We start from the raw sequence: 144179 nt of genomic DNA, 5'->3' as shown, positions 1-144179 counted from the left end.
ATTAGAGAAATGAGGATTAATTTATACTGTGAATCATGCAAAACAACTCTCTGCAGTCCCAAAATTAAGATGTGAATCACAATTTGTGTGTCTTGGCAAAAGAATATCTTAAAACATGAATTTTTCATCAGTTAACTACTTGAATGCACAATGTATGTAATGCCATACAATGTTCCCCAGCAACGGTATACCTTCAAAATAAAAGCATATACTACAGTACTACAGTGAGACCAAAACCTTATTTCTACTTATAGCTTTGCATTCAAAACTACTAAAAACTAATCATGAAGGCTAGCAGAAGGTCTGCCAGTACAAGCAAAAGTACAGCTTAGCCTATTTTTCTTGCCAAGTCGCTCTCTCTCTCTCCCTCCCTTTCTTTCTTTCATTCTTTCACTGTCATTTTTTTTCGCAGACTATGGTGAATGAAAAGTGTTTCCATTTATTGAAAACTCCAGAGCTCTTTATACCGGTAGGGTTGCTAATTAAAATATACATCTAAATGGGTATTTGATGTAACAAAAAATAATTTTAGTACAAAATATTTTAAATAAAATATAGATAAATATTTGCCCCTCTTAAAAAAAAAAGCTGATGTAATTGATTAAGGCCCAGATAAGAGGTTGAGGTCTTTGTAGTGCCAGAGAGCTCAAGGAAAAACAGTTTGCTGTATGTGGAATAAAGCTGGAGTCCAAAAACTGAACGCTAAAGCAGTTTGACTTATTTTCTTACAGCTAAGATGGGCTACAGTCAAAAGGAAGCGACAAAATGACTGATTTTAAAAATAATGCGTGCAAGTAAACAAGTTTAAGAGCACCATTAGATGTGGTCAGACTGCGACATCTGGTGGTACATATGCAGAACAACACTTGTATGAATTGTGCAGTCTCTCCAAAAACATCTACAGATCTATCTGAAATTGTTCGTGTTTTACCCAAGTTTACCCAGCGTTGTCATGAACCCTCCGCATGTTAATAAATAATAATAAAACGTAATCACAGCTTCAATTAAACTTACTGCAGAGGAATAAATTGATGCCCACCAAAACTCGCATTAATGAGCATCTTAGTTCAACTGGACTTAAAATTAGATTTTACATTTTAAAAGATATTTTATTTTAATGACAGTGAGATGGAGGTCATGTCATTGTGAAGGCCAAACAGTTAAAATAGTTTTGAACAAATTCAGTCAGTTGATTATTATTATTATTATTATTATTATTATTATTATTATTATTATTATTATTATTATTATTATTATCATCATCATTATTATCATTATTATTATTATTTATTCATATGTCCAGAGTTATTTGGCTGCACTACGACCCTCTTAGACAGCGTTATATGTGCTGACTGGAGTTTTGTGTTCTGCGATGAAGCAGATTTTCTGTCTCTTAATAAAGAAACTTGAATATGTTAATCGACTAAGCTGTGGTAAATTTAGTTCTCCCCAATGCTTTGCATAGAAACTGATTCTCGTTCTCCAAGGTATTTTAGAGAACGAGTCATGACCCACCACCTGGAAAATTTAGCCATGAACTGACACTGAGAATAAAAGTTTGACGTCCTGTTTTCCACCATCAGCGTGCTCATTGTGTTGAATGATCAGAGCAATCATTCAACGCTTGACACACAGTTATATTCATGGCAGGTGAACAATGGCTGCAACTTGAACAAGCCTGTAGTGAGTCAATTAAAGTGTCACCTGAACATTGCTTTAATGGAAGTTTACCACCATTCATTGATTTTACACATAGAAACATTTTGTGTTTCTTAATGTGAATTTTGGATCGTTTACACTTTACCATAAAAGTAATTTTCAGGGATTTTTTAAATAGCTGTTTACATACGTCTGGACATTCTTGGTGTTTCAGAAACCACAGCTGACATGAAATGAGAGGCGAGTGAGAGAAATAAGAAATATTATGCAACAAACAATTTGGCTTCAAAACCAATCCATTATTTTCAAATCTAATGCAAGCTCTTTGGACTCCACTGTATATACCAGATATTGAACAGATTAAGGCTGATTTCATGACCTGCACCTCCAGAGTCGCATGCAGCTGTTACCCTAACCCTCTTACATACTGTAATATGCATAAACTGCTTTCATTGCTTTCACTGCAGTTTCATTTATGTAGTGTTATCATTGCAATGAAAATGTCAAGTTAAAGTACTGAATAATCATAAATAGGCTGCACTACAGCAAAGTAGTGCACATATATAATTACAAATCACCACATTTAACAGGCTGCGTCACCTTCATTATAAGGCTGGTTGGTTGGTTAAAAATGGATTCAAAAACTGCTTTTTTGGTAGTAACAGTTGCCAGTCCCTGACATATGGTCTATACTGCGCTTGGCTTCTCATCGTTGATGTGCATGATTGCTTAAAGTCCTCATGGATCATACGTTATACTCTTTCCATACTGTAAATCACAGGTGTCGAACTCCAGGCCTCGAGGCCAGGTGTCCTGCAGGTTTTTAAATGTGTCCTTGATCCAACACAGCTGATTTAAATGGCTAAATTACCTCCTCAACATGTCTTGAAGTTCTCCAGAAGCCTGGTAATGAACTAATCATTTGATTCAGGTGTGTTGACCCAGGGTGAGATCTAAAACCTGAAGGACATCGGCCCTCGAGGCCTGGAGTTTAACACCTCTGCTGTAAATCTTCTATTTTATATACACAACATGTATTGCATGCCTACCTGTGATTAAAGAACAGTAGATTATCTGTAGTCCAGATTGTGAAGCCCATCAGTTTGTGATATTGCACTTTATCAGTAAATCTGCCTTGACATGATGACTGCCCCTGATGTGGCGAGTGATGTGGTGAGTCCGGTCTCACATGGAACCACTGCATTTGGTGTCTATATATTCTACACTTGCTTTAACCACAGGGTGGCGCAATAACTCCACATACTCTATTTTCACTCTTAACCACGACTGGAACCTGAAAGCGTCACTTTTTGCATTACTCTATATAACACAGTTTAAGGTCAAAGGCAAAGAGCATTTTAATCTGAAGATTACTTTTGCATCCCTGTTGCGACTATAAACATGCAGAGGCATTTTTGAGTAACAATACACCCTATAGCACGTGTGAAAATTAGAGACTCACTCATTATGGGATGGAAATCAAAAGGATTATAAATCATCACTCATAATTTAAAACATACTTATTTTGGAAATTAGCGCATGTTCCGTTCCAGTGTGTTGTGTTTCAAAGTGATTGTAGTCCAGGGAGTGATATATTGGCTGGGTAATTTGCTCTCCAATCTCTCTTTTGGCTTGGAATACTAAATATTTGGGTGGAGAGATGTGAGTGTGAGGGGGGTGAAAACCATTAAGTGGGACACATAAAAGAGTGCCAGGCAGTGTGATGGTCATTTCACCCCTCAAACAGAAATGGTAATTGGCTAATTTCCGTTCCAACGTGTGCTATAAAAGCCTCAGCAGCCCTTTTAATTACGCCTCCATGAAAAGACTTACTTTGCACAATAAAAAACGGTGTCAATTAGTATGCAGAACAATGTTTAACATATCAGAAAATTAATCTACACAGCACTTTGAATTAAAAGTTTCTTTCTGGAATAACTGGGGCAGGCCAGCTGAGAATGCTATTGTATGTGGTCTAAATTACTCCTTTGTTACCACAGTTGAAAAGCAATTAAAACAGGGATTCGAGTGTGGTCGTATTCTCTGCAAACCTGTCACTGTTATACTGGAAATCCAAAAAAAAAAAAAAAGCTCTCTGTCTGCTATCTGTTCAAACTATAGCTCAGCCTCATTTATGTCGTCTTTTTGAGTGAATTGGATTCTGAAAGGATAAAGTATGGAGAAATTGGAAGCTCTAACAGAGCCCTGGATCATTCTTGCCAAAGGAGGTCCTGTTTACTCGTGTTATTGTTATGGAAGAGATGAGCCTATCTGATACCTCACTCTTATTAATGATGAAGGACTGTGCAGCTTGAATTTAAAAGCTGCCTCAGGCCATGTTTTTATGCAGCCAGGCCACATCCACACATCAGCCACACATTCTCCGGCTGTTTTATAGCACATTGTTAAAAAAGTGCATGATTTTATTGGTTACTTTTTATTATTTAGGATTATTTCGTTACAAATAACTATCTTTATTACCTACATTTACATATTTAAATGATTAGATTGTTAAATAAGACAAATAATAGCGAGACGTGGCTAAAAACAAAGTAATTTTCCACCAGGTCTCACGACAGTGTCGGGCTACTCCATCGAAATGCCAGCAATGCACTTCCTGGTGAGAACCACCCCAGAGGTGGTTGACAGCAGCTCATTTCCCTAAAACACACTCTTTTAATTAAACAAACAAGCACACTAAAGGAGAGGAAAAAGAAAAGATGCTCCTGCTATTCCCGTGTGAGACAGAGGTTCATTAATATTTAGAGAGCCTGTGGGCTCCCAGGCATTATCTGCTGCTCTGCTTGGCCTTCAGTAAGGTGGAAAAGTGCAGGCAGCATGTTTGTACAGCATTGTTTAAATGACCACTCTCTAACCAGGCCTGGTTAGAGGTGAAATTACTACATGATGACACAAGTATAGTCTGGACTACTGTGATTAGCGTTATTTGCTTTGTTATTTATTTTTTGTCCAACAGTTAAAAGAGGAAATCGGTAGCACTGACATTAAAGAGACAATTCACCCCAAAACTGAGTTCACAAATTACTCATTTGGCCTCAGTTGATTTGATTGCACCGTTTAGGAGATATAAGCTGCAGAGATGTCTGCCTTCTCCTGAGTATAACGAAGGAAGATGGTACCTGTCTGGTTTCACTCCAAAAAATCAAAATAAAGCAAAGCAAAACAAAACAAAAAAATCCCAAACTTCCATAAATCATGACCTGGTTACTCAGATTTCATAGAACTTGTCGTGAACATTTGTCATGTTGAAACTACTTTATTTCCACTGTCTACATCCAACTGAATGCAGCACACAGCTAGCTGAAATTACAGTTCGGCTTAGGGGGACACCTTTAATGTTTGCATACTGTCATAGCCTTATGAGCATGGTCCCCTCATCATCCGTCTGTTCAGCAAACGACAAAATAGTTTCTACACAAAACTTATCACAACATGATTTGTGGATTTTTTCTCAATAACCAATTCAGGATTTCTGGAAAGGTTTTGAAACTGGCATTTATTATAAGAGACAGGATCTCCCAGAGTTTCATCCTGGCACCATCTTTGAGCTTTTACCTGAAAATGGACTCTATTCATTGCTGCCTGCGATGTTTAGGTATCTCATCATGTGCATTTCTAGTTGTACTGACCAAATCAAATCAAATTTATTTATATAGCACATTTAAAGACCGAAGTACACCAAAGTGCTTTCCAGTAAAACCATGATACAGATCACAATATCACAATCATCAATCAAAATCACAATATAAAATATAAATTACAGATATAAAATATAAAATAATTGCATAATCTAAATGCAGAGCCAGATATAAATTACCCTAATTAGCCTTGAATGCCAGGTTAAACAAGTACGTTTTTAGACGTGATTTAAAAGATTGAATAGAATCTGATGCGCGACTATCAAGAGGAAGATTATTCCATAATTTGGGTGCAAAGGCACGGTCTCCTCTGGTCTTAAGCCGAGACCTAGGTTGCACTAAGAGCGGCTGGCCTGATGATCTTAGTGCTCTCTTAGGGCTATACAGACAGAGGAGATCAGCTAAGTAATCAGGTGCCATATTATTTAGGATTTTATAAGTAAACAATAACATTTTAAAATCAACTGAAAACACGTGACAATACAAGTTTATTCATACTTCATTTTGTTGAACACACATTTCCTCTTCTTCACATCCACGGCTTATTTAGAATCAACTGTTAATCTAACATGCATGTCTGTGACCTTTAGGTTTTTTTACAGCAACTAAGCATACTTCCTGGGGTCACAAATCTGGCATCATATCAGGGTAAGATAAGATAAGATAAGATAAGATAAGATAAGATAAGATAAGATAAGATACGATAACATAACATAACATAACATAACATAACATAACATTTGATTTACAATCATTACTACAGCACACACACAAAATTTCAAATTCATGTTGGAATTTCTAACCATGCTCAAAAACCAGACCAAATAAATATTGTTTTAAAAGTTGTTTTAATTCAGTTTTACTGGGTTCTCTGTCATCTGTACTGGTAACAAGTTCCATCTTCCATAGACTTGTACCTGCTGGACAAAGCTAGACTACCCAGAGGAGATCAGCACAGGCACAGAGAGAAATTCACATTTCACACACAGAAAGGCTCAAAACAGAAATGTTTTTGCTAACCGCTGTATCATCGTGCTGCCTGCCATTTGTGTTTCATTTTGTAAACCGTCAAGTAAACCAGTCTGGGGGTTTTTTTTAGCAGCAGACTAAATGTCCAGAAACCTGAATCAGATGATCATATGTCTCAATATCCTGGATTTTACTGGAGTACTCCAGAGAGGACAGGATGGACTCTTGAAAATCAGAATAAGACCGTAATCAGGTTACGTGGACATTAAGGAATAAACAAACATCATAACTATGATAGTTGTTTGCACACTGTGAACACAGGTGAAAATGTGTTGTACAGATTTTTTTAAAGACATTTCCTCTAGTGGCCATTTAACAGGATCCAAAACCTTTGATATAACTCATCCATGTAAATACTGAAATTATGGGATGCCCATCAGTGTCACCTAGGCTTCATTTTTGCAAATCTGAGTCACTGAACTGGACTTCTTGAATGTGTTCATCATCTTGGTGCTTTTAAGGGCATTTATAGGACACCATACACCATTTATAGGTCTACTGGCTAGATAGATAGATAGATAGATAGATAGATAGATAGATAGATAGATAGATAGATAGATAGATAGATAGATAGATAGATAGATAGATAGATAGATAGATAGATAGATAGATAGATAGATAGATAGATAGATGGATGATCTTCATCAAACTATCCATATATTAAAACGCTGTTGGTTTGTCCAATTATTTGGGCCTCTACAAATTGCTGTAAAAAATGGCTTTAATAGGTAAAAAATTAATGCAAGTGATATTTGTGCTGATGCTATGGATGTGTAATAATTTTAAAAATAAACCAAACGAAACTTTGAGCCAAAAATTTTAAAATTAAAATGCAAGCAAAAAGTTGCAAAAGTAATAATAAACTGAATGAGCAAAGTCTACATGTAGCACATATAACATATATGCAGTATGACTGGTAAAACAAATCTGGTTGGCTCTAGAATGCTTATTATCTCTACTGTAGTCTTTGGCATATACAGACAGACGTTTTGTATCAACAGAAAGTGTCAGGCAGCGAGCCCGAACTGCCTAAAGCAAACTAAACTTTGTACCTGACAAAATTTGAAACACAGCTGTGTACACTTTCATTTCTGTGGCTGTACATTATTAAAAAAGGATCAGTAAGACAATTGCTTTTGACATGAGACTTAACAATGCATGCATATTTCCTGGAATCAGTGTATAAGATACATATCCAACATGCAAAAACACTAGTAGAATACATTTGTTTTTGGTCCAGCATTAACAAAATATTGAATGTGTCAGTTACAGTTATTGTTGCTGACAGGGGGATTTTTGCATTTTATCCCTGCTTTCAGTATTTGTGCTAAGCTAAGCTAACTTTCTTGAGCTCCATACTAAATAAACAGATGTGAGAGAGTTTAAGAATATTTTAATCTTTTAATCTATCTCTCAGCAAGAAAACTTTAATTTTGAGAGTGAAAATTAGTCTTAAATTAATCAGGACAGACGCAGCTCTGACTGAATGCTAATAAGGCTCTCTATCTGCTGAGAGTGCTAATAGGCACCTCTCTGATAACAAGTTTCGAGATAACTCTGCAGATGTAGCAACCGTACATGACATTGTCTGCTTATCGGAGGATATTTTAAGAGGATTGCTTTACCTTGAGCAAGTTCACGGTGGAATATAGCAATATAAAAAACTTTATTTAGTATTTGGGTGAAATATTTTTCATAGTTTTTCTGGGGAGGATTGCTCAAAATAACATTGCCTTTTCAGTTACAGAGAATAAATTTGATAACTGTTCTTTTCCTCCTTTGGGGCTCAATGCAACTTTTGAAAAGCTTTGCAGTAAACCTGACTTTGATATCAAAGGAAACTGCTGGGTGCGTTGGGCTGCTGTTCCATTCTGTAGGCTTGTTGTTGCCTTTGTAGTCATCTTGTTGCTTGTCTCTTAATTGACAGAGAAAGTAGACCACAATGTTATGGATTGTGGGTGTTATCTCCAGTCTGGCATTCCCTCGGCACACTGCACAACTCATTTCTCACTTTGGTTGCAGGGGCTTGGAGCGCATCTCTTTCTTACAGCCCTCAGAAGTCAGGTGGCCCTCAGCCATTCCAGCTGTCTGTCGAGTGTCATTGTGAATCAGCATCACGCAGGGGTGTAAAAGACAATCACACAGTTTTACATGCTACATTTGCCTTTAATTGAGGGGAAATCGTGCGCAGAGCTGAGCCCCAAATAGAAATCTCCAGCAACACTTCTGTGCATGTGTAATTAGCGCAGTAAATCTCCTAATTAGCTTGTTGCGTTGTCAGTGGTTATAGCAGCATCCGGATGGCGGGGGGTGGGTGAATGGAGGGTCTGGGGTGTGGTGGTGGCGATGGTTGTGATGGTGGGGGATCCAGCAGATGGCTGCGTGCTGTCTTGCAGGCACACATTCGTGGAGCGAAGAGGCGGAAGCTGTGTCAGACAATCCTCTGTAAGGCCACTGCCAGGAGCCCACCGACTCTATCCCTCCAATCCCCCCACACACCCTAACCCTGCTCTCCTCCAACCCAGCAGCCACAGAAGCAGAAGTCAAGAATAGAGGAAGTCTTGTCACATTGGATGTAAAGGCATCCCATGTTCTGAGGGGTGATACACCCTGGAAACAAACAACCGCCGCTCGGCTGTGCAGCCCTGATGTTTGTCTCTTTCCCCTACTTATTAGTCCCTTTTGGTCAGATACTGTCACAGATCTGCACCGCTTGCAGTTGAGGTTTGGCCTCAAGTTGACATAATCCAGTGTCGACTGTAATGTTTGGTCCCTTTATTGAACAGAGCCTGAAAACACCAAAGTATTTATGCTGATATCATTACAGATTTTATATATATTCAAATTTTCTCGTCTGTCAGGAGAATGTGGATGAAAATGTTTAACAAGATGATGAAGATTCTGTTTGCAGACTGAATGTGATTTATTTAAAAATAAATTCTGTTTTAAACATGTAAATAAAAACAGAAGGTGTTAAAAAAAATTCTCCTTAGTTGGTCATTGCTGCTAAAATATAACATATTTAGGACAAATCATTACAGCGGTCCTACATTGTGCCTCAGCTAGCCTGAAATCTGTTCTGACGCAGAGAACAAAAGCGGTTCGGGGGACTTTTTTCTCCTCCAGATGTTGAATTTGATTCGAAAAGAAAAGGTGATTTTGAGGGGGTTGGGGGAAAAAGGGAGGAGGGAGGTGGGTGCGCGGGGGACAACGACAGCTGCTGCAAGAAAGCAAGCAGACAGCAGTGGAGCATTACGATGCAACGCCGAAAGGTGAGAGTAAAAGACAAAAATATTCCAGGGCAACAACAGCAATGGGCAAGGTGTGCACATTGTTTGTCAAATCTTATTATGGCTGATGGATTTCTCATTGTGCTGTCTTGTTTTTCTCTTTTAAAGAAGAAAAAAAAATACACACTTCATTAAATATATGTGCTCCCCTCACAGATTCAACAAAGTGGATAGCTTGCCGCTCACTGCTCATCTAGAAAACTAAAAAGCAGCTTAAAGGTTAACTATTGAATAGTTAAACAATATTAAGAAAAATGTATAAATGTTTGTCCTTTTTAAGGTGTTGGCATAAGATGTAGATGGATAGATTCCTATTTTAGTTTTATACATTAAACAATAAAAGTTACCAATAAATTAACGAATAATTCACAGATCAAAATGAAAATTTGTTGTTTGCTGCTTTCATTGGTGAAGTAACATTATCTTGTCAAAGGTCTGTTTAGTATTAATTAATTGATAAAGAAAAAATTATTCAAATAATATATATATTTTTTGTTTTTATGATCAGAGAACTTAACAACTTAAGACCAAACAACTGAGGTATTAAAAGTAGATTTTGACAGAAGAGTTTTCTGTCAGTCAACCCACAGGATTTAAGACCTGATATTGGATTTTTGATTTTTTTATGTGCAAAAGTGAAAATTTAGCTGTTAGAAGTGTTAGTTCAGTTGTTTTATTGTATTGTTTTAATTAAACAGACCAAGATTTTAAGGGGAAACCTGGGACTTGTCTGTCTCCAGAGCCCATTATAGTGAATAAAGTTAGAATAAAAGAGCACCCAAAGCTGATACTTGAGGGACACGAAAGATGACAAAGGACAACCATGCAAGATGCCCAGAGTTTGCAGGGTTGTTGAAATAAATATAGCAGAAATGTAGATTGGGCACTATTTCTAGGCTCAAGTGCTCAAGCACAGATATTACTTATGTACTGTTGTGTAGCCTTATCTACAATAATGCGGCATAATATATTGGATTTTTATTTCAAAACCTTGACCACCAGTGCTTTTGGACTCTAAGGAATCCAGATAATGAGCATACCCTCAGAGAGACCTGAGAAACAAACAAATATTCATATTTAAGAAGCTGGTAAATCAATGCTTTTGTGTTTTTGCTTGAGAGATATCAATTAAGGAATGTGCTGCCAGTTACTTTGCTTAATAAGCTAAGCTTTACAGCACTAAGCGAATGGGATGGTATGCTGGTATCTGTGGAAATAATGAAACTGCAACTTGTTTCTTAGTAAAATATTTCAGCCATTGGGCCTTCAGGATATGAGATCTGCCTTGGCTGCTTCTGGACCACATTTTATAAACAATTCTATAAAATTTCACGTGTATGCTGATGATATACTACTGTATCACAGTTACTGTGCAATAACAACATTGTTGTCTATCCAGTGTAATGGAATGAATGGACCGGTGCTTATACAGCACTTTTCTTCTCTAACTGAGCACTCAAAGTGTTTTTGCTACATGCAGCATTCACCCATTCATACCCATTTTAGACACATTCAGGTTTGACTGTATTTGACACCATTTGACAAGAAGGTATTGATGCGTGTGCTGATGTGGATCTTCCAGTTGATGGTTGTACTTTAAGTAATTTCTTTAGAAATTCACTTTTTGTGTTTAAATACTTGCTGCATGTTGTCTTTTTTTTTTTTTGAGAAATGTTTTCTTTTTTGGATATCGGTCTTTTCTGTGAGCTCTAGATTTGTCTTTCTCTTATTTATTTAATAACCCTGTTATTACATTAGTATAATCTCTTTCTTTGTCCAATCTGTTCTTTTCACCTTTAACCGTTTTGGTCTAAAATTGTAATAAGTCTACAGTTGTATCACAGTATAAATATATTATAATGTAACTAGAGATTTAATGTAACATCCCCATTTTACTGCAATTAATATTAATGACAAGATGATGTGAATATTATTTTATCAGATGGCAGTTTGCCAAAGGCACAAAAATCCAGAAAGAGTTAAGTGTCAAAAAAATTGAAACAATTTGAGAACCAGCATGTCCTATATATTTCTGATATAGTTTAATTAAATGACATCCAGTGATTGAAAAAGATATAGTTTCAATTAAAAGAGGCTTAATTGAAAAAGGTCATTTCAAAAACTAAATGTTCTATTAGAAATTCAATTACCTCCCAGAGAAAAGGAATATAATATAATTCTTCATAATGGACTCTGGAATGTAATATGTCGACCAATTAACTATTTTTTATTTGATTTAGGTAGATTTTATGATCTTTGTTCACAATATCAATTACATGGAGAGCTTTGTGAAGGCAGTGTTCATAATGGCTGCAAATGGCAGAGGAGGAGAGAACCCTTGACTAATTAATGCATCCCTAACCAGCTTTCAATTATAACACAAAAGCACTAACACACATGTAGGTCAGGATTCTGAGCCTTTGTTCAATGTGGAGTTTTAGTACAGAAAATTTGTCTTTTCCAAACCAAAGCCAACATCCAGCACAGTTTTATTGAAATTTATCGTTTAAAGTTACAGTACCGTGTGTACTTGTAAGACTCGAGTGGTGCTTTGAACACTGTCAGGTGAATCTTTGCTCCGTCTGGCTGCTTTTCCACTTTTGACAGATATCAATCAATCCAACAGATGAGGTCAGCTGTTTTAATTTGCTCACGCTGCGTCCTGGGAAATGAATATTCAGCACTTCGATGATAGAGCTTTGCTGTTTATGCACATTGAAGCACACATTAATTTGCTGGCACCACTGCTCTTTTTTTTTTTCCCTCGGCGTTTTTATAATATGCAGGCCGTAACAGGAAAAAGTTGTGCTGAGAACATTTTTTTTAAAAAGCAGAAAATATGAATATTTAGTGATGCCTCGCATACATTTTCCTTGTTTACCCACATCGGTTTGCTTTTTCCACCAGTGCCCTGGTTCATATTCAGTTTGGTGCAACAAATCGAGGAGGTGCATGATCACTAACATGACAAAGTTAAAATCTTATGGGTAAGAAATAGTCCAGTAATAAAATGTAACATTCATTGCTAATCTAAAGACTGACTTGTGGCCCTGGCAACAAATCTAAATTATATACCTGAGTATCCAAAGAAGGAACTTTACTTCATTATGTGTTACATTTCACGCCACATTTTGTCATTTTAATTAATCCCATTTATCTTAAAACAAAAGCAGGACCAACTTCCTCATTTGCGCTCAGACTCAAACGCTGGTGACCTGACTTTCTTTTCCCCCTTTATCATTACACAAAGCTTCGCACTGACCTTCATGCAATGTAAGATACATAATTATGCTCTTTCAGCCAGACACCTTCTGTCCTTAACTTAAGCTTGTTATCTCCCTTTTATCTTTGCATTCTCCTTTGTCTTTCTGTTAAGACCTAGTCTTGCACTTTCAATAAACACAAAAACAAAGAGGTCAAGGTTGGTGGCTCAGCTTCAGCTAAACAGCAGAAATAACAATCCAAACACATAATTCCTTATATTTTACCTATTAAACATATTTCCTAACATTGGGCTTTGTTCCGTGGCATACAATTCTGAGGTCACAGTGACCTCAGTCTTTTAAGCAGCCGTTTTTCTGCACGAGTGCTTTTACTTTTGACACTTTGCTAATAATCCTTTGCAGGGATGTTGAATTCAGAAATTTTTACATGTGGTATTACTTTGATGTAGAAAAAAGCAAAGCTATTAATACAATTAGGAGTCTTTACTATAATGCATAAGACCACAGCATTGATGTAAGAAAACATTTCTGAAATGAAGAAAATAACAACTAAATAACATCAATCATCGTAAATTAGGACTTGGTTAGGACATGATGAAACAGGACTGGCCAACCTCACCCTGCTGTTATGCTATATGGGCCCTTTTGTGGACACTTAATTCTATTTTTTTTAAATAGTGTGAGTGATTCCAAGTACTTTCCCTGTTTCTCTTGTATACGTTCCGGGGGTTTTGTTGTTGTTGTTGTTGTTTTCCTTTCCCTGCCATTTCTGAATTGTAAATAACTGTGCAAGTACTCCCTCACAAACACAACACACACAATATTGTGTCTTTAATGTTTAAATATTACCAATGTTCTTATTCTGTTCAATGGTTTTTCCTATTTTGGAAATTTGAAGAAAGAAAGAAAGAAAGAAAGAAAGAAAGAAAGAAAGAAAGAAAGAAAGAAAGAAAGAAAGAAAGAAAGAAAGAAAGAAAGAAAGAAAGAAAGAAAGAAAGAAAGAAAGAAAGAAAGAAAGAAAGAAAAATGTCATTGTTGCTTGTAAAATGTTTTCTTTCCTTAGTGTTTTTGACAATGGCTTTATTATCTATATGTTATCAGTTAACTGTTCATTCTTACAGCCAAAAAGAAAGAAAGAAAGACAAATCTCCCAGGTTCTTTAGTGTATGAATTTCTTCCTTTTCTTTTCTATGCAACGCTTAAAAACCTGAGACAACTTAATATGTCACATTCAGCTTTGAAGAATAGTGACTGGTGATTTTCTTACATTTTCTGGACTTTGAACATCTGTCAGAAAAAAAAAATAATATGTTGATATGTTGAGTTGCAGCTCAGTTTGCTAAAAATTAAAGCTCAGTCTGCTGTCTTCCAGCAGGGGGCAATGTTAACCAAGGAGGGAGGACAAGCCAACGCTGACTGAAATTAAGGTGAAGATTTGTTACTGAAAAACAAAACTGGGAGACAAAATCAAAGCATATCATATCAACTGTTTTCCAGGAAAAGAAACAGATTAAGTATGATCTTCTGAGCTGATGGCCTACAAACACACCGGCTCCCTGATCACAACATGCGGAAGTGTTCAACCTAATGTGATAAAATGTTGTTGGAAATCCAACTCAATTGTACAGCTGCTGCAGAAGAGCAACGGCTGCTCGAAATGATGAGATCCCTTTTTGTAAAACGCACAAAATAAACGAACGCCTGATTCACAAGAGGCACTTTGATATCAGATAAACACACTGATGTTTCACACAAACCAGCTTTATTACACATTTAGTCGCTAGCTTGAGGATTTGTTTTAAATACAATGCACTAATACGCACAAACACACGCACAGGTACACACATCACATACACATGTAAATACTACAAGCTGCATAATTTCGTTCTGCTTCCACATGAGCAGTGGATTATTACCACTGCATAATGTATTTTCACCTTGGTGAAAGTGTTGTGCAGTTATTCAGAATTGTTAGCAGCAGAAATTCAAAATCATTCCACATAATTACCTGCAGATGAAGGACATAATACAGGCTGCTGACATAGAAATAACTTACTGATATGTTGCTGAGTTCACTTTTGTCTCTCAACAGTGTAACTGAGAACAGTAACCAATTAGAGGGACTTCAGTGCAATATTGAGGCATTTTCTTTCAATTTAAATTAAAATTGCTAAATTCAATGTAACGTTGCTATAACCGAGAGTTTGCAAACTAGATTTTATCTTACAACACAGCAATTATTTAATATGGAGCATTTTTAGTAGATCATTCATAGCACCATATCATGTCCTCTAGTTCAGACATGATTAAATGTGACTTTAAATATATTCAATTAGATGTAAATGCATTTGTTATGTATATGTGTATTTTTCTGCCTCTTCAGAATTTGGACTGTGCTGTTGTCTCTTACACTCTGAATAATCCAAATAAAGACTGAACTTAGATATTAAATGTCATCTAAGTTCTAAAGCATTGACAATAATATCCCAATAGTATATAACATTTAAGCCTATGCTTTGATTCATTAAGCCTGTTTAGCTGTTAGTACTGTGCTTTTCACATAAAGTAGTAAGATTTTTAATATGGGACTTCCACTACCATTGCTTTTAAACCTATTTAAAAGCAACTTTTAATAAACTGTTTGCTAAATACCAGAAAAGTATACATTTAATTACATTTAATTATTGGATAGTTTAAGTAAACAAAAGAGATGAAGTATTTTATTAAATAAAAACATCACAGTTCTGTTCTTTCTTTTCATTTTTTGTTCAGCCTCGCGTGTGCTCCAGCCACACTATGGGGTGTCTATCACACTTGTGTTGTGCTGGGAGAATAAGCTTCTGTGTGTTTGCGTGTGCATGACTGTATGAGTGAAGGGTTGGGGCGGCAGCTGGCTGAGGCTTTTTTTCAATGCACCCGCCTTGGGGAGCCCCCACTCCAGCTGTGATTGATGCGCTCCTGTTGCTGACCGTGCAGAGGCCAGAGCACGGGGACCCGCCGAGGCTGATGTTTATTTGTGGTCAGAAACCGCCTCGGTCAGGGGGCCCTGGTCGTCAAACATCTTAATCCTCGCAAACACAGCTCTGGGTCTGATTTTCTCCTCGGGCAGGATACATCAGGTTCTCTTTTTGTTCTTGACTCGGGTGCACTGCGCTAAATCTCTGCTGATTTTAGCTGTTGTTCCTTACCATTGTGTGAAATGTCAAACATGTTTTCAAAAGGTAAAAAAGCTTCAAAGATTTTATTTTATTTTTTGCTGTATTTTGGGAAATAAACTTTATACATTTTTTTTCCTTCACAAAGAAAACATTAGTTTGAGAGAGCTTGTGTGTTTTCTCTGACACATGCAGCCAAATATAGTTATAGACACTGAAATCTAAACACTCAGGACTTATGGTTCTGTGGGAGAGTGCCAGATACATTCATGTCTCTTTGATCTCAGTGGACGTTGGCTTCCCTGCACTGAATGAAGAATGCTTTTTGTATGTGACATTCTGGAGCACTTCAAGGAAATGATCGGTCAAAGTGCAATCAACAGGCAAAGCCAAGACTTCGTACCTAACTCCCTGCGGGGCCATGAAGGTAAAATCACAGAGCCCTGAACTCACTAAGGGAGAGCTCAGGCAGAAGAGCACAGCAGTTTGTTTTTGTTTCGGCTGCGCTCTTTATTGTTCTTGCAAAAAGCTGTTATTTAAAAATTGTAATTATTCACTTCATTGCTTGGGGCTCATAATGCTAAATAATTTAATTGCTGTCTGACAATGAGTAAACAGACTTTTATACTTATGAACAGCTTGTCTGTCTTTCTGGTAATCATAAAAATATAACTGCTCAAATCTTCCAACTCATAAGGAATAAATCAACCAATCACACATGAGTATTATTGTCACAGGACAACATACAAGGACCTGTCTTTCTGTTACAAAACTGGTTACTGTTGCTATGTGGTATTTGTTCTGTTTATTACAAGTATTTAGTACACCTCTGCTGTGACTTGTACTTTTACCAGCATTGAACATTGTCATTGTTAAATGCTGAGAAAGATGCTCCTCTTGTTGTTGTTAGTGTACAGAACACAAAATACATGAGAGAGATGTAAAAGTCAGATTTCAGGCGGAGCTGTTGTGCACTTCACTGACATCTCTGGATAAAGTGATCTGTGAGTGCGCATCACAGTGTTACTCCAACTATTATTCCTAATATCAACTTCAATTTTGATGAAGTCTTTATTTAAGTAAATACCAAAACCTAACAAAATACCATCACAAGTCTGCACACAAAATGAATAACAATTATTAGCTCTGCTATGCTGTTATAGATCACGTTTGGATACATATTCCTGATTCAATAATGCTTACATAGTCTTTGCTGTTGTTAGTTGAGATGGAACCCGTACACTCTATCTTAAAGACTATTAGGCAGTTTAACCCTAACCCAGGTTTTGTGGATTTAAGCTTTAATGAGGTTAAGTAAATTATGCAGAAGTTTCACTGCTCAATAACAAGAAATGTTTAAGTATTTAAGCGTGGTAAATCGAATTGGAAAAATTCTATTACTAACTAAAATGACTTTGTAGATTCAGTTTAATTTGATTAAATAAATGTAAATTCAATTGTCATGTTTGAAAATACATGCAATCTGGGAAGCCGTTGGGAGTAACAGACCATTTTTCAGGGCTTCCAGTTAGGCATCGGCTATCTGGGCCAAGACTTCCTGTTTAATCTGCAGGCCTTTGTTTATAATGCAAATGAATCAAAAAAACAAATAAAATACAGATTACCATTAGACATTTTTCAATGGGCTGGGATTTCAGCAATGCCATGCTTCTTTTGCACTACACAGTGACTGTTCACCTGCATCCAAGACCTTAATCAAATTTGATTGGTCAATAGAACTTGGAATGTAAAGGGAAACCAAGAAACTCCATTACCAAAAATATTTTCCCTTGCCTACAGATTCTGCATATTCATATGCAGATATCACCCTCATTCAGACCTGCTGCACAAGAAAGATTAAAATTTAAGTCAAAAGCTGCAAAATGAGCAATTTTTGTGTAACAAGTATTCAGACTGCTGGACTTGTTAAGCAGTTTTGACCGTGTCTGTGCTCTGATGGCACATCTGCAATCTGTGTTTGTTTTTATAGAGACCTGCTTTACTACATCTCTCAGCCCACATTACCACAGGTTAATGGTTGACTTTTAAAATTAATGACCCTGAAAGATATACAAACACTTGCGCTTAAAGGCATGATGTAGATGTTCGTGTCATCGTTGGGCACAATTTTCAGTGTGTTATTTGTTATCATGCGCTGCAACACAGAGAAGAATTTTACAACCATTAGTTTGTGGTTAAAAGTGAAGCTTTTGCCTTTGATTTTCACAGTTGTTATCTAAATTGACTCAACCTTTTACAAGTAAAGGGCCAGCGTGATGGCTAAGTAAATGCAAAATGATTCCAGCAGTATTTTATTGATTAACATCCGGTTGTGTGGCGACAACAGATGCTATGAATCCTTCCAGGTTAAAATTAAGCTTCCTCTTGGCATGCTAGTGTGACAGCGCTGTTCTCGCAGTGTCCAAAACATTCAGTGGATTACCAGGAATAATAAAACCAACACCCAGCACTTTAAGCGGGATGTGCCTATCTGATGCAAGAGGGGGAGATTGATCTCCCATAATGCTTTGTCTTGATGAGACAATGAAAAATGGCCCTAGCTGGAGACATGTCAATATCAGGGCTGGAGATGCACCGACGGTCCTAGGTTCTTATTTAATCCAGTTTCCTTTAAGATGATAGCTCTTGTTACATTTTCACTGCCTGTCTGTCAGCTTGACATCGCAATATTCCCCCTCTCCTCACTTTCCTGCTCAGTTTCATTTATTTTAAAACGCCATTTCACACACGGCTGACTTTAACAAGGCATTATACAGCACTGAGGGAAGGTCTGGGAGATAGAATTGTGACAGATACAACATTTTTTACGGCAAGAATACAGAATATTGTAAACAGCAGAGTGTATAAATGTGGCAGAGTTCAGAAAGGAAAGCTGCTCATGTATGTATAGATGTCATTCAGTTTCTTCTTCCCTGTGGAAATTACATACATGGGCAAAACACTATTTATTTAGAGCTTTTTAGCAGTAGGAGCAGCAATGGTTCCAGTTTTATTCATTCAAATAAAACATTCTATTTCACAGAGTGATTACTGAGTATTGATTATGTGTGATTTAGTTTCAAGGTCCTATTAGAAAACCATAACCAGACAAGTATGGAAATGTGCAATTTTAGAATAAGAAATGCTGAGCTGATCTACGGAAAGCCTCTTCACTTCTTATTGATACCATTCTGCTGAAATTCACTGCACTTCATCCTCAGGACGCATAAAGGTAGTCCTTAAGGGATAATACTGAATGGAGCTAAATGGCAATTTTTTTTATTTACAGACCACTTTTTATTTTAGTTTTTGCAAATATTGTCTTGATTTTATAGTGACAATGAAATTAAACAATACTAAGATGGTTCAGTTTTTCTTACAGAAAACTGAAACTGGATTTTTTTCCCCATAAAACACATAAAATAGCACCTTTGTACAGTTTGTGAAATTAACACTGACAGATTTCCAACATGACTTACGGTTGGTGCACTTTTTCAAATAATGGCTAGATATTGGATGATCAATACTCATGGCCTGATGCTGTGCTGAGCTTACAAAGCCCAAGTGTGGTTCAGAACACCCATGCCAAGTGATGATGGCTAGTTTAAGTTTTTGGTGTAGTTCACCCCAGTTTTGACAGTTGGCTTACAAAGTGGCAGCAGGAGTGGCAGCAAAGCCCCGCTTTGGCTATCACTAACCATAACAAGAGTACACATTGGGTATGTAGTGAAATCAAAACAGTAACATGTGACTGAAGTAGCCAATCACAAGCTAGGTCTTAGACTCAGGTAAATGTGACGGAACCATAAAAGCAGATTCATCAGGTTCATACACACATATATAAACAATTAAAGATTTAAATAATAGATTTGGAAACACAAATATGTAAAATAAACTAATGATGAATAATATGACTTATTCAACATAAGTAAAATCTCACAGTCTTATATTTTATTGTATTTATTTTTCTATGGTTTTTCTCTTGTCCACTAACTAACTTGCAAAACACTTTGGTCAGCTCTGTTACTTTGAATATGCGATAGAAATACAATTGCGATTGACGCTGACATGACTGCATAAAAAGCAGCTTTTTGGGTGGTCGGTGTTGACAGCTAGCCAGGAGCTTTTTTAGAAATTCTTATCTGTAATTGAAATCAATGGTGAATGCTAAAAAGTGGCATGGCTAATGCAATATCCCTGTTAACAAGGAAACCTATAAAATGTTATACTCCTTGGCACCGCCTCCCTAGGACCCGATGTATCCTGGATATCCTGGACACCCACTATGAAACCAGAAGTCCCAAGAGTGAAAGCTCTTTTATTTAGAAATTCTAAATAAAAGAGCTTTAAGGTCAACTGCCTTAAAGCAGTGCTGTGACAGAGAGGCATTTTTTCTTTTACTCCTCAATAATTCCCCCCAGAATCCCTATGGAAAACTTGTGATATTAGTGGTTTAGTATTTTACCCCTGTCTCATCTGCTGTAACCACTATGGCTTTTCACTGTGAGAGTGCAGTGACAGTAAGGGTGTAGTTGCTCGCTGCACCCTCCACGATGCAGCTGTGGGTGAAACACGCTGTGGCTGACATATCAGTGATGTTTATTAAGAGACGAGTCTATCAGGTCTCATAAGCCGGTTCTCGCAGGCGGCAGATCTTTTGTTTCTTCCGGAGGGTGTCATCAATCTTGCGTGGCTGCGCTCTCCTGAGCGCTTGATGGGAGATCACGGATTCCTCCCTCCCATTGCAATGGGTTCAGTGGTAGACGCAGGTAGACAGCATACACGCACACAAACACACACAGAGATATACACAGAGAGAAGACTACATGCTCTGTAGAGTGCCTCTATTCCGAGATGGAAAACACAGAGGGAGGCTCTGTTGTAGACATGACACTGTATTTCTTTATGTTACTATGAGGGATGAACTTGCCATTAAAAAGCAGTAAAAAATATACAGTATTCATATTTTTGTTTTGAAGCACCATGAGGACTTTAATGTTTAATATCTGCTCTGTTCTAGTATGTTTCATTTTCTCTCCTCTAATCTGTACCGGGAATTTTGTTCTAAATATATGACGTTCATTTTTTAGCTGCTTCTGTTTATCTGCTTGATTTTTCTTCAACTTTTCAGGGCTCCCAGAATTTTTATTTTATGGTTGCCAGCTAGTGCAACCATCTTCAACTGATCTGGAGCCCTCCAGGCCTGTCAGAATCGGTAATAAGTGGATTTTTTCTTTAAACTTTTGGGCTGAAATGGTTTCGTCCTTGATGCCCTGGAAGTAAACTACATCACTAGGCTGACCTTATTAAGAAATAAAAAAGTCAATGAAAATAAGCTTCAAGAAAGAATTTTCGACATTGAATAAACAGGTCTCACCTGAAGCAAATTTACCCAGTCAACTCAAAAAATTTGCTGACATAGACAAGCCTTTATAAAATTCAGGAGTGTTTCTCAAAGTCCCATTTTTAGATGTCCTAAAGCGTGCCAGTGTAAAAAACCACAAGTATTAGTATTAGTAGTGTTGTCATGTGGACAAGTGTAGTTTTTTGTTGTTTCCCCGTATAGAGAAGTATACTTACTAAGAGACCATTTAAAACTGGGAGAATTGATTGATTCAAGCAAAAAGTCTGCAGCGCTGCAAAGCAGCAGAGTGAACACACAGACTATTAAATCTTAATTAGCTTTTAGAGAAAACTGTGAAAACCTAAAGAGAAAATCTGTTATCCACTCTTAAATAAATATCATATAACACATATGAAAACTGAACTTAAAGTGCATTGGGTGCGCACGATCCTGTAAGTAGTACTGCAATAGAAGTACAGCCATTGACGGTAAATATCTATTGAATGGTTTTTATGGTGTGGTCTTGCAGTGAGTGTCTCTTGCCTGTAATATTAAATTGATATACTTGGCATATGGAGACTTGGATAGAAAGTGCCCTCTGCACCAGCTAAAACCAAATGAAAGTAGATAACAGCATCGACTCGGAGCCTTCTTCGGTGTCATAACTTGTATGTAAATCTCTGTGCCTGGGATCGGAGACCTTCATTAAGTGCGCTTTAGTAGATTTATGAAGTGATCTGTGCAGGAGTCGTTTGTAGATGCTGTTCGCTTTAGACCTGGACATGATGAATATACTCCACTTGGCTCTGGCTGGACTGCTGAATTTGAAATTGGTGCTGTCCAAAGAACGCTGCATTTTTCCAGAGCTGGATGGAGCACTCCTGTTTATTCTGGGAGTCGACTCTACCACGTTGACCTTTAACAAAATATGCCACCACTCTTGCAAAAGGGCATTCATTCCTTTAAGTATTTTTTGCCATTATGATTCCTTTACATCCTCTGCTGCTGAGACACGGTTACCTTTGTCAGGATTATTAAGTGTGTAACATTAAGCAGCTCTCAGTGCTTCAGGTTTCATTACAAATGGTATTCAAGCCACATAGAAAGGTTAGCGTGTTCTGCCCTGAATCCTCATCCCTCTCTCCCAATAGTAATGAATTGAAGGGATCATTTCATACTAATTGCTTTTTCAGGATGATAATCCAAGCAATAAACTGCAAAGAGGCGTTGGCTGTCCGCAGGGAAATACGCCCAAATGAAATAAACACCCGTTCACTTTTGACTCCGATCTGTTCAGCTGCAGACCAGAACACATGCTGGCGCCTGAACTGAAAGAAGGCGAGGAAGTTTGAATCAATATTTCCTATTAGAGACGCTGATGCTTAGACCAACAATGACCCACTCTGAATGAGGTCCAGAGTATTGTGTGTTCAGGTGTATGGAGTAATTGAATTCTCTATTGAAAAGGCTCCTCTGATTAAACTGAAGAATAAAAGGAAAATGCAATCAAAGAGACGGTTCCTTGGGACAAAGCGTTACCTTTAAAGTTTGTCATCAAAGTTATTTTGATTAATGTGGGAGTCTGTTCCTGGAATGGTGCTTTAAAAAGAACATACTGAATTATATTATTTTGCAAGCATGGCTGTTTGTGAGTTTTTAAATGATCCACAATCAGGCAGTCTCTTTCTCTTGCAAGTTTGTTCCTTGAACATGCATGCATTCACCGTGTTCTTATTCATGTGTGTTTATAGCTGCCAGGTGGTGTATTGTGTTAATAGACAGATAAAAATCAGCGAGGAAATGGCCCTCCCAGCGCTGACCCTTCCACCACCCCGGCTCTATCTGTCAAGCTGTCCTCCCTCTGACTTTTCACCCTCTGATCCCCATCTCCTGCTTTGGACTAAGAGAAAACAGACCAGTACTCCCAGAGCACATTGCAAGCCAGTTAAAGGCTGCTGCAGAAATGCCTTAAAAAGCAGGCATGGTCATGCAAATGCATAGACAAAAACTGTTTTATCCTGCAAACAAGCAAAAGTAAAGTATTTGCACTAAAGATGAGCAAACAGTTATAATTTTTTGATGCATATTTGCATTTTAAATAATTGAATTCTTTATCCCTAAACAAAACTATTACTTAATCCTTTGCATATATTTCCGTGCTTTTAAAAAATAGCCAATAGTTTGTGGACATATTTATGGCTATGATATCTACCATAATAGTGACTAAGTGACATCTGACAGCTGATGTTTGTAGTGGGACTCTTTGTCAAGTACCTCTGTGTTCCATTGAATAGCCTATTAGCCTACAGACTTTGAAAAAAGACGCTTGCCACTGGCATTCAGTTTTATCTGAGCTTGTTAAAACATAGTGAAATTTAAGTTAAGCATTCCTTTGCAAAATTAAACCCAACAAGGTTAAGCATCTACTCACACAAAGTAGAAAGCTTGGCTAATTATTTCTGCTTTTATAAATTAAACAGCAATTATTCACAAACCTTCACCAGTTTGTCTGCAAATGAGTTTTTCTGGATAATTCTTATATATAAAACTTGCTTAGCATTTATGTAATGTCGCATTTGAGTTGCTATAATGCAGCAAATACATCAATTCTCATTCCAACTATAATGTTCCAGCTTGAACATTAACACAAATAGTTAATGTGAATTTCTGTGTATGTAGTTCGCAGCAGGTTTGCCAAATAAATATAGATTTATCACACTTAATCTCCGCAATACCACAAACAGACCGCATGTAATTACCAGCCTGATCCTGTTCAACAGCAAACTGATACCAGACTTATGGTTGTGTTATTGTTTTGCTACACCAGATTTGCTCTGAAGATCGTAAATGGTGTTTTACATGGTCCCTGGCTTGGATGCAACCATTTCAAAGGCAATAAGTTCACAAGTTCATCGCACATGGTTGCAAAAATGTTAGTCAGCATTAGCTTGTTTATGTTACACTGATTTACTGATTTACATCATTTGAACCCGGACTCACAGCTGTCATATGAGCAAGCTTTGCTTCTGCCTTTTGCACTCTATGAACCCTTCTGGAGAATCATTACTTAAAACCTATTTTTCTAGACTTTGTTTGCTGTTGGAAGGCAGCTGTTTTAGCGATGTCTTTTAGAATGGCGGCCAATGGGGAAAAGTTTTTTTTTTTCTAAACAGTGCATGTATAGAAACCCTCACAGTTGTGAAATGGTCATGGACACACATTTCTTTCTTTTGTTCTCTTTTTGTTTTTGTTTTTTTGCATATGCACATTCATTTTGCATATTCATCACAAATTTACCACATGTTCAAAAGGTTTTCTAGGAAAGTCTTGGTAAAAAATTAGGTGAAGGCACAAAATAAATTTCCTGTTCCACAAACAAATACATTTTGAGCATATGTATGGAGCATTGTGAGCAGCTGGTATCTAGTCTCATCCAGGCTGTATATTTTGGGTAATCTCTTTCCATGTCCTCAGCTCCTTGAGCATCTAAGCATCAGGTGCAGATAAAATTTGCTGTGATAAAACACTGCTGCAGGAGAAAAGTAAGAATTGGTTGCTGTGCTGATTGCCTTCCCCTGCCTGTGTGTCAGATAGTGATCAACAAGAAACTCTCGAGTGTGCTTCATCCCATCTCCACCTGCCTGCTGCTGTCCGTCTGTCTGTCTGCAGCTTCTCATTCTGTTGGCCTGGCACAGCAGAGGGGAGAGGAGCAGGACTGAATAGATGTCTGAAGGCTGAGGGAGACCTCTCTTTTTAAACTCCCATCTGATAGGACAGGCACAAAGGAGCCAATCACGGTTCTGCTGAAGTCAGTATATTGGAGGCACATACATTACAGGGTTTCCAGGAGAAAGAAAGTAAAGGTGAAAAACAGAGAAATTAGACAGGCTTCTTTGTAACCCTTTCTTGTTGATTTTGCTCCTGCAGTCTCTGCAAACTGAAATTGATAGCCGGTTAAAATTAGATTATTTTCTTCTCCTCAGCTCTTGATGAGGCAGTAACAGTAATGCTCTTTAATCTTTTACTCCTGATGAAAAAGGAGTGATATCTTCATTATCAGCCTTGTTTTATTTGCTGTTTGTTTGCTATTAGCCTTTTTTAAAATATTGTTATTTTCACATATAATCTATTCCATGTTAGAGAGAGTTGTCTCTGGTGGAGCTGGTGGAATACTACAGTGTTGACATTCAAGTGGTTTAACTTCCAAGATTAGACTGACTTAAATATGACAGACATTGAGCACAACATTAGTTCAGAAAGACCTGAAGAAATCAAACAGCTGACTTTTGAGTCATTCCCTTTGCAACCCATCTCAAGCTCCTCCTCTAATGGTATATCTAATGTAATCTAGTCTTTGCTGGGTCTTGCTGCTGCTCTTAGTGCACAAGAAAATTCAATTCAGTTAAGTTTTTGAGCTGTAGTGGTCCTGACTGAAACATAGTAAGTAAAACATTGCCTATTTCACGTGATAAAATGAAATATCACTTCTTCGTTTCAAATATATGTGCATTTTTGATTTCAATGTTGTTTATCTAACAGTTTGTAAGCTGCTATATATACTTCCTACTTTATTATTTCAGGTATTTCGTATCTATCACATGCTATTATTAAGTCTATTATTATGGCTCTGCTGAGTGCTTGTATTATTTAGTATTTTTTTACTAAATAATACGTGTTTTTAGACATCTTTATGTAATCTGTGGAATAAATCTGCATCTACTAGTAAATCCAAATTTTAAAAATCATTAATAATGGCTTATTTTAAGATAAATTTATAGTAATTTGCTTAGAATATACTGCCAACCTAACTCAGTTCACATCAATAGTGGTGTTCTAGTTGTGGCAAATACAGACATTCTTTACTTAAATAGAAGTACAGATGCCTGTGTTAAAAATAATACTATTTGCTCTCTACTTCTCTCTACTTCTTATGTAGAGGTTGACTTTGCCTCCACAAGTAGCAAAGCATGGGAAAAAGAATCACAATAATTTCTAATGGAAGCTTTAAGATTCTCATTTTAACATACCGATAGGAAAACCTGCTATGTCTCAGCATTTAAAAACGTTGTCTAAAAAGGTTTTCTGTTGAGATTTTTTTCATAATTTTTAATTTATTTTAAAAGGGGTTTTTCGTGTATTATTGTATTTTTTATTGACTATTATGGCAATTAATGTTCTTATTTATTTCACTCTTTTTTACATACAGCACTTTGTGATTGTTTATCGGTGACAAGAACTTAATAAGTAAACTTTACTTACTTTCCTTAGACAACTAAATTCAACAAGATACGAGATGTTTCACGAGCTCTGTTGGCTGATCCTACACTGACAGTATACTGTATATTGTCTAGGTGGAATTAAGTGAATTATTTTAGTGTCATCGGTGTAAATGCAAATCGATAACCTAATACTGACCATGAGTACCACAGCCACCGTGCACCAGCCGAACATAGTGATTTACTGTAAATTCACCACAGTACAAGCTAACCTTTTTATCCTGCTATGATGCAACATTTGAATAACACAAAATTTGTATACTTAGCTGCTTTGACATTTTACAATATGGAAATAAATAATTTATCATAATACATCACATACAGATCCAAAATGTGATTAAAACTGCATTTAATGTTTAAATCTGCAGTTTAGCAAGTGTCACTGAGCAGTCTTTACCTTTAAATATAACTTCTGTTCTTCTTGTCCTGTCCTGTTTGTCTTCTTACATCTTTCTCCATCTCTGATTGAACTTATTTCACACTCTTTTCTCTCTTAGGGAATAAAGAAGCGGGACCTTTAGCTAGCAGCCCACTATGCGACAAACTACACACGAACAATTTGTGTGTTTGCTGATGTTTGTTGAGCTAATAGAAAAGCTGCATTTAAAAATACCTGCCACTTAAAAAATGTTACTCCCTTTATTCAGCAGCAATAAGTAGATTCTAAAGTGACACAACTTACAGACACCGTTTGTTCTGACCCATTTTAACCCTTAACTATAAATGCTATAAATGACACAGCTGAACCTAAAGTAAAGGGTCTGTTTTGAAAATGTAAGAAATTACAGATATTTGTGTAAAAATGTAGGGAATAAAAGTAAAAAGTTGCCAGAAAAATAAATACCCAAGTGAAATACAGATAGTTAAATACAAAATAAAGCATTTGTATGTTCGCTACTTCTCTGCCTTCCAGATAATTTTTTTAAAAATTATCCATCTGTCCTTCAAGAAAACTAAAACTAGGTCCTCAAATGGCTTGTTCCAAAACCTCAGTCTCGATAGACACTCGATAGACAAAATATCATCCCATATTCTCAGCAGAAAAACAAACCCAAAGCATAATATTTCCACCTCTGTGCTGGACTGTGGGGGTGGTGTTCTTTGAGCAATACTCAGCATTTCTATTCCTCTAAATGTAGCACGTTGACTTGATGCCAAAAAGTTAGATTTTGGTTTCATCTGACCACAGCACTTTCCCCCACGCTTTCTCTGGATCATTTAGATGTTCACTGGCAAACGTAAGACTGGTCTGTACTGCACATGTGCCTTCTTGAGGAGCCTTGCCAGTGCTGTAAGATTTCAGTCCATTACAAAAAAGAGTGTTACCAATGGTGTTCTTGATGACTGTGGTCCCCAATTGCCTTTATATAATTAGCAGACTACTTCTATGTGGTTTTGAGCTGACCTTTTTCATGATCATCCACACCCCATGAGGAGCTCCTGGCTGAGGGTGACTGATTCTTTTTATGTCTCTTCCGCTGCCAAAAAATCGCACCAACAGTTATCACCTCAACAGGCTTCTTGTTGATGGTCTTGCATTCCATTCTGGACGTGTGCATTTCCACAGCCTTATCCCTGACATCCTTGTTATGTCTTTTATACACATACGCTGAGGTCAGCAGTGTCTGTAATGATTCTGGCTATATACTTATTTCACTCAATGAAATAAGTAAAGCAAACTTATAAATTCAGCAGGGGATCAAATAATTATTTCCCTAACTCTATATAGACTCTATCCTACATCTAGAATACATTCATTATTTCGATGACCTAACCCTTTGTTTATTACTTCTTACTATTTTATTAGAACTTGCCTTAACAGTAACATTAGTAGTGATGTTAATATCAGCTTGTGTGCAGTGCAGTGCAGATATGGGGTCACAGGAAGTGTATTTTTCATGCAGATACCTTTTTAAGCTATAATTCAAATGTATAAAAAATACATCTAAATTTTCCAGCACTCTGTCATGACTGAATACTTCAACAGACAGTCAGCTGGCATTCACTCCCAGCCGCATCCGAGCTGACTCTGAGAGAAAATATTAGGCCGAAGTATCTCAGGCGTGATGTGCCTATTAGATTATTCCAGAGACCAAACAACAGAGCTGGGAGAGGAGGCAGTGGAGAGGGTGGCAGACTGGGAGTAAAGCCTCTCTGAGCGCTGGCAATCAGGTGGTAATAGGCTCTACCAGTTAGAAGCATCAGTGAGGCAGACACAGCTCGGTGTTAGCCGTACATGTGTACATGCTCTCAGTCATCATCCTAGACACAATAATGGAAAACCAGATACCTTATCAAGCTTAACTGTCAGTCTGGAGGCCAAGCTGAGGAGATTAAGTGCAGGATATGTGTGACGGTGCGATGCATGTGGTCGGGAAATGGGCTGGGAGGAAGTGTATGAGAATGAGAGTTAGGGGATAGAAGGGTAAGATGCCTTCCTGAGGTTTGGTTGCAGAATAGTCCCAACTGTATTATATCTGCTTTGTTACAGAGAGAGTACAGCGTGGTATTGTTCTCTTTATCCTACTGGGAGATCCTTAGAGTGTTTCTTGATTGACGCTGGAGATCCACCCACTCCGGGTTGTTAATGAGAAAAGCCCTGAGGACACAGAAATTCAGCAGACATTACTCCATGACCTTTGTGAGGTTTGCTTGGGATGCTGCAGCAAGGCATTCATGCAGCCACGGCGTGGGCCACGCGTCAGGCTCCTCGGGGCTCCACTCAGGGACAGGGAGTAACACTAGGGAGCCTCGTTATGTGCGCAACATCAAAACGAATCAGGCTCTGTCCGCCACCCCTCATCTCAGACCCCCATTGTGGGCTGCAGGGTGAGCATGTGGAGGTAATGAGACCGTGTTGCACTTCGGCCCCCACCGCCACCTCCACTACGAGACACTAACAACTACTGGTGCCCCAGGGATGTCCGTTAGATACACAGTGAGAAAAAGAAAGAGTGAAATGGGGGGAAAAATGAGTGTGAGAGAGAAAGAGAGACCAGGCAGTCCACCTAACCAGCTGAAGTGGAAGTTATCCTCATCAAGTGTGTGTGCATGTGTGTGTGACTCATGCACTGCCAGGGGTATTCAGAGGTCTTGAAGGAGCTGTGCCAAGTTGTGTGGAAGTTTCTCTTGTTGCCAAAAGGCGCTGGGGAGTCAAGCCTCCCTGCAGTCACACAGAGAGTGGTTGAATCTTTATTCATGAGTAATCCAAGTGTCCATGTAATCAGAGACTCATTGAATTAAAAATTGACAAAATACATACTCTTTGGTGTATTTTCTCACTAAGCACAGATGATTTCAGGCCACTAAATGGTCTGCAGCTGGAGAGAAAGAAGGAAAATCTTTTAAGTTCTGCAGTAAAGCTGCAGAATGACAGAACACACATCCTTCTCAAAAACAACACAGAGCCCCAAACAGTTTTTTCACCCAAACAGCCACTTGTACCAGTAGCAAGTACCAGTTTACCATTTGCACTCTGACATGATTAAGGTGAGTGATATAGCTTGGTTTGGCCATTGAAACATTAGTGTTAGAAATTCAAACATTAATGTTATCAATGTCACAACCATCTTGCACTAAGTACAGGTTGTAAATTGGTTGGAAACTGAGAGTAAACTGAGAGTTTTGGTAACATGCGTTCACCATGCAAATAACGCTGGCAGTAACTATCTTTATTCAACATGAGTCACAACAATAGGGATCTTCTTCCATGCTAACAGTCCCAAAATAACACGAATCCAGTATTTATGCACTTTAAAGGTTTGTTTGCCCACTTCCAAAAAGCTTATTTTGTCACTGTTTCATGCAGATAACTTGAGAATTTTTTCCACTGGAGATTTTGTCTGCCCACCACTCATCATAAGGATCAGCTGCACTGACCATTCCTTTTCCAGTAACAGTCAACAGTTTCATAATATCAAATTTAATTGCTTTTATGACGATGGGAAACAATATTTAAAAAGCTTAAAGTTTTTTGTTGTTGCTTTTGTTGTTGCTGCTGTTTTATTTCTCTTTTTGCTTATTATTGCACTTTTTCAGTGAAAGAAAGCCAACATCACCCATTGTGACTAAGACTTGGCAAATTATACAAGTGATGCTTTTGTTCGTCTGTGACATAATTAGTGAGCAAGTGTCTAAGAGGCAAAGAAAGCCATCTTTTGAAAAGATTCCCACACATGGTGTGTCATGTGTTTTCCTACGGTTCAGCTCTGCTCATCTGATTATTAGAATTACAAATAGACTAACTGTATTTATACCAAACCCTTCAGACTCAGGAGTATGTGCTCATGAATCTTTTCATGAACACATTATCTTATATAATAATTTTTGCCAAAGTTTTTCTGTCTTCTACCACCTGCACTATGTTGAGGGGGCATCTTAGGACAGAGCTGACTTTCCAAATGAGCTCATCCAAATGCCTCCTCTCAACTGTAGATAAGCTGCTGTTTCAACAGACATCACCATAGAAGATGGCTGGCACCACCACAGAGTCAAAGCGCCCCCTCCACTGCAAAAGATCTTAGTCTCCTCAGCAGGTGCAGTCTGCTCTGACCCTTCCTGTAAAGAGCATCAGTGTTGTGACTCCAGTCCAGTTTATTGTTCAGGTGAACACCCAGGTACTTGTGACAGTCCAATGTCAGATCCCTGGATGTTCAGTGGTGTAGGTGTGGTGGGTCTGTGCCTACGGAAATCCACCACCGACTCCTTGGTTTTCCCCGTGTTGGTCTGGAGAAGGTACCGTTGGCACCAGTCCACAAAGTCCCGAATCCACTGTCTGTACTCTGAGTCATCCTCACCTGTAATGAGGCCGACTATGGCAGAGTCATCAGAGAACTTTTGTAGATGGCAGCCTGAGTAGTTGATGGAGAAGTCTGCAGTATAGAGGGTGAACAAGAACGTTGCCAGCACAATTCCCTGCGGGGCCCCCGTACTGCAGACCAGCCTTAATCTAGTCTGTGATACAGTCTGCTATGCTGTCAATGTCCTACCTGTGAGGAGCACAGAGTTTTCCCCATTTTACCTTGCAGGTTGGAACAGATAACATTTTTTACATTCAAGTAAAGCATCTATTCTGTGAAGTCTTCTACACTTTCTCACATCCAGGATAGTATAGATTCTAGGATATTCTGGAAAACATGACGCTTACCTGATGCCAGCAATAAGACGAGCAGCTTTGTTTATTGTTTTTGGCCGGACAAAATAAAAACAATCTAAACTAATATCTTTTGCAGGTGCTTAACAAGTTCCATTAATGTGGAATACAGTACAAAAACATCAAATGTATTTGAAGCACGCAATGAGCATCCAGTGCACTGTTCTGGCACCAGCATACGCAAAACGTGCAGCACCTTGATCATTTTTTGTCATATGGACCCTTGCAGACATGCGCACATCATGAATTGTTGATTACTGTACAGTATGCAAGAAACATGGACCCAAAACCGAACCTTAAATAAAGGTTGCTCTAGTTTTGGGGTGGGTTCGGTTTTTGTAACTAAAGTTAAAGTGCAAAAGATTAAAGTTCCTCCTGTTTCCATTTAATGTATGAAAACGAGTCAACCCCCAGACTCCAATTTTGACATGCTAAACTTTACAGCAGAAATAAAAACGTTAACAGCAAGGTTCACATGTGTTTTTGGTCCATATAGCTAATTCCCCCCTTCCTGACAACTGCTCAGTGGTATTTTTGTTCTTTATTTTTTATTTTTATATTTATATATGGTTTTCAAATCACTTGTCTATTAAAATTAAATTAAAGCTGAAGTTCAGTTTAAAAGGGTGGAAGGCTGGACTTCACTTTTAATTCACTGAACCAGACCTCTTTAATATATTTGGGTATACATAATTTTTAATGCAAGTATTTTATAAGTAATTTATCAAAATTAACTGTGCAATATGAAATTTGTTGGAAAAATTACTTAACAGTGGCATTGGCAGTGGCATATCTGAAAGAGCCCATAGCGTGACTTTAATTACCCTGTTATTATAAATAGAAACCCACTAAAAGAACAATAATAATTAAAATGGGACATAGTGCAACAGAAATAAACGTACAGCAAAGTTTGTAGAGATGAAATGCTATTATGGGGAAACCAGTAGACCTCTATGCTCAAGGGGAATAATACCAGTGGGTTTCCTTGGCAACAAAATGGGATGCGCCAATTAGATTAGGGTAGGTTTAACAGACGCAAGTCAAGCTTTGCATAAATAAAGCTACCCAGCCAGGGTCTGTTTTCCTTCCCTAAAAACCTATCACTCAAAGAACTGCTTGTTTTAAATCTGTTTAAGCGTTAAATATTTCAACCTGCGTATAGCTGTTTGAAAAAGTTGCCTATCGATACACAAAAACTGATGATATTGTTAATAAATGAAGTGAATAAGTTTGTTGTGCAGAGAAGTTACACGCTTTTTTTTTCTTTTAAAACAAAAAAAGGATCTGTGTGCTCTGTACATGTGCTAATATAATGGAAACTGCAGATTTTTAAATGTGGCAGGAATAACTTCTGTTATTTTGGGTCCGGTCATTCATTTTGAACCTGGCAGATTTTGGCTGGACTCTAATTTCAGCACAAATTAAACTGGTGAACAGGAGGAAGTGTCGCCAGCAGCATGTGGCACAGCAGCTCAAGCTGTTAGCAGCTGAACAGGCACAGCTGAGGAGCAGTCTCTCTAGGTCTCAGGGGGCTCGTGCAGCAGTCTGTCTGTCCTTACCTATTTCACTTCTTCTCTGCTCTCTTTGGGGACTTCTCCTGTTAGTGTAGTGTTTGCTGTAAGAGACAAGTCTGCCTTTCCATCTGGGCTCAGTTTCAGAGTGAGCTAAACTGCAGTCAATGTCACACAAGAAGTTGCTGAATTATTAAGAGTTCCAGATTTGCTGTGCACTGCACATCTTTCATCCATCTGTTGGAGGAGCATTCATATATGGCAAAGCGTACCTGCTGCAGTTGCTGGCAATCTGTCGCAGATCAAATTTTGATGGTTCAAACATTTGTTGTCACCATGAAGAAGTTTGGCTCTTGTGGTGTTCGACTCCACATTACCCAGCGAGCTTTTCTCCGATTTTCTGTGCTCCGTGATGGCACAGTACATCAGGTAAAATCCTCTTTAACTCTGAATATTTTAAAGTAAGTGAACTGAAAGGTCATTATACCACCTTGGATAGCGCTTATTAACAATTTGTTTCCAGAAAGAAGAAGAAAGAGATAATAAGACAGACAGAAAGGGAGACTGAGGTGTAAAAATAGCAGCCCACGAACACCCTCCTAATCATCTGGCCCATTTCCTCAAGGTGATATGGTATAAAGGTTAGAACTGTAAGTCCTCGGTGAGTGCAAGGAGACGTTGTATCACCTCTGGTTTAATCATAGCAGCTTTAATCAACAGGTTTTTACAAAGCGAAAAGCAGGTGTAGTGTGAGAGCTCTGAGATACATCTCAGTTGTCCTAATGTCATCCTCTGACCTGCAGTGACCTTTCATATGTGTCATTATTGCTGCTTTTTTTGTTTTGCACTAAGCCATTTAGTGCTAGGCAGAAATCTGAAGAAGTAAGAAGTAATATGCATAATACTAAGAGGAGAAAGAAGAAGCTATTTCTGTTCCGTTTCTGTCACAAGCCATGTTATAGACTATTTAATTTTCATATTTATGGAAATTAGGCCTTGTAAAACCATTTGCTATAAACTGAATGATCAGAAGGTCCCCTCTGTAAAACAGCCAAAAAGTGGGCTTGACAAATATCTGTGCAATGACAGCAATGTAATATAGTGCCATGATTTGCAGTATGAAACAGGCATAAAATACTGAACTGTCTACACCACAGACTTCAGCCACTGCACAGAGACCTGCCATCTTCAGAAGTTTTCTGATGACTCTGCGGTGGTTGGATGCATCAGCAGGGATGATGAGACAGAGTACCGGGCTGTGGTCGACTCCTTTGTCACGTGGTGTGAGCAGAATCATCTGCAGCTCAACGTGGCAAAGACCAAGGAACTGATCGTGGACTTCAGGAAGACCAGGAAACACTTGACCCCTGTTTCAATCCAGGGGGTCAGTGTTGACATTGTGGAGGACTATAAATACCTTGGAGTACACATTGACAATAAACTGGACTGGGCTAAAAACACCACAGCACTTTACAGGAAGGGCCAGAGTCGTCTTTATTTTTTGAGGCGACTGAGGTCCTTCAACATCTGCCAGAAAATGCTGAGGATTTTCTATGAGTCTGTGGTGGCCAGTGCGATCCTCTATGCTGTTGCATGCTGGGGGAGCAGGCTGAGGGTCGCAGATGCCAACAGACTTAATAAACTGATCCGTAAGGCCAGCAATGTTGTGGGGATGGAGCTGGACTCCCTCAAGGTGGTGTCGGAGAGGCGGATGCTGTCCAAGATAAAGACAATGTTGGATAACACCTCCCACCCACTCCATGACATGCTGGTCAGTCACAGGAGCTCATTCAGTGAGAGACTGAGATTACCGAAAAGCACCACTGAACGACACAGGAAATCATTCCTGCCTGTGGCCATCTCCCTGTACAACGCATCCACTTAACACACTGTTTGCTGCTACAACTACACATGTTTCTTTTCCAAATATTTATTTATAAGTGACTTATGTATGTATGTATGTATGTATGTATGTATGTATGTATGTATGTATGTATGTATGTATGTATGTATATATATGTATATATTGTACTATTCTTAGTTAGCTTATTGTCTGTCTTGTCTTAATGTTGGTTTAAAATGGAGCACTGTAACAAAAAATAATTTCCCCCAGGGATCAATAAAGTATTCTGATTCTGATTCTGATTCTGATTGAAGTCTTTTCTATGTATTGTATATGTCCTCAAAAAAGCATTTCCCGATCAAAGGCCTTGGATCCTACTGAACATGCATGATAATGTAATTTCTCTCAGGGTTTACAATATTCAGATTCCACATTTAAGAACTTTTTCGTTATTGTCAAGCAAAATGAAATAAAAACTATGGCTACCTCACGTGGTGAGTGATATTGAAAACACGATAAAACAGATATCCACCCATGTATTCCCCTAACTACTTTACTTTGGACATTTCCCAAGGCTGGTACACAGAGAGACAACCACGAATACAAAATATAAGGAATATTAACATAATAAAAGCACAACTAACAAGGATACAAGCTCGTCATCAGCAAGATGCATGGAAAGGCCTGAATTTAGCAATAAACCCATAATATATTTCCTGAGCGCTGAGACCCCTAGCAAACAAAGTCGTCAATGTCCTGCTGACTTAATAACTCCAGAGCCCCAAACCTGCTCTAGCATGAATATCAGCACACAAACTCTGCGCCTGGCAGCTTTATGGCATGGGTTTTCCATCACCAATGTAGCTGTAGTGTGTAGGTGACCCAGTCGTTTGGCCCATATGGTGTATCACTAGATTTGCAACACCCAGTTTTTTGTATACGATTGTGTGATTGAATTTTTACAGAAAATAAAAATCTGAAAATATTCATACCGAATGTATCTGTAAAACTGTTTATGAAAACATTTTTCTTGGTTATCTGTGAATAATAACTTGAAGCACACAGGGAAGCATGTTTTCTGTTTTCATGCTGCAGTGAATCAATCTTCCCCTAACCATGACCAAAGTGCTTTTTTAGCCTTAACTTCACCACACACAGGATGCAAACCTGTGGCGTCAAATTCTCACATTATGTCTACCTATTGTCCGTCCTTGGAACCTCTATACGGTTACAGCATTCAGAACCTCCTGTATCAGAAAACTATGTCAGAGGGTAATAATAGTCCTGTTAGCAATTATGTTTTCCATCAAAACATAACTGTCTGTTTTTTCTGCTTTCAGTTTGCTATTGCACATCCTGATAGGAGGTAGACTTCCTTTCCAATGCACTTATCTAAAACTAAAATAGAATTGCATTCATTTTATTGGCTGTTTAGCGTGCCCCTGTGACACTGATTGTATTGTAATTCTGTTGATCAATTTGTTTATATATGATTATAAGATAATTACTAATATACTACTACTTTAATGCCTGGAATTGTGCTTTATTTCGCCGTGGTCGTTGCCTCCCAGTGCAGAAGCTCTTCTGTGTTCTGTGGCAGACTTCGTACTTGACATTTCCATGATTCATGCCTGGTGTGATGGCTGGCCTGGAGGCTCACAGAACCTTTACTAAGACAGAACCAGGCTGCGGTTGTCTGCACGGCCAGAGAGCACAGTATACTGCATATATAACTGTGCCCGTGGTTAAAATTCTGCCTTTTGATGCTTATCAATGTTTAAAACCACATTTTGTAGGATCTGTTTTGATCCATTGTGTAAACCACATTATTTACTTTATTCTGGCTTGAGCTCACTGTTGGAGTGCAGCACACACAGTTCACAGTGAACTTTTTCTTTGCAGAACTTGAGTTCTGAGTGGTATTCAATACTTTTGAGAAACCCACACAGCGTATGCTCTCTTTTCATGTTTTAGAGAAATCATGAAGTCAGCTCCACATGCATATGTTTCAGTGCTTTGGGGAAATGATAGTGGCTATGAATAACAAATAGATGTGAGTCAGTGCAGTTGAAAAGCCTTGTCTTTGTTGCTGTTATTAAAGTCGTGGTAGCTGGAGAAATGGACCCAAAGTATGCTGTTGATCTTTCTGTGAGCTGATATAAAAGCAAACGAGTGGTAAGTAGTGGGGGGACACGGGGGATCCCTGGAGCAAAAAAAGGGTAAAGATGAAGGGATGTGGAGGAGATGAAAGAGGGAGAAGCGAGAGAAGCTGAGAGAAAACAGAGGAAGAGGAGAGAGAGCCTGTGTGCCTTTGTGTGTGTCTGTATACCAATGTCTGCTAGAGGAAGGACTTCAAAGGCCAAGCAGAGCAAAGGCTGCTTAGCTTTTTCACTTTTTTCTTTTTTCCATCGAAGCTTCACTTGTGTCTGATCCCCCATCCCCCTTTTCTGATTATTCATCTGTCTCTCCTCAAAGGCAGAAGGGCCTATTGAATTCTGCAGGGCACTACTGACATGAATATTTCTGCTGCATCAGAGACATTTGCTGTAGGTGCTTCGCAGTGGTTCAGTTGTAATTGAGTGCATGATCCCTGAAGCTTCCCACAAAGTTTATTGACTGCAATATTGGCTGCATTATGGACTGCAATGCTGCTGTCTGGTGTATCTAATAAAAGTTGAGCCTCAGTGCTAAAAACAGTTTTTTTTTCATTAAGAGAATTGTATTTTCAAAATTGTGCACCATTTACCAAACATATCATTGCCAAAAGGACACCTTACCAGTCATCTGTCGAATTTACTGAAGCCCCAGCAGTCTCAACAAAAAACTTTTATTAACACACAAACACAAACATTTTCAGGAGGCGTATCCCATTTCGACCTCGGGCCTTCCTGGCCATACTCAGCTCAGATGTTCCTGTATACTATGCCAGCCAGTTGTATGTAAGAGCATCTTTGCACAGCCTGGAGACCCCAGACTCTATAGATCTTGTGCTTAGAGCTTGTTCCTGTGCCGCCATGATTAGTGCCTCTGTGCTGTCTTTAAGTCCAGCTTCATCCAGTCATTGATAGGTTTCTTAGATATCCACCACTTCCTCTATCTGACGGTGGTACATACTGTGCAAGGACCTGTCCTTCCATTATGGTTCCTCTTCTTGCTCCTCTTCTTTCTTGGGTTTCTGCTGTCTGAGATATTCACTAAACACATGTTGTTTCATCCTGAATAGTGGTTCTGACACTCACTAGTCTTTGGCCTCATTTCTTCCACTTAGAGTATATCTCAGGGTGCTGGACTTGTAGTGACACCCTCCATGCATGGTAAAGAGCTTTCTTGTCTTAATGTCAGTGGCTTCTATCTCCTCCTTTGTCTAGAGCAGTGGTTCCCAAACTTTTTTTGCTAGGCCCCCCTTTGTTTTACAAGAAAAATGCCTGCGTCCCCCTCTCGCGCGCGCGCGCGCACGCACATGCACGAACATATCCTCCAACCACACACACCCATATTTTGCTCCATTGCGGTTTCTTTCACACCTCAAACATTTAGTAAACAATTAAGCAAATACAAGTAATCTGCAATAAATGACAGGTAGTAAGAAAATAACCTACTAACTCTTTTAGGCTACGTCCACACCTACACGGGTATTTTTGAAAACGCAGCTGTTTCGTCCACACGTAAACGCGTTTCGAATCACCGAAAACGGAGATTTTTTTAAAACTCGTTTTTTTCCGTTTACGTGTGGACGAGGAATACAGAGTTCGTCACGCAACGTCAAAGGTATGTGCCTTTTTTCACGTCACGCTGTGCGTCACGTTTACATGAGATGAATTGCAGAGTGGCAGATAGAGACGAAATACTGTTAATCTGACTATCTTCAGGTTTTACACGCAGTTACTGTCCCTCCATTTAGAAAGGCAGAGGCGTCACGGTGTGATTATTTTGTGTGTGTAGTTGTTTTTTTTCCTGTGTAATAATATTCAACATTGCTATCAATACAGATTTCAGACTCTGCTGTCTATACTAGAGGCACCAAAACACTGAAACATTACCCATTTCTATAAGTCTTAAAACTAGCCAAAGGGTTTTCAAATTGGTTGTGCCTTAATTGGAGGAATGGGGTAGTACATGGGCCTATATGACCCTCACACACAATCAGGACACTATCGAGACTCATTCTATTGTTGTAGATCTTATCTAAAAAATATTCAGTGCAAGTGCTTTTAAATGATGTAGTAACACTTGCTGAAGAATGAGACAATAAAAAGGATTGGTGACAGCAACAGGGCAGAATGCATTTAAAGTTCTTATGGGCTTCCAGCCTTGCTGTGGGTGTCAGTGTGCCTTTTTCTCAGTTTGTCAGTCTTCAACTCTGTGACTGATTTACTCTCCCCAGTCAAAGAGGAGTCTTTCAGATGCCATAATGCTGATCATGTTGCTCTTTGAAGAAGAAGAAGCTTCCCTGGAGGTACAGATGGCTATGTGCCTTCTCAGATTGTGTTAAGAGAGATGAGGGGCGGCAGGGTGGAGTTTGTTGTCGTTGTCATCGTTCTATACATGGTGGAGATTGAGGGATGGTGGCGGTGGGGTGTACTTTTGGGGGAATTTGAGAAAAATCAAAGCTTTGTTTGTGCTCAGAGGCATAGGTGAGTGGGTACAACTGGTGGCAGCTGCTGTCACATAAAGACAGACTGTCAGGGCTCTGATAGAGCTCATGGTTGTCTAATTTTGACTGGCTCTCATTCATGACACACTTAAGTGGCATTTGTTTCTCTTTGCCTCAAAGCCTGGTTTAATTTTTTATGCCAAAAGTGTCCACAAAACAGAGAAGTTAAAATGTGAGGATGTCTTAAAGGGATGTCGCAACCAATTAACTTACCAAAATTCTGAATTCATACGTTCGCATGGGCGTGCAGAGTATCTTTTTGGCACGGTGGTTGATTTAGGGGGGGATTCTGAAGAAAGACGTAACTTCATTTTATGCCATTATCCATTGATTTCAAGTCATTTTCATAGCGGGGGCGATGTTCTTTTGGATATTTTATGGTTGCATCAAAAGTCAGGTTGTATAGCAATAGTCACACTTCCTACTACTTCTTTGTTTTTGTGTTTTATAACAGATCTGTAGCCTTTCCGAGATGTAAAGTTACTGTGGAAGTTAAAAATCTATCAAATGCTCTCAGGTTTCTCTATTCTGTCCTCATTCACAGATTTTGACAGATAAATCCTCTCCCCTGTGTTTGTAGAGGGCCCAAAGGAGTTGACTGACTTGTGCGGACAATATATTGGCCCTATGAATGTACTTTAAGACACTGGTTGTGAGTGGATCATTATATTGCATAGACAGAGATTGTTGTTATATTGCAAATCCATGAAGATGGGGCTCATCGCTGTTATGGATCAACAAAGGGGACGGGCCATATAGTGTGAGTGCACAGTTGTTAACATTTAGAGGGGGTGAAATAGTTACGAGCATATACAATTTGATTGCCCCCTTTAGAGAACTTAGCAGCAAGTGTAAAGTTTGCACTCTGTGGGATCAATGGCTCCCTTTTTCTATTGTACACTATATCTCAATTTCCGTCTGTTACTTCTCTCTGGTGGGTAGTAGATCTGAGTTCACGCTGAAGTAATAGCTCCCTCTCTCAGAAATACTGTCTTTTGATGCTATATGCTTTGGATCCACCTTGTATTTATTACGGTGAGAATGCTGTAAAGCATACATTCTGGGAGTAGAAAAGCTCCTTCCAAATATCAACTCTTAATAGTGCTGCATGAAGTGACAATAATTCCCTCTTATTGTCTATAATGTAATAGCTGTTGTTTTCATGACATATACATGACACACTCGGTCCAGGATTGACAAACAAGGCCCCGGGGCTTTGTAAAACACACCACCCTGAAGTTAACATAGGTTTGACAAACTCCACAGTGTGCATACATGTTCCTCCCCTCCCACGTGGGCCTTGTAAAGACTTTATTTGAGAAGGTAGGACTGCAGTTAAAACTGAACACAAAGGCAGTTTGAGAGGGGAGGGGCGACGTGTTAATGGGCTAATGTGTGAGAGCTAATCACCACTCGGCCGTTAACCACACGCAGGCACCACTGGGCTCATTCCAGGGGTTAACTAAACTGAGCCGTGACACATGGCTGGGCTTTATGGGGTCCAGGCAGGGAGAGGAGGGCCACGGATGACGCTAAAGAGCCCATAATAATGACAGCAATTACCACAATCCGCTTAAACAAATGGGAGCGTGCCGAAACCTCATCATACTCTGATCAGATTGGCCCTAATGAGATAAAGATGCCAATTAATCCTGTGTTAATTGCTGCAGCGCATTCTCAGTAAAACACTGAAATATGCACATGCAAATGTAAGACAGGCCCTGCTGTGCTGTCCAGGATCCAAACTGCAAAATGTTGAGAGCGTATTTACATAATGATTATGATGATGATGGTCGTGTGGATAATGATGATGTTGCTGATGAGTGTTCCTATCTCAGCTGTAGATTTTGAATGATGACCCTCCCTTACTGATCACTTGCTGCATTTCCTCGAATCTGCGTGACTCAGAGTTATCACAAAGCAGAGACGTGCTCAAAGTCAGACTGACATTTGCATTAAGGTAATGTTTGGTGACTGATGCCACCCTCTAATGATTCCAAATGCTGGTCAGGTAACCTCTCTCAATTCTGTGTCTGAACCCCAAAGTGCTGAGATGACACTGTGCAGTTGGTGACCTCATTATGGCTATTACTGCAGTGAGGAAATTTATAACATGCATGTCTGTGATGACAAATTCTATAAATCACAGCATTAGCTCCTGCTCAGAAGTCCTTCGCTGTTAGGTTCCCCTCAGCATCGATGCCATTGCGATCCATTTTCTTTCATGTTCTCTAATTGCCGTCCTCATAGTTTTGCTCTTTTTCATGCCAGTGTTGACGTGCTCTAATAGTCAGTCCATCTAAAGTGAGTGCGTTGTCGCTTCTGCCATTATACAGGCCATTTTCATTTCATCTGCAGAGGTCCTGCCTCCTAACCACAGTGACAGCATCCCCCTAAATCATGCCCATGTGTAATTGCTCTCTACTTACCCAAATGGCTATGGCCTTCTCTATTTGCCTAAGAGCCTTTACTCAAGCTTCTCGGGAATTCACGCTTCTGTTTCAAAGCTCTTTGACTAGTTCTTTATGCTGAACTCAGTGTCATTTGCTTCATTACACTCGTTCATAGTAAGGTCAGCCGAATCTGTTTTGCATCTTGTAGCTGTTAATGGGAAAAACTTGATTTTTTCCCCTTTGTTTTAAAAGGACCTTAGGTTTTTAAGAAAATTTAATATGTCAAATCTTTCACGTCATTAAAATAGAGTAATGCATCATTCTGTTAGTTTCTATAATACCAAGTAACCATTTTGTTTTTAATCATAGTGATGCTGCTAAAAATAGGTTCTACATTGCAGTGAGATGCATGCATTTCATGCATTCTAGACACATTGGAGTGTAAGGCTGAAAAAGAGGTATATAAATAAAGTCTATCTGAAGCTGGAAAGCTGGAAATTAATGTCAAATGTAAAAGTTCCATAGCCGACATTTAAGCTCTTCGATATCTGATTATTATTGCATTCCCATATATTAGCATGTTTGTTTTTTCAGTGTGTGACAGGAATTTTAGATGCAAGAGCACGTAAGAAAGAGGCAAGTAAAGAAGACTTAGGTTTTACGGTATTAAGGCTGTTTTTAAGGCTGTCATAAAGTGTACAGAGTAGAGGTGAGGGTGCAGATGCAGGAGGTAACTGCTTTTGTGACGGTTCAAAAACAAGAAAAAAGAGACTAGTAACAAAGTCCAAAGGGTAAAGAAACAGAAATGTTAAATCACGAAAAATAGGAACTTAAAGAAGAAAAAAAACCAGGACAGCACAAGAGGGGACATAAAAAAGGCAATGTCACAAAGAGGAACACAAGACTATATACACACAGAGGGCTGATTAGACAGCAGGAGACAGGTGGGGAACGAGGCACAGCTGAAAGTAATTAATGCAGGTGAAGGCAAATAGGATGCGCTGACAGTCACACGGGAGGAAAAAAACAAAGTAAAACTAGAACAAAATACAACATAAAGCTAACCAAAGGAAAGACAAGCCAAAGGGACGACGAGACGGGTACCACTAAATGCAAAATGCAGAAAAAGATAAACCTCTGCACTAGAGTTACCACGACGTAAAAACAAAAATCAAAGACTCACTAAAGTCTCAAGGAATTAAACATACAATTTACTAAAATGATAAAGAAATCAAAATAGGGACTAAAAACATTCAAATAGCACAAAATCAAAACTTCAAAACCAGAGCTCACATCATAAAATGTTGTGATTATAACTAAGGCTTGTGGAGCAAAACTTGCTTTAAAGCTGTTTGCAACCAACAGAGGGAAAAGCAAGGAAAAAGGTTGTTCCTAAGAATCCATATTTCTTATTGATGATGGCGGGGGAAAGGCAAAGATGGTAATTAAAAACTTTATGCATTGAGATCTGAGGGCATGAGGCTGTTTTCTGGAACAAGTGAGGTCTGCAGGATAAGTTTCCGTGATGATCTGCCCCAGTGCAAAGTACCTTTGTAACATTGAAAAGAAAACCCTGCAGCTACCTGGCTTAGCCTGTAATCCTGCTTCATAGTACAGACCTCTTAAGTTGTAACACCAAATTTGTTTCATTTGTACAGTTTCCATAGTTCTTTTTGAAGTTTGTGTCAGTAAAATACACCAATGTCCCAAATGTTGACAATGAAAAAAAAAAGAGCAATCTTTGAGCTCATGATCAGAAATCTTTTTGCATGCACCCGTTATCACTCTGCTGGTAAAATCTAACACTATTATATAATGAATGAGCCAAAAGTGTCTAAATGTAAATACATTTTAGGTCATTGTTTTTCAGGATGGCTCATATCCCCTTGAAATTGCATCAGGAAGGGCAATCCATTGAAAAATCTACTAAATCAAATATGCGCAGCTACCCGCTGTGGTGACCCCGTGTGAATAAGGGACCAGTCGAAAGTAGGTTTTGCTTCCCAAAACGTCTCATGAGTGATGAGTGTTTTACGTCTGAGCTGACACCCGTATAGAGCTGAATGACTGATGCAAAATGATTCATGTGAACTTTGTCTGATACCTTTGTGGTTAAGGTCTGTTTAGGTACAGACATAGATTTTTTTATCTATGTGACACTTTAGTTAAAAGTATGTTTTCATACCTGGTTAAGACAATACCTTCTTGGTCCTGGTCACTGAAAGAAGGAACTATTCACTGTAGGAAATTGGAATAAACAATGGTCTCTTGCTACACAGCCTGACGCTTTATTTTTTTCAAGCTCCATATCTAATTTTTCATTTAATGAATGAATCTGAGGAAGACGTTGTCCCAAACTCTTCCGTGATTTTCCACTACAGCTGCTTCTCACCACACCTATAAACAATTTTACATCCATCCTGTTTTGTACCAACTATTTTGTTTTGAACAAACAGACAATTTTAGTCCCTCTAATGCGTCATTATTTCCAGCTTTAATCCCGCCAGACATCCATCTTAGTCTGTAGACAGTTACAATAATAACAGCAGAATACAAACACACATAAATACCATATTTACCATAAATAGTAAAAAATGGATTTAATGTAATAAAAATCTTCAGGATTTTAAGGATTATAGCTTCGACTTCACTGACACAGCCTGTCAAGTTGACATTTTGGAGATTTTCTGCCTGACAACAGTGATATTTGTCTTGTATTTGTATTTATTTATTAGATAAAAAGTGACACAAGGGATGAGAAAAAGATTGCCCTATCACACCCATACACACATATTGTATATTTGCACACACAACAGCTGGCAGATTATGTCTACACTCTGACAATGATAATGGCTGTGTCCATTGTGGTGCCCCACTTTTTAATTTTGATTTTGGGAGGTGAGTGAAGTCATTATATTGCAGCCCTAGCCTGGTTTTATGAACAATCAAATTCCCCAGAGGCTTTCTCCTCTCCTCTCTTCTCCACTCACACACAAACAAATATCCAGACATGGACAACAGATAAGCACACACACACTCTCATATGCACATACACATACATCACACCAAGTCAGTCCCCTTCCCCCCAGTGATTTGCCCTGCTATTAGGCCCACAGGTTCCAGAGGGCTGCTGAGCGAATGGGGTGTCCCAGACCCACTCAGCGTCAGAAACACATCACTTAACCCTGACGCTCTCACCCGCCTTCACTCGGCATGAAAAGCCAAAAGCCTTTTCCAGTTAGGCCCTGCCTGTCTTGCTGCTATTGATTTTGTGACAATGGGAAAGTCTAGTGTCAAATCAAGGAGCAAATCATTGAGAGAAAGTTTCAATTACTTTTTTTCCTTGCTTCTCCTGAAATTAAAGGCTAAAAGAACCCATGGCCTCACACACTTGGTAAGCATCATTCTTTGATGTGCATGGTTTTTGCTGTGAAAGGGGCATACTTTAAGACAAGTAACATGAGGTGATTCCCAGCAACTCTCCACTGAGGGTGAAAGTGAAGAAAAAAGCAAGTGTGATGCAATCCTAAACCATTGTCCACATTATCCTTGTGCAGGTAACAAAGGCAGTTTGGCGCAGTCAGACTTGCAGCATTGTAGCCTCTAATAATTGTGTTCGTGGTCATGGTTCAACAGCAGAATCACTTTGGCAATCCAGTCGAAGCTGGCTTTCAGCTTTCTTTTGTGCTGTTGGCTTTGTGTTCATGCATAAACACTAAAAGAAAGATCCCATGTGTCATCATTAGGATAGGGATTTGTGTTAGCGTGTAGACGAGTCATAAACCTTCTTACGGCCTTGTATCTGTAAGAGACAAAACTTCTTGGGGTTTCATTTCTGCTGTAAACTGGGGTCTGTGGTGACTGACTCACTTTTGGAGCCACCCTGCAGTTGGCACTCATGAAACTGCAGTCTTTGGCGCTGGCTTCATTATTCAGCCCTGGAGGTTGCCCTCTGAAGAAACCAAAGTGAAACAAAGTACACAACACTCCCAAACAGGACATGAACCGCAGTCTCCTAGCTGACAAACTCGTGACTTACTCCGCCGCCACCCTCCAGCCTTATAATGCAGACTTTGTGTTCTTTGAAAGCAAATCTTGGTGCCTAATATTGATACTGCCAGTTCATCAAGTCACTGACACCAAAGGACACAATGTTCATATCTATGAACACCAAAGGAATTTGACAGAATGGCAGCATTTGATGCCCTGGGACGCTTTGGACGACACATATATAGCGAACAGTAACTTTTGTATAATCGTAATCCGACAATTGCTCTGTAACAAGCAAAACAACCTAAAAATAAAAGCAGTAAGAAGTCATCGCATTACTGATGAAAGACCAAGCTAAGTAAAACATAACCAGTTTGGATCTGATGTTTTGTGCACACAGTTGCGTTTGACTGTTTGTCATCCTCCAATGCAACGGCACATAATGAGGAGTGTGGGTTCAGCAGTGATTGGATTAGTTGAGGTTCTACGTCTTTTGACTTCTACACACTTCTAATGGAGATGGAACTGGCTCTAAAGTGATTACTGTCTTATTTAATCATTTCAGGAGAAAATGTTCTAATCAATTCTGCAAGTGTGCAGCCAGATGTTTGGAGTTTCTATAATTGAGTTATTTCAGTCAGACAAACAGAGATGTGTTTGGTCTAATTAGACTCCGTTGTCAGGGAAATCAAAAATTCTTCAAGCGGGAGCTGAATGCTTTTAATACACCCGTTGAGTGATGTATCATTTTTAGAATTAATTTCTGATGCAATAAAAACTTGTCTGATCTTTGGATGTTCCTGTTCATCAAGAGCTGTCACTTATTTCTGTCATAATTTTCTCGGAACAAACTGTTTAGAAAGTACATTGTTTGTCTCCGTTTGATCTTCCCAGAGTAATCAGGCGGTCGCAGATATTTATAGCACTCTTCCTCAATCTTGGATGGAATTAATATTTGAGCAAATGAATGGGCTCTTTACTTCTGTCAACGTATGTGGCTCAAAGATGATTTGTGCTGTTGTGATGTTAAAGCATCTTATGGTTTTCGCTTAATTTATCTGTGTATACATGCAGAGCTTTGAAGAGAAACTGTCTTTAGTTGGACTGGGTTGATTTTCTTTCTGGCAGCGCTTAGCCTGTGTGACTTCATTACCCCCGTCAGGCCCGCCAAGCACATTGGCTAATTACTCAGCGAGTCCAGCATTGGCAGGTAGTTGCACACATATTGATCAAAGTGCTTAAGGCTGGACTTTCAAGCAGAAATTAATCAAGCATTATTTTTGCTGAGGAAAAATATTAAATATCAAACTGTTCTGTATTTGATGTGATGTGCGTGATGTGGTGTTTACAAATCAATTTTTTTTACTAGATTATTGGCTAAACATAAGATGACATCAGAGAATATGAATCACTGTGCAGTGACGTAGAGGCATCCAGTGTAAAGGACTGGTTCTAATCACAATCCAGTCAGCGAGTTGAAGATGTCTGGACATCTAACAACTCGGTACAAGATTTCCAGTTCATTCCACATCTGAGTCATACCACCACCTTCAGGGTGAAGATTTCAACATTGCAAAATATCAGAAAGGGCTATCAGTAAAACCAAAGCTGGTCTGTCTGTTTTTGGACACATTATGTGTCTTTCTTTCATTGCATTTGCTATGCAGATACTGTATCTGCATAGCAAATGCAATGAAAGAAAGACAGGGACTGTTACTAAGAATGTATCTGAGATACATTCTTAGTAACAGTCCCTCAGATTTATTGATGAGGCTTTAATTTTGGCTTGAAAATAATTGCATCTAAAGAGTGTAACCGAACATTATGAGCGCCGTAGAGATTTACTGCAGGGCTGTTGTGAATGGGATTGTACTGAATGGAGCTGGTGTACCTAAGAAACTGACAATTAATTTTATGGTTTATTGCCTTTGAAAAAAAAAAAAAGAAGTCTAACCCATACTAACCATGGTAAGATTTTTGTCTAGAAAGTTTTTGATATTTTTTAAAAACAACAGCAAACAGTAATATAATGTACAAGCATATTGTGAAGGCAACACAGTCCTCTTCATCACATCAACAGCCTTCAGTTCTGCACAACATGCTGATGATTCCCTGTCCATGCACTCCACAGACTGTATATAAAAAACAGCTTCCGTGCATTACCTATTGATTTTTCAAGTCTTGTTAGTAACCCTCGAAAGAGCATTTTTATTGTTGCGTTGTCGTTGTGTTTTTTTTTATTTTTTTTATTTTTTTTATTTGGGGGGGGGGGGGGGGGGTGCTGCTGTTTGTCTTAAATCAGATGTCACTGGAATTGAGGATGCCTCAAGCTCGTGTAGTGGCAACCTGTCAATCACAATGTGACTACACACTAAACCGTACACCCTCCTTTGTGATCAAGCAAGCAACGGAGATGATAAACTCATCAGGAAAGTGTTTATTGAGGTCATAGATCAACTGTGCAGCAGAGTCATTTATCATGATGAACCGCAACCAGAGGAGTCGCCACCTGATGGTCACTAGAAAGAAATACAGGTGTAAGACACTTCCACATTGGCTTCACTTTTTATACATGCTTTATGATAGTGTTGTCATTTCAGCAACAAGACTATAACTAAATATATTTTTGCTGATAATCAAAGTACAACTAAATTTTAAAAAAAAGTCAAAGAACTTAAGTGTTCTTTGACTGGATGGATCAGCGCAACATTTAAATACTAGGCGGAGTTGTGTGGCTGTGTCATTTTTAAACATGTTGCTCAAATATGGTCACATGCAATGCTAATATGAGAGGTGCAATAACAGATTTAAAGCATGAATCTTTTAAAAGTTTTGGCAATCTTAACAAAACTTCCAAAAGTAAAAAAATAAAGTCACATTTCCTTTCATTTTATATGAATCAGCTGATGACTTTCAGTGTGTAAGTTTGGTTAGTCTCTTGAGTTCAGATGAAAGTATGTGCTCTGTAGCCCTGTGGATTTATCTGAGGTCATTTCTGTAGCTTGGTGAGCTGCCAAGAAGCCTGGATTGAAACGTACGTCAGCAGCGTGATTAACGGATAATGACAGACCCGGGTGTCGATATGTTCTGCGCTCAGATTTGTAGTGTGAGCATTATCACAGGCTCGGGCCCAGTATATCATCCGAAGGGAGTCAGCAAAGAAGTGTGGCAGGAGAGCAGTATGGCGACCGCTGCAATTTCAAGAAGGCGAAAAAAATTAGGAGAGAAGATTCGAAGCTCCCCTGGTGACATGTGGAGCTTATTTCTCATTTTCGTGTGCAGACAGTAAATACTTTGCTTTTTTCCAGGTACTCCTGACCTGAACCTGTGACCTCCCCTTGGTCTCTGATGATACTCCCATGGTCCCTGGCTCAAGGCTGCCGAGCAGGCGGCACAGCCAGGGCCCGGCTTTGTAATTCACAGGCCTCTAGATCGCCTGCCACAGCGTATTGATTTTTGTTTCCCCAATCTCCAAGAGAGAAGCAAAGAAAAGATTAAAAACACTGTCAGTTTGAAGTTGAATAAGAATCCTGCACTGGGGAGATACCTTGGAGAGCAAGGGGTCACAGCTGTGGTACGTATATCTCTTTACAGGTTTAACCCTTCCTTGGCCTGTAATCCAATTATCAGTACACAAAACCAGCATGTGGGCAGAATGTTATTTTGATATCTGCATTTTATCATCCGTGAACACAGACACTATTTATGAATACATGAAAACCAGGTTGTGAGTCACATACAGGGTCTAACTGGGGGCCAAACAGCAAAGCTGCGTAGGCACCCGTGGCTTCTATAGCTTTATCCTCTTCGCTCATCTTCTGCCATTGCATTGGGAATCATAGCATTTTAAAAAGTTTTCAAATCAAGCACGTAGATTATTCCACAACCTGGACTAAACTATTCCAGTATCATAAATAGATCAAAGTTAGAGGTTCTGATATTGAAAATCTGGTGTTGTTAGAAAGGGTTCACAGATTCCTTTGATTTCTGTCATAATTCAATTATGGAAAGTTTTTTTTCCACAGATCTTCAGATCAATTCTCACAAAACTTATCAGATGGATTTTAGATCTTCAAAACACTTCATTGCAGCCAAAAAGAAGTGAATTCATCCCAGCAACTGTTTTACAGTCTGACTGTACATGTCCATCTGCATGTACCCTTCACATGCTTTTTAGGGAGTTATAGTAATTATTATATATTCACCAAATTTAAAGCTTCAGAAAGTAAAGATGCATTATGTTCAAAAAGAGATGTTTCTGTTTCTTTGAACCATTTCTGTTTTTCACCTCATTGTTGTGGCCTTACGTTTTAGTTGACTCTTCCAGTTCTCAGCCTTGTTTCCAGCTGTGCCTTCAGTGAACTAGAAAGTAATGACAAAGCACTTGTATATTAATTTGTTTCACACATGAATTCTGTACAATGTCTCTAAAATCAGGTGAGACATTGTCTGAAGTTTTCCTCTCTCATATGTAACACATAGCAGGAGATAGCTCACATCTGATGTATTCTAATTATTGAAAATGTCTGATAGTACCTGGACGGACACAATGACTTTGCGCTAGGGAGGATACCATCCCAGACCATCAAATTGCAAATACGACTGGCTCAAAGATTTGTGTTGACTCTTGTGGGGGGAAAAAGCTCAAGTCAGTCTAAATTGTTTCTGTACTATGAGCTATTATGAGCTCAAATTCAAATCTCTAATATGTCAATAATTAGTATCACTTTGACTCAACTCTGTGAGTGATGTACCTGTACTTTATGTAGCTCATATGCAACTATGAAAAAATCAAATGCATCATGTTCATTTCATTAATATTTATGTGGTTACAGATGCAGGAGTAGCTGCCTTTAAGGGAACTGGGGGCAATGGAGTCTTTGAATGAACTAGAGGATGTGCTTCAGCTTTAAATATTGAGTCCATGTGATGAAAATTTTAATCTTTCCCCCCCCAAAATTTTTAATATTACCATATGTAGAAGCTAATAAAAATAGATTTTGTACCTCAGACCTGACCTACATATTTTTTCTTAAGCTAATCAACAGTAGACTAAAATAGGAGGTTACATTAATCAAAGAATCCCATAAAAAGAGCATCGTTGCATTTATTCGATGGAGGGTGCCAACACAGAGTTGGCAAAGTCTAAACTGAAAGCAGTATTTTGGGAGGCCCCCGGAGACACACACTCTTGCCTGTATATACTGCCATCTTTCTACATTACAGTAAAGAAAGCTGTTGTTCAAACTCTATGTGTGTGTCTGTGATGTGTAGCTGGCATTTTGATCATCGCAGTCAGGCCCTGTTCATCTCTGTGGTATTGAAAAGGCTTCTTATTGGCCCTGACCCTACATGAAATATTGTGTTATCAGCTGAGCACGAGTTGCCATGAGGCATTAGGGCTAGCGCATTTCTCCAGCTCCCCTCCCCTACAATCCCCATCCACTGGAAAGAGATCACAAATACAGTGCTGTCACTCCCTGTCCGCTCTGTTTACTTGATTTCTATCTATCTATGGTCAAAGCAAGAATGTCAAATCGAGTCAGAGTCTGGGGATGTCTTTAAATATTTTTGCTTTATTGATATTCTTAAGGAGGGCAGCTTTTTTTCCCCACTCCTTGCAGATCTAATTTAATTGTCACAAGTAACTGGATGAAATGTATGTATGTAACCGCAAACGTACTGTACTCGGGATGTTTCAAATACAGGTGATAACTCTAATAAAAGATGACAGAAGACATAAGAAAACAAATTACAGGGTGACAATTTCCTCAGAGGCTGTCACCCAAGGTTCAAATGGCAGACACCATGTTCTATTATTTATTGAGTTAGTTGATGAAATGTCATCTTTGATGATGTGATGTTCACAGGGAGGGCTGACGTCTAAGAAGTTCAACTGACAAGCATCGCCGTAGCCTTGCCAAAAACATGTACTCTTCTTTAAATATTGAAGGCCTACATAAGGAGGAACATGGAGTCCTTTGTGCTGCCTGTCATTATTATACACATGTCAGCTGGTGCAAATTAATTGGCTGGATAGCACTCTTTTTTTGCACACTGATTAAAGGAAACGGGATACCTTGTAGCTTTTGTGCAGGTGTTTTTCTAAGTGTATGGTCAAAAAGACATCGAACCTTGGACAGATCACTCTTGTCTCTGTGTTTTCCACTAATATGCAGTTTATATTACTGGAGAAGGCATACTAGCAGCTATTTACTACTGGTATTACATTGCCTCATTTTTTATCAAATTAGTTTAAATGCGCTAGAAAAAGTCAACAGAAGAGAGCAAAAAGCAACTGACAGGATACACAGCACTATAAAATTCCCACAATTTACAGAGCAGGATATTGTATTTTATTTTATTCATATGAATTTGCCTTTAGGCAATTTCACAAGCTTAAAGTCTTGCACAATATGCCGGGCCTCCTCAAAGGGCATATTAGTGTTTGCTGTTGCATATTAATTTAGCATCCAGGATGACTGACTGGATTCAACCCTCCATGCTCCTTTATGCCTTCTTCTCTCACCCTGGAGGGGTAATATTGCAAGATTATGAGTCCTGTGTGTTATATTTATACCCCCCCCCCCCCCCCCCCCATCCCCTCCTCTTTCTACTCCTTTTTATCTCAAGCAATTATGTCTTTCATCCCATCAATCTGTCACTCAACATCTACTTATACCCACCACACTGTTTAGCCGGGAGACTCATCTGTTCATTCACAGCTAAACACTTTTTGATCAGCCCTCGTTTAGTTAATACAGAAGATTTTGACTGCAGCCTACACGTGGCACACATTAAGACGTAATTTTTGCAAGTGAGTCGTTAAATATACTTCCATGCAGAGCACATTTGAGCAGGCGTCGCCGTAAAATAAAACATTTCTTTTGCTGCTATTAGCCACAAGCTACATGCTGCTGTATTTACGTCATGCCCAACAATGAAAAGTTATTTTTGCCATGTTGACGTGCCTCCATATGGCTGTACAGGTGTGAGGGGAGAATATGTGAAGAATCTATCACTACTGTACCGCAGCGGCCCTAGTTATTTTTGTTTGTCCCATCCTCTTTGGTAGAACACGGGGGGGGGGCTCAGGGAGCGCGTGGAGCAGAATATGTGCGAGCAGAGGATCAATGGGAAGAAAAAAGCATAAGCCCATGTGCACAAAAGAACAGAAAGCGCAAACAGAAAACACACCCACACATCATAAACAGGCGCACACATGCAAACATTATAAATACACAGCGTAAACCCAGGTGGATTTGGTGCAAGCTGTTTTCACTGGCAGCAACTCCCCCCTTCCCACCGCTGCCACCCCCACCAGCCACATCCCAGCCCTGTTCAGCAAAGCTGTCACAGCGGCAGCACTCATAATGAAGGGTAAAATATTTTATTCAGATTTATTAATTTGAAAATGAAGCATGCCTGTCGACAGAGGGACAGTTCTTCTCAATCTGTCAACGCGGAGCCACTCTGCGCTGACACCAGGATTCATTTGTCTTGTCGGCTCTGACAGTCGGATTCTCCCAGTGCTCTGCGGAGAGGGATCGCCCAGGGATTTTTTGAGCTGGATAAAACACATTCCGACAAGGAACAGCCTCTTTATTAATGCAAATTAGGCCAGAAAAATTCCAGCAACAGCTACTTGGCTCCAGAGTCCTGGCTCCATTCTGTTTTTTCTTCTTTTTTGGGGGGGTGGGGGGGTAAAAGATGGTGGTGGTGGGGGGTGTTAATAAAAGCAGCCTCAGTGTGTTTGTGAGAATAGGGCCTGCAGGAGGACCTGTCACACCGCAGCTGTGACACTCTCCACACACATGGGACCAAATTTTGGAGCCCTTCCTGCACTTTTAGGTGCCCTTTCCAGGTATAATTGCTCATATCACAACAGTGAATACTGTTTTTGAGATTTGCTTTCAAAAAGATAAACTAGTAGGAAAAACTAGTACGTCTACAAGCATTAATCGGGGTTAAACTATTGAATTGTTATATATAATAGGTGCATACTGGCCAAACCTTTTACCCTCTATTTTTGAATTGGGATATGGATTTTTTCTCTCTGCTGCATGTCTGTGTGCCTGTTTAGACCAGAGGCCACAGGACTCACGAACTGTGGCTGACTTGCGCTTGCCTGGATGAGTGCAGGCGAGTTGTTGTTTTATTTCGCCGAGAGTCCTTTGACATTTATCTCTCTTCACCTGCTCCCTGATGGTGATTCCAAGTGACAGGGTCTCCTCTCTTTATTCCTTCTCTGTCTTTCTGTCTTTTCTCTCCAGCACCCCCAGCCCCCCCTCCTCCACTCTGCTTCTTCTTCTTCTTTTTCACTGTTTTTGGTCATTTCTCCACTTGCACTATAACCCCATCCCTTCCTTTTTCTCTCCTCCAAACCTCGCTGCAGATACGTGAATTTTAAACCTGACCACTATTGGAACTGCACAAAGTAGAAACAGCTCAAGATGCCGGGGTGAAGACATGCATGATGGGATTGTTTCCTTATAATGTTCAAAACCGGAATGCCTCTCTGATCCTTCAATTACTTAAATGGATGAGATAGGAAAGGAGAGCATGTTGCCACTGTAGCTCTACTGTTACATTTAGATTAGTTAATTGGTTATCCTCTGCAACATGGTAGAGGCTGTATTTCACTGAAGCAGACAGGAGGCTTCGCTTATTCAAAGTCCTCACACTGTCAATATATTGTGGCACACAAGGGCTTCTGTCTGGTCTCCTGCAGTGTGGATTTACTCTTGCCTGAAGACAGATGTATTATATGTAACCACCGCACACTGTTGCTATTTGTGAGGCTCCAATGCGATGCGGGCTGCTGCAAAAATTCGACTAAAATGTCAGCCAGAGAGGTGGCTGCTTCAATTTGTTTTCACCCGGTGTATTGGCCAGGTCTTCTGGGAAAAGTCACCTTAATTGCAAAGGCTTCAATACTTGACCTCACCATCAGTTCATTAACCCAGCAATAAAAGAAGCCCTCATTCTGCCAGAAATGCACCCGCTCTGCCCATGTGAAAACTATCTCACTCCCACAACCCTGTTTTACCCCGAGAGTGAACGCCTCTGATCGCCACCCACTTTATCAATTGCCTTCATAATTTTAAAAGCCTTTTTTATGTTGTTGTTTTTCTCTCATATAGTAAATGGAGCCATAATTTAATATTTTAATGCATGTTAATGTGTTGTTTAACCTTCTAGCAACAATCAGGCGTCTCTAAAAGGTTAACCTTGAACGTGAGCCAGTGCAGACAGCAGCACAATAACGCGTCAATCTTTGAAAAACATCTCTGTCTAATGGATTAGTGGTTGATTGCACAGCCCCATCTCGAGGTAGATGCCGTATATATTGGATAGGCATTAAAACGAGCATTCCTCAATTTTCCCGCTGCCGCCCCTCAGGGTCAATGGATCGCTGGGGCAACAAAACGCTGAGTCAACGCTCCTCTCTTAATTTATCTTGGGCTTGATTATAGCTTCATTCATGTCTGCAGGAGTCCACCAGCAAAAAGTTAACAGGTTAGATTTAAAAGAAAGGATAAGTCTGTTCAAATTTCCCTTTTCCCTTTTATGATATATCGGTGGTTAGACTGTAAGGTTGTATGAAAACACGGCAGACCTGAACTGACATAAAAGGTAAATAATATTGTAAGAAACATGACAGGGGGTTTAAAGAAACAAAGAATTTTCTTGAAATGAATGAGAGAAAGGGCATGCAGCTACTGGTGTGTGAAGGGTAACTAGACTGTCAGTAACCTTTACGTGATGGGCTGACATTGTATCTATCACATTAAGGATTGGTCAGGTGGAAACACAGCGATCAGGCACAGCCTAATATCCTGCACCAAAGGAGGGAATTTTATGAATGAAATACATTTCAGTTATTTTTCTGTGACCTGAAACGTGATTTCTTATTGAAATATATTTTATACATATCACACATTTAAAGGCCTTCGTATGTGTCTTTTGTATAGGCATTCAAAGATCTGAAAAACTATAAAAGTTATTCAACAATTACCGGTATAACACAGGACAAACACAGAAAATCACATTAACTATTTACAATTCCAACAGAACGTCATTGATTTGAAACAGAAATTCTGAAATTTCTCAACAAAGAGTGATATAGTTGCTGCAATTTTAGTATTTTTTATTTAAACAACCTTTCATACACATGGGAGAACAAAGCAGAATCAAGACTAAAGTCAAGGCAACAGAAATGTAAAACATAAAATTTCATTTAAAACAAAGAAGCAGAAGAAAAAAGAACAAAGAAAAAATTACAAAGTGCAATTTAAAAAATAATCAAAAAACCCACCTATTCCATTTACATTGGATATAAGTTGGGATTGCTGAAAGATTCAGGTAATATATTCACGCGTGCAACCAGTTGTAGACGAGGGTCACACTGCAAAGAAAGATGATCAATAACATTGAAATAATAAAAAGAAATAATACTTAAAGTTAGTTATCTGACACACTTACAACAGGGCTTACAAGACTACCACACTTACAGTTATTTAGTATGGTAATCCTTTTTTAGTCTGTGTTAGAGAGTTTTGCTGCTTATCAAGCAGAAAGGCAACAGAACAAAGTCTGTTCGGTCTAAACAGGTCGGGTACATTATCCGTGGAGGTTTTTGATTTGATGCAGGTCTGGGGTCTGCGAGTCAGAATGTCCAATATCTGAGATTCCAACCTAACAAAATACAGAATACTTTCCACTGCCCTGAGATGAAACTAAAGAAAGGAAATCCCCAAAATATCAAAGTTATAATCTGCCTTGTTACATAATAAACCCTTGTTGCAACATGCCACTGAGTATGGTACTGCTACTAAGCCACTGTTAAAACACTGTTATTTACGGAAAGCTGAAACATTTTGTAAAATCTAAAGGAAATAATTAGATAATTTAAAGAAAAATATTAAAACCTATATTGAAAGTGAGAAAATTTAAGAATAGATGCTGGTAATCTACTTCCAATGGCATAACACTAAAAAAAAAATGGTGGAGCATATCACAGCTAATAAAGCAACGGGTAGTTAACATGATTGGGTATTTTTAAAAAGCCTGACAGAGAGTCTTTCAGAAATTAGGATGGGGAGGAGTTCACCACAAATTTTAGAATTTAGGAAAAGAGTGTTTATTTAAACAGGAAGGGTAACTCATGATATTAAGAGTTTCTTTTGCAAACGTGTCCAGCTGGCTCGTAAATCACTTTACGCTTTGCCTAGGCGTAAAGTCCAGTTCACCATTAACTTTTTATAGTTATTTGAACAAGGAAGCATTAACTTAACATATTTGTCCAACCATGGGAGAAGTCAGGGCTCCCAGAGAAACAAGCACAAGCACAGAAGCAACATGCAAACTCAGCACAGAAAGGCCCTGGATTTGCACCCAGAACCCACTCACTGTGAGGAGACAGAGTGCCAATGACTGAGCCCCTCTACTATCTCGATAATAAAATATCAATTCAAAGAATCTTATAATACCTATAGCCACAAGTTAGTGGGAAAAAATTCCACTGTTACAGCTTTACAAAAAGGAAAAAAAAATGCTGCTGGCATCGAATTCAGATATTATTAAAAAGAAAAAGAAAAAGTCTTTGTTGTCCTTGATCTTAGGAAACCAATTAGGTTTATATTTACAATTTATTTGATTTTCCAACTTTATTGGAAGGAGATTTGTAAAAGTAAATAAAGTGTGTTGACTTGAGTTTGTTTGTCATGGAGTAGTTTGTCTGTCAATCTGCTGGTTGTGTCCCAGGTTTCCGCTGTTTATCCACCCATTCTCACATCTATCTTTATCCCCAGTCTGTAACCAGAGGCTCGAGCTCTGAAAAGGTGCATGTGAGATGCCTGTGATACACTACAGTGACAGTAGTTGAGCAATGGGCCTGTCTTGTTCTGGTGCCCCTGCTGAAGCACAGTTCCCCTTTGTTCTGTGATGTATTGATCCATTCAGACCTCCTCCCGAATGTACTCCACTGGTGTTCACTCTGCTCAAACCAGCTTGTGCCATGGATCTTCCTCTAATGCTCACTCTCACTCAGCAGCAAGAAACAGAGTCTGTGCAAAACCCAAAGACTAAGCTCTCCACCACAGTTCTTACTCTAGTAATAATGTTAACAACAATTAAAAACGTGCTGTTTTTTAAAGCTACCCAGCCCTTACACTTTGTTGTCCATCTTATCATCTGCATCTTTAGAAGACTACATCATTTTTATTCTCTCCACATCAACGTGTCTTAAGATGCAGAGGCATTGTTTGGAAAAAAGTTCATTTGAAAATCTTACAGTCTCACTTTATATTCTCTCATAAAGTGAATGCATTTAGGGCCGTTAGTGCTACTTGCCAGGTTACTCATGGTATAATTAACATGCCATTACACTTGCACCCACAGTAACTCAGAAGTGTTACACAGAGGCAAATCTTTCATTTATTAGGAATAAAACAAAACAGATAATAATGATGAAAAGCCAACTGCAGTAACTTTTTTACATTTTTGTGGCCTTGCAGTTGTCCGAATCAACGTGTGTTAGAATCAGCGAGAGGGTTATGTGTTTGAATCTGTTCCATTAGAGCTGCCTCCACACAGCCTAAAAGCTGTGCAGGATGAAAGGGAGGATTTATCTGCACAACCTCATCACATGATGTGACCCAGGGCCTGGAGCAGAAAGGTCTCTCTCTCAGGTGCCATGGAAACCAGCCCACCTCTGGCTGCTTGTCCTGCTTCGTCCTCCATTCGCCCTCTGTGCTTCTCCTGTGGAGGTTTCTGAGGCCTGTTGAATGTCTGAGTTTTTTAAAAGGCTATTCCAAATCTGTAAGAATTTTAACACATGCTTTTATGAATCTCTAAATTTCAAATTTCGCAAAATTTCTAATTAAAAAAGAACAATCGGATACTAATGCTCTAAATTGTCATCAAGTTCATCCTGTTTCCTTTAATTATCCTTGTGATAATGAATTATGTGTAGAATGGAACTGGCCACCAGTGGCAACATGTAAACATTGTCATTTCACTGTATGTCAGAAAGATTACTGCTAGAACTACCCAACCAAATTTCATGAAACATGGTGGAGAGGTGAAATATTGACTAAAGAAGAACCCGTTAAATTTTGATGTGGCTTCAAATCACTTTCTCTAAAAACAAGGAAAGAAGACGCTCACTCCGAAGTGGACTTCTAGTTTAGGAAGCTAAGCCTGTGTGTGTATACAAGGTGCTATGACTCACCCTGCATGTCAGAATAAAATCTAAGCCATTGATAAGGAACTCTCTGTAGACCTTTCTGTAGAAGGAGTGGTGAGGCATAGATCGGGGCTTTGAGCACGGTGGCCTCGGTACTTATGAAATGCAAGAAGTTAGAACCATCAGGGCTCTTTCTAGAGACAGTTGTCTGAACCACCAAGTAGGCAGGTCCTTAATCGTGGAGGTCACCAAGAACTGGAAAGATGTGCATCTCTGCAGCACTTCCTCATCCAGGTAGTGCAAACAGACAAAAGCAAATCTAAGTAAAATACAAATGACAACCTGTTGGGAATTTCTAATTGTATTATGGGAATGCCAAGAGCTTTAGAACAATGATTTTGAGGTGGGCTTGAACTAAAACTTTTGTTAACAAATAACACCAGACACCACCTAATGCCATGTTGCCTCTAGATTGAAGTATGCTGGTGGTAGCATAATGCTATGAAGGTACTGGTCAGTGGTGGTGGTGGTAGGGAAACTGGTCATACTGAGTGCATGAGACTAATAACTGGAAAAGCCAGACAAAGAAAGAAGAAAGTCTGCTCAGCAGCGCAGACAGTGTGAGATTGCGCAGATGGTCCACATTTGAGTGTAATCATGACCAAGACAGCTTGGAAATGTCTTTGGGTCAATTTTCCTGCTGTTCTTGAGTGGCCCAACTATAATCCAGAGTTAAACCTCACAGAACATCTGAAGATAGTATTTCTAACCAAAAATACTGTCGTAAAAGCTGCTGTAATTGCTCCCAGAGGGGCTTGAAATGACTGAATTGATATGTTTGTATATGAATAATTTCAGTTTTTGATTTCTAGTTGATTTACAGAAATGGCGCAACCCATATGGAAAAGAAATAGTAAAAACATATATGATTTACTCATGAAAGTGGCCACTTTCTCATTACTTTCATATATTTTTTTAGTAAGTATACAAAACATACAAGTTTCATTGTATAATTTTTCAAGGGATCTTATATGTGTTTTCACTCTTGTATGCTTTTCATACAAGTTTCATACAAGACAGATAAAAACTTTATAAGATTTATATATATCTTTTCCATATGGGAAGACCCACTATCTCTTTTTGATTTACTGAATTTAGATTAACAGGCAGTCTATTCATTATTATATAAACTGTGCAAAATCCAAAGGCTGAGGATACTTTATGAACCAACTATTGGACTGAGGTTCCACGGTCAAGACATTTTATGTCCGGTTTTGTCCTTTGCTGGTGCTCCTGAGGATCTGCAGAGCAGAGGTGTCAGAGCTGAAGCTGCTGTCATGTCCTACACCTGAGCGTTACATTTGCCACCACTGTTAGAGTCTGCCTTTGTTACTTTTAATAGCTGTGATGGCTTCACAGAATCCCACTAGGGTCGATGGCACTCTGGTATGGAAAAATTCATTCATTCGGCTCAGCACTCCATAATACACTGCTTACATCTCTGCTGAAAATTAAGCATTTTACAGGACATCTATTAGCATTTCCTGTTTCATCACTAGTGTGTAGCTGATCGTGTGTCAGCTTGGCAATAAATGGAAGAAGATCACTGCCAGCTCTGTGATTTGTTTGCTTTGCCATGTAGCCTGAAAGTATCAGCATATATTTAGATTTCTAAATGCCCTGCTAACATAACTTAGCAGATGTTGGGGAGTCATATGGATGTTGGTGTAACAGAGACCCCCTCAGGTATTCTCATTATTCTACTACTGAGCAGATGGCAAGGAAACTTACCACACGTACTATTATCCATCATACATATTCTGCTCCCAATTTACATAGCTGGTGCTTCAAGGGAGCTCCTACAGGGAGAGCTCCTAGCTCCAGGATTGCACTGCAGCTCCACCTGAGGCTTTGGAAGAGAGTCTGAGATGTCACTGCCACTACACCTCAAGCTCAAATATGCTAATGGTTGTACAAAGGAATTCCAATGGGTGCATTCCACTTTGTATATTTTGATTTGAGAGGGAGAAAAATTTGCAGCCTGATGATTTTTAAATAGTTTCATATCATTCAGGAAGTGTTTTACGATGAAACAGCCTTAATAAGATGAATAAAATAGACAATTTTATTACATCCATCACTTATCAGGCTTTCAAATTTCCAGCATGATGCATTTACATGTGGTGGCATTTCAAAAATAAATTAACATTAAAATGCCCCGAAGACCTATTTTCTCATTCAGCTTCTTTTTATTATCCATGGTCTCCTACACAAGTCCACAGCTGTCTGCCAGAGCTAAAACTGTGTTGTTCAGTTAAATGGGTGTGTTCTGAATAGGCACTTTGAATCAAGCTGTCCTATCAATTGTGACTGTCTGAGTTTAAGTATTATCTGATTATCTATAGTTTGTGTGTGAGTGTGTTTTAATTCCAGTCCTGATTTGTGGATATTTTGTAGTGAATATTTAAAAGGAGCCAAATTTAGTTTTTGATTACTAGTAGCACTATGGGGCCAGTGTATTTTTACATAAATTCCAGTTTTGTTTGGTCTCATGCACACACACACACAGCTGTACAAGCTGTGCATGTACGCACAGCAAACGCCAGGGCTGAAAATTGAAACCAACATGTGATGCCACAAACTGCTGTTCCTCAAATAGCCACTTACGGCTGGCTCCAAAAAATAAATATATAATAAACAAGTCAGTAATATGCATCCTTATTTCAAAATGCTTAGATATAGAGTGTAAATAAATATGTGTATAACTGACTACACAATGTACACTTTTTTTTGGTTTTTTTGGCACACATCATGACTTTTGGAGAGACATTGTTTTTTAGGTTTTTATTTGTTAGAACTATAATTCCATTATATGAAGTAGAGGCAGCAGATAAATCCAAAACTGGCCAGGTCGAATCAAACAGTATAGATGTATACACAGCACTACGAACCTGAGGAATATTATATAAATTCCACTGGAGGGTGTACTGTCCTTTTACGTTATGAATTATTATGGTTGTGGCTACTTTGACTGAAAGTTAAGAATACACACATGGCTGCAGTCGGCACAGCAAAGATAGTGGAAGACATATATATAACTTTCAGGAGAAAATCCTTTTTAAAAAATAGATTTTGGGGAAAAGTAAAAAAATAAAAATAGCTTTTCTCATTCAAATATGTTCATTTCTGGCTCCGAAAAACTGAGATGACCAGCCAAAATGCAAAAACCACCTCTTCATAACTAATGGCTGATGGCAGCTATTCATGTTTATTTATACTATACATATAAAGCTGTCAAAGCTGTCAAAGGGCTGAAAAAGGCCGCTGAAGACCAAAGATAGACATACGAACACCACATGCTTTCCTAAATGGTCAGTAAGGGTGTTTTTGCAAATATTTTATGAAGAAAAATCTAGAATGAATTTGAATGAACTCAATGCGATTTGGTGATTGACACTGAATGCAATTTTTTTATTTTTAAATTTTGAGAAAACACTACTTTTAACATACTGATGATAATGCAATGTATTCATGCAGGCTTCAGGGTTTTGTTTTATTATATGAAATGTGTTGGTCGGTCCACTAATGCACTGGCTCAAGTGCACATTGTTTGCAAAGATTTGCAGAAATGTTTCATGCTGAATTGAATTCAGAGTGGAGATGAGTTTGCAGGTAGCTGTCTTTTAACTCTGCTTGTAATAAAACACCAAGACACTCTTATGTATTAAAATACGCTCCATTTTATGTGTGTCACACATGTATACATCCAGGCCAGTGATTTGCACAGCACTGTCCTTACTTTAGTTCCACTCTGGAGCTCTTTTTGCCCCTCCTCTTCTGCCTCCTTCTTCTCTCTTCCCTCTGAAAGACTCTCAGTGGTGGAGGGAAGCAGCAGCAGTGAGGCAGCACTGGGCCTGAAGGGCACTTTTCAGCCTGGCCAGACACACTCAGGCCTTGCTGCTTGGCTGCGCAACATGGGTCACCGCCTTACATTAGGAGGACCCTGCCAAAGTCAGCCAAGCGGAGCCCTGCAACATACCTGAAAATGAATGAACAAAGTCGCTGTGCCTACTGCAACAAAACAAGCATGTCTGACTGGGAAGTCAGTTTCTGATATCAAAATGAAATATTAATGACATCAGAAAGGTGTTTTTCATAATGCGTCTCATCAGTAGATGGATTTTTCTAGTCGTAAATCTTTATGCACATTATCTATCTAATATTTATAACAAATGAGAAGGCTGGCCAATAGTTTTGATTGGTGCCCCTTATCTTGGCACAGCATGGAGATGAAATGGTCTCCACGGGGCCAGCTGGGGCTCTTGTTGAGGTCAGAAGGAGAGGCTAAAGCAGACCTCTTATTATTTATTTGGAGTTCAGGCTCTATCCATCACTGCGGGTCCTCAGAGTCTCCCTAGTTGTAAGGCAGCAACCACATCTTCCAGCTTCTCCACTGAATCCCACTCTTACAGTCCAATGATAGACGTTTCACGAGAGGCACCTCAAGGTGGGGCTAAATGGTCTTACAGTATATTCCCAATCATGTCGCGTAGGCGGAGTCTGACTCTCATGCTCTTTGCTATGTTGCTGCCTGCCCAGCTTCTACTATAGCTTACATGACAAAAGCAAGGGGATGGAGTGAGTGAAATAAACCTACACTTCGTGTTTCTCACAGCCACTTTTTGGGGGGTAATTTAGCAGGGAGAGGGGGGTTTGGATCTCTGCGCGACATTACAAGAAAACGCGCATGTTTAGTAGTAGAAAGCAGCTGCCTGTCTCTTTTACGCATATCCTACTCCAGTGAAGGCAGCAGCAGTTCAGATCAGATTTCACATTCAACCCCGACCAGCTGAGAGAGGGAGAGAGAGACAGCCAGAGAGCAGGAGGGCTCCTTTCTCCGCTTTCGTCTCCGAAACCCCTTTTTTCCTGAGCGCCACTGACCGTTCCAGCGAGGAAAAACCCGGGTGTGCGGCGCAGTTATCGGGATTTTTTTTATTTTTATTTTTTACCTCCCTCCCTCCTTTTTTTCTTTTATGTATTTTTGCAGGATTTCAGCAGCGAGAGTACCACAGAGAATTAGATAAGAGGGGAGAAGAAGAAGAAGAAGAAGAAGAAGAGATGGACGAGCAGCCGAGGTTGATGCACTCTCACACGGGGGTAGGCATGGCAGGGCACCCCGGCCTGCCGCAGCATATGCAAGAAGGCACCGGAGGAACGGACGGTGACGGAAGAAAGCAGGACATTGGAGACATTTTACAGCAAATTATGACCATCACGGATCAAAGTCTGGATGAAGCCCAAGCCAGGTAAAGGACACACGCTGGTTCGCTGTCAAGAGACGGCGGCGGCAAAGTAGATAAAAAAAAACTAAAATTAAAAGATGGTGAAATTAAAAATAAAGAAACAAATTCTAAATATATGCGCGGACATTTTCAAATTTCCTGAGCGCTACGGCGAAGAGGAAAGTAGAAACGTAAAGGCGGTGCGTTTCTGTGCAAAAGCCGACACAACCGATTTTGCTCCAATTAAAATAACTCGACAGCCGCGCTTCAGCAGAAAATTAAAGTGTGTGAATATGGCGTTTATTGCCAACGTGTCGCCCACTGAGGGTATTTTTGAAACACTTTTACTTTAGCGCAGTCAAGCTGCTTTTATTAGTGCACTCAGATAAAGCTCATCATTTATTTCTAAATATGAAATGGAGTAAGCGAGTAACAGCCCGCGCTGTCTCTGGAGTGTTGTGCAGTTCACAGCAAATGCAGAGCAACTTTCTTACTTGTGATACATAATTCAGGATTTCACCCATCTTGTGTGTTCCGCCTTAAATTCAGCGAAGATGAAGTTATGCATTAAAAAAAATCTTTGTTTTTGTTTTGTTTGTTTTTTAAATTGATGAACTATAATGATATAATTTTATTTTCTTAGTGTAAATATTGGAGCGTACATAAAGGTAACTATCAAAGGGTTTATAGCACATGTGTACACATACAGCTGTTAATAATTTACTTTTTTCCCCTGTGATTGCTCTGCAGCGTTTAACTGCTAAATTAGTTAAATCGGTAGTTTCTAATCAGTAATTTAACACAGGATAAAATCTATGCTTTTCCTTGCTGTGGTTTGCTCATAAAGCCACTTTTCTGTTTCAGGAAACACGCTCTGAACTGTCACAGAATGAAGCCAGCTCTTTTCAATGTCTTGTGTGAAATCAAAGAAAAAACAGGTATGTTCATACTAATTTCGCAGGAGTGTGTACCACTGCTCTGTCGCTGCCTCCAAATATCCTCACGCAGGTGAAGGGAATTCAAAAGTGCACACACTGTATTATTAAGTAGCTGAAAAACCCACAGAGGCACAGTACCTGCTCTCCTTATCACCAGAGTCTAATTTGCTATTGAGGCTCAAATTCACGTTGGAAGGCTCGATTCAGTCACAACACAATTCACCATATAAATTTCAGTGACATGTAAGACATGTGTTTCCTCATGTAGCGCCAAAGTCTGCGTGTTTTAGCGGTTTCACAATAGGAACTGTGGACAATTACCTCCAACAGTCCTTATCAATTATTGTGTCAAAATATGAATGAGGTTCTTTTTTGATGCTATTGTGGAATAATAGAGAGTATTGAGCAAAAATTGTCACAAGCACGTTGATGTCTCCCCTTGTGAGTTAACTGTCAAGTCTGCTGAATACGTCTCTTTCTATTATGTATTGTGTCTCTCTATTAAAGCAGTTGTGAGAGAGCATGTCAGCAGAATAATTGCTAGGAGAGAAATAACGTAACATAGGAGGCGTAAGTCATGTTTCCAAATCATTCTCCCTGTGACATTTTTGAAATTGGCACAGAGAGAATTCAGTGCACTTCAGCTTGATAGCGTGCACCTCGTCTTTTATTTCCTTGTCTTTACACCGATGTGCTTTAGGACTCTTGCAAACTTACATTGTTGAGATACCGAGTTGCCAAAACCATGGCAGCAAGAGTCAGGGTTTCTGTGTTTCCCACTCATTAGTACATGACATCAAATGGAAGGGGGGGGAGGGGGGGGGAGAAGATATTGTTTCATTGTCTCCAAAGTTGCACTTGCTTATACTTGACCTTTGTGGTAGCGGTGATTGGTGCTGTTTGTGTTGTTTCTCGTGTGTGTGATCCCACCCTCGCTTGGTGCTTTCATGGATGTTTTCATTGAGGCTTTCATTGAAGATCACCTCGCTGCTCACCCCCCCCCCCACAAGCGTGGCAGTTTATCTTGAATCGGCCACTGCCTCAGGAGAGAGCAGGGGGGCCTTTTGAAGCCTGCTGGCTCACTCTCAGTTTTGTTGTCTTGGTAGGTTTTATCGAAGGGGAGTGACACAGTTATGCATAGTGTTTTACTCCCTGGCGCTTCTCGGAGTTCATCTAAAGTTCGGCTCTTCTGAGAGTACAAAGTAACTTGGACCCCTTCCTGCCTGCACTCCCTTTTGTTTTCGCTTTCAGCTGGTAACCTATAAATACAAGGTGCAGCATAAGGAGCTGTGTGCTGGAGATCTGGTGCCTGTCGTGTTATTGTAGTTTTTTTTTTTTCATTTTATCCAGTCAGCTTTGTTCTAGTTTAGAAAGAAACATTTATGCAGTTTCTACTAATTCGGATACACTTTAAATGCCACAGTAGAAATAAAGCTCAGAGATTACTACAGCAAAGAGTAACTGTGCATTTCTCCTTTCTCACACCTCAGCTGTGCAGTCAAGTTTAGTGTAAATAAAGTATGGAGTGTGAAAAACACTTCCTTCCATGTAACACATCAAGTCACTGACAGATTAGGCGCCATTATACAAAGGTTGTGCCCGCTCTTTTGACTTAATCCTTTCAATAATATTTGCCTTTCTTGATGAGACCAGCAGTGTGCATTTGTACACGATGAGCGATATTATGAATGAATATTTCTTGGGTCAGTTTTTGAATTTCAGCTGTAAAAGGCTTCTCTGCTGTGTTGTGAAAAAGTCGTAGCTTGTTGCTCCATCTAGTGGTTTTCCCTTCTTTTGAAATCTAATTAAAGTAGTGGAATTACTGAGTGTTTAATATCTTTTTTATTGTAATGTAATTGAAGTTAAGAATTTTTTTTAATGTACATTTACACAAATCTGAGGCTATACTGGCAAAACAAAGTAGCTGAATTGGCTTTTATGTTCAAAGGTGCTTCAATGTTTACTGTAAAGTGTAAATTTGGTTCTTTTTACTACATTTTTTTGGCACACCTTTTTGCTTAGATGTTCTTCACATTTCAATATTGAAATTACTACTAAATCAGTATGAGCCACTTTTAAATATTTCAGCGCGCAGCTTTAGCAACTGCTCGGAGCTGCAAGTGTGCGGCTGTAACTTTGTCCTCAGTAACCATCAGAGTGCAGAGACAGTGTGTATCCACAGAGCTGCTGTTTGCTTGTGTATATTTTCCATCCCTGGAGCCGCTGACAGCACCTGCAGGACACAATGCCAGTGCTGATCTAGGGCCTGAACTTGTGACCTGCTCTGTGTATTTTTACTGGGAAGAAGTGAGCGATGGCCAACAGAAATATTGTGCAGTATAAACAAGCACAATAGAACACCGACACCAGGGAGGAAAAAGAGGAGGAAGGAACACTTTATTTAAACCAGTGTTTTTAGTTGCTTTTTTTCTTCCTTTTTTGACAGGCAGCGGCTCTGACTTTACCCAGATTCATTCCGGGCATATTTGGGCTGTCTATTTTACTTCAAAGGAATGCTGTTTTCCTGATGCTGTGTGTGTGTGCGCGCGCGCGTGTGCAGCATCATACATTAATAAGAGGAGACAAAGCATAAAATATATAGAGCATATTAATTATATGACTGTATTTATCTCAAATGTGGAGCAAAGGTAAAAGCAGCACAGCTTCTCTGTGTTAGTGCTCATCGTAGCTGTGCCGCTGAGCTCTTGTAGTTTCACATAGATACTTTCCAAAAATATGTCGTAACAGTTGGACTCCACTGCCATTGGACGATATAATCTTTACCTCTCACTAACCGATTTCTTTAAATTAGCAGGGTGTCAAAGGTGAATATATCAAGTGAGCTATTTATTTGTCTATTAATGTATCTTTATCACAGGTATTTGTAAGGTGCCCTGTTTTTTTCTTGGGCTTCTCCTTTACTTTTTTATGATTGATGAAAATGCCTCTTTAGATAAGCAAAGGCTTGACAAACTGATTTGGAAAATGAGCCGCCTTGACCTCTGTAAACACTTCATCAACATCGTAAATCTCTGGCAGTGTCAAACAAAACCACTCCTTGACTGAGCTGCTCAGTAAATGCGCTGCGCTGACTCGCTGTTTAATTTTTTTCCTCTCAACCTCAACAAAAGGCCAGCTTTCTCGTGGCCCGTGTTTGTGTAGTGTAAGGTTTCAAGCCTAGGGGATCCTCCATTTATAAAAATGACTAGCCGAGTGATGTAATGTTATTTTTTGAAGGGTGAAAATAGGGTGTTTTATAGAGGGCAGCCGAGCAGTGTTTGACAGGATGAAATGAGCCAGAGGTCTGATTATGGAAGGTGCGTGGAAGCCTACACTACATTGACTTGTCAGACCATTCAGATGCTTGGCATCTGCCTATTTGTATTAGAGGCTGAACTCGGCTCAGCTCTGCACGTCACTGGCGAAACGCTTTGAAGCAGCCTTCGAGGTGATCGGGTATGATGTAACCTTTAAAACGTGATACAGCTGGTGCAGTGCTGAAACCGCTGGTCAATACTTAAAAATTGGTAAGATGACAGAAAATCTATCACCGCTGGCATTGATATGTGATCAATCACCTTTAAAGCAACAATACAAGTATGTCCGACGTGAGGATCCATTTATAAAAGGAATATCTTTTGCTTTTTTGCCACTAAATGGCTTTTGTTATTGACTGTTTTTATTAATGAATTGGTTAGCTTTGTGACTTATTAGAAATCAGTGACTTAATGCAGTTTCATGGGATCAGTCAAAAAGTATTCAATTTACTGTAATTTAAGAACAAGAAAAGGAGTAAATTCTCCCATGCGAGCAAACAGAGTTGTCGATTTATTGGTTTTTTATACTCAAACAATTACTTTAAACAGGTCTCGACACATTTCGATCAGCCGATTAATCAAATAATTGACGAGTCTTTGCAGTTTGCCGCAAAAGAGAGATCTGAAAAAAATCTTGGAAAATTGTGATCACCTTTCAGTCCACTAAATGAAGCAATTGACAGATCAATCACAATTAAATTGTTTATGAACTGTTTTCTTGAATATGTACCTGACTGATAAACTGACGGTTTGGTCTATTACATGTTAGAAGGTTGTTAAAAAAAAGGAGTTAGCTGAAGGCTCTGTTTTCAGGTTACCAAACTGATACACATGGACTTGATATATGAAATAGCCACATTACAGCAGCAATTAAGCGTTTGTAGGGCTTGTTGGGAGTCACTGCAAGTGCAAAGCAGCAGGTAGTAACAGTACACATTACCTTCCGCGTACTGTATTACATGTCGAGGTGGATGTCACGGGGCCGTGCCTCCCCTCTCGTGATTGTCTCCCGGTGGACGCAGATACGTGCAGCCTTTGTCTCCCTCTTATCCTTCCTCCCCCGTGCTGATACAGCAGCATCCAGCAGGAGAGAAATGCCAAGCTCGCCGCCACAGCTGTTTCCCCAATCGCTCTGCTTAATCATCCACTGAGAGAGAGGAAGAGCTGAAGTCTAATTCTGCTCTGAGGATGTCGACGACTGGGGAAAATGTGTTTTGATTAACCAACATAAGGCAGACTTTTTTTTTCGGTGCTGCATTTGATGCAGAATCGTAATCACAGAATCATCAGCGAGTGACAGCATTGTAAATGGCGAGCTAATACCATTACAGTATAGAACAATGTGGTTACATTATACGTTATGCAAATTGTCAGTCGCCTAATTGATACATGTTAATCATATTAAGGAGCTTAATTATAGGAATCTTAGTGTGCTGCGATTTGGTAATTAACACTGACATCACACGTACAAGGAAAGTGATCTATTTTTTTCCAGGACACATTTCTCTTCTCATCCTTGTGAAAAGGAAGCAGCAGCTCTACATCGTTTTTATATTTTTGAATTTCCTGAACTGATGAATGATTTTCTTCCTCTCTGCTGAAGGCTACTGGAATGCAGTTTGTAGAAAAAATTACATTTAGCTCCCAGCAGCTCTGCCAGTGTGGAGATTACAGACTGAAGGCGAGATCCAAGCAGACTTGTAAAAGAGCGCGGGCCTCAATCTTTTACCTGAATGTCGACTCCTGCGCCTAAATATCACTGTTCTGCCATTTACCTCGATCAAGGCTCTCTTTGCAATCTCAGTCCCTGCAGGTTTGCTCTGCCTTTTTTTATACTGGCCTCCTTAATATGTTACGAATTTAATCAAGTCTACAAATTTGTTATGCACGTTAAATTGAACATGCAATGGCACATTCGAATGTGGTTGCCATACCAACCCCCCAGGAGTTCATTTTCCATAATGTAGTGTTTGGAATCTCATTTCCTCCACTCTCCCCTGCTGCTACTTGCAGACGCCACCTCCAGGCTTCCACTGTATGTTCGCCACGAAGGAGGCTCGACTGCCACAGCTTTCAAACACTGGAGGGAGGGAGAAAAGAAGGAGAGAGGGAGAGAGAGGCCTCTCTCCACGTAGTGGAAATGACACAAATTAATATACACTACTTAAACCAGACCAAGATTAATGGTTCCCTTTCGCTGCAGCTTAGTCCCACTGTCAGTTGCCGGGTGCTCGTTGGACAAAATCAACACTAATCAACATTTATTCCACTTTTGCCCTGGGCTCTCAGGAGTCTGGCAGGACTGCCTGCCCCCCCTCCCTTACCTCCTCTCTTCCCTCCCAGAAATCCACCCCTCCCTCCGTCCGTCTCGCTACGCTTTTCACCTCTCATCCAGCTCCTCCATACATCACCCTCCTCACACCGCTCGGCTCCTCAGAGAAGAGTGCGCCCCCTCCTATCAGGCCACATTAGAGTCATGATAGATTTTCTCTTTTCATTTGCATCTGATATTTAACACAGCAAAGCAGTTGCTCTGTCACTTTACAGTACAAGCGTATGAGCGCGTGCACGCGGGCTCTTGTACGCGTGTGTCTTTTTGAAGCAGTTGGTAATCTTATCTGCACTCAGTCACCACTGCATTATGGGAAACAGGATATTCATTCACTGCTCAGTCAGGAGTGTGTATGTGTGCACGTTTCAAGTTGTGTATTTATACAGCACTTCATTTGCTGGAAAGTAGTATTTTAGATTTCCCACCACCAGTAAACTGAACTCCGAGGTGTCACGTGTGCATTTTCCGAGTATCCATTCAGCTTATCGTGCGCGTCGTAAATTTCCCTTTGATTTCAGTGACTGGCACTCGGATCTGCTGACTCTTCTTTCAGCTCCACCATCAGCCTCGCACAGCAACAATAAGTGTCCCGTGAAGGCTCATAATTGGCCGAGCTAATGCAGGTCACAATTCCACTGATGCTGCACGACTCTTTGTCATTCCACCAGCTATGATAAAAAAACGTTCACAGGGGCGATTAATAAGAAATATGAACAAAATTAAACAGCATCTATATCCTGACTGTAACTATGGGGCAAACATGGAAAACATTATATCTTGACTGAGGCTCATGCTGCTGCAACTTAAGGAAATTTTAATGTTTTCCTTCTTGTGATTCTGATGCTTTGGTACATAATAGTATTTATTCATGCAGTGTGATTTTTCCACTGGAAGTTTTGAGGACAGACAAAGTAATTCAACCAAAGGAAGGAAATAATGAGGAGAACTACATCTGGATGATGTAACGATTCACCATCATTAAATTTTAGGGACTGTTAAAATTGTTGAAAATTATTACATGATCCGATAGTGTTATGGATATTTCTGGTTAATCCATCAGCAGTAAACCGAGCACTTAAAAATTCCAGTTTAAAAATAATTCCTGACATTACTTCCTGATATCTGGATATATAGGACTAATGTTAATTTAGCTGATGTGGTTGTCAGATGCTGTACCTCGAGCACTTCCAGGTCGTATAACATAACATTTTTAGATTTGACACAATACCTGTAGATGGAAAAATCTTAAATATACAAAGTCATGCAAGTAAGTTTGTTTCCATAGTTGTAAAACACAACAGCCTACTAGTAATATTAGCATGCCACTATAGATGCACCCACTGCTGTTTAGATTTCTAAAAGTCTGATTTCCTCATTCCATTTTTTTCCCCAAATCCTGTTCATTACGTTGTAATTACAAATTCAAAACATGAGTTGGCGGTAGGATTGCTGTCAGTGTTGGAGCTAATAAACATTAAAGAAGAGTAAGGCAAAAGAGAAAGAAAAGAGAAGACCTCAGAACCAGTTAACTGATTGGCAGTCATGAAGATGAGGAAAGAGGAAATGCTACACTGCCAGATTACTGACTTTACAGAGTTAGCATCATGAGAAAGCAAGTTTGGAGACATTATCCAAATCAGTTCCCAACTGGAGTGATTCCAATTAGTGCCTGGGAGATGTGACATAGGTTAATATGATCACCAGAGAATCATTTATATCTGAAGCTGATTGGCCAGTTTTTAACCATGAGTTGTCAGCTGTGAAAGAATTATTTCTTTATGATAAGTTTCTTTAAGTTTCAAATTTATAACAAAAACAAAAAAGACAGATGGGAAAAATAGACCTTGGCGTTGGATATTGGTTAAGCTTATTTCAAAGATTGACATCAGCCCAGAATTTCTCAGTTGGTCCTTATTTGTCACTCAAGTAAGGTGCTGAAACACCCCCCCACCCCCACCCCCTCCCTCCCTCAGATCTACAGTCCTCTTTTGTGTGCGTTGTTTTCACAACCATTTGGATTTTCATTCATCCAGCTATTGTCTTACCCACTTGTTCCTATTTAGGGAGCTGGATGTGCTGGATCTATTCCCAGCAGGCATTGGGTGGGAGCCAAGGAAACACACTCAGCGGGTGAACAGTCCATCACAGCAGTTCAGATTTTATTAATGTCCAGTAATCTGAGGTGGAACCCCTACTGCGACAGTCTCAGATTTAGAATCTGCGTGTCGCTTTATCCCCCTCTGAAGATGAAATTGTGCAAACAGCTGATGCCTCTTTTCCTACTTTGCCAAGATATTCAGCGCAGTGTTGTCCATCTTGTAGGACTGCACGGCCAGAGGCATTGTCATGGAACCAACTGGCCTCATTGAAGTGACACCTAGTGCTTTGTCAGCTTTGTGTCTCAGGTGCCAACCTGCGCTTCCCAAAATAAACTGTCATGCAATGTGGCAGGACAGAAAAATGTAGAAGGAGCATGTTGGGGCCCTGTGCCCCCCTGAAAGGAAACAAATGTTCCATAGCAGAAATGTATTGTGGCTTTGGATGCCTTCCCAGCACCGACACCAGCGACGTGGAGGGAAACTTAAAGCGTGGAGTGTGATTGTCTGCAGCATCAGCAGGGGTCGCAGCAGGTGGGAACGTAGAAGTAAAACGTGAAGTTTCTCTGCATTGACATAGCTTTTTAATTGCAATTATTTCAACTTATTTCATTTCACTGTGGACCTGTTAGAGTTTGACAGCTCTTTGTTACTTGCAGACATCCTCTTCCAGAAATAGCTTATGCTTACTGTAGTTAGCTGCTCTTCCTGTTTTTATAAATGGTCTGTCATTTTCTCTCTGCGGTGCAACATCACACCAGGGAAGTGAGCGGAGGATGTGTTCTTGGTTGAAGTCACTTTCAGACTGGTGTCAGGAGGCTGGAAAGGGTGAGCATGCGGAAAGTCATATGCAGAGATTCCTTACCGACCTCTAAAGTGTGACCACCAGCCGTGTCTGCCCTGTTGGATTTGGCCCTGAGTGTGTGATTCCTGCTAGATCTCGCTGTGGCCAGTGTGTTCTATAGCTGCTATGACATTTTTATGACTAGTGGACTGAAGTAAAGTTGGGAGTCACAAAGGCTTGAAATGGATCTGCACCTCTATAATGAGGAACCAGAAGCTAATCATGCACACAAAGGGAAGGCTTCTGTAGGCTGACAGCGAAAAGTATAATGATGTTTCACTAAACATGGATTGCAGAGCTGGAAAGGTTGTGATGTGAACATTGTTTGAGCCAGGATTGTCTGGAGGAGGAGAAATGGGCTCATTAATACTCTACAAGGGGGTCACTGCTCCATCCAAGCGAGACAATAAGCACTTCTGTTAAAGCCGTGCACCTACTGAGCTCTGAAATGTTACATTTGTATGTTAAAAATTGTTTTTCAGTACAAACAAAACACAAAAGATTTTTCTAAAATTCAAAGTACAACTAATTCTCGAGGCTAATATTTGAATTTTACAGGAAGTCAGCATAAAAGACGTTTTTTATTTCTAATAAAACTAAACCAGTTTGCTAAATCACGTTCGTTTTATTACACTGTCACTGTGACAGCTACACGACTTGACAAATGTAATAAATTTTAATTGATTGAACAGTCCATGGTATAAAACTGAAGATGGATTCATTTTTTACACTTTTTGTTTTAAATAAATATACCAAATAAATCATTTCTAAATGAGATTTCATCCACATTTATCCTGTTGCTCCGTCATACCTTTAGCTGTGATGCTAACGTTGCCAAAGGAATATGAAACGTGAATGTGCTTTATGTAATTCCAATACTAATGTCATGTTTTAGTTGGGTTTTCTTTACCAAGGAATTCAGAATGGTGTTTAGTGTCTACTGTTATACAAGATACAAGAAGCATAACTGGAAAAGGCTACAAAACTAGCTAAAATAAGCTATCTGACAGACTCTGTTGGTAACTTAATAAGAGGAAGTATTTTAATGTTGCAATTTGTCTTGTACAAAGTTACATTTTACAAAGTGAAGTTAGACCGCTGACAGACCTCTTGGAAAACATCAGGTGCAGGGGTCATTGCAGTTTCCATTAGCCTATGATAATCCTACTAACCAATTTTAAAAGAAGAAGAAGAAGAAAAAAAATCCAACCAGTGACAAATCATTTTTGGATTAATTTCTTATTTATTCTAGCAGTATTATTGCACCGTTATTCCAACATTACACCTTTTTTAATTGTACAATTAATCAGCCAAATAAAAAAAACATCAGGATAATAATTGATAATCAACATAATCATTAGCTGTATTTCTAACAGCCAACTGGCCGACCTGTCATTGCTCTTCTAGCTGATAAATCCGCTCTGCTCCTGCCTCCGCTGTAAAGAGATTGTGTTGATAAGTTAATATTCCGACAACAGAGATGAGATAAAGAGGTTTAAGGAGTTTGGAGGATAGTGTAACCTTGATAAAACGCTCATCTCAGTGACACTGATTTTCACCATCCATCTTCATCTGATATGAAGTATGCAAATGGTGGCATCGGCTGGGAGTGGAGTACGGTGCTGTTAAATGGGCCATTTCAAATGTTCTTTGTACCATGCTGACTTCCAAAAAATTCACTGTCAGCCAGCTCAGCGCAGACTGAAATCTTTTTGGAGACACTTTTCCACCTTTATCTTATATCTTCTTCTATTTCTTCCCACTTCCATCCGCCTCGCCCTCTTTTTTTTTCTTCCCTTCTCCAGCTTTCCCTTCCCCTCTCCTTGCGTGCCATACAAATTAGGTAGGCACTGACAGTGTCAGAATGGCTACTCATGAAATATTAACAGCTTGTAGAGAATTTTACATTGCTACATTTCTCTTCATTTTTAACTGTGTCAGCACAGGCTGTGGAACACTTATTTGTGTGAGTTCAGGAAGGCTATTACCCTAACAGCTTTTTTTTCTCCAATGTTGTAGATGATATCCATCAACCCTCTTTCCAAATTCATGCAGTCTATCTCACCTCAAATATTTTTGCCTTGCAAATGGAAGTGATTCGATTGTGTTTATTTGTACCTACCGCATCCTGGATACGTGATCTTTGGGTACAAGAGCTTCGATGTAAGAAGCTGTTTATTGCCTTATGAAGCTGGTAATTATCTCCTTATGGGTAAAATAAGAAAAACACTGTGGATTAGACAACATATGGAAGCCTGTTAAAATGTCTGCATGGAAGGTAAACCTTGGACTGACTGTGATAAACAATGAGTCCAATTATAAGTTGTTGAGGATCAGTATTACCGAGCGTTAAAGAGAATCTAAAAGAGGTGCCATGCTTCTCTTGTTTGCCTTTAAGACGGTTGATTTTGCTTTTATTTTTATTTTTTTATCTCTACTGGTCTCCAAGCGCCTTCAGCTCAGTGGGCGGGGTTGGCCTCTCTCTCTCTGCCTTTTTGTTGGATGGCCTCTATAAAGATGGAGCTGTCAATCATCTGCAGGCTTCCCAGTGCTGAGAGGCAGCATCAGCTCTCTGTGAGAGACTGGAACAATGACTTTTGTTGTCACACATGTGCATTTCTGTGGAGCGGTCTGTGGACAGCGTTTTGCCCTTTAATTAAATTCATTCTTTCAGTCTGGAAGGAGTCAAACAGATGAGAGTCTAAATAATTGAACAGACCAAATACAAAGATGGACATACAAGCCATTTTGGGCTTTTTTTGACAGCTTATTACAACTTGGGCAACCGTTTCTCCTAGAAATCACGTTGCTGCCCACAAAGCACCAGATGTCTTTGGATGTTGTTTTCTGGTTGGCCAGTTGTTCCCTTTAAAAACACGTCCATTTAAATCTAAAAATGAAGGTTTAGTAGACGCCCACGTCACACCTAGCCATTGTCTGGCTTAAATCATGTATCTTTTTTTGATGCAACACTTGATTGACGTTTTATTTGGTTGCGAAACGACTGTGATTAAACAGCCACACAACATTTACTCCTCATACACAGAGTAGCATTACAGATGGCAGCATTTTTATTTTTAAATATAAAGACTTGCTTTGCTGGTTACATCTGCATGCAATGTTATGGATTTCATGGTGTTACAGCTTATTCTGTGTTGTATGGTGAGGTTATCTATCCTCTGGACAGTCTAAACGTATTGTTGCTACATGCTAGTGCAGCATGGTGATGAATGGTGTCTCACAGCAAACCCACTGGCTGCTTTAACCTTGGTCACTGGTTAACCAAATCCCACATTGTTTAGACATCCAGTAAAATCGTCTTCCCAGGTTTTTGGCGAGTGGTGCATAAATGGTTCGGTTAAATTTAGAAGCATAGCATCATTTTTAGATGTGTATATAGTGATGGAGTCGATTCAAGGGTATATTTTTTCTTCTATCACTATTTGTGGTGTTTTGTTTTATAGAATTTCTATGAGAAAGGTTTGACTTCGATTTCACTTTAGTCTAAAAAATAAATATCCCAATACCAAAATACAGCTAATTGTGGCTAATGTAGAGGTTTGTCTATATAGCAGGAATTGACTGTGGAATAATTGCTTATTATATAAAGAAAAGACATGTTGGAATGCTTCAAAAGTTTTATTTTAAATCGTCATTGTCTCATTATTAGTGTATTTTGCATTTTGTCGTAACTCTATTCTTTAAAATAAATGAATAAAATGATAAAATCCTGAGAGTAGTTTCCTATTTTAGCTAATCTAACGAATTTAAAAATCAGGGCTGTAATACAGAACAGTTACTATTGATAAAAATCAGTTTTACACTGATTTATTATACTGGTCATCGAACTTGGAGTCAGACAACATGTGAAAACTGTGGCATAGTCCGCTAGTATTAATAGGACAGAGTGATGTGACTCACTGTAAAAGACAACAAAAAGGTAAATCAGATTCAGGTGTAAATATTGCTTCTATCATAGTTTTGTTACTTTGAAAAATAAATGGAGGAAAATTAGTTAATGAGGTGTGTCCTCCTCTCTTATTATATGTGGCTGGGGCTTCCTCTCCTCCTGACTAATGATGATGTGTGGCACAGGTAGCTGTCAGCAAGGCATGATTAATTAAAAGAAAAACTAGGCCGATTTGTCATATCGTTCTAACTGTGGTCAGAGAGCAAGGCGACTTGCGCTGCTGCTGCCTTCCCACCCGCCACTGTACCTTGACTTCTAGAGCTTGTTGAGTTCTACAACTGTTTGTGAGAAGTCTCATCAGCTCCAGGGGAGTTTTTATCAGCGTCTCTCTGCTTAGACTGTCTCAGCACAAACCCGATAACAATTAGGAGGCGTCTGCTTTGGAATGGAGCTCAGATACATAACCGTGCCAAGCGAGGCTGACATAACGAACAGATCCAGCACAGAGGAGAGCACTCCTTTGTTGAGTTTGAAGTCTCAGAGAAGCACGGATCCTTTGCCACTAACACAGCTAAAGCCGCATTTGATGTTCAGCGTTTGTGTTTTAGAGGCTCATCCATGCAACATTGATTACCAGCGCTGAGATTCCAGCATTGCTTTCAATGCACGCTGACTGAAGCTTCTCAGCTGCCTCTCACTGCAGGCCCAGCAAAGAGAGCAGGAGTCTTGTTTGTGTTGGACTGCAGTGTTGCTCCCAGCGTGCAGCCTGGCCCTTGTCAGCGGCCCTGTCATATCTGTCTCGGGCCTGTCCCGGCAGCCAACCAAGGCTCCCACGTCACAAAGGCGGGCTCATCCTGGGAGAGACAGGTGTCAGCAACTTCCCCCTTCCGTACCCCCCCCCCCCCCTCCCTTCACCTCTCCCCCCCCCCACACACACATTTGTCGAGGCAGATGCCTGCTGCAACAGAGCCTTATATTTGAAGCTGAGCAGCTTGGAAAGAAGGGTCATCTGTGCCACCCATTCACAGTCGCCATATCGCAAGAGACCGCAGCTCCATCAGCTGTGTGAGAGCGCTCGTGTCAGATACGAAGCATCCACCAGAGGAGACTGTCCCGGTCCGAAAGCATTACAGACTGGGGCTGAGTCCTGACTGACTGACACACTGACTGACAGCTTTATTGTGTCCTTTGAGGAACGAGGATAAAAGGCTCTTATGAAGAGGCCTTCCAAACACAGACCGCACTCGGTCGTGCTCGAAAAGAATTACTCGTTTCTTTGTATGCATTGTTGTTTCTTTGTGTAGAGTCCAGGTCTTTCAGCTGACAACACGATTTTCTTTTAATTGTCCAAAAGCAGCTATGGAGAAGTCTGACTAGCTTTGGTTTCAAAGCTTCAGGAATAGCATTTAGAATACTGTGTAACTGTACTACAGTGTAGGTTTGGGCGTTATGTTAAAATTTTCCAATCATCCACCATCGGTCCAGTATACAAGTGTACAAGTACTCCCTCTGTGTGCTCACACTCTTACATATTCATTTAATGTAATAAATTAGTACAAACTGACATATTTGGCTTTATTTTTGTTCTAAATCAATGAAAACTGGCATCCCTAAGGACCTAAATGAATGAGCTTTGCCAACTTTACATGAGCAGAGATGTGAGGGTAATATGTGTTATTTGATGATCAAGAGGGAAAACCTTAAATATATGGTAGTGTCGGTTAAAAACTACCAAGCTAGCCTAGCAGGAGCTCTGATAGCATGTTAGCTCAGAAACTAGTAAGATACCGGAATACCTATTTCCACACTGGTGCTCTATTCCATTTAACTACTTAACTATGAGACCATGTGACGTGACCATGCAATGGCAGTTCTCCACAGGGCTATAATCACTAGTCATATATGATGAGAATCCCAGTGAGTATCTCTGTATGTTATGGGCCAATACAAAGAGAAGGAGTGTTATTCAGTTTAAGTTAATTATTTAATGTTTTGAATTTTCAAGGAGGCAAACTATTAAATTAGCAAAAATTACACAATAAAACTCATGTCAGTCATTGATGGCAGATGCAATCCTCTAATCACTTAACCTTACAGCAGTTCTTGAAAGTACAGGCTGCCGACTCATCATCACCAGAGGCGTGGCTGATGATAACAATCAAATACAAGGCGGAATAAGTCAAATAAGCTGCTACTCTAATAGTAACTCTGAGGAGAGACACTTCAGTAACGTAACTTTCACTATCATCAAGTTTTCTTTTATTTACTTTGACGTTTAACATTAGATAGCTAGCAACGTAGCGTAGTAGTCAAGCCCTGCTGGCCGTGACGTGACTGAGCCAAGTGCGCATTTCTTTTATTATGAATCTTTGCTCAGGGCCTCAGCGGACTGTGGAGTCAGCACTGATCATGAGTCTAGTACACCTTGAACATGGCCATAAAATGACCTGTGGGTGGTGCAACTCAGAAGGCAGAGCAGGCCGCCTATCCAGGCTTCTCAAGTTTGTATGTTGAAATGTCCTTGGAAAAGATCCTGAACCTTATATTTCCCCTGGCATAAAAATGTGTGCAATAAATAAAGCATGTAAGTGCATAAAGTACTGTGTGTGAGTCAGTGTGAATACTGAATGTGTAGTTTTAAAGCACTTTGAGGGTTGTTAAGACTGGAAAAGCATTAATAGCAGTCCATTTACCATTTAAAATTATTCTCTGGATTTTTTTAAGCTGAGAGACAAAGAGAGCAGAAAAAAAACATGGTAACGTCGCCTCATTTTAGAAGCAAATTTGTCCTTGTTCTGTTCCTGATCTACCTGCCAGTGCATGACATTTTTATTCAAAGAAGTGACATGAAATAGTGAGCACTATCCCCGTTCTCGTGTCTTCATGCTATGCGGCCAGCATCTCTATTTTTCCCCTGCATGTGTTATTTTTGCAGTGATCTAAATTGATCCAGGGTGAAGCCAGACAAAGATTGCTGTATATTTAATGTCTTTCAGCAGCCACATTAAGAGTGCATTTGTATGGCAGTGGTGGTGGGAGGTGAAGGGGTGGGTGGGGGCTGCTGTGACATTAATAATTTAATTGCAGTCGTGTATCTGAATGCTGCAGGAGCACCAAGTGATGGATATTTTTAATGATATGAAGAGCGAAACCCTGAAAGATCAATGCAGGCAAACACACACACACACACACACAGTATCTGTCAGTGTTAATCTAAGTGCCTGGTGAGGATGATTGTGCTCCCACACTAATATTGTTTTGGTCCATAAGCCGTCTGGTCTGATCTTGCGGGCTGAAGGTCTCCGGCCCAAATGACTCTGTCCCCTTTGCTGGTGCTGTCAGAACTGACAGTCCTCATGTTTATTTCATTTTACGTCTGGGCTGTCTCGTTTCCCTATCCTCCAATGTCATTAACGCTCTGAGCCAGGACCCTGCAGTGGCGCGCCTAATGAATTCCTCTGCGGCTCCTCACTCCCCACCTAGTTACCCCAGCTCAAGGTGTCAAATTAAAGCAGGCTGCAGAGAGAGAGAGAGAGAGGAAACGGTTTGAATGTGTCTGTGTGTGTTTATGTTTGTTTTAAGTTTGTTACTGAGAGAGCCTTGATTTCCTGACCACCAGAAACAAGCGAACTTTTAATCTTTTAATTAAAAATGAGCCAACAACAATAGACAAAAACACCTCTGTGGCGCAGCAATGAGTTTGATGCTACAACACAAGAGCTGTGTCTGATGTCGACATGCTGCTTTAACCTTCTTTTTGGTTTTCGATGTGTGTGATTATTAAGCCTCACTTGATGAGGAATTGTTGCTTTTTAAGATTCGGGATCTCCAGGATAATTTGGGGAGTGAAATCGGCAGCAGTGTGGATGCCCGGGTGACTGCTAATTGTGCTTATTTAGTTGTCATTGTGATAAGCGTAACGAGGCCAGACGTGTTATTGAGCTGTGAGGCTGCAGTGGGGAAACAGATTTCTTACATTCAGCCCACATTGATAGCGCCTTCATGATGAGCATTTGTGTTTCTGGTAAATCTGCAATATCATTTGTTTCTCTCTTTTTCTTTTTACTTTATGAGTATACAAGACACATATTGAGGCAAAGCGATGCCGGTTCTCTGTCAAAGTGTGTGGGTCTATTTCCCAGTGGAGACCTTTCAGAAGTGACCACAGTGCTGCAGCCTGAGAGCCAGAGGAGCAGGCCTCCTTGTGTGGCTCACTCTCTCTCTCTCTGACAGCGCAGGAAGATGGAAAATGGTGTCAATCAATTCATCAGAGCAGCACGGGTGGCTGTGCAGAGAGGAGAGCTGGGGGCGTGGTAATGGCAGCATGCAGGAGGAGCGCAGCGCATGATTGTGGCTTCCTGCTGCAACTATTCCCCCTCACTGCTATAGCTGATGCTGCAGTCCCTTAATGGACTGAGTGACGGTACACCCACCGGCTACAAAAGAACCCTGTGGTGCATCCTTAGTGGATGGCGTTGTGTTGTGTCGTGGGAGTGTTTGAAGGGGCCTCCTTCACAGCATCTCCGTACGCTGCACAGTCACGACCGTGTTTTGGTCCACCTCGGCACTTAGTCCACGGCTTGTTAGGCTAAAAGAATGTGCTGCGTTAATTAAAGATGTGTAAATATGCTCGAATGGGCTGCATCTTCACATTAGAGAGATTTGCGGAATCAGCGCTGTAATATATTTTAATTAAGGATTAATTAAAAAATAATGTGGATTTTATTTTGCCTGGCAGACTGGGTTTGGGCATGATTCTGGCGTCTGCTGTGAGCTCATCAGTGGAATATTGAGCACCTCGCCGGCTCCTCAGGAGCACGGGGAGACTCTCAAGGTCTCCTGGAAACAAAAGCTCTGCCCTCTTGCCTGTTTGGAAAAAAGAAGAAAGGAAAACACACATTTACTGTGGGAGGGAGTGGCCTATGCGTTGGCTTAATTAAATTTTTTTCAACCCCCCCCATCCTCACCCTCACCCATCGTCTTCCCTCTTTTTCGGCTGGAAGAGCAGCAGAGTGGCTCTGAGACACGGAACACTAGTTGTGCTGGCAATTATGTTAATGGGATGCTATTAGGCCATGATTCCGTATGAGCGATCGGGGAGAAGAAGAGCCCCGGCGGCAGAAAATGATAACGGAGCGTGCGCCTCGTTGATACCGCTCCAGCAGGATCATTTGCATAATGAACCCTCCCCACTAACGAGGGGTGTGGCCTCGACACTGAGCTACTTAGAGAGCTCGGGAGTCGCAGCATGAGGCGAGCCGACACTGAAAGCACAATGTGACAAAAAGATTCATGGACTTCACTAGTCGTTGGGAAAGCCATTTTGGCACGAATGTAACTGTAGCATGCAAATTCCTGTGCTCGCTCCTTCACAAACTCAGTTTACAGGCACTGCTCAGTGTGTCTTTCTACAGAGAGACATGACAATGCAGTTTCTTTGTAATGCACTCTTATTTTGAAAAATGAATGAGGCAAGTTCCATATTGCCAGCTCTTTGGTCTAATCTAGTCCTAGAGTGACTAGAATCAAAGGTGATTTTTTTCCCCCTGTGCAGCGTTGGCACATATAGCATGCTGTTATTTTCGGTACAGTCTAAAATGTCTTTGGCTTCTATAAATAGTTACAAATCAAATATTCATTACGCTGCCATTCTCAATTAATTCATGTTCTTTTTATACTTTCAACCTCTCTTTAGAGGCAACATTTTGCATTCTATGTACAGCACACACACACACACACACGTATACAGATAGCGTGTGGAATATTTGGCTGTATGATTCACTAAGCGTTAAGAAGGAAACTACCTTGGGGCACCAAAGCCCTGTGGATTCCCTCAGCAGCAAAAATAAAACAAGCTGAGCTCCACTTCATTCACACTGCTAAACACACTGCATGTATAGTAGCCTTTTTAGTCTTATGTATACAGATGAGGTTATGCATTCATGCTATTGATCCAAATAGTGACAATTTATTATTAATCTAGTAGCACAAGGTTGCATTTTTATTCATGCATTGCTCCTCTCTCTTGATGTCTTGATGTATTATTTGTGTGTCCACGCAGAGCACATATTTTCCTGAGGCACGGCCTGTCGTCTTTAGACACAGCCTCAGGATTTGATCAGAATGATCTGGAGGCCCAGGGGAAGACATTAAACACCCAGAATGCCCCTCAGGCTGCTCTCCCCTCCTCTCGTTCTCAACCTTTCATTCTCCCTTAATGAGAACTCCTCCTAATTATTTCAGTGGCTGGAGCGTGGGGACACAGCCGGAGTTAGATCCCCTGCGCTCGGACGTGACTGCTATGCTGATGAAGGCAGGGGATCAATAATTTAGGCCCTAGCCTTAATGGTGGGGTGAGAAGAAAGCGATACATCTGAGTCAGAGATTACATTTTAAAGGCACAGCCTGAGCTCCAGCCGGAGTTAACTAGAAACCCCTGAATGTGTTTGCTGTAAACAGCTGACACATTTATGTTTACTGGAATCCTTATTGCGCTTCCTCTAAAGCTAAGTCTGTGTCTAAGTGCTTGTTTACCTAGCTTTGTATCTCCTGGATTCAATTATTGCAGTCTGCACAGTCACTCTGAAAATGTCTCGCTTGCCAAACGATTTGCATTTGAAGTACATGTAGATATAATTGATTTAGAGGCATGAATATTGATAGCATCTTATTAGCTCGGTGCCCATCCCTCAAACCACTCTGTGGAGAATAATGGTCCTCTGAGCATTTTTCTGGTCATCTTGCTTTAGCGGATGCACACATAATCTTTAAGTGTACAGAGCATTGGCTCCATGAAGCCCTTCCATCTCCCTCTGGGGAGGCATCCATGCATCTTTTAAGGACTGTTCACATCAAGAAGGCCTGAGCAGAGTACCCTGCAGTCTCTCCCTCAATTATTAAAGCTGGGATTTTGATGCTCTTTCTCTAACTTAGCTTTGGAAGAAAGTGAAGGCGAGAAGGGATCCACATGCAGGGGACAGTAGCCAAACCAAACCTCACATCCCTCCTTTAGAAGGAGGAGAAAGATGGTGACAATTTTCTGTGGCAGTTTATTAGAAGATTCTTTTTCTTTTAATGGAAACTTGGAGGAGGTTTTGAAACATTCATATGGATTTCATATTGCAGACATTCCTGCTTCAAACAGAATGATTCACTGCGGCTTGCATTACAGTTTTCCAGCGCTGCGTACACTGTCACTGTGTGATAGAAAAAAGTGCTGCATCCAATTATAACAGGGGACACATTTGCTCACAGTGTTTCCTTTGATTGATGTGTGAGGGCTGTGATCGGCCCTCTAACGAAGTCCAAATGGCTCAGATTGAAACATTACTTATTGACTCAGCCTGACAAACAATAACATCGACAACAGACATCAGTGTCCTCTGTGCTCGTTGCCATAGAAGTGGTAAATATGAGCGATGAATCAACTAAGTACAAGACAAGATCTCACGTTATTCTCTTCATCACGTGTAATGTAGGAAGATTTAGTTATTGCATTCAGGAACATGGTACAGAATCCCCACTTGGCCTTGATTGGATCATTGTTTATTTTTTCCATTTAAGTGCCAAGGAAGTCATGCAGACTCCAAAAATGGTTTGGCTGATGGCAATGGCACTCCATATAAACTCCCATCTATTGTCTCTGTGAATTGCAGCTGCCTTTAACTCTGATTAAATATTGATATCCATGTGAACACTTGTGCCATATTGAGTGCTTTATTCAGAGCCACAGTCTCCCTCTGCAGTATGGAACGAGCCGGTGTCCGCTTGAGAAATAGGCCCATTGTTTCTGGAATCATTTTTGATTTATGGCGACAAAATAAAGTGTTCTGACACGGAGCTGGAATTAAGACTCGCCCGATCTCCCGCTAAGGTGTTGGAGAATTTGAATAAATGCTTCTGAGAGTGCGAGCTAACACGCGTGTTCTCAGTTTACGGCACATGTGAAGCTGCTGTGAATAGCAGCGGCTGTCGCAGTAATTTAATATTGTCTTCCACGGGCATAAATATTCTCTGGTTGGGAAAAGACAGAGGATTAGTATGGCCTAATTGATATTTGACAAGATTTATTCATTGTGATTCCACAATCAATCAAGACAACACTCTTTAAAGTGGTTTGTTACATGAAAGCCGGTCATATCTTTGATTTGCACAAGCGTGGGTCAAAGTGTGTTATACATGCTTACGAAGACTTTGGAAAGATTATGTGCACATTTGCGTCTCTTTAAGGTAGACGTGTGTCTCGTTGATGATTCTGTGCCTGAATATAATGGCGTAAATTGTCATGAGAGCTACGGAGACAAGCTTTAGTCTTAGTATTTCCTGTTTTACAAGTATATTTATATATTTAAATACATTTTCCGCACACAAATAGCACTACTTACATCAGTACAACATAATAACTTCCTATAATCGCTCTCTGTCTTTCTTTTCTTTTCATTTTTATTCCAGAATTAATTCTCAGTACATCCTGCTCAGTGTTGTAAATGTGCTGGATATAACCAAGTTGCAAGAGGCTGGGTGCAAAAACCAATCCCCATATTAATTCACAATGTTATGAAAAATGTTAACAGACAAGAAACTGATTTGACCTCTGTGGCTAATCTCACCTTTGCACAGTAACAACTGTACAGAAACGATTTAAAAAAAAAAAAAAAGTCCTTCATTTAAAACATTTTAGGAGACATGGCTGCTAAACTGAAATACAAGCTAGCATAGAGAGCAGGACTCGACCGCTGTGTGCTAAACTACAGTCATTTGAATCACTCAAACACTTTTATGGCGTTATTTGACTTTTGACTATTTGATTATTTGAATTGTTTGACAAATGCCCCAGACATCTGTGCTCCAGTTTTGTTGAGCATGCTAGCATTAATGGGTAACTTAGCGGGCAACACCCCGCCCTCTTCTTCTGGCTCCAAAAACCAACAAGGTGATGGTGAAAATGCTAATATTTAGTCTTCAAAATGTAGCGTTACGAATGCCCATCTTTTGCAATCGGAAGACTCATGGAAGAGTTTTGGATAAAACAGAGTTGCAAGGTAAAATTAGAAATAATTAGTAAATGAAAACATTATTTATGCTAAAAACACAGAAATTTCAGTTACTACCACTACTTTGATCTTTTTTACTGCAATACTTCCTGTTTAGCTGCTTCACATTAAAAGCCTTCCAAGGGCTCGAATAGCGTAATCCCACTCATTCCAGTAACACATTCTGCAGAATGGTTTTTTTTTTTCCATCACAGTGATTGTGACTGCCATTGAAAATAATTAGTGAATGAAAATTGTTCATCTGCTGAATGGGGAAATTCCAGTTGCTTCTTCTTTGATGGATTTGTTTGTCCTGCCTAGATGCTTAAAGACTTCCAGCAGTTTAAGGAGCAAAATCTGTTCCTTTTCTAGTAATGCGATACAGACGACCGTAGGAAGCGACCGCTGTTCAGCAGTGATTGAAAAAGAAAATGGCAAAGTAGACACGATTAGAAATGCATGACTATTGGTGAAATTAGAGCTGAGGAATGTGCATTGTTCCATACTTATCATGTGTGCCATTACAAGGCCCCGAAATTCCTCTGAACCCTAGTGTTGTTTAGCATCTGCTTTATTTGTTCAAGCTATAATTTGAGAATTGTTCATTACTGAAATCCCTGTTTTTATCTGAGAACCTACTAAACTCAACCATCAGACAAATTGCACGATAATCTGGGGACCCCATCATCTTGGATTGCATCCACAGATTAGCTTGAGGCACAGTGGCGCTCTCTCCCTCCTGTGTCTTTCATCCCACACTGCAATAGTTGCCACATACTGAGATAATGCTACTGCAAGAGGAGACATTTTCTTTCCTTCTCTCTTTCTGTTTTTCTCTCTTTGTCTTTTCTCCGAATAATAGATCTCCTGCCAGTGGAGTTTCTTTTTTCCCCCCTCTGTGTTTTGCTGATATCTCAGGGTCAACTCAATAGCTATATGAAATAGAAACATTATAGACTCTTACTTTGAGACTTTACAAGTGTGTATGTTCATGCAGTATACCACGATCCGTGTCTGAAATGCCATGCTCTTGGGAGAGGAGAGCTATCCACATATAAGAAATGAATGAGGTAATGTGCTGGGAGGTAATGGGTTTATGCAACATACTGGAACAGAGAAGCTCATTAGGAGACTGGAGCCTTTACCCCAGTGCTGCTTGCCTTTACTCCCTTTGTCATAACAGACTGGTGGAAGCCAGGGAATTCGGAGCGGGAGTGGCGGGAGGGGGGGCTGGATCCATTTTGGGAGGTGGAATTTAATATTGGGAGCCTTTGCACAGAGGCACAGGTGAGTTGCTTTATGTATGAAATGGCCTGTTTCCAAGCAGCAAACTAGCCATGTCACTTTTACTGGCAAGGAGCGCAATCAGTGAGAATGCACTCAGTATTAATACTATATAAGCAACCTACATGTCATATTAAATGTGCAAAAAAGGTCGATGGAAATAGTGATTGAAATCAAAATCTTAAAAATAACTGCTTAGAAAAAGCTGGAGCTGAGTGCTTAGTGCAAATCAAAATGTGTCTGTAGTACTAAACTCCTTCCACAAGCAAATCTCACCACTTGGCAGCCATATTGAAACCCCCTCTGAGCACCTATTTTGGCAGTTATTTTGAAACATTATCTGCAATAAGTGTAATTTCAGTGGGCACCCAGGCATAAACACTGCATGTGTAGTTTCACCAGTCCAAAAAAAACCAGTTAAAAGTATGCAGCCTTACTAACAGAACAAGGTTACAACAGAAGAACAATAGAAGAAGTTTGACCTGAAATACAAATAATTAGTTTAGGGCGAGCGATGAATTATCATCAGTTACATTTGCTGTGTGGGTGTCAACTGATTATTAGAACATGTTAAAATAGTGTAACCAACAACAACAAAGGACATGAGAAGTTAAGCCAACAGGGGAATGCCTTAACTTAGTCTTTTTAAATAATATAATTTTAGTTGTTGGTAGTTTCAAGTGTTATGAAACTACCAACTATGGAAAGGCTTTTAAGGATTTTAATTGCATTCACTTTTGAGGGCATTTTTCACTATTTTGTGCTATTTTGCAAACCAGATTATGCCAATCAAACATTTTATTGCAATTCAAAAAATAAATAGATTCACTTTAGAACCTCTTGAGACAAATCCCTTAAAATCGAGAAGCTAGAATTAGGCAGTTTTTGGCACTTTTACTTAAATGTAATTTGATGATTGCATGATTTTTAAAATACTTCCCAGTTTTTGTCAGTTGGCTCATCTGTAACCGAGTTATTGTTTCAGTGTGTATAATTTGAAACTTATACTGAATACTGCACGGGCTCCCTTAAAGTAGTTTCCATTCAGTATTAATGGCCAGTTCATTTTAAAAGGTTTAAAACATAGTCTCAGATATCTGTTGTGATATTGCGAAATTTGTTCATTTAACTGTAAACTTCACAGCCTGGATTTTAAAAGTGAGCAGATGCACTGCTACAGAAATAGTCTCTTTGCTTTGATGAGGATTTTGTTGTACAGCGAGTGTAATGTTTTGTTGGTAGCTGCACACAACACGACAGGAAAATTCAAGTCTGGGCTTTGTGCCATCCACAACGTTATCACACATCAGTGGACAGCACATCAGCTGATGGAAGTGTGTGCACACTTTGCTCAGTGCTGGTGTCTGCATTATAACTCAGCGGATAACATGCTTCGATCATGTTTGGTTTGGATGATTGAGATGTAGTTGAGAGGGGGGGTGTGTGTCTCTGGCTAGGGTGGTAGGATTTGTTTGGCAGGCAGGCATCACCAGGTTTCTGGCCTCCGTGGAGGCAGAGTTTCCGGTCTATTTCCAGCACAGCGTGTTCATTCTAGGTGACTGGGGGTGGGGGGATTGGGGGAGTGTGTGTGTGTCATTAAAGGCCCGTCCTCTGCCTCTACCCAAGTGTGAAATGCTGCGCCTTGGAGATGCTGGTCTGCTTTTGTTTGTTCGACCACTTCAACTCAGAGATCCTGGGCAGAAGGTTATCGCTGCTTTTAGAGGTCAAAAACATGCTGCGCTGCTTCAATCCAGCCTTTCTTATATAGATATATATAAGATTTAAGATAAGCGACCAACCGAGCCCATATCCTTATCACATATCATTGATTTTTGCTTTTTTCTCACTTCATTTGTTTTGCAAGACAAATTAAATACATCTTAATTAGTGTAATTCAGACTGCACAGGCTTATTGAAAGACTACTCTATACAGTTTTCTCATTTACTGTCAGGAAAGAGTAATGAGCCTGTTGGGACAGATCACCACAACAATAAAATCGCCCAATTACCCCCTTGTTGACTATTTCAAAACCATTTTATAGTTGATTCAAAGATATAAAACTTTATTGGATAAAAAGATACGGGACAGAGCACTGTATGGTTTCCTTGGCTCTAGTTTATACTATCCATATTATAGGTCCTTCATGACATTTAAAACTTTATTAGACAGGACTAAGAAATCTGGGAGCAGTATATAAAATGAGGAATTTATTAGACTTTGTGCCCTTTTGTGTAGGTTTTCTTTGAAATATTGTATAGCGAGACAGATGAGCCCAGCCGGTGTCTGTAATGATGTGCAGTAAAGAGCAGGTAACAGATGCTGAAATAAAAGGAACATGATATATCAATATTTAGCATAGCAGATGTGATACGGCATTTTATAATGCCAGTAATCCCCAACTGACCCTGTAAGCCTGTAACAGCCGTGTGATTAGTACATTTAACTAAACAGCAATAAGAGCCAGGACCTTCTTGTCAGATATACAGGATTTTATTTTTGTTTTCAGGGTCATCTTCCCATGATGCACCGAGCCGAGACGTATACATCCTGCATAGTGAATGATATCTTCTAGATGTGGTTCAGAAAAGGCTATAAAAGCACCATGTTAAGCCGGAGACTTTTTTTTTTCTTTCTTTCCTGAGGCAGGTGCGCATCCTTAGCCACGAGAGCAGAATTTAAAAGGAAGCGGGGAGGTAGGCTCTGCGGGGAAACCAAAGTAGGAAGTCAATATAGCCTGAATCTTTTATGAAGGCAGAGGTATTCAGATCACAGCTCTGCTGACAGAAAGAGCAGGCTGCTGCTTATATGAGGAGACAGAGACTAGTAGAGGGTCTAAATCTCTCCCAGATTTACCTCAGTCCTCATTAACGCAGGAGCTGCTGCTCGTTACAGCTCGCAACTCGCTGTATGTATAGCTTCTTATAATGCGATGCCAAAACTAAGCTGCAATGTAGGAATACATGCATCCACACGAGGTAACGCTTGAGTGCATTTTTCAGTTCGTATGGGCTACATCAGTTAAATGCAATCCTTTTTAAGGAAGAATACATTTTTTATATTTTGAATACATATATTCACGTCATTATTTCACACTGGTAACATTTCCTCAACACAACTGATGAAATCTGGAACCATACTGGCATAAGTGTATCAAGCAGTTAAAACCAATGCATGCAATATGTCTGACCGTGTCATTACAATTACAAGTGCTGCAGCTGGTCATACTTTAGATTCAGATTCAGATAACTGTTAATCCCAAAGAAGGCAATGTGTTTGCAGCTTACCCACACAGCTTAGAGAACTAGCTTTGTTAGATGTACTTAAAACTTTTTCTAATGAATTCATTAAATTGAAAGCAACATCAATCAAAGTGTAAGACTGTGTATTTAAAAACTGAACATTAACTACAACTCCCAAGATGCAATTAGGTCAAAACCATTTGATCTTTGAGCTTAAATTACTTCGAAGTGCTCCAGTAATGGCAGCTGGAAGCTGGGAAGAGCCATGTTGCGGTCTTTCACAAATAGTTTTTTCAGATGTGCCACGCAACCTTATCTGATATCAAATGTGTTTGCCAGTGGCCACAGTGGAGAGCAGTATGAAAACACTGCTATTATATAGAAGGATGAGGGCAGGTGGAGATATGGTAATGCTTAAAAAAAACAGAAGAATGATGCATTTTCATGGAGATGCTGATAGCGTCGTAGGCATGAAAAGTGCTTCGCGTAGCCGAGCAACAATGAAAAGATGTAAAGTGTCCAGCTCTTTTATGACCTACACGTCACACAGTGAAGTGCATGTGAATGTCTGATCGTCAAAGTGATGCAGACAGAATGCAGTGTTGTTAGATGGTGAAAAGTTCTTTTAAATACTACCTTAAAACTTATGGGATCCTTTGTACATAAATTTGGCAAAGGGCAGCATAATTTCCTGTTTTGTCAAAGCAATTATGCTAAAAACTGCCCTTGTCAATTATAGTTATATTAATAGTGGATCACATGACTGGGTGGAACGTCAAAGGGCTCTCTTGTTGCCGTGAATCGACTAACAATTATCTGCAGTTTCCTTCATCTTTACAGAGAAGTTTATTTATTCGTTCAGGCAGTTGCAGCAGATCAGCTGATCTTAATTAAAGCCCGCATTAGTTGACGTCTCAGCTGATGCCCTCCAATCACGTAACTGGCAATTTTTACAGTGGGCCCCCTATTTAACCTGCCTCCCTGCAATTGCATCTGCAAGCCACTTTGCAACCCACCTCCACCCCTGCTACTCAGTGATAAATTTGCTCTGTTTTACACCAGGTGGGTTTTATGTTCCCTTATGCGCACGGAAGGGCGGAAACGTGTGCTCTCCTGTCGTCTGGACCTGCATGTGGAAAAGGAGCAAGATCCCAGAACTATGCAGCAAAATATAAAGTACTACAGATGGAAAGATTTAATGTCTTTTGATTTTAGTGGTCCTGACTCCTGACTCAGCTACGTGCTCACCAACTTCGTCCCAAGGTGGAGCATTTAGCAGCTCGGGAGATGGTGAAGATCAAAAAGGAGGTAGAAATGAGTTAATACTGAACAAAATCATGACACTAAATTAATGCTAATCTTCGTTTTTGTTCTGCGGGACGTGTAAACAGTTTCCTGTTGGTCATCCATGACATTTCTAAGATGCTACGTCATTGCATTGTGTCTATGCTAACAAGTGTCCAAACGTCAGTTAGCAGCCCATCAAAACAAGCTGAATAAAAAGATGAGGTATTCTTTGGTGTCTGAAATATAGATAATAGCTCATATTAACGGCAGCCTTTTCAGCACAAGCACTACATGGTTCCTGCAGGGCTTTAAGACTCAGTTCACACTCAATCATCTTTGTCTGCTGTCCTCACTTCACTCAGACTTTTTCTGAGCTCGTTTGAGTGTGCGTTTTGTGTTGAAAGACAGAGCGCCTGAGTGGCTCTTGTTTACCAAGGCTGCATCCGGGGGAGTTTAAGTCTGTTATTGATTAGGGAGCCAGAGTGCATCTGAGAACTGATGTTTTGCGAAGCTTCGGCTGAAGAATAGCCCGTGTTGTGTCGAGAACTGAAAATAGCCCATCAGCGCCTAACCAAATTAATGCGTACTTGCTGCTGCCAAGATCTAATTTAGCATGCTGGAGAAATGCACAAAGACACCAAATGACACGGGATGAAAAGGGAAAATATTAATTTGAGAGGGAAACAAATATCCAACAGGGGTTTAATAGATTCCTGGAAATGTAACAGTGATGCTGCCCTGCTCATTCATGATATCGCCTCGGCGCACAGGGAAGAGCAGGTGCAGCATTGCAGAAAGGTCGAGGTTGGGCTTTGTGAATGTTGGCCAGCTACTCTGGGGCCTGGGAGATGTCCACAATAACAGACCTTTTTTATGTCCTTTTTCTCACCCAGAGATGCTCCGCTGGCTCTCATTGCAATTAAAACCAAGTGTCCATCAGTGGCTATCTCTGCTCTGTGTGGCCCATATGTTTGGGTGCTGATAGAGCGTGGATTACTCTGTTTGGGACACAGATAACAGGCTGTTTATAACCTTGGCAGAGTCTGGGGCCTAATCTGGCAGGAGCATATTTCCCCTTGCTCTCTGATAAAGGCCTGTTAGCAGCTTTATCACACGGGCAGATAGAAGTCGAGCCAGAGCGAGACGAGCACAGCTCTGAGCCCAATCTGGCACCACACACACGGTTCTGCCGCTTTATTTTTAGAAGCCTTCTCAACCTCCCCCCAACACACATACACACATTTACACAAACACCAGCCCCGCTCCCTGTCAGAAAGAGCAATTAATTTCTACATCTGCCTTCTCGAGCAACACAAGGACCAACAAACAAATTAAAAGGACAATGTCCCCATTCATCATCATAGCATTTGGAGCTGCATTATGAGAAAAGAAACGAGAGCAGCGAAATGGAAGCCATTCTCTCTTATACATGTCATCATGTTTGCTGTAGTTTGTTATATATAATGTAGCACCTAAACATAATTAGTCTTAGCCTGCATTTATGGGAGCTATTCTTTATGTATGAATGGCCATCTCAGTTCATTTAAATAAAAAAAACCCATCCTTGTCTAAATAAAAGGGATGGGGTTTTATAGCCTGTTTTCTGCTTATACCTCTAAGTTGCTGTGGGATACGTGCAGCCTTGCTCTGCTATTTTCTGTATCCCCATCTTGATGGCTCTGCGTAGGCACAATTAGAGAGAGCACTCCTTTCACAGCCAGAGAAAATTGTCGTCCTCTGTAAATTGCTTTTGCCGCAGCTTAAAGAAGATCTCTTGTTACCCTCTCATTCAGTCTTTCTCGCAGCCCGTTCTCCCCCTCTTTCAGGAAAATTGCTTTCTCGCAATCAACAGATTGCTTGCTGCACTTAGGGGTAAATACAGGTAGACTAGAGCATTAGCATAACATTATTCAGACAAGTGTCAACCTCTAGGCAGTTAGCGCTGCATCTAAGCTCAGTGTGAGGTGAAATGAAGTGCTACAGAGTTGGAGGAGCTGCTGCTGCTGCTGCTCATGCCGAGATTTTCCGAGAGGAGCCTGAATTGGCCAAAAGTGTAAGAGTAAGAGGAGATGATGCACTTAAGTGTTTCTGCACTCAAAGAGGGGTAAAAAAACAACAACAAAAAAAAAAAACACAAGTCATCTTAAAGGAATTGAAGCATGGAAATGTGACAGCGAATCTTGCTTCAAGGTGACTTAACGTGTGCAGTTTACTCCCTGTCAGGCTGCTGGAGGAGTCAGATCCTGGACTCTCTGGAGGTCTGCAGCATGTAGGTCACACCAGCCTCATCATCCAACTGCAAACCGTGCAGGATACAGGCTTTATTGGTGCGGTGGTGATATATGGCACGCTGACACGAGGCTGGAGACAGAGCTGGATATTGGACCAGTCCTGCTACAGAAAAATGTTAATGCTTTTTTACTCGCGTCGGTTAGCTCAAATTAACCTCACAAGCAAGAGTCTAATTAAGTTTCCTCATTGAAGCTTAACACCACTCCTCTCGTCTGTGGATGATTTGATCCCCTCTGTCCTTGGGGATGGGCTGTGAAGAGCAGCAGGCGCGATCTTTCACCGAAGGAGACACCCTCTCCGTCCTCTACTATTACTCCAACCTGTTCTCTGTTCTTTCTTGATTGACAACAGGGGTTCCTTCTGACCTACATTTGCATCTGCTCCGTGACCCAAAAAGGGCCCACGTAATGAGCTGCTTGGTCATTTTTTTAAAAATCCCCAGCACTCAACTTGTGTGGTTGCGTTTCACTGTGTTGTGGTAGCAGTGTCCCCAGGGCTTTGTGTCTGGAGCTGCACGGCTGCACAAAAGCACCGTCCCATCCAGACGCCTGCCTGCATGGTCACCCAGGCCATTCTGGGTCATCTGATTACTCTTCACGGTGATTACTAATCAGGGGCTTGTGCTAATATTGCTCAGACGCAGAAGCGAAATCATCACTCAGATCTCAATCTTATTTGTCAGATGCTCTGTCTTCAGTTTTCCTGAAGTGTCTTCTCAAATGTGGCAATAAAACCAAAATCCATTCAGAGTCGTAGCCATGCAGAGCACCGGGTTGTAATATAATCTGACTGTGCAATGAGCCTGTTATTGTTTCCTCCCAAACACCGGGAACAGTCATCTCTGGCAGCAGCTTGTACACAAACAGAGAGAGATCCCCTGGGATCCTAGTGTGGATTCCACGAGCGAGTGTGAAAGCCGTTTGCTGCTCCCAAGACATGCAGCGAATGTTAGTGCAGCACAACCTGTCTGATAAACACGCATCATGACATCGGAAATATGAACATTTTCTTGATAAAGATGCTTTGTCAAAAAATAGCTCTGAATACACTGAAGTGCACTTAGAGAACAAATGGCCTCTTTCTATTCTTACACAGCACTGTCAGATTGGATATATGAGCTGTACAATATTGCTAATGTTGTAACATCTTATTGAATAGACAGACATCACACAAATACCTGCATGCATATCATACATAGAAATAGTGAGGTGATTGAATTTAGCTCCAGCAGAAATATAAATTTAGACTCAGGAACAACCCTGGAACTTGTTTCCTGGTTTCATTTCCTGTCTCTTCACTGTGGGATTTTCTCTTATCAGCATGCGTTATATCATGTGAATAATCTCATTTTCCTGCAGCTTTTTTTTGCAGCTTTCATAATGAGAATTTCCCACAATCCTGATTTTGATGAACATTCTCGCTGCTGTAAGCGTTCCAGAGAAAAACCATTCCTTTTTGGAGGAGAGAAGAATAAGACATATTCACCTAGAAATTGCTTCTCTTTTTATTCATTTCACTCCTGCTTTAGTCCACCTCATTTCAGATATTACTGCTCCCATCTGTGCTGAACAATCAGAAAGGAAGCCTCTTTTGTGGCTCTCATTTTCCTCGGGCCTGCAGTCTCAATGACATAATGTTGTGCACGGGCCTCTGCAGGGCACGTCTTGCTATCTCTCACTGTGGATTCACACTCAAGTAGCTTCACTGTTCCTGATATGTAAAATACCAAATCCTATTATTTCTTTGGCTAAATAACACTGGTCCCAAAGGCGTTGTGTGATGTTTTAATGAGAGCCCCGATTCCCGATGCTCAACGGCATCTTCTCCTCTGCATTTCCTTAAACTGCCAAGTAAGAGCCCCATTAATAATTCAGCTCATTAAAGTGTGTAATTAATCTGGAGCTGTGTAACAGGGAGAGACTGGGGCGCAGGGAGAAATCTCTCCAGGGGGGCACAAGAGAAACATTGGGCTAAGAGACACAGCACACCCGGTGTGATGGAACCAGTTTCCCGGCACACAACCAGTCCTCCTGCATCATTTATCTGGCAGGAAAAAAGCCACAGAGAGGCGCCGCCGCTTCTGCTGCTACACCCGAGACATCTTCAGGCAACTCAGCCAATCAACAATTCAGCACGGGTACACACAGGGGCAGGCACTCTGTGGACTCTGTGCTTGCCTGCACGTCCTTGTGAATGTGGAGAATCTGTTCTGGTGTCTGTTTATGGAAGATGTAGGAGGTCAGTTTCTTAAAAAGTGGTTTTAGTCGCCATGTACGTCCTGCAAAATATAAATCCAAAAATACAAATATCCAAAAGTTCTTTTTTTTAATTCAAATAATTGACATAGTCGTAATTAAAGAGCCGCACATGTTATATGTTACTGCGATATTTAATGTATAGGTTGAATCACTGTTCAGTGTTTTACTGGCATGTAAATATATTATGCTTTAACAACACAACACAAAAATTATATTTTTGAAGTCATATTTATGTGTTTGTGTGCATATTACCTTCCCAATTTAAAGTTTCTACTTTTATAACCATTAAACATCAGATATGTTGCTTTGGTTTGTGATTACATGCTCCGTCACTGGAAGCTCAGCTGTTTCACAACGCTTTTTTACATTAGTGCTAATACTGCTCCACAAAGCCACTTCACACAGTCAAAACAGATAAAATATCATGTGCTCTCTATGTAGTTATTGTAGATGCTCAAAGCTAAACCCAGTTAACCGTTTAAGTAATTGAGGCTTTTTTGTACCACCTAGATGAGTTTTTTTTTTTTTTAAATCATATGAAAAAGTCTCATTTGCACCGACGAAAACTAATAAATGTAGTCCTGTTAAACGATGCTAGCTGTATGCTAACTAATCAAATTTATTACATAATTTATTCACAACTAATGTTATAATAATATAATTATACTAGATAGTCTTTGCAAATAAAAGTATGAAAGAAGCAGGAAAAGATCCCAATGAATGTCTTTTGTATGTTTTTAAAATTGTAACATTATGGTCAGCTACTACTACGACCACGCTCCTACACCTCTGTCTGTTTTAACTTTAGCGATTAATGCTCAACCAAAAAGCCCCACCATGAATGTAAAGTGCCTAACAATCCATTTCCTCAACTTCATTGTCACTTCCTGTAGTTACACGTTTGACTTTTTAAGGTAGTATAATTTATTCAAAGCAGCTTTCATGTCAAAAATGCCAAGGTGACATTCAGCTGACTAGAACGGAAGCGTTTCCTGCACATATGTTCATAGGTGCATTGACATTTACATGCTGCAGAATTACAAAGTTTGTCACACTGACTGATAACACATTAGCCGCATCACCAAAATCAGAAAAAGATGCCGTATTGCTGATTTGTGGCGAGAAACTACTCTTCAGCTCTCACACAGAGCCTCACTTGGTCACAGTTCAAGGAATCCTTATAAAAATTACTGTTTATTTTATGTGTTTTTGGAAAATACTCCTGGTAAGCCAGTGTGAGACTCACTGTGTTGGCCTCAAACATCAGTGAAGACTCTGGGAAAAGCAGAAACCTGGAACCAGACGCTGTGAATAATTTATGCTTTAAAATGGACGTGGGATAATTTATCAAATTTATTGCCAGTTAATTTCATTTTCATCAACAGATTAAATGATTTTGTCACTTCTAATAGTGTCCCGCTTATTACAGCATCTTTATCAATCCTTTTTAATTGTAATTTAGGCGGATAAAACTTAAACTGTGATGTATGACTAGCAGCCTCTGAAAGCTACTTTGTTATCACATTGTGTTGAGAGATTTCTCAGTTAGTGAACCCATTTTTGAATAGTGCGGTAGGTTGAATTACATTGTACAGCACAGATATCTGTGGACTGAATTTGTTTTTAAGTTACAAAACTCAAAGGATATCATCAGTTCTCAAAGGCACAAAGCCCAAACAAGGCAACTGAGGTGATATTTGTGCTGTTTGCTTTCAGATGTTTCAGGTAGACCTCAGTAAACAGTGGCATTTACACTCAGCATGCCTGCTGCCACTCACGAGCCCTCAGCTGCTCCAGATGTGGCTTAATTTACTGCGACTTGGCTAATCATGGTGATTAAGGATTAATTACTGTTAATCACTTTTACATAAACTGGCTGGCGGTAGGAGAGCTGTGCTCTGAGAAACATGCCACACATCACTGTGTGTAGTCAAATAGATGGAATGGGACAGAGCTGGAAGCTGCCAGGCCTCTCAGTCCCGGGTTTCTGTGCATTTCTGATGTAGCTTTTTAACTCCAGAGTTCACCAGTATAAGGAAGTCAACCTCTAATAATACTTAATTCTGGTCGTGTGGTGCCAGTTTGGTTTTCACTGAACATATGTGGGGATTGGTTAAGTCTCGGCATACCGAAGCGGGAGCATGTTTCTTAGTAACAGGAGAGGCGTTGTCAATATTCAACACAGCAGTTGTGTCTGGTCAGCTGAGGCTAAACAGACACTGCTGGGCCGTGTGACTGTCCTGCTACAGGAGATAAGAATGTGAAGGAGCAAAACCACTGGGAGTTCTATTAACACAGACTGACAAGGGAATCACAGGGACATCAGGGGGTCCGCGGTGAGGCTGACAACAAAGCCGCTGCACTGTACCCCCCCACCCCCGCCCCTCCCGCACAAGCTCAGGGTGGCAGTGTGGTCACCTTCCCTCCTTGGCCTGGTTTCACACTGTGACATGCTCGTCTGCTCTCCTGAAGGAATGGTTTTAATAAGGTGGAGCAGATCAAGGCGACTGTTAATGACATGGCAGGCCCAGTCAACACAGTGCCCGAGGCCCTGGATGGCCCCAGTCTGGTGCATGCTGCTGGACGCTCAGTGTCTCATGAGGGACACTTAGAACACTTGTCTGGATGCTCTTTAACTGCTACCCATCCAAGTGTCGTATGAAAAAGTTCCACACTGGAGTGAACCCAAGCAGATGGGCTTATATTTGTGCCTTTTGTTACTGATATTTGTCAGTTTAATTTTATGCAGGATCGAATACTTATGAACTGAAAGCACATGATCAAAAGGTACACCATTATAAAATGGCTGAGTATTTTATAAATTATGCTAAGGTGTTATATAGAATATATTAAAGCTTTGTGCGACACAGCAAAGCAACAGGATAAGTAAAAATTTTACAGGCTTGTACAAAAATGACTTTTTAGTCTTTGGAGGTCATTTACACTTTCTTGAACACAGCATAAAGGGTTAATCTTTTTATATCTCACAAAAGTTATAAATAAATTAAGAACAATATTAATGCATTGCTTTTCTAATTGATATTAGTGTGTTAACACTACCAGCTGTAGTCACTAGCTGTCTGCTGTCGGTGGTTTAAGTCACTAAGCACTGGTGTCTTTTGGTGCATTTTTAATGCAGTTATCTGACAAAGAGGTCCTGAATAGTTGTCTAAGTCAGTACAGGGGCATACCTGCAGTGTTTATGTGTGCAGCTTCCAAACCAAACTCAATAGGCTCTGCTAATAACACTTCACCCACTTGACCAAATATGGCCACTGCTAACTCGGAAAAAGAAAAAGAAGGATACTGACAGCCATAATACTACAAATCAAGTCACTGAAGCAGGACTTAATAACCCAGTGGGTATTTTATATCATAATGGCTGCATCAGCATATGATCGCATGTAGAGTATCATAGAGGACATCTTTGAATCCTCATGCCACCCACAGCAAAAATAGAAAGTCAGTTATCTTCTCTGGCATCAGTTTTCACCACAAGTCCATTAGCTGACCAATAGGAACACAGTGCACTCCTTTGTATGCCACATGGCAACGAGACAAGCAGGCTAAAGAATAAACCAGGTCTCACTTTTAAGCTTTTTTTTCCAGACAAAGAAAGCCGTTATGATCATCTAAAACACTACAGTTTGTTTGCATTGTTCTCATTGAAAGTTGCCTCTTATAGCTCCTTTTTAATGACATAATACTGTCTCCAAGCCAATTCAAGGCAGCAGTTTATGGTATTCCTCTTAATTGCCTACACTGAACATTGAATTTGTTTGGTATTCTTAACCCAGCACAAGAAGTTTGTGGGGAGGGGTAATTTTTTATACATGTTTCTACACTTTGTGGGTCAGAACCTCGTGAGACTGTGCAGATGAGCTGAAAATGCAACCATGTAAAAAGAGCTCAAACTTTGTCTGCACCTCATGATCTCCAGCAGTGGATACAAACCAATGAAGAATATGAAAAGATTGAAGCTTGAGGTTTTTCTTCTAATTTAGTAACAAAATACATTTCTGCAACTTTTCTAAATGACATGAAAGAAATTGCATCTCACTGCTCAAACTATGACAGGGATTTCAAGATGGTTTGTTTAATTTAATCAGATATACTGAAATATTCTTTGGAAAAGTAAATTTCGCCGTTCTTGGCTGAGTAGATATTAACGGAACTAGATGGAAGCCCGAGGCTGTCAGTGAACTAATTCATCCTGGATGCTGGGAGATTAGGTCAAGCATTTAGTTTTGCTAAAAAACTTTTTTTTTCTAAAATGTCAGAAGAAGAACAACTATATACTAAAAAAAAAAAAACCCCTGTAAATTTTAAGTGGTAAGTTTTTGTCTGCTGTGTTATTAGTGGCCCTAAGACCTCGGTGGATCCAATTCTAATTCCCTCCATTAGTGGTATCAGTAGACGATTGCAGTGTGTGCGATCAGGACTTCCTAACAAAGACAATGCTGCTTCTTTCTCTTCTGAACTGGTGGTGACAAAGCAGAGGGACCACATGGTGGATGAGAGAGCAGCGGAGCGCTTTAATGTGAAGGCTGTCAGCTCCACTCCCCTTGGTTTTCACCTTCTGAAGAGCACGAGGCCTTATCGGTTTAATTGACTCTTTATCTTTTTGTTAATTTCCCCTTTAGTGCAGTAACTCCCATTCTGCCTTTTGATATGTCATTTTACACTGGCTTTTGCGTGACTTACAGGAAGTGTCTGTATAGATTAGTATATTTCATGAAAAGGCAGATTTCCTTTTAACAACACAGTAAAGGAGCTCAGTTGCCACTTAACTGTCGCCATTGCCCATTAACCTCTGTGATATTGTCTGTTAACCTTCCTCAATTAAAATGAATCTCGAGACTTTATGCATTTAAAGTAAATGCAGTAAAATAATTTTATTCTTCACACATCCCAAAGCACTTTTTGTGCATATCTTATGAATGAAGTATAATTTTATATCACCGGCAGCGATCCTTGAGTCCTTACAAAGGCAAACAGAGGGGACTTAAGGAGAGCAGGATTTAACAGTTTGATGCCTGTCGTCTTCCTCCTGGTGTATGTTGGTTCTCTTTCCATTCCAGTACACTTGCGACTGTATAATGAATTATGCCGATGTTGAATTAGCATGTAGCTGTCGCTTCGGCTCTGGTGCCTGCCTTGTGACAGGACCACCACAGCACAGGCTTGTGTAGAGAGAGGGGGCTTCTACTATGATTTATTAACTGCTAAAACCACAATGAAGTGTGTCCACTGAAGCACCAATACAAACAAATAGGGCCAATCCCGTCACTGCAAATCCAGACAGACAGGCTCGACCACTGCCTGACCAGAAAGGGTTAATTATGCAAAAGCGTTTGGCTTTGACCCGACACACAGTAATGTTTTAAAGAAGGACTGTTTAGTGCAGGATTACACCACATTCTGTTTATTACTTTAAAAATATAGGGATTTTACTCACATGCATTTTCTTTGAAAGCTCCAAATTAATGATCTAGTTGTTATTTTTCAAGCGAAGAGAAGATAAGAATATTTTTACAGTTGCGAAAAATGTAAAACCTACTGAAGTTAAAATATTTTCACAACGACATAAGTTAACAACTACTGGATTTCAACTACAGTCGGTCACGATGACGCGTTTGCTTGGTGGAATGTTTCTGATTAAAAAAGGGCTACTGAGTGACTGCAGTCATAAATAAATGGCACAAATAAATAACCATATTTTTAAAATGGCAGTTTTCCATGTGAGATGATGACATTAGCATTCACTTGTTTTTTTCAGGCACTTTCCTGAAGTGCAATTAATCCGTCCCTTGTCCTAGCATGACTCCCTCTGCTAGACGTCATTCACAACACACTACTGTTTAGCTCACGCTTTCAGCACCGTGCATACACTAGCTTATATTTTATGATTCATTTATACACAGTAATGTACACCGTTGATACAGTTCCTACAGCCAAGTTTACAATGGAATATCATTTGAATAAAACGACGTCTCTGTAGGTACAAGATAAGGCCGTATTTTAAAGCAAATTCTTAACACACATAACGAAAATTATCCACAGCAGTTTACTGTCGTATTGCCATAAATAATTTCTGCCAGGCCAGAGTGACAAGCCAATATAACTGCAAGTTTTTCCTGGCATTTCTTTTTTGGTCTCATCCTTTCAGCATGATTTGAAAGTTTTATCCAGCAGTATAGCCTGTAAACTAGAGCCAGCTTGATGTACAGCATTTTTCAGTTGACATTTGCTTATTAATAATAAATTGTTATGGATGTGGATCGACATGAAAACTTTCTGGCTAGTTTGTCCAGCAGAGGGACTCCATTATTCAGTATGCTCAGCTCTGTCTGCAGCACATGTAGCAGAATAGCATCGTAGCTGTACAGATGTTGGAGCAGAGTAGCTGCCATATTTCATGCATATGCATACAGAAAATTAGTCAATATAGAAATACCGGAATTTTTTACTCTGATTAAATTGTGAAGTTTTCTATGCATTTTCTTGTTACTGCTGACTGCTTGCTTAATGCTTGAGCAAATAAAACCTCAGTAAGTTAAGTGGCATCAGATAGGCTGGATAGAAAGATAAGATGATGTTTTATATTCAAAACTAAGCAGAAGTTTGAATTTTAATAGAAGTATCAACCCAAATACATATTTACTCTGTGTTTTTAGCCCTATCTTCTGTGCACCACTGAAAAACTGACTGAAAACATGAGCGGCTGAAGTCTTTGCTGGCAAAGAGCTCTTCAAAATGTCAAACCAGGCAGTTGTTGATCTGACTGAGCATGCTGTCACCTGACCGGTATCGAGTGTCACTTTTGGCTGTCTCTCCCCGTGCCGCTCCTCGTGACGTAACAGTGCAGCTCACAGTATCTGGGTGCAGAATGGGAGGCCTCCAAAGGTCTCCACCAGTCTGAACTAAGGCATCCAATCTCTGTCAGAGGCCTTTATGTTTTACCGTCCATCTCGCTAACTATGACAGACCAGCCCAACGTCATTAATTAAACATAAGGCTTCCCCCCAATCACCCGATCTCCGTGACAGGCTGCCATGCCAACAGTCCCTGTCGACATGCCTCCGAAATCTAGAAGGGGATTACATATGGTAATGTTTTTTGACAGCCTGCCATTTGCCTCTGTTAATCTGATAGGATAAGATATCTGGACTGCAGAGCATGGTGTGCAGTAACTCTTTGAGTCTGATATTGTTATGCCACAAAAAAACTGAATCATTTCGAAGATGCAGGCAGTGTCCTGGAAGAAATCTTAATCCCCTGACAAGCTTTTGATACAATCCCAAATATTGTCACTGACTCAAAAGTATATTTTTAGACTTGGATCTGGCTTGTATTTGCTGTCAATTTTAATATTCCGCACATTCTTGAATCATATCAAGTATGGTGAGATGATGTGACAATCTATAATGGACCTGTGTCCTTCCACAGCATTTCTCCAAAGACACTAGTTCTGTTGCCCCAGGCTACCGGCCCACTTTCATTTTGCCACGGTTCGTTCTCCTTCAGAGGGAGAAGACGGGTTATTCTCTGGTCTTTGTTCAATTAAGACCAACCCCAAACTCAGAGCCTCTCTGAAATGGTGCATCTCTGTTGCAAGTTGTTCAATTAATATTTCAATACCCACAGACATCTTCATGTAAGGCCATGAGCCAGTCTTCTCGGATGACTAATAAATGGGAAACGGAGAATGTTACACATGTGCTCGCTGAAAAACAAGCAACGTGGGGGGAGCGGGAGGAGGTTTAGGCAAGCTGCTCTCCCCCAAACAAGGACGTTAATCATCTCCAAGCATGATATTCCGAGCTTACCCTCAAAGAGCAAAAGCTTTTTCCCTCAGCCTCGCGGAAATGAAATAAATATTCCCAGAGAAACAACCAGACAGTTAAACATCCACCTCTCCAAAAGCCAATTGCCCTTGGCTTTTATTAAATATCGATTTGATTTGTAAAAGGCCAGATGTTGGGAAGTTAAACAAATGTCGTGTTCTCCCATTCCAGTTTACTTTTGTCTTCTCAGCCGGTGACATTTTGTCTCTCAGCATGTACACAGAGCAGTAAAACCACCAACCATCCATCCTCTCCCAATCCATCCACACAGAGACACCATGAATACGTAATTTCTTCCCGGCAAAATCATCTATTGTGCATCCGATTCATAAATTCATTAATAACAACAGCTACTGTGGTAAAAAAAAAAATCCCATGTTTTTATTAACGCATAAGCAAAGCAATAAAGCCTGGTGCGTGCCTCCTTGAGAGAATTGCTTGTCAACAACAGGAAGGGGGGGGGAATAAGGCATCGTCTGACAACAAGCCATCTTTGAAACACCTCCAAGAGAGAAATGGCATCCATTAGAGACATACAAAAAAACGCGTGCTTGTCGACGAGCAGTGGGGGGAAATCTCTCGCACACACATCCACAGATAATTGTTTATCCCTGAGAGAACCTTCAGTGTTTGTCTGCGGGTGGCTAAGTAAGTTCACCAGCACTATTGGACAGGGAGTGCCCACCAGACCCAAGGCTCGAAATACATTAGGATGAATCAATTAGGCTGCCATTAGCCAATAAAGTGGCCCTCACTGAGTCGTGTAATTATGACCCACAGCAAAGCCAATTTTATGGAGGCACATTATCCCTTTCTTTTCCTTATTAATTGTATTTGTTTGAGATAATCCCTCCATGGTTTTAATTATGCGCTTTAGGTTCAGGGTGGAAGAAATAAATCATCATTTGCTTCAATCACTTCCAAATACTGCAGGTCTGCAGTTTTGTTTTGTTTTTTCTCACCGTAAGGGAAGCTACCCATCGCGGGGCAATGACTGCACTGATTAGGCACTTAAATTAAAAATGAATGCAGAAATCCAGATTAACCCCACTCAGAGCGAGTTCCCATCAGATTCTGCGATAAGATGCCAGGAAGAGCTGATATTATAGGCAGCCAGCTACTTAGCTTGTTCCCAGCTCAGAGGACACTGTAAGTGTGACAATGTGCTGTCAATGAGGGATGACAGTACACAGCCAACATGGCGTAATGCATTGTTCCTTCCTGGGTCCCTCCTGACAGATGCTCTCCAAGACAGCTGGATCAGCAGCAAGAATGGAGCCGGGATACGAGGGGAGGATATGATATGCGGGCTGATTAGCGAAGGTATACACGTGTCAACAAGCGAGGCCTGGGGATCACGTCGGAGTTTGTGTTAATTGTCAGTTTAAGACAGCGTTACCTACTGATTTTGAGCACAATGCAGGGCTTTGAATAAGCAGCATTGCTGGATGCAGTCGTTTTCTTTCCATTTGTCCATGACCTTTCTTATTCGTAGAGAAAAAATGTCAGCCTGCTAGAACTTTTTCTGTTTCCCATCCAAGAGATCTCCTAAGAAATGACCTTCTCTGCAACAGGCACTCTTCTAAGACTGATGTTGGAGGAGCTTCAAGCCAAGTAAAATAAACACTTTGAATGTTAAGCTGGAACTTGGCAGACATGAACTGAATCATTTTTGTGGACACAGGGAATTTTTATGTTCCATTTTCATTTGACAGTCTAGACATTTTATGGGTTAGGGAAGAAATCTAGTCTAGGACTTTTGCCTGAAACATCTGTGAAGACATGCTGATGTTCTCTGGACTTTTACTCTTTGTTCCTGGACTTGGGAAGCAGGAAACGATATCTTGTCCCATGTGCTTTATGTCAATTTTGAAAAGATCATTTTTATTACAGATGCACCAAATGTAAAGTCCTGGGCCAATTTCAAAACACCCAAACTGTATTATAGTTTTTGTCTTAGCCACTTTAGAGATGTGTCGCACATTATGTTGTCTAATGTTTATTCTTCTGTAATCTTTTGCTCAAAAACACTCTGTACTCTGCCATATACAGTACTCTGTGTATGGCTTGTTTAGTGAGACGCAAATACACAACAGTGGCAGCACAGATTACACGTTTCACAGATTTACTAAGATTTAGGGGCTCTGTGACCATCTTGGATTGTGAAGCCGAGGTTGCTGGGGGTTCTCCAGCTTTCCGAGTTGGAGATCCAACTTGAGGGGACATTCCAGTTCCCACTTAAAATTAATCAGGGCATTCGTTTTAGAATTACTGTAGTCAGTAATCTCAGGCAGCTGTGCCAAACAGCAATATTTCTGTTAAATTAACAACATTTTATGATATTCATGTAATAAAAGCACATTCTCAGTGTTCCTTTAAATGAACTGTCATTGGGAAACCAGAGCTGCTGCAGAGAATGCTGGACTAATGCTGTGTTCTTCTGCTTTGCTAGCAGTTTAATAAATAGTGAATAAACTGAATGTCTCATTAATAATAACCAATAACTAACCAACTAATAAGGCAGCATTAGAAAGCATTGTTTTGTTTTTTTGCTGATTTTGGTCTTCATTTCCTCCTTTATCCTAATGAAACAAAGCATCTTCATAACTGATGAGTTAATGAGTGGTTTTAAAGTCTAATACATCATCACACCGTCTGAACAGTTAACTAGAGGAAAAATGATGTAACAAAACAGAAACACCGGCCATTGCCAACATTAATTAATCAAATAGGTCCACTTAAATATCAATCTTCTACTTACACAGCACGTTAACAGGCTTTAATTTTGAAGAGGTGTTATTTAAGTCAACTCTTTACGTCTAAAACTCAGATAGATAGTTTCAGTATGGCTTGACCTATAAATCCTGCAACCTGTTTTCAGTTCAGTGTTACCATAATGTAAGTTGTCAGCCTTCTTTTTTCTTCTTTAAGTATGTACTGCTGTGAGATGTTTTCCTACTAAAAATTACTTCCAGAAAGGGCAGCTAGTCCATGGGATATTGTGGTGTGCTCCTATTTTAACACCCACTTTAGATCGGCATTTATGAGGTGGTAAATGTAGAAAAAGTGCCTCTCTGTACTGGTGAGCATTCAAGAGCCGTGGGAGCGGCAGCGGCGGCGGGGCCACTGCTGATGTACGTTAACTAAAGCAGACAGGCGGGTTTAGAGTTTCTGATGGAGCAGGTTTGATTGGGTCATAACGTGGCAGCAGTTGTGACGGTGTGGAGGTAAGGCGCGTGTGAAGCCATCTGAGATTTTCCCCTCTAAGCCTGTCTATACATTACTGGAGTGATGAAAGAGTCTTGGTAACGAGACAGGATGTTTGTACTGTCTTGCCATCTCAAGAGACGTCCCCCCCCCCAACGCCGCCATTTCTCCTCCAATACTCCTCCCACACTCAATCTACCTCCCGCTGAGTCTATGGCCTGAAACCCTGACCTCTTCCACTCGCCAACAGTTGCCATATTTGCATTTCCAGTCCACTTAAAGGCAAAGGTGGGGGTGAATGTGGGAGCCCCCCTCCTCTTCCCCTACAAGTACAGCAGGCTTCATTCTCATCCCAGTGACCCCCTGCCCAGGACTACCAACCCGGACAGCAGTCTGGGGTTAATGCACCAAGCACTCCTATTGTCTCTGAATTAATGAAGTGCTCCGTGCCTGTCCCTTCTCATTCAATGACAACGAGACAAATGACAAGTGGTATTGTTTTAAATGGCTATCGACACTCAAGGGGCGCAAAGTCACAGAGTCAGGGCTCCTGTTAGGTCCGATAACGGTAACACCAGCTGCCGTCAGAGTGCCTTCGATGTCCACTCTGGGGTCAATTTGAATGCTAGCAGCACAACGCTTCACACAGGAGAAGGGATTTTATATTGAAATGGATGGTTCTCAGATGGAGGAGGAAGAGTCTGAGCCTGTGTTTTCACCTCAGAAAATGGAAGGTGGGGACTTGGATGTCCTAAAGAATGGCAAGGGAGACCTCTAGTGGCAAAGAGGAGTATTTGATCAGATTGTTTACTGACGCTATTAATACTTAAACCATACTGTTTTAGGTGTGAAATCAGCTCACACCTAAAACCCACACAGGCACATACACAGCTGCAACTCTGAATGAGTGCTGTAAAGAATAAATAAAGTCCTGGTGAAAAGTTTAAAATATTGGGGGTGATCAGAGTGACTTTCAGAATATTTCTTAAAAGAATTTCCACTTGCCTCAGTGCAATTTCTACTTGATTTAAATGCAAGATTATAGTCAAATTGTACCCATTTTGATTTTAATTCCCAAAATGATTATAGCATTGTTTTGGAAAAATGAGAAATTATCTCAAACCTACTCGTATATAGAAAAACGTCAAGATATAAGGACAAACAAAGACTATTTAAAAAAGTCTGGGGTCCTTTTTTAACCGTGAATTTGGATTACTCTGTATCAAATGGGAAGAGCAGTTTTCTTTCTGCTTTGTTTGTTTGTTTTTAAATTAATGTTAATATCCATTTAAGGAAGAAAGGTTGACTAAAATAACAGGAAACAAAATATTATTTCAGATGTCGGGTTTTGTCAAAAAAAATTTAAAAAATGTTAAAAAAAAAAAAAAAAAAAAAAAAAAGACGACGTAACCCAAGAAAAAATAAACGAATTCCACAACCTAGAAACTGAGAATAGGGAAATATTTGTCAAAACAGTTGTTGCTTATTATTCTGTCAGTATATTAACCAAATAAGGGGACTAATTACTTGAGCTCAAGTGAATCTGGCAGCCAGCTGAGCTGATTAAAAAAGGAAGTGTGGGTGACCAGAAGCCTGATGGGAGAGCTGTGCGATTTTTTTTTGGGGGGGGAAGAGTGGACAAATTGTGGAAAATATCTAAAACATGCAAATCAAAGAAGCTTATGTCTCCAAAAGGAGTGTATCTAATTTGATCATGAGAGCTTCTTTCCATAGATCGTCTTCAGGCCTGTCAAAGTCATTAATTTCTTGGGGTATTTGTGGAAGTAGCTTTGGATGAAAAACAAACGTGAAACCAATTAGGAGGTTGAATTTGAAAGTTGAATAGATAAATGAGAGGAGGCAGCACCATCTTCAAATGGTCCTTTTTTACAGCAGACCCCATGTTTCCTTCAGTGAGGCAGACTTCAGTCTCCCTCAGCCTGTGTGTCGGTCTTTGTTATACTGCACGGCTCACGCTGAGCTGGTGGATGTGTGGGTGCAGCTCAGGGGTGTCAGCTGCACGGTTGACAGCTTGTTACGGTGCATCACACCGCTGCAGGTGCGACCTTTATGACTGACCTCTGGCCCTCTCCTGTCATCGCAGTGCTGAGCATTCGCGGCGCCCAGGAGGAGGAGCCCCCAGACCCCCAGCTCATGCGACTGGACAACATGCTTCTGGCAGAGGGCGTGTCCGGACCGGAGAAAGGCGGAGGTTCTGCGGCAGCGGCGGCTGCAGCGGCCGCCTCTGGAGGGGCAGGGGCCGACAACTCAGCAGAGCACTCTGACTACAGGGCCAAGCTGACCCAGATCAGACAGATCTACCACACAGAGCTGGAGAAGTATGAACAGGTAAGAGCAGACGATGCACCTTAGACCAACACCTGACAGAGTGGGAAAATAGGGCTGTGACGTATAGAGAATTTCCACAGAACCATAACACACTGATTTTTTGAAATAGTGTTTTTAGTGCACGCACACACACACACACACACACACACACACACACACACACACACACACACACACACACACACACACACACACACACACACACACACACACACGTATGACCAGCTTAATGATGTTAGGGAGTTTCCTGTGCATTTGCTGTGACAGCAGGACACATCAAAAGCAACATCACGTTGTGCACTTTAATGCCATTTTAGCTTGTCGTGCATCTCCACGTTTTTGTAGCCTGGCACGCACACCACAGCAGGGCTAGAGGCTCAGGCCTGCAAGCACGGTGGTCTCTAAAGGCATTTTTTATGATACATAACTGCCAGAGCAAAGAGATTCCCAGACAGCGCGGGGAGAAGGATTTCTGCAACAGTTGGAAAAGATGAAAAAGTTCTGCTGAAAACTTTGAAAAAAGGAATGAAGCAGTGATATATTCTGTGCTGCGAAGCCTGAAGCGACTCAAGTTTGAGTCAAGGTTATTGAGCTACAGTTCGATTAATTAAACAATGGCCTTAACTGCCGCTTAAAGCTGCTCTCAGTGTATCCTTAAAAGTCTTTAAATTAAATAAGGTCATAATGAAACATCTTATATGTACTTGTAAGAGCCCTTTAAACTTGAGATGCTGTTTTTATGTGAGACTTGTTCTAATACTTTTTATACTTCGAGTAGCTATTATTTTATGCGGTCCGTATATCTTTCCTCGCGGATTTATGCGTGAACCACAAAAAACAAAGAATGCAATAAGATGTGATGAGCAAGTTTAGGAGATGCACCTGGGATGACTTGGCAGGGGATGAAACTATTTGAAGGCAGCTTGTAAGCTTTGCCTTGTAAGATGGATCTTGATGAGGTTCCAGTTTGATTTTAAAAAGTGTGAAACGTGATAGAAAAATAATGTTTAGTAAGCAATGATTTATTTTATTTGTCAAGTAAAATGACCAAAACTTTTCTTAGTTTCAGATTCTCAAATGTGGCAATTTGCAGGTTTATGTGTGATAGAAAATGGAATATTATGAAGTTCCAAGAGTTTGACGAGAAAAACATGTTTTTTACTACTTTATCACATTTTACTTCAGGGTTTTCCAGCTCTGCACACTTTGAAGATGCAGTCCTTCTACTTAAAGTACAAAATCAGTTCAAAAACTGATTATATATTGCTGAGCTGGTCCATCTTCCTATATCTGCTTTTCCCTCCTGAACTTTAATCCAGATTTTTTTACTCCTCGCTGAGGCAGGATCACTCTTAAATCAAGTGGCAACCCTTCGACTGTTTCCTCAGTACACGTCAGTAAGAATTCACTTTAGACTGTGTCTTTACCCCAGAATAGTCCATCATATGCAGCCTCTGTGTGTATTCCAAGTATAGTCTTGAAGGGATGCTTTAAAGGAAGGGGGTGATTTTCTCTCATTGCCTTGATAACCGATGCATTCATGACAATAGCATCCCTTTCAGATGAGGCGAGTAAGACAGATGAACACAGAGATAGACAGACACAGACAAAGCCTGACACGGCGAAATCCAGGGAGAGATCGACGGGAGGAGAGGAAATAAAGAAGAGGCGGCAGTAAGAGGCGCGGAGTCGGAGTGTAATATCGTGGCAGATTCACGGCTGGTGTCACATGGGGGGGTGCGATGAATAAAACGTTGTGGCATGTTCGTCTCTCAGGGTTGGCTATGCTGTAAAAAGTGTGTCTGAGAGGGGAACAGCTGTCATTGGTTCCTCTCAACATACTGCCATCACCATTTCTGTTAAATATGAAATATATCAGTGCTTATATTCCCCCTTGGCTCTGCGAGAAAGCTTGCCCCAGAACTACATTAAGAAAAGCGCACGATTTGTGAATTTTAAATACTCGACTCTGCGCGGCAAATTTGACAAATTGAGGTCTCGTCTGCAGTTTTGTCTGACCTTAAGTGAAGTGTGCTCTTGAACGTAATCCTATGTGTGTGTGTTTATCTTCCCTACAGGCGTGTAACGAGTTCACCACCCATGTGATGAACCTGTTGAGAGAGCAGTCACGCACGCGACCCATTTCGCCCAAAGAGATCGAGCGCATGGTGAGCATCATCCACCGCAAGTTCAGCGCCATCCAGATGCAGCTCAAACAGAGCACCTGCGAGGCCGTGATGATCCTGCGCTCCCGCTTCCTCGATGCCAGGTGTGTGCCTTTGCATACAGGTTCAGGTCGTACACGGCACGCTCTGTGCTGCAAATTACAAAATCCTCTACGTGTGCTCTCCTTCTCTGCCTGATATCCATATGAATGGCTGATGTAGGAGGCCTATCATGCCATAAATGTGGTGTAACACATGCTGTTTACCACACATGCTGGACTGGTTTGCATGACTGGGTGCCATTTGGACTTGTATACCCAGCAACACTGGCCAATGAGAGCTTCGTGCATGATCCAAAACACTAACTGCTTCCTTTTTTTTAATGTAATCGCTTGTTCTCTTTGATGCGTGCTTTGGATTTGCATACATTTCTCTAAGGATAAATCTCACTCACTGTCTGAGTTGGAGGCATAACATTTAAATGAGGCATGCACTGCCTTACAAAGCTCCCTATCTATTCTCTTGCAAATGATTGTGGTGGTGCAGCAGCGAAGGGGAAGGGAGAGGAAGAGCTTTCGCTGGTTGAGAGGCACTGCCATGCTCAGCTCCACTGATTAATCTACTGGCTGCTAGAGCCCATGCTGTGCACATTTACATATTCTCATCCAGGCTTTCGAAGCGGGGGACAGAGATTTTAGCACAAATCTCCTCACCGGTGGATCCACGGAAAGAGATTTTCCAGGGTTCCCCTCCAGCTTATGTAAAGCCCTCTTTAGACGTGGCACACGCAGATATGACCTGATGAGTGCAAGAGATGGAGGGGTCGGTCAACTCATGAGCCACCAGCATGTGATATCTGTCTGCTTCAAGGTGTGGTGTTGGCAGGATATCGCTGGATTCATTTTCATATTCAAAGCATGACAGAATGCGTGTTAGCATTTCCTGCTGAGGTTTTACATGGGTGTAAACACACACACACACAAAACAGCAACATACAATAAAGTTGCAATAAAATTCAGTTAAAGCTGTTAAAAATACAGGTGAGCTTTAAAAAGCTATTTCAGTGAAGCTGCATCTCAACAACGTAACCACGCAAACCTTTCATGAGCGATCGAAAAAGTGATCAAAAGCTTATAAAGAGAGAGAATGCAGAGTTATGACTGATAAAGTCAGCAGTTTGAAAAAAATTTGTAACCCAAGTTTCACTGTTGACACCAGAGCACGTTTTTGACACATTATTTAAAACTGCTCTAAAATTGAAGCGTGGACCTCCGTTTTTTTAACTGTGAACAATGTCAAACGTGGCCATCGAGAGCATTACTACTGAACTGTACACTTCCTCTAAGCGTTTGGGAACATTGTAACATATTTCAGTTTGTAGTTTTAGTTTTGTCACCTGCAAATTCTTTATTTAGTTATTATTCTCACTAACTTTATAGCTGTTTTAAAAAAAACTATTGATCAACCCACTGTACATTACTATACTGCAGATATATCCTTTATCCTTGAAAACAGTGACGTATTTAATAGTTAATTCCTCCTAGATAAGGTGTAATTAATAAAATAAATGCTAGAGCTGTTCCATATTTGCTGGTGTAATGCAGTCAGAATATCAGATTTTCACCACAATGAAATTTGAAATTATATTATCAAACATAGAGATTACTCAAATTACTATTCAGCGTATTTTATCTCTTTTTTGTGAGTATGAATGCAAAAAAGACATGTGCAAATGCACAATTATTTATGATACGTTTAATTGACATCCCAGTGATAATTCTTGAGTTAAATGTTATGTTAATGAATGGGTTTAGGTTTAAACTGCACACTTTAAAACTGTAAAATAAGATTTCCATTGTTGTCCTTTAATTATACATATATATTTAAAAGGGGAAAAAAACACTTAACTTAAAAAATTCTGTCTAATCACAGAGCAAGTACACAAATCCAGAGCAGTCATAGTCAGTATATTCCCAAAACAGTGTTACGGTTTAAAGCGGAGCCCTACCCTGGCTGGTTTTAACGTCTGTATGTCTGAATATTCAAAAGGCAAACACTGCTATTAAACCTTTTAAAAAATGGAGACTGTGATTTCTTCTTTATCTCCCCACAATTAATAGTAGATATTGACTTAATTATTATGACCCAGTTATGTGCTTTTATTGCCAGCCCTAATGCTTTCTTCAGATGCTCATAAACAGAGCTGTAGTGCAGCAATTCTGGGCCTAATTGTTCTCTTGAGTCCTGACAAAGTGTCTCAGTGCAAAGCTGCAGCTAAATTGAAAGTTTCTGGTGCAGCAGAGGTTTTCACAAAGGGGGGTAATGTACATCCAAATCAAGGCCAGATAAACCCGCAGAGACCGTGCTGGTGTCAAGCCAACATCACGGATGCTCGGCTTATAACTGATGACCGGCTTGAGTTGGTATCGGCGTGCTGAAAACCACTTCCTCCATATTAAAGCAACCACAATATTTAATAGGGTGAACTTGCAGAAATGTCATGTTTAAAAGTGAATCCAAGATTTCGGATAAGGTTACATTTGTAGTTGTTGTGCAGTTTATTTTAGATTTTTCCTCAGTTTTGGAGATGGCCGCTGTAGAAATGACTGCCGTCTTATGAATACATTGGAACTAAATGACACTTGCATTGTGGTGCGTAAGTGCCAAGAATACATTTTAAAACTCAGCAGCGATGCATCTTTCCAAAGTCATGACCTGATTACAGTAAGAATGCACAAACTTTGTCATGAGCTATTTTATGGAGGAACAATTTTCTTTCTGTCAAACTACAGACAATGAGGGCGAGGCTGGCTAACTAAAGAAAAAAGACACGTCCATCCATCTTTTACAATTTCCCCGATTGTCTCGTCCCATTATATTTAAGAGAAAGCAAACATCTCTGCAGTGGAAAAGTCCCAAACTGTTACCTTGTGGATAAAGGCTGGAGGAGAAATAAGCAAATTTGATTTTGAGATCAGAGCGCTTATGACTTCTCTCTGTAATGATAGTTCCCCAGCGTTTCTTACCAGTTCCATGTTGTTATCGTTGCTCTAAACTTAATTTTATCCCCGTTTGAACCTTCACTGTTCTCTTTGCAGACGAAAAAGACGAAACTTCAACAAGCAGGCGACAGAGATCCTGAATGAATATTTCTACTCGCACCTCAGTAACCCCTACCCCAGCGAGGAGGCTAAAGAAGAGCTGGCAAAGAAGTGCGCCATCACAGTGGCCCAGGTACACCGCAGATCACCGCCACCTCACAGCACCTGTAGGAACACTGCCGTACACAGAGTAGCAGGACAAAGACGAGTTTTAATATGAAGCTGGCGCAGAGCGTCTTGGCAAGTAACCTAATAATATGTTTTGTGACTGTCATGAGTACAGACAGCGTCTCTAATCTTTTAGCAGTGCCTTTCATTGAGACAACAAAGGACTTAAAGTATAAATACGCCTTGTCATGAGTCTGTAATCTCATAAATCAAACCAGACAAAGCTATTTTTGACCAGTGACACAGTGTTCCTATTGAAGTAATGCAAGCTAAGCACAACTCAGCTGTCATAGTTCTTATTGATCTAATCTTATAGTGGATCACATGCACCACTTGCAACATAAATTCTAAATACAGTCCAAGTACTTTTACAAAGTGTGACACAAATGGTGAGAAATCCAGCATACTTTGTGCACGTATTTTTTGGGGGGTAAACGAAGTGAAAATAAAATAGACTGAAGTTTCTAATCGAACATCTTCGAGAAAGCAACTAATTGATTAATCAGCAGCTGCTTTCAGCTTGTGAAATTCAGCGCTGGGATCATTTGAGGCATTTGATGATTAAATCTAACGGTAACTTAACCAACATCTGTCTCATGGCGAGTGCGAAGACTAAAACATCTTTGCATTCCAGCACTCAGGTTGTTTCACTCCTGTGAGAGTTGATAATACGGAAAGCAATGACAACACCAAGGTAAACAGCAGTTTGTGTTTTGAATCCATCATTTGGGAATGGATTGTTTTCTCAATTGGTTTCATTAATTTCTAAGGAATGATTGGAGGGTGCAGCTGGGCCTGATTGTGGAAGCAGCTCGGTAGCCGAATGATTTGTAGAGTTTCCGTTTCTTGGCCATAATAAAGGAGAATGTTTACCTACTCTGTGCATTGGAAACTTTGCAGGATTGATTTGGTTTTCATTTTAATGTTGTTTATCATTAGCGCTGGGATTACCCCCCCGGCTTCATCTGGGAGTCCATTAGCCGTAATGGGTGTTAGCGGATGTTGACTGATTGGTGCTTGCGTGAGTTCTGATGATAGCTGCAGTCATGGTGACATAATGAGACTGTTATTGGCAATCATTCCATTCTGGCACTAATGCAGATTCACAGCACCAGTCTGTGAAGCCCATACCTCTGACAGAGGCTCTCTGCAGTGTTTTGCATGCCATTAAGGCCATGCAAGCTAAACACTGCCATGGTTTTTCTGAGAGCCTCTGTGTGGTAATATGTCGTGACAATTAAACTATATTCTTTTGTTTGTCTGCTCAGGTTTCCAACTGGTTCGGGAATAAAAGAATCAGATACAAGAAAAACATTGGTAAGTTCCAAGAAGAAGCCAACATGTACGCTGCGAGAACTGCCGTGAATGCGGCTAATGCATCCTCACATGGAAGCCAAGCAAATTCACCCTCAACTCCAAACTCTGCAGGTGAGACAGGAAGTCCCTGGCTCTGCTCAGCTATTAGATATGTGCCTCCTCTGTGTACTACAACTTAGTCAATTTTAGAGTTTTTTCATTGCTGATGCTGGTAATTTGTAAAGGAGCAAAAAGTAGATCTGTCAGGCAAACTCAGTTATACACAGAACATGCCTAAAACCTGACAAAGCACCATCGTTACTGCTGAACAAATTAAACATTTCCCCTTCACGACTCTAATTACCCCCCTAGTACTAAAATATGTCCGATTAGACGACCTGAACCCCGTGCCAAGTCTCCATAATCTCACTGTCCTCTTGTCTGGGTCTCAATTAATCCTGTTCTTCATGTATGCTTATTAAACTCTGTATTTATCACGGTCTCTGCTGACACTCTAAGGATAAGTCTGGTAGTATTCTACATTTTTCTTATTTTTGGTGAATAACAGTGGAAAAAAGACTAACAGTGAATTGACCCCACTTACTTTTCTTGTTGAGCCACATTAGTGTACAGAGATGATTAACTCTGACGTCTCATCACGATTACCTAATCCTAGGCAATCAAAAAATGTACTTCATATTTTTTTACAACTGTTACCAAGTGCTGCCAATCAGAGGAAAAAAACGTATCATTCCAACCGAAATACATCAAAACTATTCAGGTTTTCCAGAAAAGTCTATTTCTGCCTTATCCGGTATATAGAATTAGGGTTAACGTTGCCACCTTCTATCAAACCATCACATCTACATTCCTTTTTTTACCTTTCATACACACATTGTAGTTTGTTTGGGGGTTTTTTAATATACCACCTATACCATGTTCATATGAAAAATACCTGCAACATAAATTTCAATTCACACTTGCTTAAATTGCCTAAAATATATAGAAAAATGTTAAAGTTGCCTCTTTCATTAGTAGAATGAAGGATTCAAGTCTTACAGGACATTAATATTTAATCAATTTTTTTCTTTTTTTTTTTTGCTAAATGTGTAAATAGCCACAGGTGAAATAAAGCTTTTAAAATTAAATACACTACGTGTTTTAATTAGTAGCCTTTATTAAAAACTGCAATGCCCTGCTGTTATGAGATATTACTTATTTTTAGTTAAGAATGAAAGTTAATTTATGTAATCAATTTTTATAGCAATTTTTGTAGTGGATATTAATTTGACCTAGGAACACTTAACAAAAACATTGTTTGGTTTTTACCAAATAACAACGTTAAGATTGAAAACAGAGCGTTAGTTTGCTTTAATGTCTAGCAGTCGTAATTCTGCATTTTAAGCCACAACATTAAAGCTCAGCTCGCATGTTTAGATCGATATATAGAGCTTTAGCCTGAATAGTGAAGATGATCTTCAGGCCAGGAGAAATATAATTTATATAATCATAGTGTAGTGGTTTACACATGTGCCTGACATGTAAAAGATCCCATTCAAGACTGCGACAAGACAAATACCCAAAAGTTCTGTGTCAGGAAAGGCAGCTGATTTAAAAATCTTTGCCAAATCCCTCTTTAGCAGAAGTAGTTCTTAATTCAGGACTAACATTGAACAGATAAATGGCAAATGAAATGGAAATAAGAGAAAAAATATAAAAACCTGTTGACTGCTGTTCCCGGTAGTTTAACTACACTCCTGCATGTGGAGTCCAGGTAGCCCTAGGCCTCAAACTGACCAGCTTCAGAGTTCAGCAGTAATCCAGTAACATCAAAAGATGTGCAACCCCTAGGTCCGAGGGTGACCACCTGCCTGTGCCTAAATTACCTAAATATCACTCGCAGACTTGACACACATTTAATGGGACTGGCGTGGCAGCCATCTTGGAACCTTGAAATCTTATTAGCCTCTATTCCCCTTGTTATGGCTCCCTCTGGTGATGGATAATCCTCCTAGTACCACACTAAGACTCTGATATGTTGCCATGTTTACTTTGTGATGATTCCCAGGCTGTTTTCTGTCACCGTGACCCCCCCTAGCCACACGTTTATTGTAGTAACAGCTCCCCCTCATCTTAATCAGTCAAAATAAAAAACATCTCTCCCCATACTTTTTGCATAAGCGTTATATCATTCTTCTTCTGTGGTATTTTCTCCAGAGGCAGACAAACCCTCTGCCTCCTGTTGACACCAGCACATCCATGCTCACTGTACATGTGTGGTCATATATTAATGCTTTACAGGTGTGCTTATACACTTTATGTATTGCATAAAGTAGTAAAAATTTGAAAGAATGCCAGACTTATCTTTTTCTACAGTCCAGTGTTGTTGGGAAATGTTTATCATTTGCTGTCTTCCTTTGATGAAATATCAGACTTAAGAAGAAGAATGGCTTTTTCGGGCTTCTTAAAATGTCTTTTAAATGTTGTATTCTCCAAAAAAACACAACAACAAGTCACCATCACTAAAGATAGTTTTGTCTTTCAATGAAAGCAGTCCAGGCTACTTGGATGAGACAGCAATTGAGTGCATTTCTTATTAATCTGGGCTCCTTTCTTAATTCTTTTTTGCTAATATGTAAACAGATTACCTGGTAAAACATACACCTGATACACTACTTCTCGGTCCTCACTTCACCCCCCCTGGTCTAACAGCCTGCACGGCTGCTAGCTAACCCTCTGCATGCTGCTCCTCCAGGCTGCTTCCTGAACGGGCTGACTTGCTCCTCTTTGCTTGCTCTCTGTCTCTCTGTGATTCGACTGCTCCCTCTCTCCTTTCAGGTTCTGGTGGCTCTTTTAACATGTCAAACTCGGGGGACTTGTTCATGAGCGTGCAGTCTCTCAATGGGGACTCGTACCAGGGGGCTCAGGTGGGAGCCAACGTGCAGTCGCAGGTAGGGCCCCAAAGCAGAACAGAAGGTGATACAGGGGCGGATCGAGTACTGATCTTTGTAACGCCAGACTCGTCATGCACAGGTTTTAGATGAATTAACTAGTAACTAGGGTAATTTCACCCTCGTAGTATCAAGAAGCATCTGATAATGCTTAAATTAATTTATATTAGCTTAAAAGAACTGCAGAAATATGACAGTGCATCTACAGCCAAACCAGCCAATTCCAAGGAAGCTAGCAAGATGGACTGCATTGATTCAACCTCAAAAAGCCACGCCCACTGGAGGGGAAACGATTCAGTTGATGCTACACTTTTGTGTTTTAGCATTCAGTATTTAATTAGCAGTTACAAAGCTAAGGTTAGATATCTTTTAGTCAACTAAGTTTATCACCAGCTATGCTTTCTGAGTCATCCACATTCCACTATAATGGAAGTTATGCAACTGTTATTCTCATTTCAAACTCCATTTTTTGTTATTCTTAGAATAGCTTTGCATGAACCACAACATCATCATCTGTATTTACTTTATACTAGGAGTTGTGCAGCCTTTTAGTTCAAGCTTTGTCTGAAACAATTCAGTTTAGCTCCCTCCCTTGCAATTTCCTCCTGATTGGCCACTTTTATAAATAGGTCTGAACAGCAGTGGGTGGAGCCTCTGTGTTCACGTTATGATCATATTAAGAGTATCCCCTCTCAGTGAGAACATCCCGAGCCAAGACAAGAAAAGCATCTGAAATGTTTGCCATATTTAATACAAGCAGAAAGTAAGGAAATGCATAACAAGTAGCTTTTAACTTACAGAAATATAGGTGTAAAACTGACATTTTGATATTTGACTTATTAACAACAAATAATGACTCTCATTAATAATAATTAAGCACAGTCCTGCCTGAAATAGTCAAACTGATGTGGGTTATACCTGTTGGTACTGTTTTCCATCACCCTGGTGCTTTTGGGAATTTTTTTTATTTATTTTTTTCTTCTAACAGATGAAACTCACATGGAGGCTTCTAATAACTTGTTTCCCCTCTGATGTGGGCGGGACTTAATTGCCCTCTACCTCTGTGCACTTACTTGTATTCATACACTACTTGTTAACAAAATAAGATTCAGACCCTTTTTCTATAGTGGGACTTGGATAGCATTTGTGGGACTAATAGGGGACCTTTTATTTGTCATGTTTTAATGATTTCTGCTTTGACTGGCACATGCTGTTAATGACGAATCTTCTTAATCTAAATATTGTTAATCTTGCTGGCATAAGAGCATGTGTTCAACTTATTTTCTAATAAACTTCCTTTTTACCCTTGTCATGCACACCCCCTCCAAAAGAAAACACCCAGCTGCTTACTTTTACCTTGATGGAAAAAAGTCATTAATACCCCAGTCTCAAGGGCAGAAGATTTGTCATCCTGTATTCATCCTACAAACAGTTTGATTTCAGCTGGCAAAAACCAAACATCTCTTTATCCTGAATTCCCTTTTTGTTTTGGACTTTGTTGTCTCCAAGGACATACTTGCAGCAGTGTACTCTTGTTGTCTCTCTTGTTGTCTTGTCATCTCTCTCTTTTCTCTTGTGCTTCTCTTGTGTTGACTCTGACCTTGCTTTGTCTGCTCTTTCTGAATGTTTCAGGTGGATACCCTTCGCCATGTTATCAGTCAGACAGGCGGATACAGTGAAGGACTCACAGCCAACCAGATGTACAGTCCGCAGGGCATCAATGTAAGCTTTCCTTTTTTCCCCCTTTGTTTTTCCTTTCTCTCCCTACCAATTATTTCAAAGCCATAGGGCTCAGAATGCCACTTAGTAGGACTTGTCTCCACTCCATGGTCACCTAGTTGATTGCTTCTCTAGCACTCGTGCCACAGGCAGCACGGTACCCACCGTACGCAGGCGTGGTGCTGGCCACACACATGCAGAGCCGCCTTCTGAGCCTGTCATGTTCAATCAGGCCTGGAGTAGCACCTGCAGCCACGTATGGTCAGCCGTGAGAGAGCCGCACAAACAGGTGACACCTCTTTGCTCTGGACTTCAGCTCCCTCTGACCACCTGACCCGTGATTAGCAGCCCCAAGGCCAGAAGTTCCCATTAATGCCCCACAGGAGACATCAGCACCGTCCCGCTAAAAATAAAACCTCACGCTCCTGGAAACGACTCCTCATGTGCCATAGGGGTTTGTCCCCGACGTGTTTGTCTTATTTTTCTGCAGAGTTCGGGTTTAGATGTGGGGGTATGAGGGGTGGGGTGGGGGTTGCTAGCTGGCGGCGGCAAACAGTAGGGAAATTCACAGCGACAAGCCGTGTCGTAAAGGGGAAAATCGATAAGACAGACACAAGGAGAGCAGAGTGTGGACTTGGGACAGCAATCCAAGCGCATTGCTCAGATCATGTTCCTGCCACACTAATGGCCCTGACAGCGAGCCGCGCTGAGGACGAGGACGGTCACAGCCGCGGCTGGGTTCCTCCGCTGTCGTCGTCGTGCCTCACTGGCCATATGATAATCAGATGAAATGTCTCCCGTATAAAAACATGTATGTGTATTCAAATAGGCTTCCTGGCTGCTCCGAGCGCATCCCACAGCTAGCTGTGCTAACCCTGAGAGGACGCTAACGTATTCAGGCCCTGTTCTTTCTCAGTCCTTTGACCTCACAGATACGGTTCTCCTTGGACGCCTGCTTGCTCTACCACATCTTACACTGCCACAGTATGCTGTGTTATTCACTTTTATACCCTGTAAAGAAGCTCTGCAATGCATAATGTAGGAGCAGGATATCTGTCTGGCAGCCTGTTTGCCTGTGATTTATGTTGCTAAGGCTGGTAAATTAGGAATCTCTGCTCTTCACTTGCCTGTTTTTTCTCCAATCCATGCACGACAGTTTAGTTTGATATAATGTTTTAGCAGATAATAGTAAGTTATGACAAAGCTGTCTTTTGTAGAAAACTAGATTTTTTCCACTGAGGTATCTCAACCTCTTTTGGCCTTTATTTTGCAGAATTCAGGGCATAGAAGCACTTTTGTTGTAATGTACAATTTACAAAATACATCATAAGTGGTTTTTGGTTTGTCTTTGCATAAAAGTTATATATATATATATATATATATATATATATATATATATATATATATATATATATATATATATATATATATATATATATATATATCGAAAATGGCAACGCTTTTATAACTTCATTGTTAATTAAATGCAGGAACGACCTGTATCCCGAAAAAAACAAACAGTTTTAGAGACTTGTCAAGACAGACTTTAGTAAATCTTGTGTCTAATACAAAAAAGCCTGCTGGATAATGACTGCTGCGGGTGATTACATTATACAATCTGACCCCTCCACTTTTGATTACACATTACAAGCTGTGAAATGAAAGGCTGTCGAGGACCATTTCCAATTTTTCTGATGGTTTTAAATTCGCTATTAACACCCTAAATGCTCTTTAACAGGCCTGTCTCTGGCGGTGAAAAGGACCTCCAGAGTTCTTATTGTATGTTAATTCCTACTGTCAGCATCGTAATTAGTGCATGTTTTGTTTCAGACGCCCTTCCATACAATTTACATATATTCATATTGTTTAAAATGACAGCAGCAGGAATTTATTTCAAGACGAAATCTTGCACAAGTTGACTTTTCCTCTCTTTATTGTTGTCATTGCTTAAATGAGTGAGTGTGCAGTGTATGATGGGGTAATTCTGTTTCTGCTCAGCTGGAAACACGGCAGTATTTTTTTTTATGTCAGTCTTATTCTGAATTATTAGCTGTAATGTGAGCTGTGTTAGCTTTTCCGCCAATCCAGGAGGCAGTTTGACTTAAGGCTGTGTTTGACTTAAGGCTGTGTTTGACTGCGTAGTTCAAAGTATCCCAGCGTTGGTGCACTATCTTGCCCTCAGGACTTCTATTCGTTTTTTTATCTCAGTGTGTTTGAGCTGCATCGAGTAATGAACAGAAGAGCAACTCACTCACGCCCCACTTCTGGTTCTCTCTGATTCTTTTCCCCTCCCAGGCAAACGGCGGCTGGCAAGATGCTCCAACCCCCTCATCAGTGACATCACCTACAGAAGGACCTGGAAGCGTTCACTCCGATACCTCCAACTGATCCTCCACCCACCTGCTTCCTCTTGATTCCCACTTTCCTCGATCCACCACAACTCTCCCTTCCAAAACTTATACCCTGACCCCCTTTTTTTGGGACTGGATGGGAAACGGCGCGGCACAGTCGGGGTCTGGAGATGACGTTTTCACCATTACGGATAAAACTGTTCACTTTTCCTATCTGGACCACCGCGGCACCGTTAGCAGCCTGCGTAGGGTACTCATATTCACACCACACAGTTTGTACAGTTTCCACTTGATGTCCATGTTGCCTCTTTGTATTTCTCTTTACAGTATATATTCACACAGTAGGCTCACAGCAGCGTATTGGCCCACATCTTGTAAATTGAGATGCTTTCACACTACCTCTATTCGAAATAATAACATAGCAAACAAAATTTAAACGGCTTCGGTTTTACAAAGTTTCGTATTTTTACAAATTTATCACACACCACATCGAGCCCTATCGTTACACGTCTGTTTTCAATACCAGATTACTTTTCTTTTTTTTACCTATGGTGCCAAAGTTCAGCTCTGGAGGTGAATTTTGAAAACATTGTTGTCTCATGTCCTTAAATTTCTCATGCCATACATTGTGACATATTATTATTATTATTATTATGTTAGTCCATTTATATTAGTAAGCTGATATCCAAGTATTCAGCCTCGGTTTGTATTGTTTGTATTCAGAACTTCTACAGCAGACACTGACATTTAAGACCTTTTATTGCTTTGTGCCATAGTAGCTACGTTTCAGCTAACACGCGGTACAACAGTGCAGAGACTTTACAATCTTAAAGCGAGAAATTAAGGAATTGAGCTCAAAGACGTATATATTAAAGCACAATAACATCTACTGATTAAAGTCAAAGGGGAGCATTTGTAAATGTGAAAAAAAAAGAAAAACTGTTTAAATCTAACAGTGAGACAAACGGATCCAAATACTGCTGGTAACCAAACAGTAATTCAGTTTTTAAGGTATCATGTCATCAGGATTGAACACATCGCATGTCCTTTCTCATTCATGTATGGAATCACATTTGTGCCAAAAGTCCGAGCACGAGACGAATCATTTTGAGAACAGAAGATTTTTGGTTTTGCTCAACTTATTCTTTTCCAATAAATAAATTGGAAAAGTCAATAAAAATGTGCAAAATTTGATAAAAATAAATAATCGTTTCCTATTAAAGTTTGTAAAACTGGAACATGCTAAAAAATGTAATAGATATGTCTCTGCAATATTCATTTTTTTTTTTCCTGTTCAAAATGTCTCACTGAATCCTCAGGATTTAGTCACAAATCTAATCGGCATGTGTTCATCTTGATCTGCCTGACCTGTTTTGTAACCTCTGATAACATCAGAGAGAACGTCTGACGTTAGAAAGTAATTATATTCTCACTTATTCACTTTTTTCTTTGTTTAAAATGACACTACACTCATGAACATGATGCCAATCTGAAATGTGAAATTAAATTTGTGACCTTTGTCGTATGTACAGTACAATGTATACATGATTACAATAGTCCTCATGAGCATTTACATACTTTGATACCAAAAAAAGGCAGAATTTTATCCTCCTCATTGGGATCAGCTTTATCGAGGGTTTTCTTTTTCCTGTTTTTGAATGGTTTTAGTATCTGCAGTGCTAGTGAGCATCTCATTATGCTCCAGTACTCTGTATCCAAAGCCAGAAAAATGCACTTGGAATACAGTAGTGTTTATATAAATTCAAATGAAAACAAATACCCTGATGGCACACAAATCCAGAAGATGTTTGCATATATTTTTATGTGTCTCCATTTTGCAAATAAGTCATCTTTTTTGTTTCACTTGATATTCTTTTGACTGTTTTTCTTTTTATGCTACCATTATGTGTGAATTGCCCAAGAATGCTCTATATACAGTATGTAGATATGCGCCTTTACTCTTTTTTTGCATCTTTGAATTTGGACAGTAGCTATTTTAACGCAGCCTCTTTGAGTTCCTGTTGGATTTACGGTGAAATCCTTCTTATTCTTTTGTACTCATGTCACATGTTACAACCCTGCGTCCAAAATGGCTACTGTCCCATTAAAGGTGACGTGAAAAGTTAGCGTTAACATTGCCCTCTCTTTGGCTTTTATTTTAGCTGAACTGAACCCTGAGAGAAAATTCAGTCCCGAGATCCCAAACAGCCTGAAAACCACAGGTATTTTTTTAACAGTATTTATTACACACGTATGAAATCATGGATGTCTCAGAGCTTGGGCGTTGAGATCTACGACGGCGTGATGGCAACAGACAAACTCATTTGAATGACTCAGAGCGGCTCCCCTCTCGACTCACCTGCTCAGTATTACAGCCGAGGGGGCGAGCACCATTGAAATGATGCACAGAACCTGCCTCAGTCGTGTCTTTGGAAGTCATTGGAGTGAACTGACAGCGGCGGCCATGCAAGGCAAACACGAGGATTGTTTTTGCACCCCTCAAAAAAAGGCTTAACTCTACTTTTCACATTGCCTGTCAAATATTATCGAAGCTTCATGTAATGATGCTTTTTAGTTTTTGAATATAAAAGGAAAAGAGACATGAAAAGAAAGATGACCAATTTGTAAAACATGAAATGTTTTATTTGTTGCATGTCTTTTTGTTCTTCAATAAAATAACGTACTGCAGTGTTTTGAATGTTAACTTCTTTTTTATAAGGATTTCAGAGTGAAATCGTGGAGCCTTTTTCTTGACAGGTTTTAACTTTTAAGATCTCTGCGTATGTAAAAAGGTATCAAATGGAAAACTATTGTCTTTTTAATTCCGATTCAAAACTTGTTTTCTGTGGAGAAAAATAGCTGAAAGGTGTAGGTTTTATGGTCTCTTAATTTGTACTGGCAATGCGTATCCCAAATAAATAGTTTCTTTTGTTGCATAAACGGAGGTTTTGTCATTTTTCTGGTGAAGTTTTGTTTGCTCTTTGTGCTTTTCTCCACCACAAACTTGAGCGTGGTGTTTCCAGCAGACTTTTGTAACAGGGTCAGGGTCAGAAGTCACTGTAGGATACAAGTTAACACATTGTAGACTTGTCAGTCCAACACCTCTGGATAGCATTGCACGTCTCACTTCCAACTAGGCTGTGGCATGGAGGCATTTTATCACCACTAACATAGCACCGGAGCTTGGCCTGAGCTGCCGAGGGTGTGAAGGGGACATTTTCACAGTTTTCACAGTGAGTGAAAGCTGTGTGCTCCCGGCAGACAGACACCTCCTCTATCCCCCACCACCCTTCCCCACACCCAGCGCTCCCTCTGAGGCATGGTTAATGTGCGTTCCCTGAAAGAGGCGGAATCCACACTTATCTCTCTCTTCCAGATAAACCAGACAGGATGTCTGATTCTGCTTCTTCAATTCATCCCTCCTCTGGAAAAAAAAATAAAAAGAAGGAAGGGGCTGAAACATGAACTTGTGGATTAGAAAGAGGTTCCCAGGAGCATCCAAAATCAGGGAGCGTGACAGAGACTGTGGGAGTGACATATGCAAACATGATCAAGTGTAATTACATGGAGAGGCCTCCTTATTTCTATCAAAGGGTTTCTTTTAGCCAGTGTTTCAGGAATGAAAGGCAAAAAGTGCTGGACGTGTAGCTTTAATTTATTCATGTTCTCCTGCAAACCAAAAAAGGCATTGTGAGACGGATTCAGTCATTACATGGTGAAAAGGTGTAAATCCCATTCTGAGTAAAATCGCTGTGCATTCTTTTGAATGTCTGAGTCCTTTAACAAAAAAAAGGCTGTAAAACATGCTGTACCGAGACAAATGCACTGCAGGTTTTTATGAAGACTGCACTGATCATTGTTCATTTTACATCATGAAAGTATAAATCCAATCAGCAACAGAATCTGGACCACCTTAACTCTTTTAACCTTACCTTGGGAAGGGATTTAGATTAAGAGCAATTAAAGAACATTACCCCCTTTCTTTCTTAAAAACTTAAATTGAACTGGTTTAAATCCTTTTCAAAACTAATAAGAATCCATTGGCAGGTATTATTATTAGGTTAATAAGGGCATACCATTCACAGTAAGCATTTAGTTGGTGATTCGCAAGTTAAAATCTTTGCTGTCCTGGTTAAAACTCATTAATAAGCAACGGTTTTTAATGTATATGATACCTATTATATATTAAGTTTGTGAGGAAACATTTTCCTACCTTTTCTCATTTCACCAACATAAAAACAAAAGGCACAGAGAAAGAAAATCAAAGTTCCCGTTTCATTTTGCTGCTCCTGGTATTGTACCTGCTAGTTCATGTGCTGTCAGTTTTGTTTAATGACAATGCACAACAGAGCCACTGGCAACATATCTACACTGCCCCTGGTGGCTAGGTGCTGTAGAGATCATAAACCCCGCGCCGCCTGTAAAATAAGTAGTTGTTAACGTGTCTGTTGAGCTATGTTCAGGAATTCTACTCAAACATGACGAAGGGCTGTTCCTTACTTAACTGTACAATTTATCCTAATTAACTGTACCAAAAACGGTGTCGTTCTACAGTAATAAGTTTGTGCTGATAAATAGTAAGTCATGTCGTTACTACTATGTTAAGAGCACAGATAGCAAATTGGTAGTTGATGCACATGTGGCTAGCTAGTTTGTAAATTATAAATATAGACTGAGCATTCATGATGGCTCAAGGCAAATCCAGTGATTTAAGCTGACATATAGCTGGCATATCACCTGGGCTGAGGTGGAACCTCAACATCTCATCTCCACCAATGACCGTTTAAAAAGACGGGTGTAGTTTCCGACTGTGAAAGATGAAGCCAGCAAGCAGGTATGGGAGGAGCTGTGGGTCAGCAGCAGTAGTGACGGGCAAATTCGGTTCATTTTACTGAATCGAGCTTTAATGAGTCACTCACCAAAGTGAATTGGATTTCCTGAGTCATTTGAGTCACTGAGTCAGTTGACCAGAGAGTGCAAAAATTTATATTTTCACTCAAACTTAATTTGTTTCTCTTTTAATGTAAATCCTACTGCTAAGATGAATGATTGTAAAAGAAAACAGCTATTTTATAGAGCAAAAAAGAGCAAATAAAAAATTTGAAAGGGAACATTTATTTATTTTTTATTTTATTAGTATTTTCCTTAAATGTGTCAAATATATTTTCTCATCTAAATGTCCACTGAGCTGTGAGCCAGGGGGCGGTACCCAGCCAACATGTATATATGGGCCCCACCTGGTTTTTGCTCGGGCTGGATGGGTACCATATGGGCATAGGCTCAAACTGGGCTTTTTGTATGGGGCCTACTTGGGTTCTTCACATTAAACCCATATGGGCAATGCCAAGTGGGCACTTTTAGTAGGTCCTAGCTGGGTCAAACATGGGAAACATTTAACTTTTTTTTTTTAAACTTTATTATTGCTCAGTAATAAGACAAAAGTATTTATTACCTGAGTACGAGATTCATAAAAATACACCATAGCCATGCATTAGTTTAGTTTGTTTATTTTTAGCAAATGCATTTTGCAATTTAGAATAAATCTGCATTCATGTGCAAAATTTAGCATTTCCCAATGAGATTGAGAACATGCAGTGCCCTCACAGAAAGGGCCAAACAATTTCAACAACAGTGAGAGGTTCTGAATCGAGGTGTTTTAAATTGTAAGGTAAAAACCTTACAAAATTAAAGCTCCAACCCAAACAATCCCCCACGAGCAAGCACTTGGCAACAGTGGGGAGGAAAAACTCCCTTTCAACAGGAAGAAACCTCCAGCAGAACCAGGCTCAGAGAGGGTCAGCCATCTGCCGCGACCTGTTTGGATGGGGCTGATGCGAGACAGAACCAACACTGTAGGATTTTAAAATTGTTGAAATCTTGTGAATTGTATATATCATAGTCGAAATCATAGCCTGATTTCGACTATGATTTTGTAGGGAAACAATGTTTTCAAAAATTTCCCAAAAGAACAACAGTTCCTAGTGGTCTTTGAAGAGGATTGTTCAGATGAATTGTTGTTATTCTCCTTAACAACAAAAACCTTAATCCTCTTCTCCTTCATCCTGTTCACTTCAGATATCAACGTTCTTGCTACATTATCTTCAAAGTTTAACTGCCTGAATTCCATGGCAGTCTGTACCATCAGTTTAGACTTATATGTCTTCTTTAGACTCTTATAAACGGCTCTAACAAGTTTGCCTAAAGATTTTGGAAGTTGTGCGGGTAGTTTACCCACAGCCATTTCAATGACATTTTCTAAAATGGCAAAAATGTTGACCTGCTTTGTTGCTGTGCCTGTCTTTAAGGCGACCATGTTGTTCAGCCTAACAAGAAACTGAATTATAAAGTTTCTTTCTTTAGTTTCTTGTGTCCTTTGCCCTGGACTGGGGATCTGTTCTTCAGACGTTTCAGCAGGACTGGTCTGATTTTCCCAAACAACAGAACCCTTTATCCTTTTCTCCTTTACCTTATTGATCTCTGATATTAAAATTCTTGAGACATTTTCTTCAAATGTTGACTGACGAAATACAGTGAAAAATCGTAGCAAGTCCTTGGAGTTGTACATCTTCTGCAGTCCATGGAAAACAGACTTAACCACCCTGTTTATAGATGTTGGCAGTTCTGCAGGTAATTTTCCTGCAGTTTTTTCTGTGACTGTTTTGATGAGTGAAAACATGTCGATGGGTTTTATGACTAATTTAGTTTTTGTTGTAATGGTGTTTGAAAGCTTTACAACAAACTGAACGATAAAGTTTTTTTCATCCATTTCTCGTCTCTCTGCCCGTGTACGGGTCATAAAGACGGATTTGAAGAGAAGTGTCTGCATCTCCTCTTCAGATATTTCTATGGGCCTGGTTTCCTGTGGACTGTCTCCTTTAAAGGAATCCATTTGAGTTTTTTTCTGTGCTGTTCTCTGATCCCGTTACTAGTGTCTGTAATAACTTTTGTTTCTAATGTCTCTGCAAAGCAAACCCTCGGTGTCGAATTGTGCTATACAAATAAACTTGCCTTGCCTCCGCCCCTATTTATGAGCTGGTAGGACCAGATCAAAGCTGAAAATGTATCACGTGACACCGACGTCAGCTCTGGAGTGTGATGTCACTGGAGAGGGTGTAGCGACTGTTTTTATGTGTTGTCGTTAGCAACAAGGACGGTAAAACCATCGTGTACGCTTGTTTATTTCCCTTTCACAATAAAGCTCAAGATCCTGTTGAGACTTTTCAAAATAAACTGAATGACGTGAAAGAGTGTTTACGGATGAGTATGGGCTCAAATTGTGGTCATAAATATGTTGTACTTGTAAAAAAAGATTTGTATGTGTAAAAAAGATTTGTGTGTGGACTTAGCCAAAAAGTACATGTGAAACTCGAACCGGCAACCTTCCGATTACAAGGCGAACTCCCAACTCTTGAACCACGACCGCCCCACAAATAAATAACAAAATATTTATGACCACAATTTGAGCCCATAGATGAGAAGCAAAAAAGAGCCGCCAAGTGCTAAAAATAAACCTTAGACTCAAACGTTAGAACAGTTGAATAAATACTCACGAAGAAAACGGCGGCCGTTACAACTTATGTATCGTTTCATGCATCGCAGGTATACGACGCCCAGCTGAGTCGAGCTGCCCGAGATTCACAGAATTTACAGAAAATGTTACATTTTTGTGATTTATATCGTTATCGGGGCTATAGATGCTTATATTGGGATATGTGATTTTGGTCACATCGCACAGCCCTACTCTGAGGTCATAGCAAATTAGAACAAATGAAATATTTTACTGGAGCTTTAGATCCCTCTCTGTCCACAACAGAGGAAAAACAAGGCACCAGTGAAGGATCACCCTGCTGTGCTTTGATCAACATTTCTCTGGTCATATTCAAGCTCTGATTAACTCAAATCAAATCAAATCACTTTTATTGTCACATCACATGTGCAGGTACATTGGTGCAGCACATGTGAGTGAAATTCTTGTGTGCGAGCTTCACGAGCAACAGAGTTGTGCAAAAGTTTGGACTCATAACTCAGACGCCCTCTACAGGAAAGGGCAGAGCAGGCTGTACCTGCTGCGGAGACTCAGGTCGTTTGGAGTGGAGGGCCCACTCCTGAAGACCTTCTATGACTCTGTTGTGGCTTCTGCTATCTTTTATGGTGTGGTCTGCTGGGGCGGCAGCATCTCTGCTGGGGACAGGAAGAGACTGAACAGGGTGATCCGAAGGGCCAGCTCTGTTCTAGGATGCCCTCTGGACCCAGTGGAGGTGGTGAGTGACAGGAGAACGGCGGCTAAGCTGTCATCCCTGATGGACAACATCTCCCACCCCATGCAGCAGACTGTGACAGCACTGAGCAGCTCCTTCAGTGGGAGACTGCGGCACCCACGGTGTGGGACGGAGAGATTTCGCAGGTCTTTCCTCCCCACTGCTGTCAGACTCCATAATAAAGACTTTAACTGATCAAGCACACACATCCATACATATGCAATAATACTAAGTGCAATAATCCTTTCTGTCATCGTTGTATTTTTACTCAGTTTTATATAGTATTTGTATTTGTATTCTATTTTTATCTTATTGTATATTTATTTTATTTTATTCTACTGTATATAGTATTTTATTTTATTCTATTCTGTACAGTTGTGTACTGTATTTATTCTTATTGTATTCTAATTTTTGCCTCATAACTTTTGCACTGTCCACTCCTGCTGTGACAAAACAAATTTCCCACGTGTGGGACTAATAAAGGTTATCTTATCTTATCTTAATACAATAATGTAAACAAGCAAAATACAAGAATGGCTACATCTGAAACTAATAAATATATGTACAATATATAATAGTATATGCATTTCTGGATGTGTATACTAAATATTTTTCTACGTGTGTGTGTGTGTGTGTGTACACATATTTTACAAATTAAATAGAGTAAACAATAAATAAAATATATAAAAATATACAGAGTTGAGACATGTGCAAAACAGTGGCATTACTGTACAGTGTGGAGTGCATAATGTTAAAGTTCCAGTAGTGAAGCTGAGGTGTCTATGACGTGTTCAGCAGTCTGATGGCCTGGTGGAAGAAGCTGTCTCTCAGTCTGCTGGTACGGGACCGGATGCTGCAGAACCTCCTTCCTGATGGAAGCAGTCTGAACAGTTTATGGCTGGGGTGACTGGAGTCCTTGATGATCCTCCCCGCTTTCCTCAGGCACCGCTTCCTGTAGATGTCTTGGAGGGAGGGAAGCTCACCTCCAATTATCCGTTCAGAGCACCGCACTACTCGCTGGAGAGCTTTGCAGTTGTAGGCGGTGCTGTTGCCATACCAGGTGGTGATGCATCCAGTGAGGATGCTCTCAATGGCACAGTGATAGAAGGTCCTGAGGATGCGGGGGCTCATGCCGAATCTTTTCAGTCTCCTGAGAAAGAAGAGGCGCTGCTGCGCCTTCTTCACTGTTTTGTTTGTGTGTACTGACCATGTAAGATCCTCAGCCAGATGTACACCAAGGAACCGGAAGCTGCTCACTCTCTCCACAGCAGCGCCGTTGATGGTGATGGGGGTGTGTACTTCTCTGCACCTCCGGAAGTCCACTATCAACTCCTTTGTCTTTGCGACGTTGAGGGTGAGATGGTTGTCTTGACACCAGTGGGTCAGGGCGCTGACCTCTTCCCTGTAAGCTGTCTCATCACCATTGGTGATAAGACCCACCACTGTAGTGTCGTCCGCAAACTTCACAATGATGTTGGAGTTGTTAGTGGCTGTGCAGTCGTAGGTGTAGAGTGAGTATAGGAGAGGGCTCAGTACACACCCCTGTGGAGCACCAGTGTTCAGTGTGATGGGGGATGAGGTGATGCTGCCCAGTCTGACCACTTGGCGTCTGTCAGACAGGAAGCTAAGGATCCAGCTGCAGAGGGAGCTACTCAGTCCTAGATCCTGCAGTTTCCTGTCCAGCTTCGAGGGAACGATGGTATTGAATGCTGAGCTGTAATCTACAAACAGCATCCTCACATACGTGTCTCTCTTCTCCAGGTGTGACAGGGCAGTGTGTAGTGTCAGGGCTATGGCATCATCAGTGGACCTGTTGTGGCGGTATGCGAACTGTAGAGGGTCCAGTGAGTCGGGTAGTGCAGAGCAGATGAAGTCCCTGACCAGCTTCTCGAAGCATTTGCTTACGATGGGGGTCAGGGCTACAGGTCGCCAGTCGTTCAATGAGGAGATGGTGGAGGATTTGGGTACAGGGACGATGGTGGCCATTTTGAAGCAGGCTGGGACTACAGACAGAGAGAGGGAAAGGTTGAAGATGTGTGTGAACACTCCAGCCAGCTGAGCCGCGCATGACTTGAGGACGCGGCCGGGAATCCCGTCCGGACCAGTAGCTTTGCGTGCGTTCACCTTCCTGAAGCACTTCCGCACATCCTCCTCAGACACAGTGTGCGCACTGACGTCTTCCGCGGTGCGCACACTGTCCGGTCTCATGGTGTTCGCTGTGTCGAATCTAGCGTAGAATACGTTTAGATCCTCACACAGGGAGGCCGTGGTCTGCGGTGTGCTGGTTTTCCCTCTAAAGTCTGTGATCGTGTTTAGTCCCTGCCACATACTCCGAGGGTTGTCAAACTGTTGCTCCACCCTGTCCCTGTACTCACGTTTGGCTGCTTTGATCGTCTTCCGGAGTTGGTAATGTGCGTGTTTGTAGTCCGATGTGTTCGCGGAGGCAAAGGCGGTGCTCCGTGCCGCGCGAACATCTCCGTTAATCCAGGGTTTTTGATTTGGGAAGGATTTAACTGTTCTGGATGGGACAACATCTTCCACGCATTTCCTGATAAATCCGCAGACTGAGTCTGTGTACTCGTCAATGTCCCTAGCAGCCACGTGAAACATTTCCCAGTCCGCGTGATCAAAACAGTCCCGCAGCGCAGACTCTGATTGGTCCGTCCAACAGTGCACTGCCCTCCGGGTTGGAGCTTCCTGTTTCAGCTTCTGCCTGTAGGCGGGCAGGAGCAGGATGGAGCGGTGATCTGATTGGCCGAATGGGGCGCGGGGGAGGGCTTTGTACGCATCCCGGAAAGAGGTGTAGCAGTGGTCGAGTAGCCGGTCTCCACGAGTGTTAAAATGGATGTGTTGGTGGAGTTTGGGTGAGACTTTCTTCAGGTTTCGCTTATTAAAGTCTCCGGCTGTGATAAACGCTGCCTCTGGGTGTGCGGTTTCCTCGCTGCTGATCGCGCTGTACAGTTCCCTGAGCGCTCGGTCAGTGTCGGCTTGTGGGGGAATGTAAACAGCCGTAATAATCACTGCTGTAAATTCCCTCGGTAGCCAGAATGGCCGGCACTTAATCATCAGGTACTCCAGGTCCGGTGAGCAGAAGGATTTGACCGGGTGCACGTTCGCATAATCACACCAGCTGTTGTTGATCATGAAACACACACCACCGCCTCTGCTTTTCCCAGTAAGATCCTGTGACCTGTCCGCGCGATGCATGGAGAACCCCGGTAGTTGTATTGCGGAGTCTGGTACCTTGTCCGATAGCCAGGTTTCTGTGAGGCAGATCACGCAGCAGTCCCGCATCTCTCGCTGGAATGAGATCCGTGCCCGAAGCTCGCACAGCTTGTTCTCCAGAGACTGCACATTAGCCAGTAATAAACTGGGTAACGGTGGTCTGTTAGTGCGCCGTCTCAGTCGAACCAGAACGCCAGATCTTCTCCCTCTGCGTCGGCGTTTGCGGCCTCCAGGGCCAGAGAACAAAGGCGTCTCAGGTGAGATGAATGGGGGGTCTGCAAACGGAGCGTCCGTGTTGCAAAACTTGAACTCCGGAAAGTTATAAGAAAGACCGTCTTTTATGTCCAGTAAGGTTTGTCGGTCGTACACAAGGAGACATGTGCTACTCGCGAAAAAATGAAGGAAAAGTAAAATTAAACACAGAAAAAAGCTGTTGCTTGGGGGAGCTCGCGACGAGGCTGCCATACTCGGCGCCATCTTGAATCAAAATTTGTCCTCGGGAATCATTTCAGGGACGTCACATGTGGAGATTTTTACAGAATCAATGGGTGACACGAAAGAGTCGTCTTCATCAAACGACCCCGACAAATCCACAATCTCACCCATTTTACGAGCCTGAGCAGGAGTAATTGCGCACACAGGAAACACCTCTGAAGCAGTGGAGCCTGAGTCATGCGCCTTAACATTCGTTGCCAACCAAGAAGAAGAAGAAGAAGAAGAAGACGTGACCCAGGAGGGAGGGGGTGAGTGAGTGAGTGATTCGTCTATGCTACGATTCAGCACAGCAAGGGAGGGGGTTAGTTTTTTTGTTGTTTTTTTCTTTGCGCCATTTTTTTATTTTATTAGTAAAATTAACATACAAACAAAATGCACCATATATTACACATTCAGAGAATAGACATTCCTTACATATTAGCAACTTTCATATATATAAAAAAGGAAATATAAAGATGGGGTCGGGAGGGGGTTAGTGAGTCCTGAGTGATTTGCTTACGCTATGATTCAGCACAGCAAAGGAGGGGGTGAATAACTCAAATGTGCTGTTAGAATGTTAGCTGAGCGATGCTACTGTGAACCGAGGAGCTATCCGGTTGTTCAGTCTAACGTCACTAGCCGTGTCTGGACCTAAACTCTGCTGCAGGTCCATATATCAAACGATCACTATGGCATTACTGAGAGTTGAAAAACTGTCTAGAGTCTTTCATCTTTAATAAAATGATCAGCGTTCTGCTCTACCAGGTGTAACAATTGAGTTTAACATCCAGGCATCCATGAAAACGGAATTTATGACATTTAACGGAGTTAGAAGTTAGCAGGGAGTTAGCTCGCTAGCTTCTATCTAAATACAATATAGCATGTCCTGACTGCGGGGTTTTGGAAACAAATTAAAACATACAGCTCTGTTATCACTTCCAACATAAATGAAGACAGAAAACTAAACAGCAGTGACGTTTGTAGGGTTACTGAAGTTGGGCTAGCTGGTATATAATGATGTGCTACGTGACCGCTAGCGACACAGCTATGTTAGCATAATATAAACAAGCTAACTTTTTTTCCACTCGATAAAAGTTAACGTGAGTGTTCTCGGTGGTCAGGAACAAATGTAATCGCATGGCAGGATGCTGTAAAAGGACCAAACTTCAGCCAGGAGAACAACTGAGATAATCCATCCACAATACGAGGTTAGTCATTCATATACTGCTGCATGGGCTGGGCTGTAGTTACATCCTAAGGTTTTGAAAACTGAGCTTAAATAAATGATTAGCGGTAATAAAAGCTGAGGGAGGTCAACAGTGATCACTGACTGTTTTAGGAGCTTTTTGAGATTAAATAGAAGAAAATACATAACATTTCTAAATAAAAAATGTTTTTATTTGTTTTGGGTTTTTTATTGGCTGTTATGGCACTAAAGTTCTTATTTAGTTTACTCTTTCTGTGTACAGCACTTTGTGACTGTTTGTCTGTGAAGCCCTTCATAAATAAACTTTACTTACTAGAGTCAAATCAGAGATAAAGCAGTGTTAGCTCTACCTTGTCTGCTGCCGTATGAGTGTGTAGCATTGCCATCAGATCTGTCACTTGTGATCTCTGGTAACTGTCAAATCACTCAGCTTGAGGATTCATAGCAGGACTCTGTAACCCATGGGTGATGTCACAGTCTGGATGGACTGTACATGTTGATCACTACTGTACAGACTCTGATGATTTATGATGCAAATGGTGTAAAATGTCTGTATCCGTTTCCCAAAATTCCTGCTGTATTTTTGTGCACTGAGAGGAAGTAATGATTGATTGTCTGAATAATGATTAATTAATTGAAAGGCATTTTCTGCTGCTTATCCGGTCGTTAAGTCTGACGTCACTAGTCGTGTCTGGGCCTAAACTCCGCTGCAGGTCCATATATCAAACGATCACTATGGCATTACTGAGAGTTGAAAAACTGTCTAAAGTCTTTCATCTTTAATAAAATGATCAGCGTTCTGCTGTACCAGTTGTAACAATTGAGTTTAACATCCAGGCATCCATGAAAACAGAATTTATGACATTTAACGGAGTTAGAAGTTAGCAGGGAGTTAGCTCGCTAGCTTCTATCTAAATACAATATAGCATGTCCTGACTGCGGGGTTTTGGAAACAAATTAAAACGTACAGCTCTGTTATCACTTCCAACATAAATGAAGACAGAAAACTAAACAGCAGTGACGTTTGTAGGGTTACTGAAGTTGGGCTATCTGGTATATAATGATGTGCTACGTGACCGCTAGCGACACAGCTATGTTAGCATAATATAAACAAGCTAACTTTTTCCCACTCGATAAAAGTTAACGTGAGTGTTCTCGGTGGTCAGGAACAAATGTAATCACATGGCAGGATGCTGTAAAAGGACCAAACTTCAGCCAGGAGAACAACTGAGATAACGAGGTTAGTCATTCATATACTGCTGCATGGGCTGGGCTGTAGTTACATCCTAAGGTTTTAAAAACTGAGCTTAAATAAATGATTAGCGGTAATAAAAGCCGAGGGAGGTCAACAGTGATCACTGACTGTTTTAGGAGCTTTTTGAGATTAAATAGAAGAAAATACAAAACATTAAACATGTTAACAACACAAAAGCTATATTAAACGCTACTACTTTAGACCCGGAAGTAGGATTCGTCACGTCATCACTTAACGACCGGATAGGCAGCTTGGTCACAGTGGCAGCAGGGTAAAATTTTAAATAGCCAGCACCTATATAGTCCTTTTAAACTTTGCAGTGTTATAAAGTATTTGAAGTGTGTTTCTCATCCACACACACACACACACACACACACACACACACACACACACACACACACACACACATAACCACGCAAGGTGTTTTGATGCCCTGCAGGGTAACTTGGGGTTTGGTGGCCTGAGACTCTCAGCAAGTGGAGAGACTGGGGATCAAACCAGCTCTACCAGCTGAGCCAAGGATGTATCCCATGGTCCCTTTCCAGTTTGACCACAAACTCTGCAGTTTCATTTTCATTCATCTCTGAACAGTAATAAGATGCAATACAATAAAATGGTGTATAGGATTAATGTGCAACTACAGCTTTCCATGTTGTTTAATCATAACTAGGGAGACTTCTCATTTATGCTGTTTCTTAAAAATAGAAAATAACAGAAATTTAAGATCTCGAGGAAGAAATTTAAATGTAAAAATACATTTTTGATTGAAAGAAAAAATTAATGAATTAATTAAAGCACCTTGGTGTCTATTAGATTAAGAGTCTAATCCAGCTCTCTGCTCTATACACTCGGACAGGGAACAAGCACAGGATTGTGTCTCTCTATAGGCTAAGACAAACATTCATTATAATCACATCTGCCTTCTTTGACCTCATCTTAGTACATCTAAGCCAATGGAATTTCATATCAATCTTCTTCAACCTCAATGACCACAAAGCATGTGGCACATGCAGGAGGGCTCAGGGCTCACATTATATCGATGACAATATAAGGCTCATCAAGAGGCAGGATTATTCACAATGCATAATGTGCACCCGATACAGCATCTGCCAACACGATGCACACACACGCTCACAAGGCTGCACACATGCGCCTGAGGGAATGGTTTCTGAAGTAGACGATGTAAGGTCTGAGGTGGAGAAGCTTTGTCTCAAGGAAACCTTCTGCAATAATAAAATGAAACAAGTCGTCTTCTCTCCTGATAGACCGTATATGAATCACAAAATAACTCCACAAGGCTGCGCAGGAATAGGGTCAAGTAATTAGTGACTGTGGGTGTGTTCCAGTCAGCGTTGCAGATTTCAGATTTGGAAACAGTTCAGTTTGGCAAAGCCTCAGTACTCCTTCTGCCTATGCCACCCACAGATCCTTAATGAATTCCTCTGATCCCAACTTTCATAAAGACATTTGGAAAAGATTTCACAGATCCGCGTGCGTCATCGGAGCCTTTCAAGTGACTTCAACCGTGGAACATTTGAATTAGACTCTGCAGAATATTTGAGCCTTTTTTGGGGTGTGGGAGTTTAAGGCTGTAAACTCTTTCTTTATATTTGCCTTAAGCTTCCATAATGAGCAAGTTATGGACCTTATCATGTTCTTCAATTACAGGAAAAATAAAGAAAACCTTTAAAACCGTGCCAGGAGATGCTCTTATTAAATAAATGAGAAAGTTATCTCTCCAAAACATAAATCAGAAATGAAACAAAAAAATATTTAATGAAGAACATCCGTATCCAGGGCTGCTGGAATAATTAGCTCAGTCATATGCAAGGATTATTCACGTCCACTCTCTTGCTCGCTTGTTTCTGTGAGCTCATTTATTTGGGGTTTGTGTCTCTGTGTTTTTATCTTCTTAAATGTTTTTCCTGCATTTCTGGACATGAAGTCATTTGACACATTTGGTCACTGCAGTGTGTCGCTTCAGAGGGAAATCCTGTCTTTTCAAAAGATAGCAATGCTGATTATGTTGTCAGGACGGATTTGTGTCTGGTTAAAAACCGTCTAGTTACCCCTGCTCTGTGTACCCTGCTATATAGTGTATACTGTAATTTAGGAGGCAGCTGTCATATTGAGTTTCCCCATTATCCACTATGTACAGCGAGGCTCAGAGGCAGTCGGCACTGGATGTGATATAAAACCTCTCTGAGGCTCTCCTCGCACACAGTCTTGATTTTATGAATTTCAATTAATTGTCAAAACAGTAATTTCAGGGATCATTTTACAGAATGGGCCAAATCCCAAACCTCAATGTGCACCAAAAGTAAAACGCTGATGACCCCTGTTATGGTCTCTGTGACCTGATGTGTCATACAAAGGCAGAATCATTAAAGGAAACAATGGAGATGAGAAAAAAAGCTTATGAAACATCATGTGAAGGCTCATATACAAAATGTGCAACAGATACTGGCACAAATGGGCCTCGAATAATGAGAGGATCTGGTGGAATTTTTTCATGGAGTAGGGGGCATGTTACTTGTTTCATTACAAAGTACTGCTCATCTATAGTTGTATATTTCTATCCTGACAAGAGTGTACTTTTCCACGGTGACATGCCCCCTGTTTCATAAAGAGTGCACTGAAATCTATGGAAGCCCGTTTCCGCCACAAAAAAAAAGTATCCATAACTCGAAATTTTGAGTTATTTTCTAGAAATTTCAACTTATTAACTCAAAATTTCGAGAAAAGTAGCTCGAAATGTTGACTTACTTTTCTCAAAATTTTGAGTTAATATCTCGATGTTAACTGCTATCAGCAATCTACGTGAATGATGTCATTTCCTTGTTACCCAGAAGCTGAAGCTCTAAGCTACAAATGTTATAGCTAAGCTACCAGTATTACAACCAGTCATGAATGCACAAATTGCTGATTTGTGTGGCTTGTGTTATTAGCTGAATCACATGGCGTTACTCTCAGCAAATGTACTCTCGAAAAGCGCCAATTTGTTGCGATGGGGATTTTTAGTGCGCATTCCAGATAGATTACTGATTGGCAGAGCTAGCTTGAAATTTCGAGTTGATAAGTCGAAATTTGAAGTTAATAAGTCGAAATTTCGAGAAAATAAGTCGAAATTTTGAGTTATGGATACTTTTTTTTGTGGCAGAAATGGGCTTCCATGGAAATCTGTATTCAATATGCTGCTTAAATATATTTTAACTAATAAGGCAGCTAAATGAAATATTTAATTAGACGTGATTTAAGAGTTGCTCTCCTCCTGCAAAGTTGCACAGTTTAAAGTCAGTCTGTAGCTTTAAGCAAAACTAGTGTATCTGATGAATGTCGTATTACCTTGGCTGCTAATTATTAAGCTACTGTTTTATTTGTTTATTTATTTATGATCATTTAAATTACTAAAAGGCTGGAGTGTCAAAACTATTTCTTTTAGATGATGCAGGGAAAAGTTTGAAGGTTTACAACATCGGTTTGTGTTGTCCACAGTTTTTCCTACACTTTTTATGCTGTTTTGCCATAAAGTTAATGACTTTGCATTGCGTGTCTAATCCAAAATCATTTTTGTAGTAAGGCACAAAATCAGATTCTGGTGCCAATATAACTTTTACCAAATTCATAAAACTGCTTCACTTTGGTTTTGTACCGCAGCGTAAATGGATTTTGTTCAGATTCATATTTTATGACGGGGAGTAAATGAACGCTCTAATTGCACAACAGAGAGACGATTAGCTGTTGTAATAAGGTTCAGATGCGGTGGCGACGGTGGTTTCGGGGCACTGATAGTGTGTCAGAACTATATGTGCACTCACCAGGGAGTGCAATTTACATCGCTGCAACTGTTTAAATGATTGGACAATCAGGAAAGCCGATGTTTTCTTTACAATATGCCATTATTATATGAGAAGAAGAAACTTTCTTATAATGTTCAACAGAAAATTATAAGAATGGAAGCATGGTCAACTTGGTCATGGCCATCTTTTAACATGAACTACCACTAAAGAGGAAAAGTAAACTATTTGTTTGACTCATTTTGAAATCTGAAGCAGGATGGCATGCTGACTGAAAAGGGAGGGATCTTTAGCAGATTGTTTAGATTTAGTATTAGCAATGATTTAAAAAAAAATAAGCACTTAAATATATTTTTACCCTTTAAAGGTGGTTTGAAAAGAAAAAAAAACTGACTGAAGTGCAGATAAAAGCATCAGAGACAGCAAGTAAATATCACTGCTTAAATTAAAAATAAAAGTAGATTTATATGTCAAAATATAGACTATTTTATATATGAAAAAATCATTTGTTCTTTTTCGGGAGGACTGGTTTTGGATTATCATCATATCTAATACTATTTGGAATATGCCAATTATATGTAACTGGACCATCTAAGAAAACAGGAAAAACCTAAGAGCCTCACAAGTTTGTCACTTTATTTGCAGAAATCATGAAAGAAAAAAACAAACATGTTTTGCAAAGAATCTAGGATATATTTCTGTGTATAAAGTCAAATTTAACACTAGGATGGTATGAAAACAGTCCATCCTAGTGTGTCCTCTGCAGTCTCTAAGTTTGGATGATAGTTTGGCAGATAACCTCAGCTGAACCTTTCTGTTTTGTGATGTTCGCAGGATGTTGCCCGTTAGCTCTTTGTTTAAAATTTAGACCTCATCCACGGACACAAGTGTGACCTTGTGCAGCTTTGAGCTGTCTCAGCAGAGCATCTGACCACGGCGGCTGACACAGCGAGACGTCCGCCTGTTTGGGGACAGAGGGTGTATGTAGGTCAGGCATGGGTCTGCATGCTGTGACAGCAGCACGGTCACTGTGCTGTGCAGCAGGACAGGGATTGGAGTGGACAGAGAGAGCCGGCACAGAGAGAGGCCCCCCTCACACGTCAGCACCGATACTTCCTCATTTCCCCCCTTAAACACTTTGACATTATCAGGCCACACAGAGCAACGTCCACCCTCATTATTCTCACCTTTGGTACTGCAGCCAAATGGACAAAGAGGAGCAGAAGAAAAAATAAAGGGCAGAAATGTGAAACAGACATCAGATCATAGTGCACATCTAACATGTGGGGATGGTCATTTGATGAGAACGAGAGCTTCCGCATCAAGGCA

The 144179-nt window shown here is 40.3% G+C and overlaps 1 protein-coding gene across 3 annotated transcripts; it reads left to right on the top strand.

Annotated features, from left to right (window-relative positions):
* The first annotated feature begins 63963 nt into the window (after positions 1 to 63963).
* Positions 63964 to 127565, top strand: LOC308393553 (pre-B-cell leukemia transcription factor 1). 3 transcript variants are annotated; one of them, XM_080877412.1, is made up of 9 exons: positions 63964 to 64674; positions 65515 to 65588; positions 110639 to 110883; positions 112962 to 113152; positions 116147 to 116282; positions 117586 to 117634; positions 120452 to 120564; positions 122197 to 122286; positions 124579 to 127565. In XM_080877412.1, exons 1-9 carry the CDS (start codon positions 64487 to 64489, stop codon positions 124669 to 124671), a joined length of 1179 nt encoding a protein of 392 aa, XP_080733538.1. In that variant the 5' UTR covers positions 63964 to 64486; the 3' UTR covers positions 124672 to 127565. The 3 variants fall into 3 exon arrangements, with proteins under 3 accessions (XP_080733538.1, XP_080733537.1, XP_080733539.1); XM_080877411.1 differs by having other exon boundaries at positions 117586 to 117745; XM_080877413.1 differs by lacking the exon at positions 120452 to 120564 and having other exon boundaries at positions 117586 to 117745.
* Positions 127566 to 144179: the final 16614 nt, after the last annotated feature.

Source organism: Rhamphochromis sp. 'chilingali' (genome assembly GCF_963969265.1).
Source record: "Rhamphochromis sp. 'chilingali' genome assembly, chromosome: 3".
Classification (NCBI taxonomy): domain Eukaryota; kingdom Metazoa; phylum Chordata; class Actinopteri; order Cichliformes; family Cichlidae; genus Rhamphochromis; species Rhamphochromis sp. 'chilingali'.
Note: the sequence above shows the minus strand (reverse complement) of the source record. Positions and strands in the feature narration are given on the sequence as shown.

Excerpts from the sequence above, each read along its gene's own strand:
- LOC308393553 (XM_080877411.1), top strand. The coding sequence starts at position 64,487 with ATGGACGAGCAGCCGAGGTTGATGCACTCTCACACGGGGGTAGGCATG. Across the intron at positions 113,153-116,146 it reads TCCCGCTTCCTCGATGCCAG|ACGAAAAAGACGAAACTTCA; the intron begins GTGTGTGCCTTT and ends TTCTCTTTGCAG. Across the intron at positions 120,565-122,196 it reads GAGCCAACGTGCAGTCGCAG|GTGGATACCCTTCGCCATGT; the intron begins GTAGGGCCCCAA and ends TGAATGTTTCAG.